Here is a 144,179-nt window from a genome sequence, read left to right on the forward strand (position 1 = left end):
GTGTCTACATTTATAATGTGATAATCTAATCTACACTTCAGGTTTAGTATTTTCTGATTAAGGATTATTGCTCCACAACTACATAAGTTTCAGACAGAATGGTGGGCATCACAAAATCATCACAATTCACTTATACTGGTAAATGCAGTAACATACTATGGACTGCACCACAAAAAAAAAGCCAACGTCAGCACAGGCCTGCAATAGTTTTAAAGCACAAATCTGTTGAAAGATTCCTCTAATTAATTAAATACCAACTGCCTCTTAATTATTTATTGTGTTACATGTGTTGGGATTTCAGCCTGCCTGATCCCAGATGAGATATCCCATCTGTCCCAGTCCCCTCTTTATGTCCCTGTCGGCCTGCAATTTATTCTCTCCCACGTGCTCATCAATTCACCTGTTTAGAATTAAAGAAAAAGAAAAAGCACTGGATCCTTTTTCAAAGAAAAACGTGTACGTATTTCAAGATCAATCTGTACATTAGAGACGTGGTGTAAAAGCAAATAGGTTCTATAGCCCTAATCGTTTTAATCCCACTCTAAACTGTGACCACAATTTTTATCATAGAAAGAGTTCAGAATGCTTTTACCAAGTCTTCACTGCTTCTAAGTTTGATACAGCTTCGGCTACAATGAAAAAGTTAAAAGAACATTCTCAATTTGTCTATTATTTTGTAATTAAGAGTTTGGTCGTCTCTATTTTTAAAGGTGCCCTGTTGGATAAATTTTTGAAAAATAGTGAAAGTGTTTTGTGCTGTTTGGTGTTAATGGTTCATGGGCAAACAAATGGTTGGAAAGATAAGAAAGTGCTACTTCTTTGTAGATTAATTTCATAGTACAGACCATATGCTATAGGAAATATCCAGCTTGCAAGTCAAAAAAAAATTCATGAGCAAAACGGAGATTTAATATAATTGATTATGGAAATAGAAATATAATAATCTTTGCAATAAAGGGACATCAAAAGTTGCTCTGCCATTCTCCTTGTAGAGAAGCTGCCCTTCATTATACTTAGATCATGAAGTGATATCACCTTAGTAATTATCGTCAAAATTACCTTCCTCGTTGTACCTTTAAAGATGCTAAATATCTCCTTAAAGGTCTGCATGTCATCGGTAGGTCACATTTCCACAACCGCTCTTGTCAATAGTTAATATTTCGTCCAATGAACCGTCAGTGAGTGAACTTCAAAGCCACGCCGGTAATTCTAAATGTTTGTTTCCGTAGCAGAGTCTCCTTTCACGGGAAGGTAGAGGTGAAATGTTGGTTAAATTACCTTTAGTTGCAGAGTACAAAATGATCAGGACCTTTGGGTCTTTTCCACAGTTGAGGAATTAAAGTATGTCGTGACTTTTTGAAGATGATCTTCTTTTAGGAGATCTTGCTTAATGTGTGCTTTTAATTCTGTTTATGAAGCAGGGTGTTCGGAGCATTCCGACGCTGGCTGCTTCCTCCCAAGGGAAAGTTAGAGTGGGTTTTTTGGAGCATCCTCTTGGCCGCAGAGCATCAGGCTTCAATGATATTTACAGAAGGCTTGTTCTTCGGAAACTGAGCAAAAGGATGAAATTGTTATTTAAAACAGCATTTTATTAACACAAGTATCGTCATGACTCACTCTATAAATGCAAGTGATCTGTGCGATGCTTAGCCATTGGAGAATTCTTATAGATTTAACGGTCGAGTTAGTTTATGAAGAGTAAAGGAATGTTTTATTTGTTTGGAGATTCATTCAGTGATCATAACTTACACAGTGCTGCAGTGGGACGGCACAGTGGAGTAGTGATTATCACAGCACTTTATAGTACCGGCGACCTGGGGTCAATTCGCACCTCTGTCTGTAAGGAGCTTCTACGTGGGTTTCCTCCGGGTGCTCCGGTTTCCTCCCACAGTCCAAAAACCTACGGGTTGGTAGATTAATTGACCATTGCAACTTGTCCCATGATCAGGCTAGGTTTAAATCCGGGGGGGGGGCGCGGTGCTGCTGGTGGCGCGGTTCGGAGGAATGAAAGGGCCAGTTCCGTGCTGAAGCTAACTAAAAATAGAACAATCAGGAGGCATCCTGTCCACAGTATTTGTGCTGGACGGAACCAGAGTCTGGTTAGCCCCATTCCAGTCATTCCCTTTCACAATTTTAGCTGAACTGAAAATTATAAAAAGGTAATAGGAGAAGAAGGAAGCCATTCAGCCCTTCCAGCCTGCCCTACTATTCAATATGATTCAATCTGCATTCAATATGGTTGGTTGATTTGTCCAAATCTTCTTTGATGCCCTCAACTCCCTGAACTTGCAAAACAGAACTACATCCTTGAACTGCCCCCCAAAACCTAGCCTTTACAATCAAAGATTTCAGGCTTTCTAACTAAAAGCAATGCTTGTTAAAGTCCTAATTGACTCTCCCTTTGGGTCTGTATGGACAATGTACAATTTTTTTGAAAGGTTAGACAACTTAGAACTGTTCTAAGATTATCCGGGACGATAGTTACATCTGAATATCAGGATCTGGCAAAAAATCATTAAGGAATCTTCTAGCAGCTAGCTATGTATTTCGGGAAACAATTTGGCTGCACAAGTCGTGCATGCAAGCTTGATTTCAATGCTTAAGAGAAGTTTGGATAAATACAATGGATGGCAGGGGTATAGATGGCTATGGTCCTGATGGGAGAAGACAGTTTAAATGGCGTGGCATGGATTAGATGGGCTGAACGGCCTGTTTCTGTGCTGTACTTTTCCGCGACTCTACGGCTATGATTTTCAGATCTAGGGCAGATCAATACAACCAGCTGGAAAGTGAAATCAAATTTCCTGAGTTTCGAATAGTAAGCAGAAGCCACAGTGCCTGAAAGAGCTATTTTTAATTATTCTTTTTACTATCAATTGTACCAGATGGCAGCTTTAGCCATTTTGTTTTGACGCTTAACTAAGCAGAGCACAACACTCACCTAATTTTCAGACTGGCATAACAATTATGATTCATGTGCAACCAAGGCACATGCAATAAAAGCCTCCAGTGTTTACACACATTCTTCATCTGTTTGCTGACAAAGAGACTGAATCAGTGATAGCAAGACTACTATTATGGCCACCATTGGTATTGAGGTGTGAGAATCGAGAGCTCCAAGTTCCTAGGCGTGGACATCACCAATGTTCTGGTCCAATCACATTGATGTCATGGTCAAGAAAGATCAGCAATGCCTCTACTTCCTCAGGAGGCTAAAGAAATTTTCCATGTACCTGTTGACCATTAAAAAAGTACCTACTTTTATCGATGCACCAGAGAAAGAATTCTGTCTGGATGCATCTCGGCCTGGTATGTTAACTGCAGGAAACTGCAGGGAGTTGTGGGCACAGCTCAGCACGTCACAGGAACCTATCTCCCCACCATGAACTATAGGAAGGACATTGAGGCTTTGGAGAGAGTGTAGAAGAGGTTTACCAGGATGCTGCCTGGTTTAGAGGGCATGTGAGTGGCTGGATAAACTTGGGTTGTTTTCTCTGGAGTGTCAGAGGCTGAGGGGAGATCTGATCAAGGCTTACAAGGTTATGAGAGGCACAGATAGACCTTCCCAGGATTGAAATGTCTAATACCAGAGAGCATTGATGGTGAGAGGGGGTAGGTTCAAGGTGGACGTGAGGGGTAAAATTTTTACTCAGAGAGTCTATACTCTAAGTCAGCCTACGTAATCATAGACCCCCCCACCCAACCCAGACACTTCTCCCCTCTCCCGCTGGGTAGAAGATACAAAAGTCTAAAAGCACGTTCCCACCAGGCTCAAGGACAGCTTCTATCCTACTGTTGTCAGACTCTGGAATGGACACCTTGTACAATAGGATGGTCTATTGGCCTCGCAATCTATCTTGTTATGATCTTACACTTTATCATTTACCTGCACTACACTTTTTTGACAGCTTTTACTCTTTGTGCTGCATAGTTACCTATTTCTAACTCAATGCACTGTGGAATTATTTGATCTGAACAAACAGTATACTAGATAAGCTTATCACCGTATCTCGGTACTTGTGACAACCAAAGCCAAAAACAAAAATTATTAACAATATTAACACAACAAGCATACTTTTTGTATGTATTGGGACTAAGCCCCTCTCTTCAAATTTGCAAATGGTTTTAACAAGTTATTTATGCTATTCTGTATAATTTAGTACAATCCATAGTCCACTCAGCTTATTATATAAGAAAAGCTGTCCTAAGCCTACATTTTATTGCATTTTGTCACGCACTGTACCTTTAAGTTTCCCCAGAGGGTGGTGGGGACCAAGTTACTCAGTGTATTTAAGGCAGAAATTGATAGATTCTTGATTAGTAAAGGAGATTAGGATTGTGCAGAGAAGGTAGGACAAAGGGGTCAAAACAGTTCAGATAGACTTATTATCAATGAATGTATAAATTTACAACCTTGAGATTTGTCTGCTTACAGGCAGCCACAAAACAGGAAATCTGAAAGAACCCAATTTTAAAAAAAGACCAATGCCCACCGTGCAGAGAGTGGGGGAAAAAAACGAATCATGCAACAATAAAGCAAGTATCAGCATTCAGAACAAAGTTGAGTCTGTAGGCCCGAAGCCCGGAACAGCCAGAGCTGGCCTATAGCCTCAGTCTCAGTTCATCGCACAGGAGGGAGATTTGCCGCGAAGCTCACAGACACGAAGACTGGAGCAGCCAGAGTAAGCCACAGGCTCAGCCTCAGCGCCCAGGAGAGTGGAGTAAAACGTCACGGGACAAAACCGGCTCGACCCACACCTCTGGCCCTGACACCCTGCCTTTTCAGGCCACCTAGGCCGATCCCCTGCACAAGGACCCGGGCCCTGCCGCGGCGATTTGCTCTGGGCAGGCCCGTACTCAACATTTCCAAGATGGCCGGTGCTTAGATTGGTCCAACCTCACTCCCAGGTGGGCAGGCTCTGAAACGACTTCTTTCCTCTCCACTCTCTCTAACTCTGACTTCGTCTTGAACATGCCTCGACCACGCTCCAGCCACTTGAACATGCTTCGGCCATGCTCCGACTCCGTCTCACACCCACACGCCACGACCCTTGGAACAGCCCTTGCTTTTGCTCACCTCTTCATTGCTTATGGTGATTGTTTACAACTATTTTCCACAGAAAAAAGTCTCATTCAGCCATGATTAAGCAGCACATATTATTGTACTGACTTCAAAGTTGTGGGGAATTAATTCTAAAATTTTATTTGCTTATGTCAAGATTTTAATACTGTTTTTTAATACTTTAGACTTGAATCTTTCAATGTTTGAAAGCTTATTACTGTGGAAAAGAACAGTGACAGTCTGATGCTTGATCGAGAGCTTTTGTTACTTTAGTGAGAGGGAAGTCTAAGGTCTGCCCAAGCCAACAAGCCATGTCTACGTAAATGGGCAAGCACGCCATTCCTTTTTGGATTCCTGCCATTCTGCAAATGGTCACCAAGAAGTAATGTGTTGGTCAAAATATTGGGGGTGGAGGGAGAGGGGGAAGATGATCACCAACAAAGACCAGGAATTGGGAAGAGGTTACCAGTGGGACAGGATTTATCATCATCATTATGCACTGAGTTGTATGCCTTGGGCGATCATGGTCTCATAACCTTAATAGATTCTGGCAAATTTTCATATAGAAGTGGTTTGCCATTGCTTTCTGGGCAGTGTCTTTACAAGACGTGTGACCCCAGCCGTTATCAATACTCTTCAGAGTTTGCTTGGTGATCACATAACCTGAACTTGTAATATGTGCCAGATGCTCATATGATCATCCACCATCAGTTCCTATGGCTTCACGTGACCCTGATCAGGGGTGGGGGGTGGAACTGGAGGCTAAGCAGGCGTTACACGTTGCTCAGAGGTGACTGGCAGGCTAGTGGAGGGAGGGAGTGTCTTACAGCTCCTTTGGTAGAGACGTACCTCCACCCAGGGAAGAAATTAGTGGTTCAATAAGATCATTGGTGGAGATACCGACCAGCAAGATTAAAAAATCCATCTTAAATGAAGCCAGGAAATCTCAGAATCACCAGTAATGTCCAGGAGGAGATGATCCCTTTGGGTAATTACAATGAGGCTCAACCATCTGGTTAAGGCCAGCCTCAGTATTCAAGGCTGTGCCATTCACAGGGTCCAGTCGAAGGGCTGGGTTTTGGAGAACATATCAGGACTCCCGTCCTTTTCTCAGACTCGCGTCCTTGCAACTGACCAGCAGTCGCTGTAACCGGTTCATGTTTACAGAAGTAAACTACTAGAACACAATGTTCCAAACTTTAACGAGCTTCGCAAAACATTCTCTTGCGTGAAGCATTACAACTAGGCGTTACCTGAGAGGATCTTTATCTTTTAAATATTTTTCATTCTGGAAATAACAGCTTAAAAATTCTAGGACTTTGCTGAAAGGTTTTCTGTTTATGCACAGTACTGCACATATATATAACTAGGGTGCCGAAGACGTTTGCATAGTACTGTAGTAATTTTATGTATCTTGTATATATATATGTGCCTTGTGGTCGCGCTGACACACAACGAGTGAAATCAATACGCTGATTCGAGCAGGGTCTGGTTGAACTGTTTACTGTTTCAATCCGCGTGCGCTTAAGTTCCCGCTCCCAGCATCCCCCGCTCTTTGCGGGGTGGAAGTGACATCGGCTTCCAGGCCAAGGTCTGCCCCGCACTCAGAGCCCCTTCGGTTGCCGCTGGCTGCAGACTCGCTCGTGACTGCTGGATCCAGTTTGCTTGCCGCGTGGACGAGCCGCCAGAGCCGAAGACTTTACACAGAACTGCAGATATTTTATCTTTGTTCTTCCAGAGGGACGGTGAGATCACTACTTTTCACAGCAGTAAAGCCTCATAAATCATCCATCTGAGAGAATACTTTCTTTCAATTCTTCGACAGATTCTACTTTATTCATTGTTCTGTATCACTGTAATTACACTAACAATTTCCAACGATATGCTTCAGGTTAGGTAAATGGTATTTTTGGCGGAAACTCCCTTGGAGTTCTCCAGCTACATTACTGCAACTCTGTAGGTGTTTGTCACTTTATTCCACCGCATTGGTTTCTGCTGAATTTCTACCAAAGTAAGTTCATGGATTGTGTTTCAGAAGTCAGTATGGGGATAGCCCAGTGTTTGCAAAGAGCCTTTAATACAAACAGAAAGGCTGTATACATTAAGGGAGGTTTCATCTCAAAATACTGTAGGTAAAAAGTGTAACACTAAATGTCCCATTCACACAATATACTTCGCAAATTATATTATAGACATATTTTTTATGGCACAGAACCTCTTCACAAGATTACCTCTAATAGGAGGAGGAGATTGGAGGAAAGTATAAGGAGGCTGTTGGAGGAACATTTTTTTACACAGAGAGTGGTGGGTGCGTGGAACGCTCTGCCAGGGAGAGTAATTCAAAGTTCGAAGGAAATTTATTATTGAAGTACATATAGAGCACCATATGGAATATTTCTTGCAGGAATTCAGAGTAAATAAAAAGAAACACAAAGGAATCGATGAAAAGACACACAGCAAATACAGACAAACAACCAATGTGCAAAAGACAACCAACTACGCAAATACAAATAAAGAGAAAAATAACAGTATTGATAAATAAATACAATAAGTATCAAAAGCATGAGAGTTATAGAGTCCTTAAAAGTGAACCCATAGGTTTGGAATCAGTTCAGTTTTGGGGTGAAGGAAGTTATCCCCTCTGGTTCAAGAGCCTGATGGTTGAGGGATAATGGTTGAGGGTGGTGTGGGTCTTGAGGTTCTTGTACCTCTTTCCTAATGCCAGCAGTGAGAAGAGAGCTGGCCTGAATGGTGGGGCTGTCTGATGATGGATGTGCTTTCCTGCGACGGCGCTCCGTGTAGATGTGCTCAATGGTGGGGAAGGCTTTACCTGTGATGGACTGGGCTGTATCCATTACTTTCTGTAGGACTTACCATTCAAGGACTGTGATGCAGCCAGTCAGTATGCTCTCCACTGCACATCTAAAGGAGCTTGTCAAAGTTTTAGATGACGTACTGAATCGGCGCAAACGTCTAAGATAGTAGAGGCATCGCCGTGCCCTCTTTGTAATAACACTCACGTGCTGGACTCAGGAGAGATCCTCTGAAATGATAATGCTGAGGAAGTTAAAGTTGCTGATTCTTGGCACTTCGGATCTTCTGCTGAGAACCGGCTCATGGACCCCCAGTTACCTCCTCTTGTAGTCGATAATCAACTCTTTGATTCGTTGACATTGAACGAGAGGTTGTCTTTGTGGTACCATTCAGCCAGATTTTCAGTCTCTCTTCTATTTGCTTATATGTCATCAGCTTTGATTCGGCCAACCGCAGTGGCGTCATCAGCAAATTTAACTGTGGCATTGGAGCTAGTAAAGCAGGCTTGAGCATGCGGGCTTGTGGTGCACCTGTGCTGATGGAGACTGAGGAGGAGATGTCGTTGCTGATGTGAACCGATTGGTGTCTGCAAGTGAGGACATCAAGGAGCCAATTGCAGAAGAAGGCATTGAGGCCAATGTCTTGAAGCCAGTCCTGCCGAAGGGTTTCGGCTGGAAACGTTGACTGTACTCTCTTTCTAGATACTGCCTGGCCTGCTGAGTTCCTCCAGCATTTTGTGTGTGTTGCTCTTGAAGCTTAGTGATTAGTTTTGAGAGGATGCAGATCTGTAGTCAATGAAAAGCATCCCGATGTATGCACCTTCATTGTCCAGATGTTCCACGGATGAGTGAAGAGCTGATGAAATGGCACCTGCGGTTGACCTGATGTGGCGGTAGGTGAATTGGAAGGGATCGAAGTCGATCCTCAGGCAGGATTTGATATGCTTCACCACCAACCTCTCAAAAGACTTCATAATGGTGGATGTAAGTGCTACTAGACGATAATCACTGAGGCAGGTTACCACATTCTTCTTGAGTACTGGTGGAGGCAGATACATCAGAGATTTTGATGAGACTCTTGGGCAGAGACATGGAGGACTATGTAGAAGGCAAGGATTAGAATGAATCTAGAGTTGGTTAAAAGGTAGGCACAACATTGTGGGCTGAAGGGCCTGTACTGCGCTGTAATGTTCTGCGTTAGACTGATCCTTGTTCAAATTCGATTCTGAGAAGCACATACTGTAACAATGAGAACCATCTTGTTTGCACGTTTACAGGATTTATTATAGGTCTGTCATTCTGGCTCCTGCATGGGGAGAGGGATCTAATGAAGCGGTGGAATACTCAGATCAGTTGCACCGCGGAGAAAGGACTAGACTTAACATTTACCTGAAATTTTCAGGACTTGTCTAACTCCTTTGAGAATTTTCATCATTTTCTGTTTTCAAGTCAGATTTTTCATTCTCACTGAATTTTGCTTTTGAAGCAAGGAAATGGAGAAGTGTTTCACTGAATGCCCGAATTCAAAGTCTGTGAGCCAAGAAGAATCTATCTTTAATTAGAGATGGAGGTGGCTTTTAATTCATCTCATTCACCAGAAGGAGGAAATTACTGCATCTGATTGTGTCCAATTCCTCATACGCGTTGTGCTATGTTACACAAGCCTACACGCGGATTGGAATTGTAGCATAGGGTGGCTGCGCAGTGATGCACAACACAAACACAGCTTCAAATGATTCCAGTTTTATCTCCATATAGAAACAGGAGATACATTGCAAATACCTGCTACTCTTCTGCATAAGGTAATTGTCTAGGATTTGCTCCACCTCAGCTTGGGCCCCAAGTCTCTGATCTCCTACTATAAACTTATTCTGAAGCAATACATTGGCTTTCAAAGCATTTCCAAGAATATAAATCAGTGATGCCAGTTTAATAATGTGTTAATGTTTTAATCAATTTTCTCAAAAATCATAAGCCAAGTCTGTCATCATTTTTCTCTCACTGTGCCTATTAACTAGAGTGTGCTATGCCAGGGAACGTGCACATTTCATTTTGTCTAAGTGGATGACTATATTGTAATTTGCACTGAAGTACATAGCCCAGAGGACACTACTGATTTAGATTGCAAACTCTCAGTGGTTACTTTAATAATTACACATGTACACCTGATCATTAAAGCAAATATCACTCAGCCAATCATGTGCCAGCAACTCAATGCATAAAAGCATGCAGACATGGTCAAGAGGTTCAGTTGTTCAGTCCAAATATCAGAATGCGGAAGAAACATGATCTAAATGACTTTGACCGTGGAATGTCTGCTGGTGCCAGACAGGGTGGTTTGAGTATCTCCTGGGACCTGGGATCCTGAGGGCTGATCTCCTGGGATTTTCATGCACAACATTCTCTAGAGAATGGTGTGAGAAATTAAAAAAAAAGTCCAGTGAGCGGCAGTTATGTGGGCAAAAATGCCTTGTTAATGAGCGAGGTTAGAGGAGAATGGCCAGACTGGTTCTCAAGCTGGCAGGAAGGTGACAGTAACTCAAATAACAACACATTGCAACGGTGGCGTGCAGAAGAGCATCTCTGAACATACAACATGCTGAAACTTGAAGTGGAGGGGCTACAGCAGCAGAAGACCACGAACATACATCCAATGGGCACTTCATTAGCCTCAAGAGGTGAATAATAAAGTGGGCAGAGTGTGTAACTGTCCAGTGGAACTGAATGCTGTGATTTCCGTAGGGATCACTTTCCAAATGACCTCCAACGTCTTGTCCTGTTGAACAATGAATGGATTCACTCCACTGTACTGCACGTTTTCTCTGTAAACTCTGTAAGCTCGGATTTGTACTGTACTATTAGCAGAATAAAATCTCTATCGTTTTATGGGTCCATCAAGTGCCTTTAAAACGGAGATGAAGAGGCATCTCTTCAACTGAAAGGTGGTGAATCTGCACAATTCATTGCCACAGACAGCTGTGGAGGCCAAGTCACTGGTTATATTTAAAGCGAAAGTTGATAAGGTGCTTGATTAGTCAGGTGTCAAAGGTAACAGGGAGAAGGCCAGAGAATGAGGTTGAGAAAGAGAATGGAACTGGGGAGGCACAATAGTGTCGTGGTTAGCACAATGCTTTACAGTATAGGTGACCTGGGTTCAATTCCCGCTGGAAATGAATAAACAGTTGACTTTTCGGGCCGAAACCCCTCATCAGGACTGGAAAGGAAGGCGGGGGGGGGGGGGGGGGAAGATGCCAGAGTAAAAAGGTGGGGGGAGGGGAAGGAGGACTAGCTAGAAGGCGCTGTCGGTAAGAAGTTCATATGTTCTCCACATCACTGTGTGGGTTTCCTCCAGGTGCTTCACTTTCCTCCCACAGTCCAAAGATGTACCGCTTGGCAATTTAATTGTTGATTGTAAATTGTCCCGTGATAAGGCACAGATTAAACTGGGATTTGCTGGGCGATGCGGCTCAAGGGGCCAGACGGGCCTGTTCCATTCTGTACCTCAATAAAGGAAAATAAATTAGCCATGATTGAATAGTGGAGCAGACTTGATGGGTCGAAGGGCCTAATTCTTCTCTGTCTTATGGTCTACATGGTAGAACCAAGACATGCTGGAGATTATTCAGGGAAATGGAATTAAGGCAAAATTGGCTGTGATGTAAAGTACTTATTTCTGCCTTTAACTAGCTTTTGCAATTCACCAAAATGGCAAAATAACATCTTAAATGTGTGAATGAGGCTTTTGTGAGCTAAATGTTCTCTGTTTGCCACAGCTTGTAAATATTGCTTCCTTCTGGTGTGATCTAGCTCTCTTCCTTGCCGGGATCAGTCCTCGCACGGGCTGTTGTGGCAGATACAAGCCTCACCAAGACAGCAGTTATTTGTCAGAATGTCACAACATTTCAAACTGAGTAAAGAGCTAGCTATACGTCTTTTCCACATTGCTGCCTGCTGTTGCTTCTATCAGGAGGGAGGTCCCTGCTGAGATTCTCGGCAATCTTTATTTAATTTATTTTTTAGTTTGAGATAAAGCACGGAAAAGGCCCTTCGGGCCCTTTAAGCCGTGTCGCCCAGCCATCCCCCTGACAACCCCAATTTAACCCTAACCTGGTCACAGAACTATTTACAATGACCAATTAACCTGCTAATTGGTACGTCTTTGGACTGTGGGAGGAAACCAGAGCACCCGGAGGAAACCCACATATTCCACAGAGAGGACGTACAGAATGTCCTTATGTTGGGATTGAACTCTGAACTCTGATGCCCCGAGCTGTATTAGCGTCACGCCAACCTATTACTCAGCATAAGGAGTGATAATAATGAAATCGTTCCTTATGCTGGGCATTTTAAGTATCACCCCCTAAACAGCGTCTTAAAATTTAACATTTGCCAAGGACTTTTCGTTTGCTGGAGTTTCATTAGGTAGCCCCAGAAAAAAGACACAGCGTTCGCAATGTGTAATTAAACCATGCTGAGTCAAACCGGTAAAAGTAATCTATAAATTTGTACTGTCTGCTTATCAGTGTGATTGTAATTGTACTGTTATGTTGGCTGGAGCCTCAGGAAGGGAGTCTAATTCAGAGAGTAGCAACATTTCTGTTTCTTCTTAATCTTATCATCCCTACTGGGGCATAAGCCACTGACAACAGCTTCCTCTGTCTCAGGCCGGAGGTTGTTCACGGCTTTCACTTGCACCACACAACTTCATGCATCTGCGAGGCGAGGATCCTTCCTCCCCCAGGGATCAGATCTTTGGAGCTTCTGTTGGTGTTGCTGTAGCTCTGGATAGCAGACATCCCACCTCTCCCGGAAGTTCCGGGAGTCTCCTGCATATTAATAGTGGCTCCCTGATGCCCGCAAATTATATACAATGTCCTGGAAATCAATTTTTTTGAGAGCGAGAGCGCGAGACAGACCACGAGAGAGAAAGAGAGAGAGAGAGTGAGGGAGCGAGCGCGAGAGAGAGCGCACGCCATGGGAGAGTGTTCCAAAAAAAGAAAATATAAAACGCACGTCACCCCAGACTACCCTAACGTATACCCCTGCCTAATAGGGGTCAAAAATAATGACAGTGTTGCTCGCTGCACTGTTTGCAACAGTGACTTTTCTATTGCCCATGGTGGGTTAAGACTGTAAAAGACATGTTGAGGTGAGTTTAACAGGTGTCATTCGTTCATTAGCATAACTAACATTACTTAAACTAGCTGGCCAGCTGCTAAGGAGCTACTCTATTGCTGACATCCCACCTCTCCCGGAAGTTCCGGGAGTCTCCCGCAAATTGATGGTGCTACCTCCCTGAAATGAGTCTTTGCAGGGTGGGATGTCTGAGATAGGGTTTTTACTGGAGAGGGTTGCTAGCTCCATGCCCAACCCTCCTCCCTCCGCAACCAGGTTTGAGGCCATCCCCGGCGGAGTTGAGTAGCAACGTTGGTTGAGATGGTTCCGTACTGGTGAAAAGCTGACTCCTTCGTATGAAGGCGAGAGATGGTGTAGTTTCAGATACTGCTGAGTGGGAGGGCAGCCGCACCTGGGCCATGGCAGGCCCTGCACTTGTCTGCAGCTGAAACTGGATGCTCAGTGAAGCAGATGACAAGGATCAGATGTGCAGGTTACCAATGGTGGAGAGGGGGTGGGGAATGGGGAGGGGCAAGGGGCTCAGGAATGGGAGGGGCAAGGGAATCAAGAATGGGAGGGGCAAGGGGCTCAGGAATGGGAGGGGCAAGGGAATCAAGAATGGGAGAGGCAAGGGGTTCAGGAATGGGGGGGCAAGGGAATCAAGAATGGGGAGGGGCAAGGGGATTCAGGAATGGGAGGGGCAAGGGGTTCAGGAATGGGGAGGGGCAAGGGGATCAGGAATGGGAGGGGCAAGGGAATCAAGAATGGGAGGGGCAAGGAGATTCAGGAATGGGAGGGGCAATGGGCTCAGGAATGGGAGGGGCACAGTGAGCACAGTGGAAGATGGTAGCTCAGCATAAGATGCTCTGGAGTTGTGACGAAGACTTAGATGCAGTTTTATCAACATCTGGTTCAGACAGATGATTAAGGTCACTTTCAAATGCCACTCCACCACTAGCATCTGTGTTCAACCACTTGACCACCCTCACAATCAAGCAATGCCTATTAATCAGGAATGATACTTAACACTATTACGGTATATATGAGAGCAAACACCCCAAAACACAATGGTCCACAAGATTCATTCTCACATTTCAGTATCTGTGCACACTGCAGTACACCCCATCAAGCAGCAGGCACTAGAACACTTCCTTCTCGTTGGGAAGACAGGGTAGGACAATCTCTGGCAGTGGCAGCTGGTGAAAGGGGGCAGACATGGCTGTATCACATAACCATTCTTATCCCATGAATACCACAAGGGTAAGGCTGTGGCACGTTACAGGGGCTCCGACCGATGAGGATGCTGGAACTTACGGAGACAATGAGACCATTTTTCTAATCCTCCTCCTCACATCCAGCTTCCTCCATATGACATAGTACCTGCTGATTTATGAATAAAGGTAAAATCCTGATTAGACCACAATAGGGCTGTTGTGTTCATTTCTGGTCGCCTCATTATAGGAAGGTTGGAGAAGATTTAGAGAGGGTGCAGAGGAGATTTACCAGGATGTTGCCTGGATTGGAGAGCATTTCTTATGAGAATAGGTTGAGCAAGCTTGGGCTTTTCTCTTTGGACTGACGGAGAATGAGAGGCGACTTGATAGAGGTGTACAAGATGTTTGTTTGTTTTGTGCTGTGTTGTATGATATGGGCAATTATGGTCTTTCCATGACCGTGATTGTTCTTGGCAAACTTTTCTACAGAAATGGTTTGCCATTGCCTTCTTCTGGGCAGTATCCTTACAAGACGGGTGACCCCAGACATTATCAATGCTCTTCAGAGATTGTCTGCCTGGCTTCAATGGTCGCATAACCAGGACTTGTGATATTCACCAGCCGCTCATATGACCATCTATCACCTACTCCCACGGCTTCAGGTGCTAAGTAGGTGCTACACCTTGCCCAAGGGTGACCTGCAGGCTAGCAGAGGGAAGGAGCACCTTACACCTCCTTTGGCAGAGACGTATCTCCACCCTGCCACCCAGTACAAGATGATAACCAGCATAGATCAAGTGGATAGCCAAAGACTTTTTCCCAGGGTGTAAATGACTAATACCAGGGTGTATAATATTAAGGTGACTGGAAGAAAGTGTAGGGGGGATGCCAAAGGTAACGTCTTTACACAGACAGCGTTGAGTGCATGAACATCCTGCCAGATGTGGTGGTAGAGGCAGACAGAGGCAGAAAAGGGCATTTAAAAACTTCTTAGATAGGCACATTTATTTTATTTTATTTATTTATTGAGACACAGTGTGGAGCAGGGTCTTCTGGTACTTTGAGCCGGGCTGCCCAGCAACCCTCTGATTTAACTCCAGCCTAATCACGATACAATTTACAATGACCAATTAACCTGGACTGCGGGAGGAAACCAGAGCACCCAGAGGAAACCCACGTAGTCACGGGGAGAGCGTACAACTCCTTACAGGCAGCGGCGGGTATTGACTCTGGGTCACTGGTAATGTAAAGTGTTGTGCTAACAACTCACACTACCATGCTGTCCTATCATGGATGATAGAAAAGTGGATGGCTATGTAGGAAGGAAGGATTCGATCAGTCTTAGAGCAGGTTAAAACTTCAGGACCAAATTGTGGGCCAAAGAGCTTGTACTGTGCGTAGTGATCTATGTTCTATGTTTCAGTGTAAGGATCTACCCATTTATCTGATCGTCCCATCTTACAGAGTAAAGGTCAGATATGATACTACTTGGCTTTAGAAATTTCAGTGTATCAGTCTTTCTTATTGACATTTTTATACAACGCAGTCTTTAGTTTTCCGGTCGGTCTGCAGCTAATACTTCCTTTAAAGGCTTCTACAAAACAATAAATCGTGTTGAGCGCACCTGAGCTGGTGCAATAAAAGCAGAAAGGGCATAAGAAATTCATCTGAAGATCTTCCCACTTGCTGCATTGGAGGAGGAGGTGCAAGAGAATAAGCCCATCCTAGGGCACTCTCAAACGTAATTTCAGTTGCTCATCCTGTCTGTGGCCATATTGGGACTGAGCAGCTCGGTGGGTGACAGCAAAGGCATTGTGCGTAAGCACTCTGTTTCCCATCGATAAAGTATCAGCAGCTGATGAATGACAGGAACCAGGGCAAGTGAATACATAAAGGTTTTAGAAATCTACGTAAATACCATGGGCACCACGGTAACGTTGCGGTGAGCACGATGCTATTACAGCTTGGGGCATCAAAGTTCAGAGTTCAATCCCAGCATCCTTTGTAAGAAGTTTGTACGTCCTTCCTGTGGAATGCATGCGTTTTCTCCAGGTGCCCCAGTTGCCTCCCACAGTCCAAAGACATACTGGGTAGGGTTAATTGGTCATTGTAAATTGTCCTGTGATTAGGTTACGTTTAAATCGGGGTTGTTGGGGATTGCTGGGTGGTGCAGCCCAAAGGATCAGAAGGGACTACTCTACACTGGATCTCTATGTAAAGTAAATAAGTAAACAAACAAAATATATATTTATAAGTGTGGCATCGTGGAATAGCAGTTTTAGTAACGCTATTACAGCTGTAGGATCTGGGTTTGATTCCTACTGCTGTCTATAAGGCGTTTGTATGTTCCCTCTGTGACCCCATGCGTTTCTTCCAGTAGCTCCAGTTTCCTCCCACGTTCCAAGGACATAGGGTTTGTAAGACATGGGCATGCTAAGCTAGTGCAGGAAGCTTGGCAAACTTTGTGGGCTGCCCTTCACAATCCTCGCTGATTTGATTTGACGCAAACAACACATTTCACTGTATGTTTCGGTGTACATGTGACAAATAAAGCTGATCTTTATATACAAACTGTCCAGGTAATTGGTAAAAGTATTCATAGCCATAGGGGGAAAAAATAGATTGCATGCCAAGTTTTCATAATCTGCTGAAAATGTGTAGGGAGATGATTTGTTGGTTCTCTCAAAAGGAACTTGCTTGAAAGGGAAGAGAATGCGGGATAATTTGGCAAGAGCAAGGGACTGGATAACTTCACCAGAACGGGTATGATAGGGTAAAGTCTCTTTCTGTGTCATGATGCAGTTATAGTCTTTTGCCAACTTAAATGGGGAAGATGTGAAGAGCACAAATTTCCCAGGTGAAACAAACCACGTTAAGGCAACAATATCGGTTTTATCTCAAGCAGCAGCACACTCATCTCTGATGCAGAAGGTTATTAGTCCAAGTCCTACCCTTGAGTGCAAATAAAACAGGCCGAGGCTTCACTGCGTTACTGAAAGATTGCTGCATTGTGAACAGTACTGGATTTGGATGTGTTGTTTGAAACTTTCAAATCTACCAAATACAGAATCAAAGTTCAAAGTACATTTATTATCAAAATATGTACACTTTATACAACCTTGAGATACATCTCCTTACAGGCAGCCACGAACAAAGAAACACAATAGAACCCATTTAAACAAAAGAAACCACCCCCTCCAAACACCCAATGTGCAGAGAGAAAAAAGACAAATTGTGCAAACAATAAAAGTAAGTAAATAGTATTCAGAACTGAAGTTCACGAAAGTGACTCACTTGCAGGCCATAGCTGCAGTTCAGTGCGGAGATGAGTAATATCTGCTGGATATTGTACTTCAATTCCAAAACATGGTTCCAAAAACTACAGGCTACATAGCATAGAGCAATTTTGATTTGCCTATTATATTGAGAGATATTTCAAGGGCCTAAGGAATTTGAAAGATCATATGGCACTATGTGAAGGACAGGAGAACCACCCTCAGTATCTCTCAACATCAAATAAAACAGATCAACTGATTTTAATTGCACTGATAGGGAAATTTTGTACACAGCCTACAGCAATTTGGGCATCGAGGGAGAGAGGAAGAGGAGAGCCATCCGCAGTACCACCGATGCAGCAGAGAGGGCCTCAAGATGGCTGTGGCTCAAAAGAGGGGAGCCATGGAGTCATAAGTAGCTAGCCATCTGGACACAAGCTGGGGTCTGATCAGCCCCGGCTGGGTCGCCTGGAGGAGGTTGTATGATGTTGAAAGACCCGAAACACCCGATGATTCCAGGAACATCACTGAAGATATGTCCAGAAGCATCAATAGATGTATGTACACAGCAAAGATTCAAAGATTCGCAGTAGATTAATTACCAAAGTATGTTTGCACTAAACCACCCTGAGATTCGCCTTGCTCACAGACAGCCACAAAACAAAGAAAATCACGGAAACTGTTCAAAGGATAAACGTCAACCCCACCCCGTGCGTGCAAAAAAAAACAAAACAAATTGCGTAAATGGCAACAGCAAAAGAAATTAGCAAGAAACACAGAATACAAAACACAGAATTGAAAGAGCCCAGGCATATTCAGTTCAGCTCAGTGTTCATTATCTCCAGGCTGGTCCTATTCAAAATCACCCAAAATAGCGACAAAAAGTCGGGAGGAGAAGATGGCAGCGTGCCGCGCGTGCGCAGCTCTCCGGTGAAAAATGATGTCGTATCTGTTAAATAGGGGCCATGGACAATTCTGATTTGATGGAGAATGGATGTGAAATCACAGAGGAACATCTGGAGAAATTTCTGAAATGCCCGTACGTTGCTGTCGTTACTGTGTGGTCGGGAATCTTTCAGAGGGAAGCCCTCAAAATGCCCGGCCTTGCCTGCTTTTGGCAACCGAGAAGGAGGTCGAATCGCTCAGACGGAGATGGCGTTCAGTACTCAGTATCGGAGAGCTCATCAGAGCTTGAAGTTTTCGGATGACTCAGAGTCAGATTGTGGTCGGCATGGCAGGGAGAGTTTTTCTTCCCTCTTCCGACTGCGTGAGATGTGGGACATTTGAGAAACTTTGAACTTTACTGTGCTCACGGACTTTCTTCATCAAGTTATGGTATTGTTGCACTGTTGTAACTATATGTATAATTATGTGGTTTTGTCAGTTTTTTCAGTCTTGGTTTGTCCTGTGTTTTTGTGATATCACACCGGAGGAAATAATGTATCATTTCTTAATGCATGCATTACTAAATGACAATAAAAGGGGACTATGTGTCTTCATATCTAAAAAAAGGAGCAAAGTGCTTCCTACAAAGTTCCTTCTATGAATGACCTGTTTTGTAGTGTATATGTTGTTAAAAAAAAGTATTCAAAGAATATTTTAAAATTTCAGGTGTCATAACATGTTAAAATAAATATATTTTTGACCTTTACATAATTTCTACAACTTAAGAAATAGTTCCCTGGTTGATAACAACACATCATCAAGCAAAACTGAGATTCCTTTTCTCAATGTGCTGTAGAATGTCTACCCTTTCCTTTTAATGATGCCAGTGATTAGTGCATCCCAGAAACAGATATTGGAATTCAAAACCCCAGGGCTGTTACCGACATACTCTCAAGTTTGTTGCTGGTATTTCTTTTCACAAGAAAAAAAAACCTTTTCTGCAATGTGTGAAATGTTTTGTTGATTATTTATTGTTATGTTGAGATACATCGCAGAACAGACCCTTCTGGGCCTTTGAGCCGTGCCGGCCATCAGCCCTCGATTTAACCCTGGCCTAATCACGGGACAATTTGCAATAACCAATTAACCTACCAACAGGTACGTCTTTGGACTGTGGGAGGGAATCAGAGCACCCGGAGGAAAGCCAAGCGGTATTGGGGAGAATGTATAAACCCCTTACAGGTAGCAGCAGGAGATGAACTGAGGTCACCTGTACTGTAACGTGCTATGCTACTGTGTTTAAGAAATCAGAGTCAGGGTCTCAGGAGAAGGGTAAGGAGAGGCTTGACAATCTATAAAGTGAAGCCATGAAAGTTTTAGGATTGATATTATTCTTCAGCAATAACACAGAATTCTCTTGTGGAGCAGTGCCATTTAAGTCCAACTGATACACCACTAAAGATTATTTTGATTACTATTATTGCTCCTGCCAGTAGGAAAAACTAGGAACGGTCTTTAACAGAGTTGTCAAGGCTACTAAAATAATTAAAACCAAGGCCATCTTATCCCCAGGCCAGTGTAAATTAGAGCTTCATCATTAGTCTGGGCTGGAGTTCTTAACCCATTCAGTAAAGTGCCCAATCTTCCTAACTTTTAATTTGTGGAACAACGATCATCATATTGTTATGTTTGGAATATTTATGGAAAAGGACAAGGCGAAAGCATAAAAATACTAAAGATCATAATGATCCACGGGGCTCATTTTTGTGAGTTAAAAACGAACCTTAGCCAAGTTATCAAGAACCTGAAACTGGTAGGAAGGATAGTAATTGGATAATTGAAGTACTCCAGAGATGAAATGGTTCACGTACAGAGTAGACAGCAAGCTATCAGGGTGAAAGTAAGGCCACCTAAAGGATATCTATCGAGATGACAGTATTTAGTGGTGGGAGTTGTCTTTGACTACTTTTATTAATATCTCAAGATTAGCAGCTGGCAGTTGTCCTTGCCTGCCGCACTTTAAGCCAAATCTGGGGTGAAGACTCTGGATTTGCTTTCACTGTATTTGCCATCATTCCAGTGCCAAAGAAAGTGACAGTAACCTACCCAAGTGACTATTGTCTGGTGGCATTAACATTGCCCATTATGAAATACTTTGAGTGGCTGGTCATGGAGCACATTAAAGTCTTTCTCCCGGCTACACTGGACCTTTTCCAGTTCACCTATCGCTCAAATTGATCCACTGATAATGCAATAGCCTCTGCCCTCCACTCTGTCCTGTCCCACTGGAAAATGGGGTCTTGTATGCCAGACTGGTGTTTATAGACTTCAGTTCAGCGTTCAACACCATCACACCCCAGAAACTGGTGGGGTAACAATCCTTGCTGGGTCTCACCACCTCCCTCTGCAGCTGGTTACTGGACTTTTTAACAGTAAGGCCACAGTCAGTCTGTGTGGGCAGCAACGTCTCTCGTCCCATCACGCTGAGCATGGGGCTCCCCAGGGCTGTGTGTTCATCCCACCGCTGATGCACGACTGCGTCGCAGGATCCAGCTCAAACCATGTCATCCAGTTTGCAGATGACACAACAGCGGTTGGCCTTATCAAGAACGATGGCAAGACGGAGTATAGAGAGGAAGTGGAGCGGTTGGTGGATTGGTGTGAGAAGAACAACCTAAGCCCAAATGGGGAGAAGACAAAGGAAATCATTGTGGACTTCAGGAAGGTGCAAACAAACCATCCCCCTCTGTGAATACATGGCTCCTCCATAGAGAGAGTTAGGTGCACCAAGTTCCTGGGAGTTCACATCACGGATGACCTTAATATCACCTCCCTGAACAAGAAGGCACAGCAGTGCCTCCACTTCCTGAGAAGATTGAAGCAAGCAAGGCTCCCACCTTCCCCCACCCCTCATCTTAACTACATTTTACTGGAGCACCATTGAGAGCATCCTGACAAGTGACATCTCCATCTGGTATGGGAGTAGCCGAGCATTAGACCAGAGGACCCTACTAAGGACTTTGAGAACAGCTGAGAGGATCATAGGGGTCTCCCTACCACCCACCGGGGACATTTATCAGGAGCTCTGCATACACAGGGCCCTTAGTATTATTAAGGACCCCACCCATCCATCCAGCATCCTCTTTGACTTTCTACCATCAGGCAGGAGACTCTGATGCATAAAGACAAGAACAGTCAGGATGAGAAACAGTTTCCTCCCCCAGGCCATTAGGTTTCACCTCCCGGCTGCATCATGTTCGCAAGTGTCGCTGGTTATTCTGTTCTGTGTCTTACAATATTTAATATTAATGCACTTTAGTTTGTTGTTTATGCATGATTCATCTGTAGATTTCATTCCTTACCTTCATAAGTCATTGTGTGTTATGTGTACTACTGTGCTTTAAGTGCTGGTTTAGAGAAACGTTGTCTTATTTCTATATACATTATACGAGGGGTGATTGATAAGTTCGTGGCCTAAGGTAGAAGGCGTCAATTTTAGAAAACCTAGCACATTTACTTTTCAACATAGTCCCCTGCTACATCTACACACTTAGTCCAGCGGTCGTGGAGCATACGGATCTTGGACCTCCAGAAAGTGTCCACAGCAGGGGTGATTGATAAGTTTGTGGCCTAAGGCAGAAGGAGATGAGCTATACAGCTCTCGTTACATGCACATGCAGTTCAACTCTGAGTGATTATGCAGAACGGTTGAAGTTAATAACTCATCAGGGGTGATTGATAAGTTCGTGGCCTAAGGTAGAAGGAGATGAGTTATTAACTTCAAACTTTCTGCATAATCACGCAAAGAGTTGAACTGCATGTGTTGTAACGAGAGCTGTATAACTCATCTCCTTCTACCTTAGGCCACAAACTTATCAATCACTCCTGCTGTGGGCACTTTTTGGAGGTTCATGACCGCTCTATAGTCGCTGGACTAAGTGTGTAAATGTAGGAGGGGACTATGTTGAAAAAAAAAGTGCTAGGTTTTCCAGAATTGTCTCCTTCAACCCTAGGCCACAAACTTATCAATCACCCCTCATATATGTTATATACATGTATGTAATTAAATGACAATAAACCTGACTTGAAAAGAGAATATTACCAGTATAGATTATTGGACGGGACGGGGGGAATATTGACATCAATAAAAATAACTAAACAGGAGGAATATAAAAGGCTGACAATCTTCAAAATAGAAAATTAAAGAGACTAGTACCATTCATCCTTGAACTGAAAGAAATGATGGTTGAAATTCTGCAGAGGCTGCACACAATCTTGCAAATCTGCTTGAAAGCACAGGAGGTCCCAAGTGCTTTCTGGATAATAATTACTACACCTGATTGAGAAAGAAGGGAGGATAAACCAATGACCCATTACCTCCTGAGGAGAAATTTCTCATTTCCCGTTGCCTCGCACTTACTCTCCACCTCCCCTTTGCTCTGAACTTCGCCCTGAAAATGCTGAACTGCTTCACTACAGATCATTTCCTCTAGTGATGCTCTTTGCAGACTTCCAATACTAGTCGTTAATTCAACATCTTATGTAAAATTATATTTTGTATTTTTACTGCATACATCTGTCACTTGTCAATGACAAGTTTATTGTCATTTAATTACATACATGTATATAACATATATGAGGGGTGATTGATAAGTTCGTGGCCTAAGGAGGGAGGAGAAGATGGCGGCGTGACGCAGCGCGCGCGGCCGTTCCGAATTGATATCGATATGTGTTAACTAGGGGGCCGTGCACAATCCTGATTTGACGAAGACAGCCGTGAGAAGCACGGAGGAACACCTGGAGAAACTTCTGAAATGCCTGCTTCACTGCCGCTGCGAAGAGGAAAGGAACTTTAACAAAGGTGAAGGTCTCGCTCTAAGTAAGAACAAGAATTAGATTGTAAACAAGGTGGGACAGGGTAAACCTGATTGGATGAGGACTAACCAATCAGGAGGGACGGACGGTGGGCGTATAAATACCACCAGATTAGGCATGCCCAGGCATTATCTCTGATGAAGATGACAGAGTTTGTCATCCAAACGTCAGTTATAATCGATACCTGAAAGCCCGAGAGGAATTTATTCATAATGATATAACTGTCAAACAGACCAAGAAATGACAAACTTCAGTTATGCAGTAGGACCAAGAAACTTAGAAAGATAAGCATTGTTCTAAATTGTAAACAGTTGTGTTAAGGGTAAATGAGGTAAAGGTGTATTGAACTGTGCAGGGATTGGAGTAACTAGTGGATCCAGCGACACAATGAATTACAAACAGAAGAAAATCTGCAGATGCTGGAAATCCGAGCAACACACACAAAATGCTGGAGGGACTCAGCAGGTCAGGCAGTATGTATAGACACAATGAATTGATCTGATCTGCAGCATTCTCCCTGAAAGCAGTTTCAATAGGTACCTTCTGAGGGGGATTTGAGAAATAATAAAAGGAAAGCATACAAAACTTTGTGTTGGGACTTCTCTGTTTTAGTACTTCGTCGCTCTTAATTCGATTGTCGCAGAAAAGCAGCATTCATCATCAGTAACCCCCACCACCCAGGACACGCACTCTTCTCATTGCCGCCATCAGGAAGAAGGTCCAAGAGTCTCAGAACTCACACCACCAGGTTCAAGAACAGTTACTATCCCTCAACCATCAGGCTCTTGAACCAAAAGGGATAACTTCACTCAACTTCACTTGCTCCATCATTGAAATGTGTCCCACAACCTCCCTTCGTCTCATATTCTCGATATTTATTGATTATCTATTTTTTTTTGCACTCTGGTTGAACGGTCTTTGATTCTGTTATGATTATTATTCGATAGATTTATTGAGTATGCCCACAAGAAAATGAATTGCAGGGTTGTATAGGGTGATATATATATATATATATATATATATATATATATATATATATATACACACACTTTGATAATAAATTTACTTTGAACTTTGAACTATTTATTTATTGGCCACAGCAAGGAATTGGCTCTTCTGGCCATTTGAGTAACACTGTCTAGCAATCCCACAATTTACCTGGCCTGATCACAGGACAATTTACAATGACCAATTAACCTCATCTCCAACCAGTACGTCTTCGGACTGTGGGAGGAAACTGGAGCACCCAGAGGAAACCCACACGATCTCGGTGAGAACGTGCAAACTCCTTAGAGACAGCGGCGGGAATTGAACCCAGGTCGCTGGTACTGTAAAGTGTTGTGCTCACCACTACGCTACCACGCCACCCCAAATTAACTTGTCAATACTTAATGAGTGACCGTTAGATTGACAACTCATCTCAAATGGAGGTTAAAATTTCTGTGGGTTGGAACAGTATTTCTGGCAAATAGTTTTTACTCTTCACTGGCTAACAACTAACTTCCAGTTCTTTTCTGCATAAAGTAAATTCCAAAAAATCATTTGAAATAGAAGACTGTGATTATTTTAATCACATGACAATCTCCACAGTGTTTTTGATGGATCTAAGAATTGGGATTACTAAGCAATACAAGTTGCTTGTCAATACTTCTTTATACATTTAATGACACTTTATTAGGTCCATCTGCTCAAATCGGCCAATCATGTGGCAGCAACTCAATGCATAAAAGCACGCAGACACAGTCAAGGCATAGTTGTTGGTCAGACTGAACTTTGGAATGGTGAAGAAATGTAACTTTGACGTTGAATGATTTTTGGTGCCAGACACAGTGGTTTGAGTATCTCTGAACGGCTGGGATCTCCTAGGATTTTCATGCACTACAGTCTCTAGAGTTTACGGAGAATGGTGCGAAAAACCAAAAATAAAACCCACTGAGCAACTGTTCTGTGGGTGAAAATGCCTCGGTAATGAGAGAGGTCAGAGGAGAAAGGTCAGATTGGATCAAGCTGACAGAGAGGCAACAGTAACTCAAATAATCAGGCATTACAATAATGATGTGCAGGATAGCATTTCTAAACGCACAGCATGTTGAACCTTGAAATGGATGGGCTTTTCTCCATAGGATGAGCTCACTTCCGGTCACCTCACTACAGGAAGGATGCGAACACTATAGAAAGGGTGTAGAGAAGATTTACAAGGATGTTGCCTGGATTGGGGAGCATGCCCTATGAGAATAGGTTGAGTGAACTCGGCCTTTTCTCTTTGGAATGGTGGAGGATGAGAGGTGACCTGATAGAGGTGTATAAGATGATAAGAGGCATTGATCGTGTGGATAGTCAGAGGCTGAAATGGCTAACACAAGAGGGCAGAATCTTAAGGTGCCTGGAAGTAGGTACAGAGGAGATGTCAAAGGTAAGTTTTTTTATGCAGCGAGTGGTGAGTGTGTGGCATGGGATGCTGGTGACGGTGGTGGAGGTGGATACAATAGGGTCTTTAAAGAGGCTCCTGGATAGGTACATGAAGCTTGGAAAAATAGAGGGCTATGGGTAACCCGTGGTAATTTCTAAAGTAAGTACATGTTTGGCACAGCATTGTGGGCTGAAGGGCCTGTATTGTGTTGTAGGTTTTCTATGTTTCTATGCTTCTATTGCAGCAGCAGAAGACCATACCGTATTCCACTTCTGTACTTAACAGATTGGCCACTCAGTGTATATTATAACTACACATTAAAATGATAAATGTTACTAGCTATTGTGGTTACACGATTTGTTTCACAGCTGTACTATTGGTTTAAAAGTTATATTGCTACATACAGTACAGGCACTGAAGGAGGGAAGTGATGGCAGCAAATACAAGAGATTCTCCAGTTGCTGGAAATCACGTACAAAACGCTGGGGGCACTCGGCAGGTCAGGCAGCCTCTGTGGAAGTGAATAAACTGTTGACCTTACGGAGCAAGACCCCTCATCAGGACTGGAAAGGAAGGGGGAAGATGCCAGAATGAAAAGGTGTGGGGAGTGAGGGAGGACTACCTAGAAGGTGCTGTCTGTAAGGAGTTTGTATGTTCTCCCCGTGATTGTGCGGGTTTCTTCCGGGTGCTCCAGTTTCCTCCCACAGTCCAAAAGATTGGTAGGTTAATTGTTGGGTTAAGAACTTTATTGACATTTATTCCTTTAGCTTTTTTTCTCTGAATCCATCGAGTGTTTTGTGTCTTCGGTAGAAAAATAGTGCACCCTGCCATACTGCTTGTCGTGATCCTTGAGGCATTTTTATTGAGTATACAAGTGGGCTTGATGCCAAAGAGATTCGTGTTCTGGTTTTATACACGCCTATCCAAGAGTAGGAGCTGAATAGCATGTCTGCTTTTCCTGCAGCCACCACTCTTGGCAATGAAACATCAGATTTCTTTTAGAAAACATCATGTGGAGAGCCAAGAAGAGTTTGAATCCTCTCCTGACTCTGGTCACTGTATCGAGCGGTTGGCAAAGACAAACACGTACTGTTGGTTTACAAAAATAAATTGACTAAAACTGGTACTTTAACAACAGAAGTGTCTTTCTAAAAATTGAAGTTATGATGCAGTTAAATCCAAGATACTTCCAACTCAACAATTATAACACTATAAGCCATAGGAGCAGAATTAGGCCATTCAGCCCATCAAGTCTGCTCTGCCGTTCGATTGTGGCTGAATTATTTTCCCCATTCTCCTGTCTTCGCTGTAATCTTTGATACCCTTACTAATCCAGGACCTCTCACCCTCCACTTTAAATGAACCCAATGCCTTATTCTCAAAGGCCTCGATAGAGAGGGTGTGGAGAGGATGTTTCCCATGGTGGGAGAGTCAAGGACCAGAGGGCATGGCCTCGGAATAGAGGGGCGTCCTTTTAGAACAGAGATGAGGAGGAATTTCTTTAGCCAGCGAGCGGTCAGTCTGTGGAATTTGTTGCCACAGGCAGCTGTGGTTTTATGTATATTTACGGCAGAGCTTGATAGATTCTTGTTTGGTCAAGACGTGAAGGGATACAGGGAGAACACAGGAGATTGGTGCAGATAGGAAAAATGAATCAGCAATGATGAAATGGGAGAGCAGATTTGATGGGACAAATAGCCTAATTCTGCTCCTATATCTTATGGTTTTATGGGTTTAAGTATACCCAAAAGCTTCTTGACTCATCAGTCAATGAGTGGCTATATGCGCAAATCGTTACAATTTTATCTTTTAGCTTCTTCCCTATACATTTATTTAATCCTATTATATACTAATATGGTTTGATTTGTTTCAATGTAAACCAGGATTTAAATATAAACACTTAAAATGGCAGCCACTTCCTCCTACCTTGCTGCGTAACAGCCCTCCCGTCGGGTGCTCTGGAGTGCTGTATTCTGAAGAACTCTTGGCTTTGTCCTTATTGTTGTTAGGTTCGTTGTCTTTGATGATATCATATTGCCTACAAAACAGAGCTATGACACCTGGCAAAATAGAAGAGAAGAGTCAATTGTCAATCTGAACTTAGGATGTAGAAAGAAGGAAGAGCACACAAAGCAAACACTATCTCACATCAATTGCATTCCGTCAGCGGAATTCTTTAGCATCTACGAACACAGAGTCAGTCGTTCTGATTGCTCTTTGGTACCCAGAGGAGAGGGCACTTATGGATTAATAGATTTTATTGATTCAAAGAATTCAGATTCAGATTTCTTTATGGGCATTGAACCCATGAACACTACCTCTCTACTTTTTTTGCACTCTGTTTGATCTTTCATCGATCCTCTTATGCTAACTATTCTATAGATTCGTTGAGTATGCCCAACAGAAAAAATAAATCTCAGGATTGTATGTGCTGACATACAAACCCAGAACATAGAAAATAGAAATCTACAGCACATTACAGGCCCTTCGGCCCACAATGTTGTGCCAACTCTGTAACCTACTCTAGAAACTGTCTAGAATTTCCCTAGCACATAGCCCTCTATCTTTCTAAGCTCTTAAAAGACCCCATTGTACCTATGTACTTTCATAATAAAATTGACTTTGAACTTTGAACTTTATATATACACACTTCTTACTGTAATTCAGTTTTTATCACTGTGTACAACAACAAATTTCACGACATATGCCAGCGATATTAAACCTGATTCTGATATTAGTACCATATGAGAAAGAGCTGTCTGGCCTGTAGAGTGTGGAGATGTTATGATTCAGGAGTCAAGAATGAGGTGCAAGTGTTGTTATTGGATGTTCATCAACGTGGATATAGCAGCAACCAACTCAACCTACTGTAAGGAAGAAAGAAAGCGAAGGGAGAGAACAAAGAAAGAGCAAAGAACAAAGAAATTGTGGCCGTCTTATAATAGCTCGAGGTAGAGTCATTCTGTTGATAAGAAGCAAACTATGAGGTGGCTGGATTCCATGGTGTGACCCAGGCTGCAGAGAAACTACAGGAAGCATGAAGAAAGCACAGCAGTGCCTCTACTTCCTTAGGAGTTGTCAAAGATTCGGCATGACATCTAACAGACTTTGACAAACTTCTATAGATGTGTGATGGAGAGTATCTGGACCGGCTGCATCACAGCCTGGTATGCAAACACCAATGCCCATGAATGGGAAATCCTACAGAGTAGTGGATGTGGCCCAGTCCGTCATGGGTAAAGCCCTCCCCACCACTGAGGACACTGTCACAGCAAGGCAGCATCCATCATCAGGGACCCCTACCACCTAGGATGTGCTCTCTTCTCGCTGCTGCCATTAGGAAGAAGGCACAGGAGCTTCAGGACTTGTGCCACCAAGTTCAGAAACAGTTACTACCCCTCAACCATCAGGCTCTTGAACCAAAGGGGATAACTTCACTCAACTTCACTTGCCCCATCACTGAGATGTTCCCACAATCAATGGACTCACTTTTAAGGACTCTTCATCTCGTGTTCTCGATACTAATTGCTTATTTATTTATTATTATTATTTCTTTCATTTTGTATTTGCACTGTTTGTTGTCTTTTCACGCCAGTTGAACGCCCAAGTTGGGCAGTCTTTCACTGATTCTTTTATGGCTATTATTCTATAGATTTATTGAGTATGCCCACAAGAAAATGAATCACAGGGCTGTATATGGTGACACGTGTACTTTGATAATAAATTTACTTTGAACTTTGTAGAAATATGGAAACAGCTGAACTACTCTTACAGAAAATTTACTGAACAAGCACAGACAAACAGGTAATGATATAAACCTATAAGCAAGCATTAAAAAAACTAACAATTCAGGCTCTATCTGACAGGGGGGCCCACAGTAGTGTAGCAGTTAGCGTGATGCTGTTGTAGCTCAGGGCATCGGCATTCAGAGTTCAATTCTGGTGTCGTCTGTAAGGAGTTTGTATGTTCTCCCTGTGGAATATGTGGGCTTTCTCCGGGTGCTCCAGTTTCCTCCGACAGTCCAGAGACGTACAGGTCAGTAGGTTAATTGGTCATTGTAAATTGTCCTATGGTTCGGCTAAAGATAAGTAGGCATGTTACTGGACGGTGTGGCTCATTGGCCCAGAAGGGTCTGACCGCACAGTATCTATAAATAAAAGACTCCAAAATAAAGCCCAAGTCCTCTTCTTAGCTTATCCTTTTGCAGGTTTTGGCAGGGTTAGTGCTCATTCAAGTGCTTGCTAAATGCAGAAGTCTTTCTGCGTCCAACCTCCCTTAAGCATCGATTTCAGACTTCCTCGCCTTTTGGATAAAAAAAATACTCAACATTCCCTGCCATTACTTTCTTTAAATCTAAGCAACCTTGATTTTGGCCTCACCATTAAGGCAAATAAAATTAATCCTATTCACTCTATTTTAACCCCTCATAATTTTATACACTTCGATTAAACCTTCCCTCAGCCTCCTCAGTTCTTAAAAACAATTGCCTTTTGCAATTTTTTTCTTTAAAAAATTTTTTTTTGAAATCCTCCTGTCCAAGTAGCAATCTTAGTACCTTTCATTGCCCCTTTCCTCGACTAATCATCAGTGTTGCCTCTCATTTGGTTTTTGCAACTGCGCAGACCAACCCTTGCCCTGAGCAGGACATTTTTGGGTTTTATGTGAAGGTTGAGGTGTGCTAATTGTTTGGCAGACTTCCCACTTTATAAAAATGTAACAGTAAGTAAGGTATTTAATTGGCCTTTTGGAGATCTTGAGATCATGAAAGTGGGTGACTAATGAACGCCCTGACCAAACGAAAAATTGCTTTGGCATGATCATATAAAAGATACAGAAATGTTTCGTTCAGCTTTCATTCTGTTGTGATGTTAATCTTGTCTGGGTCGTACATTTTTATTATTTAAACAACAAATGTGACAACAAGGTTTCACTCCTAGATGAGCTCAAAAGTGCTTTATATTCATTTTGATCGTCAAAATGTGGAAGCACTTTCACAAAGTCCCACAGTCCCCGATGACCCTGTGATGTGAGTCTCTGAGGCCGACATGCGATCATCCTTTAGGAGGGTGAACTCACGCAGAGCATCCAGCCCAGAGAGGGTACCTACCGAGTATTAAAGACCACGCTCTTCAACTGACTTGTGCTTCACTGATATCTATAACCTAATGAATGTTGAAAGGCCTCGATAGAGTGGATGCAGAGAGGATGTTTCCTGTGGTGGAGGAGTCTAATACAAAAAGACACAGCCTCAGATTAGAGGGGTCTCCTTTTAGAACGGAGATGAGGAGGAATTTCTTTAGCCAGAGAGTGGTGAATCTGTGGAATTCATTGCCACAGGTGGCTGTGGAGGCCAAGTCATTGAGTAGATTTAAGACAGTTGATAGAGTTTTGATTAGTGAAGGCATGAAGGGATACAGGGAGAAGGCAGGAGTTTGGGGCTGAGGGGGAAAATGGATCAGCCATGATGAAATGGCAGAGCAGACTCGATGGGCCAACTGGCCTAATTCTGCTCCTATATCTTATGGGCTTATGGTCTAACTCCATGGCTCTCTCTGTGACTGTGACATGACACAGTTGGTCACCTGAGTCAGGTCTTTCAAAAATGGGACAATAACTCATTCTGATAGGAATATTCTGATGGGGCAGTTAGTCGGACAGTGTATACATATCTTGCAAACCCTTCAGTAGTTGCACAGACACCTGAAGAGCAGACTATCTGTTGGATGAAAGCGACCAACAACTCAGCTGGAGGCAGATGCCGAGTTTTTAAGCTCACCAGTGGGAGGTGGTGCTTTAGCACAGCTGGCCCACCACCTCGAGGGAGTCTTGATCATAAGCGGGCTGAAACTCTTGAAGACAGGTGGCAGATCAACTGATGATCCCACTGGTGATAGCACAGGACAGTTAACATCTTAGTCCACGTGTATTTTTTAACTGTAATTCCATTCAAACCCGTTAAATCGTTGGCAGAAAAGCATCTGGCCGGAGATCATTACTTAGTAAATTCAGCAGCTGTGACACCAACTCCTGCCCAAGGGTGTTGTGCTATACTGCAATGAAAAGCATTACTGTACTATACTTATTGAACAAAACACTGAAGTACTGGATCGATACTGGGATGGTGTTTGTGCAGAGCAATTTATTGCTGGGCATCTAGCAGATCAACTTTATTGAGAGGCAATAAGTTAAAATCTACACCTGAGCCATTAACTTCTGGAAAGGAACAGAAGAATTGGCTGAAACTCTCTAGTCCGACATCCTGTCGTTTTGATCTGTATTAAGTACTGATTCTAACCAAGATCTAAAATCGACTAGGATTCGTGGAGCTACAGTGGTATAGCGGTTAGCAGGATGCTAATACAGCTCAGAGCGTCAGAGTTTAGCGTTCAAATCTGGCGCCATCTGCAAGAGTTTTATGCGTCCTTCCCGTGGGTGTGTGGGTTTCCTCCAGATGCTCCGGTTTCCTCCCACATTCCAAAGATGTACTGGTTCCTAAGTTCAAATCACAAACAGGAGAAAATCTGCAGATGCTGGAAATCCAGAGCAACACACACAAAACGCTGGAGGAACTCAGCAGGCCAGGCATCATCTATGGAAAAAAGTACAGTCGACGTTTTGACCTGAAACATCAACTACTTTTTTCCATAGATGATGCCTGAGTTCCTCCAGCATTTTGTGTCTGTTGCTCTGTTTTGTAGGTTAATTGGTCATTGTAAGTTGTCCTGTGATTAGGCTAGGATTAAATAGGGTTGCTGGGCAGTGCCACTTGTTGAGACAGGAGGGCCTGTTCCACACTCTATCTCTTAATAAAATAAAATTTAAAAATCTGTACTAGTTTGTAGCTAATTATCTTTCCACTGTAATTTTTGCAATTTCAGCCCACAACGACCTCAGCCACGTGTTTCTGATGTGGAACCTTCAGGTTGTGGATAGTTCTTGTAACCCTTATGTAACCTGGTAGCCAGTTCTCTGGCTCGGAGGAAGCTAATGGGGGGCAATTTCCGTGGTTCAGATTTTCCATGGTACAGTACTGGACAGGTCCCAAGGGTGCTGGACTAGAGGGAGTCAACCTGTATTCAGATTGTCAAAATCGACAGGGCAACTGAAATGTCACATTATGACCCAGTGCAATTAAAGATGTGGATTGGGCAGTTGCTGAATTAGTAGAGGCACTATTAGGCTTAGCCTAGGTACTGTGAAAGCTTCTGAAACTGGGGAGACTAGTAGGAACAGGGAGGAGTTTAATGAGAAAGATACAGAAAGCAAAGAGCTGAACATCTTAGCATTCTCTTTTTGTTTGGATTTTGGAGAGGAGAATTCACTGGCCACAACCTTGTTGTGGTTGGAGGCTTGTGTGCTTCAATGACATGGAGAACTATGCTGGCTGGCATCAGGGCTTTCTGCTTTGTCTCTTGGTCGGGTCACCCATGTCAAACAGGTCAAAGGGTAGAGGCCAGACTAAGAGTGGTCCACCAGTTCTCCAGGTTCAGGGGCTCAGCTCAGACCTAACAACCCTGACTGGTCAAACAAAACTGTTACAGAACCAGCAATGAAGAATCCGCCTACATGTGTGTGTGACGGTATTCCTGAGTCTCCACCAGGGACTTGCATGACTGGCAGTAAACCGAGAGGAGGCTACTGACACAGTGAAGGAAGCCGTGGACACCGCCAAAGATGGAGGATCTTCATTGCTGCCCGAAATGGCAGCTGCACAAAATCACTGTGGGTGGCGGAGATCTGAGAGATGCTGGACTGATTCCAGTGTAAAATAACAATATTAATCTGGAGTGCTTGAGGAGCCTGAAGGATGAAGTCTGGGTTGGTGCAGAAAATAAGAAGAGGAAGTTGATTACGACATGGGAGTTTGGTAATGAGAACTTATAAAAAGTAAAATGTAGAAGTGATTAATTAATAAATCAGTTTTGGCAAAAGGAAGGCGGCAGGAATGAGAGAGAGAGAGAGGGATGGAGGGCATGTGGAACTGTGTACATTAATAAAAGAAATGTACTGGGTAGGATTACAAGTGAGATCTAAGTGGTGTAATTGACTTTATATAAACGATTAGCAAACTGATAAATCTGTGAGGTTCATTCACAGCTGGCAACAGGTTGGAAGCCCATGATCCAGATACACTCATATCCAATAATATTTTGGAACGGGGTAATAAATATATTAAATGTTGAATAAATTGGCTGTAAAATTGACTGCTGTATTCTTTAAGTACAAATAAAACGTTTCTGCATTTGAGATGTAAAGTGCCAACACTCTCACAGTGCCAGACTGAACAGCAGGCAATGCAAGTACAACGCAGTACCTGGCAGTACAACGCAGGACCTTGCAGTACACTGCAGTAGCTTGTGGTACAACACACGTACTTCCCAGAGAGCCAAGAGCACAGCAAGTGTGTAACATCACTCACCTGCCCACATGACCAGAACAACCACAATGATGATCATCTCGCCAGTCCGTAATTGTGTATATCGTCTCTGTAGCATCTTCGTTGTCACTTCATCTGCAAGACAGAGGTCAAACAACAAAACTGAGAGAGGCACAAGGTTACTTGTGTGAATCAACCACATGCCGTAGAATGACTAGAGATTTTGTTCATACCACTGCAAATCTCCATGAAAAAGCATTGCATAATAATAGCAGTATTCTTCTCAAAATCTGAATATACAGAGTGTATTCTCTGAGTATACAGAGATCTAAGATAGATTGAAGATTGTGACAGACAATTATAGACTGTTTCAGCTATAGAAAGAACTTTTAAATACTGCAGTTGCTATAAAATATACAATAAACTTCATGGTTTTGATGAATTTAGCAAATTCAGTATGTTTCCCCTTTCGCTAATATAATATTTGATTCATTTCCTAATTTCTTCTGCCCCTGCCTTTTTCCCCTTTGTCCCTCACCATCTGTTTCTGTGCCTTTGGCAACATCCGTTTCCAGGTTTGGCTGCACCCCACCCACAGAGAGGACTGAGGAGACGCTAGGAGGACTAAGTTGGCCAAATTTAGAAATGTTGATTTGGATTTCAGAGAGAGTGTGAGAGAATGTGTGTGTGTGTGTGTGTGTGTGTGTGTGTGTGTGTGTGTGTGTGTGTGTGTGTGTGTGTATGTGAGAGAGAGAGAGAGAGGGAGGTAGAGAGAGAGGGAGAGGGATAGAGTGTGACAGGGAGAGGGAGAGAGAGAGAAGGGGAGAGACAGTGAGAGAGAGAATGAGAGAGAGGGACAATGAAAGAGAGGGAGGGAGAAGGAGGGAGGGAGAGTAGGAAAATGCTGAGAATTTCAAAAAGGTATAATAGAGTTCGAACTTAAAGCAATATCTTTTACTGCCTGATATTTTAATTTGAATGTACGTGCATGAGATCAGGGATGAAGTACATGCCAGAAGGTTATTGTCCTTTTAATATTGCTCTGAGAATTGTTTTATTCCAAAAGAACCTGTAAAATTAATAAGACAAGGAAATAAACAGATGTTATTAAGAGGCAATCAGGAGAGAACTAGTTTAAAAGGGAATCATTCCTGTCATCAGGGCTTAGTTGCTTCTTGTTTACTCCAGTGCAGTGCCAGGAGGAGCAGATGTCACACTGATGGCTCCTATCACAACTGCCCTTCTCCACCTACAGCCTGAGGCATAGCCCAACATCACTGCCAGCAGCTTAGAAACATAGAAAACATAGAAAAAACCTACAGCACAATACAGGCCCTGTGGCCCACGATGCCGGGCCGAACATGTACTTATTTTAGAAATTACCTAGAGTTACGCATAACCCTCTATTTTTCTAAGCTCCATGTACCTATCCAGGAGCCTCTTAAAAGACCCTATCATATCTGTCTCCACCACTGTTGCCGGCACTCACCACCCTCTGCGTAAAAAATATGCCACTGACATCTCCTCTGTACCTACTTTCAAGCACCTTAAAACTGTGCCCTCTCCTGTTAGCCATTCCAGTCCTGGGAAAAAGCCTCTGACTATCCACATGATCAACTCCTCTCATCATCTTATACACCTCTATCAGGTCACCTCTCATCCTCCGTCGCTCCAAGGAGAAAAGGCCAAGTTCACTCAACCTATTCTCATAAGGCATGCTCCCCAATCCAGGCAACATCCTTGTAAATCTCCTCTACACCCTTTCTATAGTTTTCACATCCTTCCTATAGTGAGGTGTATGGGGTGTCAGGGAGGGGTAGCACCTCTGGTGGGGGAACATGTCGCATCCTTTTCAAGGCGGTTAATCCACCTTTGGTCCCCACCTGGCACTCAGCTCTCACCTGTGGCTCCCCGTAGCTGTTTGCATGCGACAGCGGCCACACCCCGGGCAACGGCTTCGACAAGCCGGCTAAACCAGGTGGGGGTAGCCGACGGGTCTCAAACCCTTGGTGAGATAGGGAGTTGTCTATCCCACCATGTGAAGACAGACTCCAGCGGATTAAGCAGATGAGACCAGCGGAAGGTCCAACGGTCAAGAAGGCGGTCTCTGCAAGCGTCGTGGAACGTGTAGAGCAGGACAAGACACAGAAGATGTCCTGGTCATCCACTGCGCCTAGTCCCATCTCCAGCCATCTTGACTCTGTCTTGCCACTGGATACAGATGGGAATTGGGAAGAGAGAGTGAGGCTGACGCTGCGCAACTCTCCCTCACTTAAATCCAAATCACGCGTTAGTCTCAACACCATAATGATGGTGTCGAGGTCCTCGTCGACGTTGATGATGGACGAACACATAGTGAGGTGACCAGAACTGAGCACTCAGTACTCCGAGTGGGGTCTGAGCAATGTCCTATAAAGCTGTAACATTACCTCTCAGCTCTTAAACTCAATCCCACAATTGATGAAGGCCAATGCACCATATTCCTTCTTAACCACACTGTTAACTTACACAACAGCTTTGAGTGTCCTATGGACTCGGACCCCAAGATCCCTCTGATTCTTCACACTGCCAAGAGTCTTATCATTAATACTATATTCTGTCATCATATTTGACCTACCAAAATGAACCACCTCACACTTATCTGGGTTGAACTCCATCTGCCACTTCTCAGCCCAGTTTTGCATCCTAACGATGTCCTGCTGTAACCTCTGACAGTCCACCACAGTATCCACAACATCCCCGACCTTTGCGTCATTGGCAAATTTACTAACCCATCCCTCCACTTCCTCATCCAGGTCATTTTAAAAATCAAAAGAGAAGGGGTCCCAGAACAGATCCCTGAGGCACACCACTGGTCACCAACCTCCATGTAGAACATGACCCATCCACAACCACACTTTGCCTTCTGTGGGCAAGCCTATTCTGGATATGCAAAGCAAGGTCCCCTTGGATCCCATGCCTCCTTACTTTCTCAATAAGCCTTGCATGGATACCTTATCAAATGCCTTGCTGAAATCCATATACACTACATCTACTGCTCTACCTTCATCAACATGTTTAGTCAAAAAATTCAGGCTCGTAAGGCACGACCTGCCTTTGACAAAGCCATGCTGACTATCTCTACTCATATGCCTCTCCAAATGTTCATAAATCCTGCCTCTCAGGATCTTCTCCATCAACTTACCAACCACTGAAGTAAGGCTCACAGGTCCATATTTTTCTGGGCTATCTCTACTCCCTTTCTTGAAAGGGAACAACATCCGCAACCCTCCAATCCTCCGGAACCTCTCCTGTCCCCATTGATGATGCATAGATCATCACCAGAGACTCAGCAATCTGCTCCCTCGCCTCGCATAGTAGCCTGGGGTACATCTCGTCCGGTCCCGGTGACTTATCCAACTTGATGCTTTCCAAAAGCTCCAGCACATCCTCTTTCTTAATATCCATATGCTCAAGCTTTTCAGACTGCTGTAACTCATCCCTACAATCACCAAGGTCCTTTTCCATAGTGAATACTGAAGCAAAGTATTCATTAAGTACCTCCGCTATCTCCTCCAGTTCCATACACACTTTTCCACTGTCACATTTGATTGGTCCTATTCTCTCACGTCTTATCCTCCTGCTCTTCACATACTTGTAGAATGCCTTGGGGTTTTCCTTTATCCTGCTTGCCAAGGCCTTCACGTGGCCCCTTCTGGCTCTCCTAATTTCATTCTTAAGCTCCTTCCTGCTAGCCTTATAATTTTATAGATCTGTATCATTACCTAGTTTTTTGAACCTTTCGTAAGCTTTTCTTTTCTTCTTGACTAAATTTTTAACAGCCTTTGTACACCTCGATTCCTGTACCCTACCATCCTTTCCCTGTTTCATTGGAAGAACGTCATGCAAAATATCCCCTGAACATTTGCGATATTTCTGCTGTACGTTTCCCTGAGAACATCTGTTCCCAACTTATACTTCCAAGTTCTTGCCTGATAGCTTCATATTTCCCCTTACTCCAATTAGGCGCTTTCCTAACTTGTCTGTTCCTATCCCTCTCCAATGCTATGGTAAAGGAGATAGAATTATGATCACTATCTCCAAAATGCTCTCCCACTGAGAGACCTGACACCTGACTAGGTTCATCTCCCAATACCAAATCAAGTACACCCTCTCCTCTTGTAGGCTTATCCACATATTGTGTCAGGAAACCTTCCTGAGCACACCTAACAAACTCCACCCCATCTAAACCGTTTGCTCTAGGGAGATGCCAATCAATATTTGGGAAATTAAAATCTCGCACTATGACAACCTTGCTATTATTATACCTTTCCAGAATCTGTCTCCTTTTCTGCTCCTTGATGTCCCTGTTACTCTTAGAAGTCTATAAAAAAACACCTTGAAGAGTTATTGACCCACTCTTGTTCCTAACTTCCACCCACAGAGACTTAGTAGACAACCCCTCCATGACTTCCTCCTTTTCTGCAGCCGTGACACTGTCTCTGATCAACAGTGCCATGCCCCCACCTCTTATGCCTCCCTCCCTGTCCTTTCTGAAACATCTAAAGCCTGGCACTCTAAGTCACCATTCCTGCCCCTGAGCCATCCAAGACTCTGTAATGACCACAACATCACAGCTCCAGGTACTGATCCAGGCTCTAAGCTCATCCATCTTGTTCATGACGCTTCTGAGGCCTCAACGAATCCACCCACCATGACTTCAGATGAGGATCAGGTTATAAGGTATGGTGGATTCATCTTTGGCCTCTTGTTCAGGCTGTGTTGACTATCTGCTCCAGAACCTGGTGTACAGCCAGCCACACTTCCTTGGCTTTCACAATGCTGCAAAGCCAGGGAGAATGGTTAGGATATGAAAGAAAGCTTACAGCTATAAATTTGTGTCCGCTAGAGTTTTAGGTGTTCCTTTAACTATGGCATATTTGTAAGTAAATAAGACACCAGTTCTTGAATCAAACCTCACAACCCTAATCCCACCTCAGCAATGGAACATTACAGACCACCTCTTACTCCACCATGGACTTGTGTCTTTTTTGTGTCAATTATTTTCCCCAAGCAGTAAGGGTGATCAACCCCTCCACCCACTAACCCACCCCTCCAATCACCATTACTTTATCATTTCCCGTCTGTCACCTTATCTACAGACGCTCCTGTGCCTAGCGTCACTTTACGGACATACAGTTAATCTATGTATGTAACCTATCTTATGTATTTCTATTTATTGTGTTTTTAATTATTACTGTGTTCTTTATCTTATTGTGTTGTTTTTGTGTTGCATCAGATCCAGAGTAACAATTATTTAATTCTTCTTTACACTTGTGTATTGGAATTTACATTAAACAACCTTGAATCCAAATCAGAATCAGGTTTAGTATCATCGGCATAGGTTGTGAAATTTTTTGACTTTGCGGCAGCAGTACAATGCAATACATAATATTAGAGAAAAAAACTGAATTACAGTAAGTATATATATACATAAAATAGTTACAATAAGTAAGTAGTGAAAAATGGAAATAAAAAATAGTGAGGCAGTGTTTATGGGTTCAAAATTCATTCAGAAATTGAATGGCAGAGAGGAAGAAGCTGTTCCTGAATCCTCAGTGTGTTCCTTGAATCTTGAAACTTTTTTTTTTGCAGTAATGGCTTGCTTCTGCATCGTCTTTTTTCCCTCTCTTTTCACAATCTCGTATAATATATCGGTGTAATTTATATTCTGTGTTATCTGTGCTAGTGTGCTTGTGAAGAGGCATGCAAGCCTCTCGTCAGGCAACAAAGACCCTGCTGGAGGAATTCAGTAGCTCAAGCAGCCTCTGTGGGAGGAAAAGAAGTGCTGACATTTTGGGTCAAAACCTTGCAGCGTATTTCCCTCTCACAGATGCCGCTCAATCCAGTCGTTCATCTGGCAGAACACTTGTTGCTCCAGCTCTCCCTTGTATCTTATTGTACCTGTATTTCAATGCTCTTATCTACATTCAGTAGCCACTTTTTTAGTACACTTGTTCATTAATGCAAATATCTAATGAGCCAATCACATGGCTACAACTCGATAAATAAAACCATGCTGTCATGGTCAAGAGTTTCGGCTGCTGTTTAGACCAAACATCAAAATGGGGAAGAAATGAGATCGAAGTGACTTTGACCGTGGAATGATTGTTGGTGCCAGATGGGGTGGCCTGAGTATCTCAGAAACTGCTGATCACCTGGGATTTTCACACACGACCAACTCTAGAGCTCATAGAGAATGGTGCAAAGGACAAAAAGGCATCTATTGGGCAGCAGTTCTGTGGGAGAAAATGCTTTGTTAGTGAGAGAGGTCAGAGGAGAATGGCCAGTCAAGCTGACAGGAAGGTGACAGTAACTCAAATTACCACACATTACAACAGTGGTGTGCAGAATAGCATCTGTGAATGCACAACACATTGAACAAGAGGTACCTAATAACATGGCCACTGATTGAATATGACAAAATCTCAATATGCATGATGGTATCAGAATGATTTCACATGTAAGAATATAAAAAAACAAGGTTTGATGATGATAGGATTTGAAAAGGATGTAATTCTGAGTCTTTATAAGGTACTGGTGAGGCCTCATTTGGAGTACTGTGAGCAGTTTTGGGCCCCCTTATCGAAGAAAGAATGTGCTGACATTGGAGAAGGTTCACAAAAATGACTCAAAAGAAAGGTTTATCATATGAGGAGTGTCTGATAGCTCTGAGCTTGTACTTGCTGGAATTTAGAAGAATGAGGAGTAATTTCATTGAAACCTATCAAATGTTGAAAGGCCTAGATAAAGTGACTGTGTAGAGGATGTCTCCTACAGCGGGAGAGTCTAAGACCAGAGGGCACAACCTCAGAATAGATAGACGTCCATTTAGAACTTCAGCCAGTGGATGGCGAACCTGTGGATTTCGTTGCCACAGGCAGCTGTGGAGAGCAGGTCATTGGGTATATTTAAGGCGGAGGTTGATAGATTCTTGATTAGTCAGGGCATGAAGGGATACAGGGAGAAGGCAGGAGTATGGGCTTGGGAGGGAAATGGATGAGCCATAATGAAATAGTGGAGCAGACTCAATGGGCTTAATGGCCTAATTCTGCTCCTATGTTTTATGGTCTTGGGTATCTACTCATTAGCTTTCATCAGCCTATTATAAAGAGCACATCCTTCTTCCAAAACCTCCTGGTACCTAGAGATGCTTATAATTAGAATTGACAAGCACAAGACTGGCACACAGACCACCTGCCAATACACAATTGGTATCAAGGACTGTCAACACATATCTGCTCAGAAAGAAAAGATATTTTTGCTGCATCTGCTGATTGTTGGCTGTGTCCACAGGCCCTTAGGATTCTGTTTCCAACATTTTCCTGGGTGCAAAAGGGAGTAAATAAATTTACGTGGACAGTTGCAATTAAACACAAAAAAAATCAAAGACCAGGGTCATGTGTAACCTAAACGTATGAAATATACTCATTACAGCACAAAATTTTCACTGTAACTTGGGACATGTGCCAATACTAAACTAATTTCATATCCAATTCCCCTCCAAGAGGACTACAACCTTGTGGTTAGGCTTGGAGGCTCGCGTTCCTCAATGATGCAGAGAGCTATGTTGGCTGGGGTCAGGGTTTTATATCTTGGCTCTTGGTAGGGTCACCCATGCCAAACAGGTCAAGGGTAGAGGCCAGACTAAGAGTGGTCCACCAGTCCTCCAGGTTCGGGGGTTAAACTCAGGGCTAACAACCCTGACTGGTCAAACAAAACTGTTACAGAAACAGCAATGAAGAATCCTTCTAGATCTGAGTGTGACGATATTCCTGAGTCTCCAGCCGGGACTTGTATGACTTGTAGTAAAAACTGAGAGGACGCTACCAATATAATGAAGGAAGCCTTGAACTCTACCAGAGATGGAGGACTTTAATTGCTGCCCTAAATGCTGGTGGCATTGCTGGTAGTAAAAAAAATCCAATCCCAATAAACAAACGATAAGGGTTTTTGTTCAGGCGGCAAGGATCACCAAGTGGCTCGGACCCAGATATTCTTTCTAGATAGGTGGAGATATCCGATTGATTATGAAACACCCCCACCCTATGTGGAAGGGTTGGAATAGTTCTTTATGAGGGACAATACTCTTGAAGCTCAGAAGAAGCAATGCAACAGACTTTTAACATCGTAAATCAGCGAGTTGTTTGTTATGTCTCCCCTCTTGCTGTGAAACAGAGACACCACTTTCTCCCTTATTAGGGAGAGAGAGAGAGCCTGTGGTATGTCGAATTACTGGGTGAATAAGTAGTCTTTGGGTTACTGCAAGTCTGTGTCTTTATTGATGCTTTGCTGCACGCTTAAGTTCTCAGAGGGGGGCGCTGATGCTTTTTTTGCTGGTGGGGGGATCATTGCTTTGCTACTCCTTATGCGTTGGGGGGGAGCTGGGGGGTACTTTGGGGTTCTAACATTTAACTGTCATTCATTCTTTGGGGCACTCCTCTGTTTTCATGGATGTTTGCGAAGAAAAAGAATTTCAGGATGTATATTGTATACATTTCTCTGACATTAAACATACCTTTGAAACCTTTGAAGTACAGGATAGTATTGAGAACCTGCAGGCATGGAATACTGCAATAAGAGGCCATAAAATGTAGATTATTTGGCTCTGAGACCTTTCACAAGCTTTAAAAAATGGAAGCTTTATAGAGAACTAAAACTCTTCTCTTCAGACAGATTGGAAGAATATTTTAATTCAGAGCAATTATAGATAGCAGAGAGCTATAACTTAGGAACAAGGAATTAAAGAACTGAAGAGACAGTTTGTGCCTATGTCACCATAAATTATTATGCGCTGGGTTGTATGACTTGGCGACTTGCCACCCATATGTATTTGTGCTGAACAGGTTCTCGGGTTATTGAAACTTTGGAAATTTTTAAAAAGCAGGTTCGCAATGGACCCCTATCGTTAACCAAGGAATCCATGGATCTTGGGTTGGGAACCCCTGCACTAAAGGATAGATTTGCAGTTTAAATGATGAACGGATTCAGTTAAAAACGATCTAGTGCTTTCCTGGCATATTTGATAAAGAAAATCTTCTCGGGCTTCCAGCTGGGTACAGGTATCAATATAACCAACATTTCAATAACAAACTCTGCCATCTTCATCAGGAATGATGCCCGGGCACGTCTAGTTATACCCCCATCGTCCGTCCCTCCTGATTGGTTAGTCCTCATCCAATCGGGTTTCCGCTGTCCAACCTTGTTTATAATTCCAGTTCTTACTTAAAGTGAGACCTTCATCTTTGTTAACATTTTTTCCCTCTAGTTTTATCACAGCGGCTTCCTTTACCAGGTAGCCTCGAAAGCCATTGGGGCAGCGCAGTAGTTTTGTGCCATCAAAGTCAATCCTATGGCCGTTGCAAACACAATATTCTGCTACCGCTGATTTCTCCAGGTAAACCAAACAGATACGCTTCCTGAGCTCCTTGATGCGGGTTTTTATCATGCGTTTTGCCTGGCTGATGTACGCTGCCCCGCATTCGCTCAGGCCAACCTGAGTCCAAGCTCAATGTTTGACTCACATAAGCTGTGATTTGAGCTTCCTTATGGGTTTATGGATGGTGTTAATCTGGTATTTCTGCAGGATCCTGGCGATCCTTCTATGAATAGTGGAAATATAGGGAAGATAGGTGGCAGCAACAGGTTCCTCCTCATGGTGTTTCTTGGTTTTCTCCTCGGCCATTTTAAGGGCCCAAATGATTTCCTTCACCTTGTAGCCATGCTGTAGGAACATCGTGCGTAATGGTCTTACTTCCTCGGGGAGACTCTCCGGGTCCGAAGTAGTTTTCACACTGTTAATCAAACCCTGTGAAAACTGGGATTCAGGTCGGCTTGCATTTATGGGATTCCCTGTGAATGCGAAGAAGTGTATATCAGCCAGACGGGATGCACGGTGGAAACTCGCATCAAGGAGTACAGGAGGTGTATCCATTTGGGTTACCCGGAGAAATCGGCAGTGCAGAACACTGCATTCGCAATGGCCATAAGATTGACTTCGATAGCATAAAACTATTGTGCTGTGCTAGTGGCTTTTGGGACCACTTAGGAAAAGAAGCCTTTGTAATAAAACTAGAGGAAAAGACTTTTAACAAAGACAAAGGTCTCGCTCTAAGTAAGAACTGGAATTCAATTGTAAACAAGGTGGGTGAGTGGGAACCAAATTGGATGAGGATTAACCAATCAGGAGGGATGGACGATGGGGGTATAAATACCACCGGACTAGACATGCCCAGGCATAATCCCTGATGAAGATGGCAGAGTTTGTCATCGAAACACCTGTTATAATTGATACCCGTACCTGGCTGGAAGCCAGAGAAGAGTTTATTCAGATCCAGATAAATTTGTAAAACTGTAAGAGTCTCATGTTTGATGTGGCTTGAAAAGCTGTAACCTTGAACAAACAGCAACGAAAGATGCCAAGGAGTATCATCATCACGAGGCACAAGTGTGTCACAGTGAACCTGATATTTGGATGATGATTTAGGAGCCGGGCCAGGTTGTAAAGGTCAGGAGGTCGGCGCCGATTCAAGTGACAGGCAGGCTCAGCCTGCTGCTGTGCTCTGCGCTGAACTATGGGTTGGGGGATGGACTTTACTCGTGGACTTCAGTCCAGGACGATATTTGCTTGCGTTTATTGTTCGCATGATTTGTTTTTTTTCTGCACGTTGTGTGCTTGACCATCTTCTTTTTAATGTGTTCTTTTGGGTTTCTTTGTTTCATGGTGTCCTGTAAGGAGACAAATCCCAAGGTTGTATAATGTATACATACTTCAATAATAAATATACTTTGAACTTTGAAATGTGAACTCTTATAGTCAGCAGGCAGTAGTGAAAGCCCCCACCCTAAAAGTGGTATAATGGACGTCAGTGCCATGTTCTCAGTAAGGTGGTACCATATGATATGATCTGCAGTCAGGCCACAATGACATTCTCCCCACATACTACACATTGATTAATGGCCCTTCTACAAGTATTATGGTCTTTAGCCCAAGAAACTTCAGTAAAACAGCAAAAACTTGCTCTTGTTTATACTATTTGTTGAAACACAACACCATGATACTGGACTGTTACCAATAAAACTCAGAATGGCAATAAATATCGATTATGCCGGCAAAGCTCCGATTCTGGGAAAACAGAAAAAAGAAAGTTCTTCTTGTGTGAAGCCAGACAGTGATTACAACATCAATCTGAATCTTACCAGGAGTTTGCATGTCATGATTTTCAATGGTGTTCTTCTGACAATGATCAGGAGTAGACACAGTGACAAGTTATTCACTCTCTATGGCCTGGGAGCATTGATGTCGATGCGCTGGGACACATCATCCGTGATGTGACCTGGGTCACTGGGTCTTTCAACATCTGGTCTCCCGGTCGGGATAGTGCTAGTGAACAACACTACTTGGGGTGATGTCTTCCAGACAGCCCACAAAACTTTCTCTTTCGCTTCTTTTTCTTTTAAGTGTGTTTCTGGCACCATTGGAGTCTGTGATCTACAGTTTAAAGGCGAATTTTTGGGCTGATTGAGTGATCTGGCGCTTTGCTGTCTCTGAGAAGATTCCAGGAGCTGAGCGACATCGAGGCCAAGAAACTTGGAGACATCAAGCGAAGTGATGAGCAAGCCCATGATCAACTCCATTTCTCACCAATCTCGCAGATTAAAGCATCGAGGCGAGTGAGTGTTCAGTGCTGTCTACCAGCTTCTCGTTCGCTGCCGCTGAAGAAAGGTGTCTGTGTGTGACAGTCACGTTCTCCCTTTTGCTCACTGCTCCCGAGAGAAGGCCCCTACGTTCCAGTGGTCTTTCTCTCTCCCCTCCAGTGCCACTGGAGGGTGGTGCCAAAGTTCTGGGTCTGCAGCTTATGGGTTGCATTGGAGTTTGCTTGTATTTCAGTCCGACTCTTCTGATTTTTATCTTTCTATGCACTATGTTTTTGCTCGTCGTTTCTTGCTGCCACTTGCACGATTTGTTTGCTTTTTGCACGTGGGGGGGAGTTGATGTTTTTGTCATTTGCACGATTTGTCTGCTTTTTGTGCGTGGGGGGGCGGGTTGATGTTCTTGTCATTTGCACAATTTGTTTGCTTTTTGCATGTGGGGGGGGGGAGTTGATGTTCTTGTTGCCGTTTGTGCAATTTGTTTTTTGCACCGGGGGGGGTGGGGTTTGATGTTTTCCTTTGAACAACTTCCATGGCTTTCTTTGTTTTGTGGTTGTCTGGAGCAGACGAATGTGAGAGTTGTATACAGCATACGTACTTTGAAAGTAAATGTACCTTGAACCTTAAACATCAGACACCCTTGTCTGGGTGACCCAGCCAGGGTTGATGAAGCTCTGGCTTGTGTCCCAGTGGCATTGGTCCACGGGTCACACCTCTTGATCTATAGTCATCTGGTGGCTCGTTCAGCAGCCTCTGGGACGATCCTGATGGCTTCTCTCTTTGCAGCCCCTGTAATGCCAAGGAGAGAGTTCTGCACAACAAGCAGGCAGCAAAACCTCTACACCCCACCTCTAAAGGTTCGCATCGTGCTCTCCACCTCTGTTTTTGGCACTGCTCTACCAGCTCCTGGTATTTGGCTTTTTCATACTCAAATGCCTCCTCAATCTGGTCTTTCCAAGGTACGGTCAGTCCTACCATGAACACCTACTTCGAGATTTCTGACAGAATGACCATTTCAGGCCTCAGGGGTGATGGTGCAATGAAGTCAGGGAACTTTAATTGCTTGTTAAGATCAATTTTCAATTGGCAGTCAGACGCCATGGTGAGCAAACCTGCTGGTGATCTGGGCTGAGGCTGTGGTTGGTCCCCAGCTTTGACAATGATGTGATCAAGTCAAGGAACTTTAATTACTTGCCATGATCGACTTGCAGTGGGCAGTCAGACGGCGTGGTGAGAAAACCTGCTGGTGATCTGGGCTGAGGCTGTGGTTGGTCCCCAGCTTTGACAATTAATTATAGTCTCCTCAGATTTTTTCTCCTGCTTTCACCCCAGTATCAGAACTGAATCAAGTAATGATGCAGAGCATGAAGCTAGCTGTTACCACTTAGTGCAAGAACAACTAAGTAAGAGCATTAATCCTGAATCAGTAACACATTTACATACTGACAACACTCTTGTACGAGTCAGAATGCTGGAGAGTGGCAGAGAACGGTGCTGCCAAGCTGTCGTCACTCCATACCATGAACCGCCGGACGATCCTCCCTATTTTGTGGCCAAGAAAGATCTCCGACCACATCCTACTCCCTCAGTGTCTCCAAGAGGACATGGCCACAATCATCACGAGGAAACATTGAAGATGGATTGTACATGTGATGGGAAGAGAGGCCATCTCCATTATCAAGGCAGCACTCCATTGGTCTTCTGAAGAGAAGAGGAAATGTGGGAGGCCAAGGACAACTTGGCGCCGAACTGCAGAGGCAGAAATGAGGACGCTGAACCACATCTAGGGCACCATAGAGAAGACAGCCTCGACAGAGATGGAGGACTTCCAATGGCTTTCCTAAGGACCGACAGAGTAATGAGCAGTAAGTAAATAAATAAAATTTGTATTTACCTCGGGGGAGGAAGGGAACATCAACTCAGACCATGAGAGGCCTGCGTCGGGCATTTTCATGCCTTACAAGGCGCAGATTGGAAGTCTGTGTGGGGCGCCATTCCTCGCACAGACACGAGAGCAATGTGTGGTTTAGTGACTTGCCCAAGGACACAAACACGTTGCCACAGCTGAGGCTTGAACTAGCGACCTTCAGATCACTAGACGAACGCCTTAACCACTTGACCACGTGCTCAACACATTTACCTCAGGTAGTGTAGAATTATACTGACTCTCAATCAATTCGCAAATCTCAAGAATATAAGCTCATGGGGTGGTTTAAGAATTGGTGCCTCTTAAGTTGTCTGCAGTGCTGACCTACAGTACCAGAGGAATGACTGAGGAGTGAGACTGTGTTTATTTGTTCTACAGACATCCCACCCTGCAAAAACTCATTTCAGGGAGGTAGCACCATCAATTTGCGGGAGACTTCCGGGAGAGGTGGAATGTCTGCAATAGAGTAGCTCCTTATCAAGCCAGCCAGCTAGTTTAAATAACATTTGCTATGCTGATGAATGAATGACACCTGTTAAACTCACCTCAACATGTCTTTTACAGTCTTAACCCACCATGGGCAATAGAAAAGTCACTGTTGCAAACAGTGCAGCGAGCAACACTGCCATTATTTTGACCCCTATTAGGCAGGGGTACACTTTAGTATAGTCTGGGGTGACGTACGTTTTATATTTTCTTTTTTTGGAACACTCTTGCTCTTGCTCTCTCTCTCACGCTCTCTCTCTCTCGTGGTCACTCTCGCACGCTCTCTCTCTCTCTCGCTCTCTCTCTTGCTTTCTCTCTCTCGCTCTCAAAAAATTGATTTCCGTGACATTGTATATAATTTGCGGGCATCAGGGAGCCACTATTAATATGCAGGAGAGTCCCGGAACTTCCGGGAGAGGTGGGATGTCTGGTTCTATGTACTGTATATTCCATTGTTATAAAGTGCGGGATGCTAATGTATGAGCAACAAGTGTAGATGTCTGAAATTCTTTCATTTATTATATTAGGTTGTTTAAAATTACTAGAAAGCTGAATGTCAGATGAGGACTCAATGAGTTGTAGAGGCAATCAAAGCAACGTGCAGACAAAATGCTGGAGGAACCCAGGAGGTCAAGCAGGGTCCACAGAAATGAATAAACAGTCGACATTTCAGGCCAAGACCCTCCTTCAGGACTGAGAAGGAAGGAAGAAGACATCAGAATAAAAAGGTGGCGGAAGGGGATGAAGGCCAGCCGGAAGTGATAGGTGAAGCCAAGTGGATTGGAAAGATAAAGGGCTGGAGAAGGAATCTGTGAGGTGAGGAGAATGGGACATAGGAGAAAAGGAAGGAGGAATGGACCCAGGGGGAGATAATAGGCAGGTGAGAAGAGATAAGAGGTCAGAGTAGGGAATAGAAGAAGAGGGGACTGGGAGGGAATTTTTAAAAAATTGATATTCATCTCTTCAGGTTGGAGGCAATGTTCCCTCTAATTTGTAACGATCAGTGTGTGCAAAAATCTTGTGCTGTGCAATCTTTTTTGTCCAGTGACAATAATATGTGCACATTGAATAATTTCTTCAATAAAAACAGTATAAATAAGCCTGTTCTAAAATCTGCAGAGAAACCATTGCAAACTCCTCATTGTCAACGCCATGCGCATCAGAAACTGGAAAAGGAAGTGTGCTTGTGTACGATCGTGAGATATACTTAACATGCCGACGAGGTAGAGGGTGACAACCTTTTGTGCGCAGTTCTAACTCTTTTGTGCGCTAGTGGCAAAAGTTGTGTGTGCGCGTACAGATGCATGCACCTTAAAGGGAACAATGGTTGGAGGCTACCCAGATGGAGTGGCTCCTCCACCCTGAGGGTGGCCTCATCATGGCACAAGAGGAGGCCATGGATTGGCATTTTGGAACAGGTATGGGAATCGGAATTTGTACAATAATGTGCCACAAACAATTTCAAGACTTATTTCTTCATGCAGGTTACTTATATTGAAAGTTAAAGATTCCCTCTACCTCAGTAGTTTTACTAATTGATAAATATACAAAATCTCAGTGCATTAAGAGATTGCTCTTCAATGAAGTAGTTCAGAGCATTACCTGGGACAATACATCAATGATAGACCAGGAAGCTAGGTAGACATACACTCCCATTATTTCAATTTGCACATTAAATATTCTAATTGGTGATTATTTACATTTACTCAAAGAAACAAACAATTATGCGAGATAAATAAACTGAAATTAATTCTACACATGAAAGATACTAGTGGTAAGTCATTGTAAGTTTCATTTCATCTATGCATTTTGTCGGTCCAATTGATTGTTGTACAATTTCAGCTGAAGCCCAACATTTGCACTACATTTTTTCATTGCCTCGATGCCAGCTCTTCGATTTATTACAGGCAGGAGACAGACTGCAGATGCTGGAAATCCAAAACGACTCGCGCAAAACACTGGAGGAACTCAGCAGGCCAGGCAGCATCTATAGTAATGAATACACAGTTGACGTTTTTGGGCCGAGACCCTTCATCAGGACTCAGACTGTTTATTCATTAGCATAGATGCTGCCTGATCTGCTGAGTTCCTCTGGCTTTTTGTGTGTGTGTGTTGCTTTGATTTATTATTCAGAAATAATAGAAAATGCTCACAAGATTTCTAAAATAGATTTATAACAGGATTCAGTGATTCAGGAACAGCTTCTTCCCCTCTGACATCTGGTTTCTGAATGGACATTGAACCCACGAACACAACCTCACTACTTTTTTTCCCCTCTTTTTGCACTAATTATTTAACTTTTCAAAAATATATGTATATTTCTTAGTGTAATTTACAGTTTTTATTATCATGTATTGTAATGTACTTCTGCCACATAACAATACATTTAATGACATACCATACACCAGTGATAACAAACCTGATTCTGATTCTGAACAGAAGTAATTCAATTTAACAGCTTTTTTTCTTTTGGTCTGCTTGTCAGAGGATTTATATTATTACAACGATTACCTCTTGAGTAATGGTTTCCTCCTTTATAAGATTTCCAAGGCCATGCATATATTTTAGGTACAATTGCACTGCAGGGCATATTATAATGTGAAACATGCACTATAAAGAACTTGGATGGCAAGGAAATGAAAACATACATCACTGGATATAATATTGGATACTATCTAAGAAAGGATGTGCTGACATTGGAGCCTCGCTTGGAGTATTGTGAGCAGATGGGTCCCCTTACCTAAGAAAAGGTGTGCTGATGTTGGGGAGGGTTCAAAGGAGGTTCATGAAAATGATTCCAGGATTGAAAGGCCTGTCATATGATGTGAGTTTGCTGGTCTGGACCTGTATTCACTAGTGTTCAGAAAAATGAAGGGGGAACTCATTGAAACCTATCGAATGTGATGGCCTCCATAGAATGGACGTGGAGAGGATGTTTCCGATGGTGGGAGAGTCTAAGACCAGAGGACACAGTTTCAAAATTGAGTGTTGTCCATTTAGAATGGAGGTAAGGAGGAATTTATTTAGCCAGAGAGTGATGAATCTGTGCCACAGACGGCTGTGGAGGCCAAGGCATATTTAAGGCAGACGATAAGAGGTTCTTGATTTGTCAGGGTATGAAGGGATATGGGGAAGAGGCAAGAGAATGGGGCTGAGAGGAAAATGGATCAGCCATGATGAAATGGCAGAGCAGACTTAATGGTCCAAATAGCCTAATTCTGCTCCTATATCTTATATTAAAAACAAGGCAGAAAAAAATTAATGATCACAGCTTAAATGTTCTACAAGCAATTTTCCTTTGTTAAACTAACTGCTTTCAAATTATTATTATTATTATTATTATTACTTTTGTATATTGCTTGCACATTATTGCAGCAGGATCTAGAGGAACATTGTAACCTAGTGCAGACTAAACACAATCACAGAAGTATTGGAAGCTACTGTTTTTTTTTAAATAATGCTTTTTATAAGATCTGTACTTTTTAACAAACTCATGAATTTTTCACAGTCACTTGCAGAAAGCGGTACGGCAGCTAAACTAACGGTTTATCACCTTTCCCATTTTTCATTGGTTAAGTATTAGCACATTGCCCACGTGATGTAATTGTTTTAATTATGTAGCCTATTAACTAGTTTAATCCTATCTAAGGAATTTCCATTATCTTATCCATAAAAGTGGTAGATTTTTCAGAAGTGCCGTTTTTATTTCTTTTTACTCCTTTCTCTGACATCCCTAAGCATTAATACCCATCTTAGCATCATTTCTCAGCTCTTTATTGACTTTGCTTAGTATTTTTATGTTTGTTTGTACTCTAAAATAAACTGAAATCTCAGAAATATGACTGGTCACCATTTTTGACTCCTGGAAGAACCCTAAGGATCAGAAATTAAACATTGATCCAACAGAAGCAAAACTTACTCGACAACAAACTGTCTCTCCATGATGGGATGTGGCATAAAGGATGTCAATAGACTGCCTGAGCCAATGACTAATGAAGTCCAACATTTAACTTAAGTACTACTTACTAACTGACCCGGCTGGTGGTGTAGTGGCATCAGCGCCGGACTTCGGGACAAAAGGTCCCGGCTCCCCTGCACGCTTTCCATCCGTGCTGGGTTACGAGCTGGTGATCTCTTTGGAAACTCACCCAGCAGAAGGCAATGGGCAAACCACTGCTGTAACTTGCCTCGTACGTGGTTCTGCAAAATCGTCCGCTAACCAGAGAAACTCTGGATGTGACGTACCTTTCCTGTACTACTTACTAAAGGTTACTGCAGTAACTAAAAGTTATAATCATTTTTGCTTAAACTGTCAATTTACATGAATTTACAGTAAAAACATTTGAAACCTTATTTTCATCCAATGAAATAGGTGAATTATACTTTTATTTTGCTGACTTTTGTATCTCCCTCAAGCTCTTCTCTAGTCTTCCCTCACCACATTTTATCCAATATCACTGCCTTAGACCAGGGGTTCCCAACCTTTTTAATGCCGTGGACCAATACCATTCAGCAAGGGATCTGTGGACACCAGGTTGGGAACCTCAGCAATAGACAGACCAACTTCCCACTCCTTTAATGTGATTCTTACTAATTTTGTGACCACCCAGTTTTCGTTTCTGACACCTACAACAGCTGACTTAAAGCAGTATCTCACATTCGGTATTGTTGGAGGCTCCTTTTAAAACAGTCTTAATTAAAAATAATCACCACCAGCTCCTTTGCCCTTGTAAGATCCCTACTAATCTTCAATGGATATTTTACTTCCAAGTGGATCTCTTCCAAATCAACTCCAACTTTTCAAAAACTCATATTTGGATCTCACCAATTTGATTTCCCAATTCTTGACACTGCAACAAAACAATTTCAATTAAAGCAACACGTTAACATCCAGGGACTACTTTCATCACATCTTCAATATATTGAATTTTCTCCATTTTTGACATCACCCTCCTTCAACTCTTCTCCACTGGTTCGTTTTTCATTTGGTTTTCATTTCACCCACCCGATGGGAACCAGATTACAAACTCGGATTGAATCAGCCTGTTTGCCTTATCATATCCACATGCAAGCTCTGCCCATGGTCTCCTTTTCAATATTGTACAGGCCCCTTACACCTTACCTGCTTCTAAAATCCACATTTATAACATTGTCACTTTCTTTCCCAACTGTGTCTTTCCTAGTCTTCGTTCTTTTGTTTTCCAAGATTGCTTCTGCCAAATTCTCTTCCCATTCAGACAGACAAATGGGCAGAGGGGGAATGCATGTCAGGCAGTTGGGTTAGTGCACAGGGGCATCGTGGTTAGCACAAACATGATGGGCCCAAGGCTCTGCGTCTATGCTCTGCTGTTTTATGTGAGTTGCAAAGGTGGGTGGGGGCAAAGCCCCTTCTGTGCTTAGACACAGGACATTCTCCTTCACTCTGCCTTCTCCAGACGACCCCAATCCCTCTTTGAGGGACCATAGCAGACAGTGTGCTATTGCCTGCTGTTGTTTGCACCTCAAACCATCATTGGAAATTTGTGTAGCTTAGCCCATCTATACCACCAGTAAGGATGAATCTAACCACAGGACCCTGGTCAGACCCTACATGGAGTACTGTGCTCAGTTCTGGTCGCCTCACTACAGGAAGGATGTGGAAACTATAGAGGAGACTTACAAGGATGTTGCCTGAATTGGGGAGCATGCCTTGGTTGAGTGAACTCGGCCTTTTCTCCTCGGAGCGATGGAGGATGAGAGGTGACCTGATAGAGGTGTACAAGATGATGAGAGGCATTGATCGTGTGGATAGTCAGAGGCTTTTTCCCAGGGCTGAAATGGCTAACATGAGAGGGCACAGTTTTAAGGTGCTTGGAAGTAGGTACAGAGGAGATGTCAGGGGTAAGGAATGCGTGGAATGGGCTGCCGGCAACGGTGGTGGAGGCAGATACGATAGGGTCTTTATGAGACTCCTGGATAGGCACAAGGAGCTTAGAAAAATAGAGGGCTATGGGTAACCCTAGGTAATTTCTAAAGTAAGTACATGTTCGACACAGCTTTGTGGGCTCTAGGGCCTGTATTGTGCTGTAGGTTTTCTATGTTTCTAAACAATTCTTGAATGCCACACCTACAGGTTTCTAATTTAGCATCCCCAGGTAAATCCATGTCATGTTAATCAAATGTTAGGAGCTAAATTCAGACTTTCAAACCAATGAGATTGAGAGCCCTCAGTAGCTTAAGGTTCGTGCGATGCTATGACAACAAGGGGAATTCTGGAGTTAGGAATTCGGTTCTGGCACTGTTCTGTAAGTAGTCTCTGTATGTGGAATGTGTGGGTTTTCTCCAGATCCCGATGAGTCAGGGTGTGAAATGTTATGGGGAAAAGGCAGGAGAATGGAGATAAGAGGGAACTAGATCAACCATGATGAAATAGCAGAGAGGACGTGATGGGCTGAGTGGCCTAATTCTTCTTCCTATGTCTTCGAGTCTTATGGTTTCCTCCCACAGTCCAAAGACATACCTGATGGGTAAGTTGGCCTGAGATTAGGGTTAATTGTGTTTATCAGGGGTTGCTGGGGCGATGTGACTCGAAAGGCCGGAAGGGGCTACTCCACGCTGAACCTCAATAAATATATTAAAAAAATTAGAACTGCATCCATTTTGTGTCAACTTTCATTCACTGCCAAAATAAAACCTTTTATATTTTCAGTAAAGAGATTATTAATGAATCTGCTGCCAAATTAATACAAGTCAACAGACACTTATTTGAAGTAGCTTGTTCATATATACAGAGTTAAGCATGATAACAAATCCCTGAAATTAATTTGAAATGTTCTAATTTTGCAGAATACAGCTGGTAATCAGACTGAACTCGCATCATTAAATGGTTCTATTAAAGGGTACAGATCTACTGTTACCTTTCAAGGCCAATTTCTCGGCTTCCTTTGGGGTCCGGAAGGAGATGGGCTCACTGGCCGGGCTAACGCCTGTCAGGCTGATGGACTGAATGTGGACGGTGTACTCAGTGTCCTCCTCTAGGTCCCACAGTATGCAGGATCGCGTTGTGGTATTCACTTCCTGGATAAGGCGTAGCATTCGCACATCCTTCCTCTAGAAATAAAGAGTAAACTTTTAACGCTGGAACAGAATTAAACTGACCTTTGAACATTCTCGGGGAAACAACTGAGCTGGAAAAGAATATGAAATCCGGACACAGCTGCTTTGTGTCAGTACGTGCTCTTTATATTCTGCAATTAATTCCCTAATAGCTGTCAGATTAGTGAAGTAAGGCCATTAATTTTGGAGCTGTAAGGAGACTACGGGAGGCAGTGTGGAGATACGACTCTGCCAAAGGAGGAGTAAAGCGCTCCTTCCCTCCGCTAGCCTGCAGGTCACCCTTGGGCAAGGTGGAACACCTGCTTAGCCCCCGATCAGGGAGATGCGAAGCCATGGGAGCAGGCGGTGGATGGTCGTACGAGCAGCCGGTGCAGATCACAAGTCCTGGTTATGTGACCACTGACGCCAGGCAGACAATCTCTGAAAAGTATTGATGATGGCTGGGATCACCCGTCTTGCAAAGACACTGCCCAGAAGAAGGCAGTGGCAAACCATCTCTGCAGGAAAATTTGCCAGGAGCAAACATGGCTATGGAAAGACCACAATCACCCTCATCATACAACACGGCATGTAATGATGATGATGATAAAGGTTACCAAATGGTGACCATGTGGGTTTCCTCCGGGTGCTCCGGTTTCCTCCCACCGTCCAAAGACGTACCGGTTGGTGGGTTAATTGGTCATTGTAAGTTGTCCTGTGATTAGGTTAGGATTAAATCGGGGAATTGATGGGTGGTATGGCCTATTCCACACTCTATCTCAATAAATAAATAAAGAAATGCATTACCCCTTTCAACCCAATTCTCCTGCCTTCTCCTAATTACGGTTGACACCCTTACTAATTAGGAACCAATCTACCCCTGCTTTAAATATACCCAGTGACTTGCCCTTCACAGCATCTGTGGCAAAGATTCACCACTCTGTGGCTGAAGAAATTCCTCCTCATCTAATAGCGTGTTTTCGATAGACTAGAGTTAAAGGCACAAGGCTTCTAGTATGTAATGTTTTCATGGTATAAATTAAACAGTACATAAATTATTTCCACAGAAGTGAACACACTTCTGACATAAATATATGTAAAGGTAATAGGAATAAGAAAAAATTTAAGGCTTTCTTCCAGGAAAATATTGAAATTATGTTTGAGAATTGCCTCAGGAAAGCCTAAGGGCATAATTCAAATTTCAACTTTCTGGATAAATTATACAAACTTCCAAGAGCTACTTCATTCTATGTGCTGATTTCATTATCAAAAGAAGTGCCGTAATTATTTCAGGGATTGAAAGTATTTCTGAGGAAATGCATGCTGAGTTTCTCCCTCTGCTGCCTGCGCTTATTAAATTCTTATCTGAGTTTACTGCCCTCCCAGCAGGCACTCACTTTAAATCTTAATTCCTCAATTTTGTGCTGTTTATTATTGCAGTCCATCGTTTGGCCTGACTCCACAGCATCCTCTCTCGATTAAGTGAGGTGGATAATGTGGGGTATCAACTAATCTGTGTTTTTGCCACTTCAGTGCCCAACCTGAGTTTCACAGAAATGCCCGCTGGAGGATTTCTGATTTACACTTTATACTTTACACTTTATTGTCGTCCAACAACTGATACTAGAACGTACAATCATCACAGCAATATTTGATTCTGCGCTTCCCACTCCCTGGATTACAAATATTAAATATTAAAAATAGTAAAAGTTAGTAAATATTAAAAATTTAAATTATAAATCATAAATAGAAAATAGAAAAATGGAAAGTAAGGTAGTGCAAAAAAACTGAGAGGTAGGTCCAGATATTTGGAGGATATTGCCCAGATCTGGGTTAGGATCCGTTCAGCAGTCTTATCACAGTTGGAAAGAAGCTGTTCCCAAGTCTGGCCGCACGAGTCTTCAAGCTCCTGAACCTTCTCCCGGAGGGAAGAGGGACGAAAAGTGTGTTGGCTGGGTGGGTCGTGTCCTTGATTATCCTGGCAGCACTGCTCCGACAGCGTGCGGTGTAAAGTGAGCCCAAGGACGGAAGATTGGTTTGTGTGATGTGCTGCGCCGTGTTCACGATCTTCTGCAGCTTCTTTCGGTCTTGGACAGGACAGCTTCCATACCAGGTTGTGATGCACCCTAGAAGAATGCTTTCTACAGTGTATCTATAAAAATTAGTGAGGGTTTTAGGGGACAGGCCAAATTTCTTCAGTTTTCTCAGGAAGTAAAGGCACTGGTGGGCCTTCTTGGCAGTGAACTCTGCTTGGTTGGACCAAGTCAGGTCACTTTCTCTTCTGCTTTCAATAACAGTGCTTCAGTAACTCATAGTCTGTTCACTCTCCGTAAAATTCATCCAGAGAGAACGGTATGGTGGGATATTAGGTAAGGCTTGAAGTAAAAATTTTCCAGGAGGACCACAATTGTGTTGTGATTTGGAGACTTGCGTGCCTCAATGACACAGAGAGCTACGTTGGCTGGAGTCAGGGCTTTATGAATTAGCTCTTGGTCGGGTCACCCATGCCAAACAGGTCAAAGGGTAGAGGCCAGACTAAGTGTGGTCCAACGTTCCTTCAGGTTCAGGGCTAACAACTCTGACTGTTATGGAAGCAACAGTGAAGAATCCACTGTGGTTCCAATAGTGCCAGGCTTCACCTTGGAAGCGGTGAAGTTTCAAGCTGACTGAGCAAGCAACACACAAAGCACTGGAGAACTCAACAGATCAGCGGCAAAGAATTCAATGCCATTAAATTGATCTTTAGATTTCTGTTTTCAATGGCGTCAATTACTGGAGCTGTTGCCCTCTGGAGTTCAGAATTCCAAAGGTTCACCATCCACCAAGTGAAGAAATTTTTCCCCATTTCAGTTCTAAAAGCCTATGAGACTGTAACTCTGTACTTCAAGACTTCTTGGCCGAGGGAAACATTTTCCCCTTCTCTACCCCGTCAAGCGCGCAAAGTCTTTTGCGTTCAGATTTATTTATCACGTGTACGTTGAAACATACAGTGAGATGCGTCGTTTGCGTTAACAACCAGCATACTCCTAGGTCCCACTGAACGTCAACCAACAATGCAGAGGAGAGTATACTGACTGGCTGAATCAATGTAAAAGACTTTGCGGGCTTCACGGGGTAGAGATGGGAATGCTCTTGAATGGAAAGTACTACAAAAAAGTAGTGTATACGGCCCAGACCATCATGGCTAAAGTCCTCCTCACCATTGAGTACATCTACTTGAAATGTTGCTGCAGGAAACCGGCATCCATCATCACAACCCCCACCACCCAGGTCATGCTCTCTTCTCACTGCTGCCATCAGAAAGAAGGTACCGGAACCTCAGGACTCACACAGATAGCTTCAGGAACAGTTATTACCTCACAACAATCAGGCTCTTGAACCAGAGGGGATAGCTTCACTCAACTTCACTTGCCTCATCTTTGAGATGTTCCCACAACCAATGGTCTCACTTTCATGGACTTTTCATCTCATGTTCTTGATATTTATTGCTTATTTATTTATTACTAGTATCTCTTTCTTTTTGTAATGGCACAGTTTGTTGTCTTTTCACACTGGTTGAGCACCCAAGTTGGTGTGTCTTTCATTGATTCTATTATGGTTATTATTCTATAATGAATTTATCGAGTATGCCCACAAGAAAATGAATCGCAGGGTTGTACATAGTGACACATATGTAGTTGGATAATAAATTTACTTCAAACTTAAAAAAAAATTAGTCTGTCTCCCACTCAGTATCAAATATACTCAGTCCCTTTTACTTTATTCTCCAGTGTAAACAATCTCATATTTTTTACACATCACGTTCAGCTATACTGTTGTACACGCAGTCAGCTTGTGTGTGTCCCTTAGAAGCCTTTGTGCATCTTCTTCACAACCCAAAATCACATTTCATGTTGCCAGAAGCGATCAGATGCCAATCAAGTGCTCGTATCTACCTTCATGACCTGTGCTATCAGTACACAATGATTGCTGCATGTGTCATCTGGAAGATGTGTGTAGGCTACTCATCTCCCAAACTACTAATTCTATTACCAAGGAGGACAAGGGCAGCAGGCACAGGGAAACCCCACCACCCTCAGAAGCCCCTCCAACTCAAATAACACGCTGACTTGGAATTAAATCACCTTTCCTCCATGGCTACTGAAAATCCTGACCATTGTGGGTATATCTTCAGCAGAGAGAGATTGCAGTGTTTAGGAACTGGCTCGGCACCTATTCAAGGAGAATTAAGCAGTAGCAATAAATGCTGGCCTCATCAGAGATGTTCACATCCTCAAAATTGGCCTGTTTCTCATTGTCTCTGTATGCTTTTTTGACTCTGGTGGCAGATGTTTAATTTACTCTTCTAACACCCTGGATAAGATTTTTACTGCTGTGCTGTAGGTATTTCATTTAGCAGATCTGTAAGAGCGGTCTGTTCTGCTTTCAGCCTGTTTGGGTTTGAGCTGCAATAAGCAGCTTTATTCTTCAGCTCAGGGATGTGCTGTCAGCCAGTCAGGATAGTGGTATTGGGAGAAGGTTCCGGAGAATGCTGGGTGGAAGGTCTTGGTTGGCGGGAGTTGGGAGAAGACGGGAGGAAAGTTGGCTGAGGGTGCCGTCCCTGTTGCACAAGATGTTTTGTGCGGGTGAATGGCTCCAAGCAGGAAGGACGGTCCAATACTCCCGTGGGAGACCCGTTTGTTCAAGATGGATTTCGAGCGATGTTCGGCAGGTGGTGTGTGCTTTCACACAGAGCATGAGCGCATGAGTGACAAGCAAGTTCAAGATGAGCTCCAACTTAAGTACACATTTGACTGTTTAAGAGTAATGGGCCCTTTTTGTTTTTTTTTTCTTTCTTTCATTTAATAACTGTCTGCTTAACTCAACACTCTGAAATGTTCTCCTTTGTAATGGTACGCAGTGTACAATCTGTAATTTCTTGCCGGGGGCAGTAGAGCACACAGCGTTCACACAAACTGGGTTCTGGGTGGGCGAGACAACCCAATCTCATGGATTTGCCGGGACAGAGGTCGCAGACACCCTGGACATACGAAGCCTGAGAAAGGTGGGAATCGAGTGGCTGTTCGCAAGGGGCGCCCAGTAAAAGGGGGTTTCACTTTGTATGGGGCCCTCCTTTGGTCAGGGTCAACCATGGATATTTTGTCCCAGCTGTCTACACGGTATGCAAGCCAGGACAATATGAAACGGCGAGCAAGCTGTTGCCCATGCAGTCAGCTCTCTCTCTCTCCAGACAGCTGATGAATGCAAAGGAACGGCGGAGACTGGTACAGTTTGTCACCAGCGGTGTTACAGGAGGTTTCAGTCAGAGTTCAACTCAACGTAACACTGCCTTAGGGACTCCAGCTCCGTACTTTTCCTTGGGGTTCACTCCCAAAGCCTTCCCCATGAGTGGGTATCGCCACAAGGCAGCAGAAGTTTGAGATCAGAGTTTTCCTTCTCCTAGTTGTGCTGCCAACCGCGGCGAACTGCCCCCCTCTGCCTGAGGCGACTGGTCTTAAAGTGCCAGTAACCCGCCTTTGCCCATTCTCCTGTCAGAAGAACAGTTCCACAGGGTTTAGTAGTTAAGCCACCCATGGAGGCCAGGTGATGGACTTGGTTGTAAGAAGCTATTTGAGACACACATCATTTGGAGCATTTAATAGGCAGTGGCAGCTTATCCCCACTACCATCCCCGCTATAACAGCCTTAAGAAACCAATTTACTCTACGCTCATCAAAACATTCTGTTTTGTAATAATTTTGCTGTGTTAAGACAACTTTGTCTCCACGCACACAAGAGACAGAGTAAACTCGTCAAATTTTAATATTTAGCAGCTTGATTAATATTTAAGAACCTAAGAATGCCTAATTATTTAGAATTTTGTTTCCATTTACAATTCCCAGAGCAAACACAGGCAATATCTGAAATAGTAATTCTGAATTCATTTACTGCTTTAGTGTCACCTGCCTAGGGTTCTACCCAAAAGACTAGCAGTCCTTACTTAAATAGCAATTGAATTGCAAAGAAAATAATCTACTTTTGCTAGATTTGAATCTTCAAAAAAAGTTCTTATTTCTTGTTACACACATGAAAGTTGCTGGTGAACGCAGCAGGCCAGGCAGCATCTGTAGGAAGAGGTACAGTCGATGTTTCGGGCCGAGACCCTTCGTCAGAACTAACTGAAAGAAGAACTAGTAAGAGATTTGAAAGTGCCCACTTTCAAATCTCTTACTAGCTCTTCTTTCAGTTAGTCCTGACGAAGGGTCTCAGCCCAAAACGTCGACTGTACCTCTTCCTATAGATTCTGCCTGGTCTGCTGCGTTCACCAGCAACTTTTATGTGTGTTGCTTGAAATTCCAGCATCTGCAGATTTCCTCATGTTTGCGTCTTATTTCTTGTTTCCTTCTCACAGTTCACGGAACATATAAGGCACAAACACAAAATCAGGTAGGCGGAATTTGTATCAAAAAGTTCCAAAAAAGTAAATACAATAATACCTGTTGTGATATAGCATAGCCAATAACTGCATCGCCATTAGGAACTTCCCAGGATACCACCGCCGAGTTGGCTTGCAGATGTCGCACCGTGACATTGACAGGGGCTGCTAATATGTCTACAAACAAAGAAAATAATCTGATTAAAACAAATCTCTTCAATTTCCTTAAAATATACTGATCAGTGAGTGAACTTGGACTTTTCTCCTTGGAGCGACAGAGGTTGAGACGCGGCCTGATAGAGGTGTATAAGATGGTGGGATGGTATTGATCGTGTGGCTTTTTCCCAGGGCTGAAATGGCTAACAGGAGGGGGCATAGTTTTAAGGTGCTTGGAAGTAGGTACAAGGGGATATCAAAGGTAAGTTTTTCACACAGAGAGTGATGAGTGCATGGAATGCACTGGCAGCCAAGGTGGTAGAGGCAGATCAATAGGGTCTTTTAAGAGACTCTTAGATAGGTACATCTTAATTAATTAATAGGTATCCGTTTGTCTCATGAGACCATGGATTTGCGCCTTGGAAGGTTTCCAGGGTGCAGGCCTGGGCAAGGTTGTATGGAAGACCGGCAGTTGCCCATGCTGCAAGTCTCCCCTCGCCACATCACCGATGTTGTCCAAGGCATTAAGACCCATACAGCTTGGCACCAGTGTCGTCGCAGAGCAATGTGTGGTTAAGTGTCTTGCTCAAGGACAGACAAGCTGCCTCAGCCAAGGCTCGAACTAGCGACCTTCAAATCACTAGACAAATGCCTTAACCACTTGGCCTCGCGCCAATATGGAGCTTAGGAAAATAGAGGGCTATGCGGTAGGGAAATTCTAGGCAGCTTCTAGAGTAGGTTACATGGTTGGTACAACATTGTGGGCCAAAAGGCCTGTAATGTGCTGTAGTTTTCTATGTTTCTGTGTTTCTAATACTTGAAAAGTGCTTTTTCACTTGAAGTTGCATAATAGTTACCCGAATTCAAAGGAATCAAAGTACATTTATGATCAAAGTGTGTATGCAGTATACAAGCCTGAGATTCAATTTCCTCACTGACTGCCTCGAAACAAAGAACCATGGAACCTACCCATTCAATAAAAACATCAACCCCCTCCCCACATGCAAAAAAACAAATCGCACAAACAGCAACAAAAAATGAGCAAAAATACAGAATCTGAAAGCACAAAATCAAAAGGCACATTTCAGTGTTCATTATCTGCAGGCCACCCTGTTTCCAAAACCACTCAAAAATAGCAACGAAGGGGCAACAAGAACTAGAGCACGTCATAAAGTGATATACAAAGTCCAATCCACAAACTGCATTGATTAAAACCAAATTATATTGTTCTCAGTTTTACTATTTCTATTCGTACTGTTATGAGGCATGACTGCCCATGAGAAATAAGTCAGGTAATAGATGGCTTTGTGGCTAAGTTTGCTGACGATACGAAGATAGGTGGAGGGGCCGGTAGTGCTGAGGAAACGGAGAGTCTGCAGAGAGACTTGGATAGATTGGAAGAATAGGCAGAGAAGTGGCAAATGAAGTACAATGTTGGAAAGTGTATGGTTATGCACTTTGGCAGAAAAAATAAATGGGCAGACTATTACACATTCATTTACTTTAATACCATTTTATCTTTCCAACATTGCCATTATCTCATAGAAGGTTCGCCACTCACCTACACGTTAGAAGCAAAGTACACTGGGCACTTAACCTAATGCACACTGCATGTCATTGGAACGTGAGAGGAATTCCTGCCCACCCAAGGGAAATGCACACCGCCTTACGTACATAGAACGGTAAAGCACAAGAGAGGGGTGTCCCAGGTCAGACCCCCTGCCAAAGGCCATTGGTCACCACCCTTTAGGCAGAATATGCTCCATTGTACAAACCCTACACAGGCATGCAGACTCCGCACAGAATCTGATCAAACCCAGTTCATTGGAGCCCTGAGGCAATGGGTTTTGCCACTGCACCACTAATGGGACAGGTCTTCTGCTACACTGGGTTCACCAGTCTCCTGCACACTGGAACGCTTTGCATCTTCCAGCACGGTCATTGACACAGTCTTCCTTGAGGAACCTATGTCCCACTGCATCAGCAAACGCCAGAGCAGCGGAGGGCCTTGCCAGAGTACTGTCATTTACTTGAGCTGGTTGCACTGGCAGCAACATCTACACTCCACCATGCTCCCACCACAGCTCACAATCTGCCACAACTGTCAATTAAGCTGAACGTTCAAAGTATACGATTCTGAAATTCTTCAGTTCTCCAGGTAGCCATGAAACCAAGAAAGAAAATGTAGCCCCCCCAGTAGCCTCAGGCTCGCTCAGCTCGCTCCGTCTAGTGGGAGCAGCCTTCAGCCCCGTCAACCTGGGTAATCAAGCTGTGTGTTGTGTCCCCTGTGTAACATCAGTACCCCTAAATAACATTCAGTCCACAATGTGCAGTTAAACGATTAAGATTTTATATTTAAGTATGGGGTTAGTAGAGAAACAAAAGAAAAGGAAAACAAATAAAAGGTGCCAATAATCTCATAAACATGTCCAGTGCACAAACGTTGGAGCTCACGGATTCCCTTTCGCTGATCCTCCTTCGCTCGTCGTGACCCCTGGGCTCCCGCCCCGAGCCCAGGCCCAGCGGGTCCGGCAACCGTTTCCTCAAGCTACCTCTTCCCTCTTCATCCTCTTTGCGCCTTCTCCCCTGAAGCCCGCGCAAACTAACAGCTTTCACACAGACAGAAAGAATAACATCTATCCCAATTGGTTAACAAATGAATAAAAGTCCCATTATCACTAATTATAATCCAAACATACTGCTATAGAGTACCACTGTCTCAGCAGTTAACAGTACAGAGAAGCCATTTTATTCATCTTAGTAGTAACATAAAAGAAGAAACCCTTACAAAAAGAGAGGCCCCAAATCCCCTCTCCCCGTAAAAAAAAAGAACTAAAACGGAACAGGCACATTGACCCCCATATACCTCCTCCCAAACAAAAATCAAGCAAAGCAGATCAGATACATCGACAAGGTTGAGGAACTGGAGATGGTGCTGGATGCACTCAGGGCCATCCGGGAGGCTGAAAGCCTCATAAATGAGTTTACTGAGGTGGTCACACTCAAAATGCAGGATTCAGATTGTAGATGGGTGACCGCCAGGAGAAGTAAGGGGAATGAGCTGTCAGTACAGGGCTCCCCCTGTGGCCGTCCTCCTCGTATTCCTTCGGATACTGCTGGGCAGGATGACCTAAAAGGGTGATGTCTCTGAGACTCAGCAGGGAAAGGTAAAGTCAAATAGTGAAAGGAGACTCATTAGTTAGGAGGATGGACAGGAGTTTCTGTGCATATGAAAGAGAAGCCAAGGTGGTGTGCTGCCTCCCAGATGATAGGGTCCAGGATGTCTCAGAGCCGCTGCAGAAGATTCTCAAGAGGGAGGGTGAGCAACCAGGGGCCGTGGTGGACATTGGCACCAATGACATAGGTAGAAAGAGGGAAGAGGTCCTGTTCAGTGTGTGTAAGGAGTTAGAGAGAAGGCTGAAGAACAGAACTTCCAAGGTAGTAATCTCTGGATTACATGCAGTGCCACCTGATAGAGACAGCAGGAATGGGATGATAGTGCAGATGAATGAGTGGCTGAGGAACTGGTCCAGTGGGCAGGGTTTCAGATTTCTGCATCACTGGCATCTCTTCTCGGGAGGCATGACCTGTCCAAAAGAATTCTACGTTCTAAAACTTTGATTTTCAGCACCTGCAGATTTTCTCTTGTTTTAGGTTACACCTGAACCGGAGGGGGACTAATATCCTTGCGGGTAGGTTTGCTGGAACTGTTGGGGAGGGTTTGGCAGGGAGGATGGGAACCAGAGTGATAGGGCTGAGGATGGGGCAGCTGGTATACGAGTCGATGCAGTGTGTAGTGAGACTGTGAGGATGGACAGGCTGATGATGGGGCAAAATTGCAGTCAGTGGGAACTGAAGTCCTGAGGGCTTCTCAAACCACAGCATGGACCAAGCAGCTGAATTGGAGAAGACAAAAGGTGGAAGCCTGTGTTTCATAATAAACTCCTGTGGTGCTCAGCTGTGGCAGGTTTTCTCGTACTCTTGTTCCCCTGACCTACAACATCTCATGAATAAGTGTCGACCGTTCTACCAACCAAGAGGGTTCTCCTTCATGATCCTGACTGCAGTTTACATACCGCCAAAACCTGATGTTAATCAGGCAATCAAGATATTGAATGCTGCCATCACCAAACAAGAAACAGCCCACCCCAACACATTCCAAATCATAGATGGGGTCTTCAATCAGGCTTGTTTGAGGAAATCTCTGCCCATTTATCATCAACGTAGAACCTATAGCACCAGGAGTCCCATCACACTCGACCATTGCTATACGATGATGAGGAATGACTACTGTTCCATGCCTAGACTGCACTTTGGGAAATCTGATCACCTGGCTGTCCTTCTCCTCCCTGAGTACAGGCAGAGGCTAAAGAGCAGGACTCTAAAGACAAGAAAGAGGCGGCCGCAGGAGGCAGAGGAGTGGCTGTGGGTTTGCTTCGAGTCAGTGGACTGGGACGTTTTCAAGGGCTCATCAGAGGATCTGAATGAATGCACCACGGTTGTCATGGACTTCATAAAAACAATCATAGACAAGTGTGTCCCCATCAACTCACTCAGAGTCTTTCCCAACCAGAAGCTCTGGATGAACCATGAGATCTGAAACCTGCTGAGGGCCAGATTAGTGCCATTCAGGTCTGGCGACCAAGTAAGGTGCAAGAGATCCAGGTATGATCTCTGGAAAGCCACCTCAGGTGAAAAGTGGCAATTCCAGACTAAACGTCAATCATCAAAGGATGCTTGCCAGCTGTGTCAGGGCTTGAATTTTACTAACTCTTACAAAGTGAAACTAAGCGACATAGGTGATAACAAGTCTTCGCTCCCAGATGACTTAAGTGTCTTTTATGCTTGCTTTGACCATCAAAACATGGAGGAACCTTCACAAACTTCCAAAGCCCCTAGTGACCCTGTGATTTCAGTCTCTCAGGCTGAGGTGAGAGCATCCTTCAAGAGAGTGAACTCACGGAAAGCTTCCGGACCAGATGGGGTACCTGGCCAAGTACTAAAGACCTGTGCTGATCAACTGACTAGAGTGCTCACCAATTACATTTAACTTCTCACTTCTGTAGTCTGGGGTACTCACCTGCTTCAAACAGGCTTCAGTTATACCGGTGCCCAGGAAGAGCACGGTGACCTGCCTCGATGACGATCATCCAGCAGCACTTACATCCACTATGATGAAGTGCTTTGAGAGGTTGGTAATGGAACATATCAACTCCTGTCTGAGGAGCAACTTGGATCCCTTCCAATTTGCTGACTGGCACGACAGGTCCACAGCAGATGCTCTTCACTCAACCCTGGAACATCTGGACGGCAAAGATGCATACGTATATCAGGATGCTCTTTATCAACTATAGCTCAGTATTCAATGCCATGATCCCCTCAAAACTAATCAATAAGTTTCAAGACCTTGGCCTCAATACCTCCTCGATGTCCTTACTTGCAGACCCCAGTCAGTTCAGACTGGTAACAACATCTCCTCCACAATCTCCATCAGCACCAGTGCACCGCAAGGCTGTGCGTTTAGCCTCTTGCTCTACTTGACCGTGAGGCTAAGCACAGCTTCAATGCTGTTTATAAGTTTGCTGACGACTCCACTGTCATTGATCGAATCAGAAGTGGTAACAAGTCAGGATATAGGAAGGAGATTGAAAATCTGGCTGAATGGTGCCAGAACATCAACCTCTTACTCTATGTCAGCAAGACAAAGGAGCTGATTATTGACTTCAGGAGGAGAAAACCAGAGGTCTATGAGCCAGTCCTCGTTGGGATTCGGAGGTGGAGCAAGTCAGCAACTTTAAATTCTTCGTTTCAGAGGACCTGTCCTGGGCCCAGTATGTAAGTGCTTTTACAAAAAAAAAACAAGGCAGCACCTCTACTTCCTTACAAATTTGCAAAGATTTGGCATGACATCTACAACTCTGACCATCTTCTATAGACATGCGGTGGAGAGTATATTGATTGGTTGTATCATCGTCTGATATGGAAACACCAATGTCCTTTAATGGTAAATCCTACAAAAAGCAGTGAATTTAGCCCAGCCCATCACAGGTAAAGCCCTCCCCACCATTGAGCACATCTACACGGAGCGCTGTTGCAGGAAAATAGCATCCAACATCGGGGACCCCCACTGTGCAGGCCACACTCACCTCTCACTGCTATCATCAGGATGAAGGTACGGGAGCCTCAGGACTCCTCACTGAACTGTTCCCACAATCAATGGACTCAATTTCAAGGACTCTTCATCTCATGTTATCAATATTTATTGTTTATTTGTTTGTTACTTATTTATGCATTTATTTATTTATATGTATTTGCACAGCTTGCTGTCTTTTGCACTTCGGTTGTCTGTTATGTTGGGTATGGTCTATCATTGATTCTATCATGTTTCTTGGAATTACTGTGTATGCCCACAAGAAAATGAACCTCAGGACTGTATATGGAGACATATATGTGCTTTGGTAATAAATTTACTTTGAACTTTGTACACAAGATTGGCTCGTTGACAAGAAGCAGAGTTGGAATAAAGGAGGCCTCTTCTGATTGGCTGCCGGTGAGCTGTGTTGGGACCACTACTTTTTTATGTTATATGTCAATGATTTGGATGATGTAATCGATGTCTTTGTGGCCAAGTTTTTAGATGATACAAACATAGGCAGAGTGGTAGTATTGAGGAAGCAGGAGACTGCTGAAGGATTCAGACAGATTGAGACAATGGGCAAAGAAATGGCCACTGGAATATAGTGTAAGGAAGTGTATGGTCATGTTAGAAAGAATGAAGTCACAGACTTTTCTAAATGAGGAGAAAATTCAAAATTCAGATTACAAAGGGATTTGGGAATCCTTGTGCAGGGGCCCCTAAAGGTTAACTTGCAGGTTGAGTCAGTGGTGAGGAAAGCAAATGCAATGTTGGGATTCACTTCAAGAGGACTAGAACATAAAAACAAGAACGTAATGCTGGGGCTTTATAAGCTACTGGTGACACCTCACTTGAAGTATTGTGAGCAGTTTTGGGTCCCTTATCTAAGAAAGAATGTGTTGATGTTGGAGAGGGTTCAAAGAAGGTTCACAAAAACGATTCTGGGATTGAAAGTCTTATCATATGATGGCGTTTGATGGCTCTAGGCCTCTACTCACTGGAATTTAGAAGTATGAGTGGGTTCTCACTGAAACCTGTCAAATGTTGAAAGACTTGGATAGAGTGGATGTGGAGAGGATGTTTCTTAGAGTGGGGGGATTTCAAGACCAGGGCACAACCTCAGAAGAGAGAGATGTCCACTTAGAATGGAGATGAGGAGGAATTTCTTTAGCCAGAGGGTGATGACTCTAAGGAATTTTTTACCACAGGTGCCTCTGGAGGCCAGGTCTTTGAGTGTATTTAAGGCAGAAGTTGATAGATTATTGATCAGTCTGGGTGTGAAAGGTAATGGGGAGAAAGCGGGGGAATGGAGTAGAGAGGGAAATGGATCAGCTATGATCAAATAGCAGAGCAAATTTAATGGGACAAATGGCCTAATTCTATGCCAATGACCTATGGTTTTATGTAAAGTGTTAACGTACAGCACTGTGGAAAAGTTTTAGCACGTATATCTAGCTAGGGTGCACAAGTCTTTTGCACAGTAATGTAGCAATTTTATGTATTCTACTGTACTGCTGCCCCAAAAAATAACAAATTTCATGACGTATGTGAGTGATGATAAATGTGATTCTGATATGCAGCTTTATTGTGGGCTGTGAGTGGGAAGGGGGCAGGGAGAGGGGAATCATGGTTGGGAAAAGGGGAAGAGAGAGGGGAGGGAGTGGGAAGCATCAGAGAGACATTCAGTAATGATCAATAAACCAATCATTTGGAATTAACCTTGCCTGGTGCCTCAGGGCTGCGTGTATCAGCACACGCACCACTCTACGCCCCGGCCTTTCTTCGCTGACACCTGTACCACACCCCTCACATAGCACTCCACCCTCACCATTCCCAACATCCTTTGCTCCAGTCAGATCTACAAACTCCCCATCCGCTCCACATTGACAAATACAGTCTTAGACACCCTAGCTATATATATGTGCCTGAGACTATTACACAGTACTGTATAAGGAGTGCTTGATTGCTCTAGGCCTGAACTTGCTAGAGTACAGAATGGTGCAGTGGGGTGGGGGGAAATCTCATTGAATAGAATAGAAAGGCCCAGACAGAGTAGATGTGGAGAGGATGTTCGACTCATGGGTGAAAACTCACGGCGAAAACCAGCGGGCACAGCCTCTGAGTGGAGGGGCATCCATTTAGAATAGAAATGAGGAGGAATTTCTTTAGCTAGAGGGTGGTGAATCTGTGGAATTCAGTGCCACGGCCGGCTGTGTAAGCCAAGTCACTGAGTATATTTCAGGCTGAGGTTGATAGATTCTTGGTTAGTCAGGGTATAAAAGGTTATGGGGAGAAGGTGGGAGAATGGATCTGAAAAGGATAATAAATCAGCCATGATTTTATTTATTGAGATACAGTGCAGAATAGGCCGCTCCAGTTCTTAGAGCCGTGCCACCCAGCAAACCCCCTCCCCCCCCAATTTAACCCTTGCCTAATCACGGAACCATTTACAACCACTCATTAACCCACCAACTGATACGTGAGAGGAAACCAGAGCACCCGGAGGAAACCCAGACATTCATGGGGAGAACGTACAAACTCCTTACAGGCAGCTGTGTTAATTGAACCCGGGTCGCTGATGCCGTAAAGTATAGCTAGCCGCTACTCTACTCTGCCACCCTGAAGGAATGGCGGGGTAGACTCGATGGGCCAAGTGGCCTAATTTTGATCTTAGGTCTGATCATCTTATGTGGTGATTTTATTTTAACTGTCTTTCCGTATTTTTCTGCAAATTTGATCCATGTGTTCATTGCTACCTCCTGAAACCACTTCTTCTACTTGGAGCACAAAACCACGACGCCAGTTTCCTGTGGGGAACTTGCTCAGAATCACAGTCAGGTTTAATATCATCGGCAGATGTCGTGAAATTTGTTAACTTAGTGGCAGCAGTACAATGCAAATACATGACAAATATAGAAAAAATCTGAATTACAGTAAGTATGTATTTATGTATGTTAAATAGCTAAATTAAGGTAAGCAGTGCAAAAACAGAAATAAAAAAAAAATAGTGAGGTAGTGTTCATGGGTTCAATGTCCATTCAGAAATCAGGAAGAAGCTGTTCCTGAATTATTGCGTGTGTGCCTTCAGGCTTCTGTACCTCCTTCCTGACAGGAACAATGAGAGAGGGCATGATCTGGGTGGTGGGAGTCCTTAACGATGGACGTTGCCTTTCTGAGGCACCGGTCCTTGAAGTTACCAAAGTCCTGTTAGAGTTACTGTCCCCATGCACCTTCCCTCTTGGGAAACTTGGAGAGCAATTTGTTGGCTCTCCCACTGAACCACCTGCTTGACGTCACTGTTTGGTGTGTGGGGCGGGGTGGGGGTGAAGGTGGTGTTTATAGCGCATCTATTGTTTTGTTGCTGAATGTTTATGGACCATATCATGCCTCAAAATGTGACCATCGTAAATTACTAGGGACTTAATTTGTAAGTCAGTAATATCATTAGCTGACTTTGGGAGGGTTTAAACAGAAGTCGGCACTTATCTCCTTAACTACCATATTGAGTTTGCTTATTTTACAATGGAGCAAATTAAATTAAAATTTAACTGCATCTTAATTAGCCCTGAAGTCATGTTGGATTACTTTATCAATTCACTGCAACATGCGTAAATGTTTCGCGTCTATTAACTTCATTATTTAGAACATATCTTTTGCTGTTTGGTTGTAGTTCATTCCCTGGGTATCTACGAGAGCAATATCTCACCAACTTTTTGCTTAATTACCAGATGGTCCTGGGAAATAATTGAAAATGCCATCACAGCATCAAATCTCTCTCTTGCTTTCTCTAATATTTCTTCCATGTCAGAGTCTGCCTGTTACGCCACTGGTGCTTAGGGCAGCAAAGAAGATTCTCCATCTCTGACAGTGTTCAGGGCGTCCTTCAGCGTGTCAGTAGATTCCTCTTGGTTTTCCCTATAGTCAGTCTCACGAATACTCTCTCAGATGTAAAGGGATTCTTCATTGCTGTTTCCGTAACAATTTTGTTTTACCAGTCAGGGTTGTTAGCCCTGAGCAGAACCCCCGAACCTGGAGGACCGGTGGACCACTCTTAGTCTGGCCTCTACCCTTTGACCTGTTTGGTGTGGGGGACCCTACCAAGGGCCAAAGCAAAAGGCCCTGACTCCAGCCAACACAGCTCTCCAGGTCATTGAGGCACACAAGCCTCCAAACCCTACGGCAAGGTTGTGGTCTTCTAGGAGGACATAACTTTGTGAATTAGGAATAAACTGGAGAGTTTGAAGAAAGACCATGAGCTCAGAGAGAGAGAATGTGCAAACTCATTAAGATAGAGGTCAGGGTGCAAACCCAGTCACAGGTGCCACTAATCTATTCTAATTGACATATCTTGGACCAGTTTGATTCAGATAATACTTTCTTCTGGGATACATATTTTAAAACTAAAAGTGTAACAGCAATTCAAAAATAAGCTGACATGGAAGAACCTCCAAGAGGATCACCATCTTGCCGTAGGGTTTGGAGGCTTGTGAGAGACTAAGTTCTGTACATTGATAAGGAAATTGACTACTATACCTGCAAAGGGCCTGTTTCTAGCCTAGATAACTGTAGCTGTTTTGTATCTTAGCAACTTAACGGATTAGGGAGTCTCAGCAACAGCGGCTCCACTGTCTAATAATGGCTTTATTCAGTATACGTTTTGTTTCACATTGCTATGGCCCTAACGTTGCAATGGTCATATCAGATTTTGATTGCACTTATTAAAGTGTGCCCTAAAAATTGGAGCAGATTGGTACCCCCAAAGAACTAAGCAGTGATGAAAGAATCTGATTACACTGCACAGCAATATTTATTATAATTGCCTGAGTTCAATTTTATTAATCATAGAACCATAGAACCATAGAAACTACAGCACAGAAACAGGCCCTTTGGCCCTTCTTGGCTGTGCCGAACCATTTTCTGCCTAGTCCCACTGACCTGCACACGGACCATATCCCTCCATACACCTCCCATAATAAATAAAGTGAAATACATTTCTCACAATAGAAGCATCTATTCCCAACTTGCTCTTATCTAACGCTGTGGGGGATGCTCCAGATTCCACAACTTCAAAGAACAGTTCAGTTCAGAATTGAACTCAGCTAGTGGGTTATCCATATCTGGAATCCTTTCAAAGCAATGAAGTTGCAATTCCAACAAATTTGTGAAGCAATCAGTTGCTGTACTTCAAGCTTCTTCAAGCTGCCTCCAATGAGGAGGGGAAGAAAGGATCAGCCATGTCTGAATGGCGGGGCAGACTCGATGGGCCTAATTCCGCTCCATGTCTTTTGGTCTTCTATTTTTATGATTTCCATTATACCATTAATATATCCACATCCAACAATGGAGCACCTCAATTAAACTGCTTATTTGCTCTGCACATGAAATGCCCTCTATTGGTCTCGGCAGTCCAGGAGAGAGTAAAATCATGTTAGTCCATTCTGTACGAGTAAATTTGCAGTCATTTTCTTAAATCAATTTAAAGATTCGGAGGAGCAAAAATAATATTGGTATTTTTTTCAGGATCAGAATCAGTTTTATTACCACTGATATATATTGTGAAATCTGTTGTTTTTTTCTGCAGCAGCACAGTGCAATACATAAAAAAATTAGTATATGTTATACTAAGAAATATAAAAATGAATTAGTAGTGCAAAATGTGAGGTAATGTTCGTTTATCTATTTATTTATTGAGATACAGTATGGCATATTCCCTAACAGCCCTTCAAGACATTCCATCCAGTCATCCCCCAATTTAATCCCAGCCTAATCACAGGACAATTTATGACCAATTAACCTAGCAATTGATAAGTCATTGGACTGTGGGAGGAAACCGGAGCACCTGGAGGAAACCCACGCAGTCACAGGCAGAACGTACAAACTTTCAGGCAGCGATGGGAATTGAACCCCGATCGCCTGTACTGTAAAGCGTGGTGCTACCCACCACGCCAGCAGGCCACCTGCGTTCATGGGCTCACGGTTCACTCAGAAGTTTAATGGCGGAGGAGGAGAAGCTGGTCCTAAAATGTTGAATATGTGCCTTCAGGCTCCTGTACCTCCCTCCCTGATCGTACCAGTGAGAAGAGGGAATGGCCTGGATGGTAAGGTTCCTTAATGGTCGATGGCACCTTCATGGTGCATTGTCTTTTGAAGAAAACTTTGACGGTGGGAGGCTAGTGCCCATGAGGGAGCTTCTTCTCAATGCTACCATCATCAGGGAGGAGGTTCGAACAGTATAATAGTCACAGAATTTACAAATTACACCATGCAAATGCCCAATTCTACATTCCCTTATCCGCTGCTGTTAGCAGCTTCTTTTAGAGTTCTTCTCCACAAAACTTTCTTTTGATGAACTATGTACATTTACTCTTGTTTCTTAGCAAACTGTGTAGTTTCAGGGTGGGTTGAGCTGTAACCATTGAATATACTGCATGAGTTACAAAAATCCATGAAATTGAATGTCTTTTTGTCTAGCTTTTTATGCCACAGCTGTTGCCTGTTGAAAAACACTCCTGTCACAGTGTAACAGTTTTGGTTCTAAGTGCACTTTGGAATTTCATTTAATGACTATATGAAGTGATGACAGGCAGTAGTGGTAGGTCAATATTGTGACTTAAAATTGATTTTCCCATTAGAATCACACCTAATCACACAGCAGAATGCAGCTTCATGTGGTAACACTTTACACTGTAATGTTTACGCAACCACAGAGGGCTACGAAGGAAATGTTAATGAGTATATTTAAAGCACAGGTTGATAGGTTCTTGATTAGTCAGGATGTCAAAGTTTGCAGGGAGAAGGCTGGGCAATGGGATTGAGAGGGATAGCAAATCAGCCATGATGGAATGGGTCAACAGACTTGATGGGCCAAATGGCCTTATTATACTCCTCTATCTGTGTCCATGTCTGGGTGGATACGTCTGTGGCAAAGGAGGTGTGAGATGCTCCTTCCATCCACCAGCCTGCAGGTCACCCTTGGGTGAAGTGTGGCACCTGCTTAGCCCCCCCACCCCACAATCAGGGTCACGTGAATCCATGGGAGCAGGTGGTGGATGGTCGTATGAGCAGCTGGTGCATATCTGTGGTAAACCATATATATATGTTGTAACTGGGTTACCTGTCTGGACACGCCCCCCCTGCTGACTGCTCCTATGGCTCCTCCCACAGACCCCTGAATAAAAGCGATTGCGCCACTGCTCCTCCCTCAGTCCAGGGGCAGATACGCAACATGGTGGAGGTCACATTTTACTGCGAATAAAGCCTTTCAGTATTTACTCTACTTCCAGTCTTTTGGAGTAATTGATAGTGCATCAATATCGCAAGGCCTGGTTATGCCAGCACCAACACCAGGCAGTCAGTCTCTGAAGAGTACTGCTAAAGGCTGGGGTCAGCCTCTTGTAAAGACACTACCCTGAAGAAGGAAATGATAAACCATTTCTCCACAAAAATTTGCCAAGAACAATAGTGGTCATGGAAAGACCATGATCGCCTACGTCTAACGACATGGCACATAACAAACGAACAATATCTTTGGTCAACTGATTTAAAAAGAGCGTCTACACTACTCAGGCTTTTGTTTCAATATGTGCATGTACTTTGGTTGAAAAAAAATCTAATCAGATAGAAAACTTAAACTACTTCAGTTTTTGAAGGGAAAAGCTTTGTTATTAATGCTTGAATTTGACTTGTGGATATTGAGAAATGCTTGGCGATATCTGTTGTGAATTTAATATTTCAATAATATTTGAGTAATTTTGTATATGTATTGTTTGAGTAAGCATTCTTGTTCATTTAAATAACTCATTATGGTTCTATGTAAAAATACATCATTATGCTGCCACATGATAAGTGTATAGCCTACTTAAAGTAAACACAAAGTCAGACTCATGTTTCAGACTCGCGTCTCTTCTCTTGAATTAGTGTAATGTTTTCAAGTTACAAAGCATTACAATAGCCCAGGGGGGAAAAGTTTCCAAATATTTGACAGTATTCAATACCAAATTCTTTTTCCAATAATCCAGGACATTTTCCAAGTATTGATCAGTTTTCTGGCCGTTAGTCATCTTCTGGCTCACTCTTCAAAAGTTCTCCAGTTCCCGCCAGTTTGCAGAGCCTTTCATGTTGATAATGACTTCACCTCATCTCACAAGCACCCTGTGACCCACTCAGATTCCAGCATTTCCCAAGAGCTCATCAATTTTTAAGCTCCAACTATACAGATAATCAATACCCTGTGTTGTTGAGGACTAGACCTAGGAATGCTCACCAGGGTAGGGGTTCATCAATGGGGAGTCAGTGGTGCAAGCATTAACCCACTGGATCTTGGCGTCAGGAGCCAGATTGTTGGGAAACATACAAATAATAACTAATAAAATTCAAAAAGAACTTCCTCATTCTGAAGAAGTATGATGGATACAAAACACTAACTTGATTTCTCTTTGCCCAGATGCTGCCAGACCGGCTGAGTGATTCCAACACTTTCTGCTTTGAGTTCAATACTTAATGACAATTATCAGTTATAGTCAGTTTGATTTTATATTGACATCGCCCTCAATAGTGGTAGCTCGATATGGATCGCTTTATAAAGAATAACTACCAGAATTGTCCTGATAGTGTCAGGTAATGTAGAGGAGGCTTAACCCAAACACAGAGCTGTGAGTGAACAATTTAATAATAAACTGCAAAAATAACTAGCGATGAGGGGCCACAAAATGAGAGAGGGACACAGATACTTAACACAACAAGACAACAAGCCAGCTGAAGGCTAGGAGCCACTGGTTGAGGCTGGCTTGATCCAGGGCTGGACAAGGACTGCGAATGAGAGCTGGGTTTAAATAGGATGCAAGTGACGAACTAGAAACGACTGGCAGATGACTCCTGTTAGCTGGGTGGAGACTGGGAGGTGCGTGACTGTGCAGGCCTGAAAGGTAGTTCTTCGATATGATGATAGAGTTTTAGAAGGAAGTGTTTTGCACAGAATTTCCTGGGCAGTATTGACTTGGCTGACTTCGTGGCAAAATATCATTATTCTGGACAGAAAAAGTAATGGTTACGAATCCTAGAGTCAGTTACAATCTCAACCTGTAATTTCACTTTATTGTCTATCGCAATGGAGGTGACACCTTTTTTTTATTCATTTAGTGATACACCACGGAGTAGGGCCTTCCACCCCTTCGAGTCACAGTACGACAGCAAACCCTGACAAACCCAATTAACTCAAATCTAATCACGGGACAAGTTACAATGACCAATTAACCTGCACAGTATGTCTCTAGACTGTGGGAGGGAACTGGAACACCCAGGGACACCCCACACATTCCAAAGGAAGGACATAAAGAGACTCCTTACAGAACAGCGCCAGGATTGAACTCTGATCTCCGGAATGTCCCGAGCTGTCGTAGCGTCACATGAATCACTACTCTACTGTGGTGCAATGAAATGATTGGCAGATAATTATTAAAAAAAAACCGCAAAAGAGGACTTTTGGCCCATGGTATCTGAGCCAGGTGATAGAGTCTAGCTAAACTTATCCCTCTGTGCAGCACGAGGTCCACAGCCCTACGAGTCACATCTCTTCAAAAGGTATACACATATCACGTGGTAGCGTGTGGACATATGCGATTTGCCTATATTTACCTATTACCATAATGAATTGTTTAAATGAACAAGAATGAGTATTCTGCTCCTATATCTTACGGTCTATTATGGTGACTGTGTAGGCACGTGGCCAAGTGGTTAAGGCATTGGACTAGCTACCTGAAGGTCGTGAGTTCGAGCCCCAGCCGAGGGAATGTGTTGTGTCCTTGAGCAAGTCACTTAAGCACACATTGCTCTGTGACGACACCGGTGCCAAGCTGTATGGGTCCTAATGCCCTTCCCTTGGACAACATTGGTGTCGTGGAGAGGGGAGACTTGCAGCATGGGCAACCGCTGGTCTTCCATACAACCTTGCCCAGGCCTGCGCCCTGGAGAGTGAGGACTTTCCAGGCTCAGATCCATGGTCTCACAAGACTAACGGATGCCTTTATTAATATTATTATTATGGTGATATATACAGCACGTACCTTGATAATAAATTTACTTTAAACTTTGTTCATCATAGTAGGCTACAAAAAAGAATCATCCATCATTTACAAAAGTTCTCTTAGAGCCACAAACATTTCCCCATAATCTTACCCTTGCACTTACAATCAATCAATAGTGCCTGTCACTATTCAGGGAGATGCACCAGGACTGCACGTCATCTCCGAAGCTTCCTTCCTGAAGCCATCCAGCTTCCCAACAAAGCTCACTCAGGTGTAACACACTAACTATCCCTACACAACATCCGTTTAATCAAGGGTTCCCAACCTGGCATCCATGGACCCCTCAGTTAATGGTAAGAGCCCATGGCATTAAAAAAGGTTGGGAACCTCTGCATTAAATGGTCTTTCCTGCTATCCTTGTTCTGTTGAAAATGATTGAGCCTGTTCACATGATCACGTTTATCGACCGTTCTGCACATGTGACTGTTCCGCTAATTTTTGATTACTCAGGGCTGTTCGCACTGTTGTCTTGTAATATTGTGTTGTCTGTTATGGTATAGTCTTGTGTTTTGTGCTCGGCACCAAACCACAATCATTTCTAGTACGTAAAGTGATTCTGATTCCAATACAGGTAGATCATTTTACACATGTTAAACTGGTATCAGGTGTCTGGACAGTGATTTTTCAATGTGCATCTGAGAAACCTTGTATGTAAGGTGGAGGTTCATAGGTTCTTGAGTTTACCAGGGCAAGAAAGGTTACGGGGAAGGAGAATGGAGACCATGATGAAATGGTGGAGCAGATTCAATGGGCCAAATGGCCCAATTTTGCTCCTATCTCTTGTGGTCTAAATCCTGTATAACGTTCCACCTCACAATTTTGGTAAAGCATCGAGTCATTCAGCCTATTGAGACCGTTCCAACTCTTTAATGAGTAAATCTCTTTATTCCTATCACCTATCAAAGAGAGGAGGAGATGGTGGCGCAATGCAGCTCGCAGCGGCCACTCCGGTGGTGATATCTGTTATTTGTCAAGTAGGGTGCTGTGCACAATCCTGATTTGATGGAGATGGACGTGAGAGCACGGAGGAACATCTGGTGAAACTTCTGAAATGCCTGCTTCGCTGCTGCTGCTGCTTCTACGGTGAGGAAGGGCCCGAGACCTCAGCTTTGCTTGTTGCTCGGCGGCCAGGGCGGGGTCGAAGCGCTGGGCAGAGGATGGTGCTCGGAGAGGCTGTGTCGGAGGGGCTGGTCGGAGGCTCAAAGTTTTTGGACGGACTCAGAGTCCGCTGCGGTCGGGTGCTTCCAATGGTGCTGCATCGGCAAGTTTGCGGCGCTTGGAGGTTCATGACAGGGAGAGTTTCTCCCTTCTACCGTCTGCGTGAGATGATGAGGCTATCGGGACTTTGAGACTTTTTTTACCGTGCCCATGGTCTGCTCTTTATCAAATTATGGTATTGCTTTGCGCTGTTATAACTATATGTTATAATTATGTGGTTTTGTAAGTTTTAGTTTTGGTTTGTCCTGTGTTTTCTTGCAATATCATTCTGGAGGAACGTTGTATCATTTTTTAATGCATGCATTTCTAAATGACAATAAACGAGGACTGAGTGTCCTCATAATCTAATCTAATCTAATCTAACCTGCTGCTTATTTGTGGTGAAATAAATTTATCTTTTCCAGAAAGGATCTTTATCAGCACAGGCTGACGGGTTACGGTGACCTGGTCACTGAGGCTGTGGGCCCTATGCGGTCACACCAGCATATTTTATTCCAGGTATTTTTCGCCCAGTAGTCTTAGTGACTGTGTCACAAAAGAATTGTTGCTTTAATAATTTTTCTATGTCAAGAAACACTGCTGCAGGACCGTACACAAATTAAAATCGATGAAATGCAGCAGAGAGTCCTGAGAGATGAACATTCATCTTAAGAGCTGGTTACTGATTATAAATCATTCCAGATTTCAGCAGGAATTTCCAAATACATTTAAATACAGGACAATGATAAAGCAGTGTTAAACGAAGGAACGGTGTAATCTATTGGCCGTTTTTATATGTTTCTCATGTATCTGGCAAGACCTTGCCTTCTCGACTTGTTATCTCATCTTGGCACATATAATTCATTATGGTTTGGTGTGCTGTTGTAAATGGGAAGTCTGATTTGAGAGGGGTATGAGCGTTTCTGACAATAAGTTCAAAATTCAACGTTCATTTATCATCAAAGTAGGTATGCAGTATACCACCCTGAGATTCATCTTCCCACAGACAGCCACGAAACAAGGAAATGTCATGGAACCCATTCAAGACAAATATCAAGCACCCAACGCACAAATAAAAGAAAAAAATCGTGAAAATGGCAGAAAACAAGTGAAAAACGTACAAACTGTTAAACATCAAACCGCAGAGTCCTTGAAACATTTGAAATATTTGTTAGGTTGAGTTGTTCTTTGATCTTAGCAACTTACTTGCAAGCGTTTCATCAGTGCGCTGTAGATTGTGGTGTGTCCTCCAAATGTTTGGCCTTTACATACTTTTCAATCAGCTGGCTGGCCACCATTTCGGAAACTCACTTGTGATGTGGGGAGGAAATCTGATCGGCTGTGCGGCAAACTTTGTGTGTCGTAGTCTGGAATTTTGCCCACATCGGCCCTTAAATAGGATCAAGGTCTACGTGTTTGCTTAAGAATTGTTCGCAGAAAATCACATCCGTAAAGCGTTTGTACATTCTCCCCATGACCGTGTGTGGTTCCCTCTGGATGCTCCAGTTTCTACCCACAGTCCAAAGACGTACTGATAGTAGGTTAATTGGTCATTGTAAACTATCCTGTGATTAGGCTAGGGTTAAATTGGGGGATTGCTGGGCAGCAGGGCTTGAAAGATAGGAAGGGCCTATTCTACATTGTATCTTTAAATAACATAAAAATATAAAAATCCTATGAACTGAGAGAGTTTTGGATTGAAGAGGATCACAGTCTGCTCCTGTCAACTGCGATCAGACTGTAATTACCAGAGTAGGTGTCAGGGGGGAGATGTTTGAACTGTTACACAGCAACAACAGTTTTCCTTCCTGTTTGCCAACAGGGAATGTGCAAATATATTCAGGATCTTTATGGTACTTACTTCACACAGTTGAAGGTGTTAGAAAAACACCAGAGAGGCCCACAATGTCAGAAGGGGAGCTGATCTATTGAGAACAGCAATGTAACTATATTTGACAAGCACCAGGAGATTCTGCAGATGCTGGAAAACGCAGGTCAGACACACAAAACGCTGCAGGAGCTCAGTAGATAAGGCAGCATCTATGGAAATGAATAAACAGTCAACCATAGTCCAGTCTCCTCTCCTAACAGATTCCTCTTCTTCAGCCCTTCATATTTTGCACCTATCACTTCCCAGCTTCTCACTTCACTCCCTCCTTCACCACCCGCTTACCTTCCCCTTCCACCACCTTTTCACTCTGGTTTCTACCCCCCCCCCACCCCCGGACCTGATGAAGGGTCTCAGCCTGAAACATCAACTGTCTATTCCCCTCCATAGGTGCTTCCTGACCTGCTGAGTTCCTGCAGCATTTTGGTGTGCGTTTACTATAATATCACTTCCACCGTGGATGGTTCCAAGCCCTGCTGCGAAAGGAGAAAGGTCAGCCATGGGGCTTGCAACCCCATCCTGAAAAAAAACCCCAGTGCTACAGAGACGCCAACAAAAGCTCTGAAGACCTCATCCCTGGGAGAGGAAGGATCCACCAAGAAGAAGGGCTACACCAGGGGAAACATGAAAGAATGGCCCAGGACTAAGAACTCTGGAGACAGTAGACTCAGGTGATCTACTGTCAGCAGCTTATGTCCCATTGGGGTGATGGGACTTACGCTCCAGTAGGGGTGATGGGATTTACACCCGTAGGGGTGATGGGAGTTACGCCCCAGTAGGGGTGATGGGAGTTACGCCCCAGTAGGGGTGATGGGACTTATGCCCTGTAGGGGTGATGGGACTTATGCCCCAGTAGGGGTGATGGGACACATGCCCCAGTAGGGGTGATGGGACTTATGCCCCAGTAGGGGTGATGGGAGTTACGCCTCAGTAGGGGTGATGGGACTTATGCCCCAGTAGGGGTGATGGGAGTTACACCCCAGTAGGGGTGATGGGACTTACGCTCCAGTAGGGGTGATGGGAGTTACGCCCCAGTGGGGGTGATGGGACTTACGCCCCAGTAGGGGTGATGGGATTTACGCCCGTAGGGGTGATGGGAGTTACGCCCCAGTAGGGGTGATAGGACTTACGCTCCAGTAGGGGTGATGGGAGTTACGCCCCAGTGGGGGTGATGGGACTTACGCCCCAGTAGGGGTGATGGGAGTTACGCCCCAGTAGGGATGATGGGAGTTACGCCCCAGTAGGGGTGACGGGAGTTACGCCCCAGTCGGGGTGATGGGACTTATGCCCCAGTAGGGGTGATGGGAGTTATGCCCCAGTAGGGGTGATGGGACTTATGCCCCAGTAGGGGTGATGGGAGTTACGCCCCAGTAGGGGTGATGGGACTTATGCCCCAGTAGGGGTGATGGGAGTTATGCCCCAGTAGGGGTGATGGGAGTTATGGGAGTAACATCCTCTCCATGGATGTTACCTGACCTGCTGAGTTCCTCCAGCATTTTGTGTGTAGATTAATTAGTAATCTTGCACAAGGCATTTCAATTGATGAAAAACTATACACAAACAAAGACAAACAACCACCATGCAAAAGAAGCCAGACTGTGTAAATACAAAATAAAAATTAATAAATAAATAAACAAGCAAACAAATAAATAAATAAAACTAAGAGCACAAGTTTTAGAGTCCTTGAAAGTGAGACCATAGGTCGTGGAATCAGTGAAGATATCTACACAAGACTTTCTGTTTTGTTGTGTGAAGGGAGCGGGGTTGGGGGGTTAATGTTCTCATTGCGTTCTGTTAGTTTTTTGTGTGGGGAGAGGGGGGTTTGGGGATTGATTTTCTTGTTCCATTTTGTGTGTGTATGGGGGGAAGGGGGATATGGGGGTTGCTGATCAGGATGGTGTTTTTTGTGGGGGGAAGGGGGATATAGGGGTTGCCGATTGGGATGCTGTTTTTTTTTTGTGGGGGGCTGGGTTTGCTGTTTCTCTCTGAACGACTTCCATGTACATTCTTTGTTTCGTGGCTATCTGGAGAAGACGAATCTCAGAGTTGTATATGGATACATACTTTGCTAATGACCTTTGAGCCTTTGAAAGTAGATGTGCTGTCATGCCTTCTTTGTAATGGCACTTCTGTGCTGATCCCAGGATGGAGCCATTGATATGATCATGTCAAGGAATTTAAAGTTACTGATCTACAGTAACTTAACTGATGTAAAGTAACTTGGCCTCAAATGCAAAAGAGTAAAGATATCTCACCGACATAGCTGACTTCGTGAAACATCCCCTGGAATACTGTGTCTCTAAGTACATGTGAAAGATACAGAATAACAACATTCACCAGCTTGATCCCTTATATAGGGTGACTGATCTGGAAGGAGAGATTAAATCACGTGCATGATAATTGCACAGATCTGAAAAACCTCTCAATTAAATACTTATTGCCAGCAAAGTGCATGTTAACCACTGAGGCAAAAAAGAGTAAATCTTCTGTAGTTCACTAGCTGGATTAACACATTCGTCTCTGCTGGGTGAATCTCATCTGTCCTTCACTGAGATGCCACGCGATAAGCTGGCAAGGCACTTGAACCTGGCAAAGATGAGAAATTAGGAGCCTGGATCATCTTATATAAATTAAATGGGTGCTAAGCACTGGCTTCGAACAGACTTACAAAAGTTTAAAGGCTTCTATCCACTAAGGATTACTTAATTCTGGTTATAAATAATGAAGTGTTCACAAGAGAGGTGAGAGACACCTTTCTATCCACTAGGCAGGGTAGTTCTGGCCAGTGTCAATCCTTCAGTCAAGATTGCTGATAAAGATTTGCTGATTATATTCTTATGCTGTTTGTAGGGCCCCATTGTGAGAGCACTGGCTGCCTCGTTTGTAATCCTGCTAAGCATCTCAGGGTCACATAGTAGATATGAGGGGTACTGCATACAGTATAAATGCATGTGCTTTTGTTGCTGAAACTTAATAACACTGGACAACAAAGATTTTGCTTCCAGAATATGTTTGGGTGTGTGTAGTGTCTAATAAAGGCACGCACTCAGAGAAGAAGTTAACTTGTGTATTCACTTTGCAGAGAGAGCAAAAAATAAATGTGTATGTGTAAGTTAGTGCTAAGGGGAATATCAATAACTGTGGCGCTTCTCTTCCTGACGAACTTAATGTATTCTACGCAAGATTCGAACAGAAGAGAAGCGTCTCGCCCCCTCCGGATGAACTGGACCTGGTGGCATCGAGATTCATCGTCACCGAGGAGGACGTTAGAAGGGTCCTCCTGAAGATAAATCCAAGGAAGGCGACGGGCCCAGATGGCGTCCTGGGATGGGTTCTCCGGGCCTGTTCAAGCGAGCTAGCTGGAGTGTTTGCTGACATCTTCAACTGCTCCTTGCTTCAGTCTAAGATCTCGTGTTTTAAGAAGGCAACAATAATCCCAGTGCCAAAGAAGAGCAAGGTGGTATGCCTGAATGACTATCGACCTGTGGCTCTGACATCAATTGCTATGAAGTGCTTCGATAGATTGGTTATGGCACACATTAACCACAGCCTACCGGTCAACCTCGATGCTTTGCAATTCATCTACCGGAGCAACAGGGCAACAGCAGATGCCATCTCTCTGGCCCTACATTTCTCCTTACAACACCTGGAGAATAAAGACGCATATGTAAGGCTCCTTTTCATTGACTACAGCTTTGCCTTTAATACCATCATTCCAAATAAACTGATTCCTAAGCTCTGGAACCTGGGCCTTAGCACTCAGATCTGCAGCTGGATCTTCAACTTCCTCACAGACAGGACCCAGGCTGTAAAAATAGGGGACAAGCTTGTGTAGCCAAGTTTCCATCGAACTCAATATATAAGTTTGCTGATGATACTACAGTTGTAGGCCGTATCTCAAGTAATGATGAGTTTGAGTACAGAGAGGAAATTAAGAACCTGGTGGCATGGTGCAAAGAAAATAACTTATCCCTCAACGTCAGCAAGATGAAGGAATTGGTTGTTGACTTCAGAAGGAGTAGCAGACCGCACGACCCCATTTACATCGGAGGTGCGCAAGTGGAACAGGTCAAAAGCTTTAAGTTCCTCAGGGTCAATATCACAAATGACCTGACTTGGTCCAACCTAGCAGAGTTCACTGCCAAGAAGGCCCACCAGTGCCTTTACTTCCTGAGAAAGCTAAAGAAATTTGGCCTGTCCCCTAAAACCCTCACTAATTTTTATAGATGCACCGTAGAAAGCATTCTTCTAGGGTGCATCACAACCTGGTATGGAAGTTGTCCTGTCCAAGACCGGAAGAAGCTGCAGAAGATCGTGAACATAGCCCAGCACATCACACAAACCAATCTTCCGTCCTTGGACTCACTTTACACCGCACGCTGTTGGAGCAGTGCTGCCAGGATAATCAAGGACACGATCCACCCAGCCAACACACTTTTCGTCCCTCTTCCCTCCGGGAGAAGGCTGAGGAGCTTGAAGACTCGTACAGCCAGATTTGGGAACAGCTTCTTTCCAACTGTGATGAGACTGTTGAACGGATCCTGACCCGGATCTGGGCCGTACTCTCCAAATACCCAGACCTGCTTCTTGGTTTTTTTGCACTACCTTACTTTCTCTTTTCTATTTTCTATTTATGATTTATAATTAAAATTTTTAATATTTACTATCGACTTGTACTCCAGGGAGCACGAAGCGCAGAATCAAATATCGCTGTGATGATTGTACGCTCTAGTATCAATTGTTTGGTGACAATAAAGTAAAGTAAAGGGGAGTCATTGTACTAAGAGAAATAGATCCATATACTACAATTCCTTCCCCTTTAGATTAGTGTAACATAAAACTGTATACGTAACAAAACATTCAATTTCCCTTTAACAACCCATATTCAAATAAACACACTTTCACAATAACATCCATAACTAACTTCACTACACTAAAGGGTCAGTCCTTTGGGTGGTGTTCTGTTTCTTTCAGGATAGTGCCTTTGGACCTGTGAAGAGGCATCAGGTTTGGCAGGTGTCTTATTAAAGAGGAAAGTTTCTCAGTTTCCAGTGCCACGTTGCGGTCAGTGACATGATTATCACTGAGAGGTAAGTCTGGTGGCTGTAATGCGTCCGTCTTGTTGGATGCAGTTGACACAGGTGTGTTCTTTAGCTGAACATCCAGCATCTGGTCTACATGATCTCCAACATCCACAGTGTACATTAGTGGTCCGGTTCTTGTCGCTATCCTACTGGGTGTCCACTTGTCTTGGTAATCGGGCTCTAGGACTTCCTGTCCAACCTTGAAGTTCCTTGCTGATCCACTTGGCAACTGGCTGAACTGTTTATTCTGCACTTCCCTCCATAAATCTGGTTTCAGAAGATCTATGCGAGATCTCAGATTCCTGCTCATGAGCAGCGTTGCAGGTGTTTGGTTTCTCATCTCATGAACAGAGTTCCGATACACAAAAAGGAAACTGACCACCTGGAGAGAAACGTCCTCTTTGTCCATCACTTTAATGGGCTTCTTGATGGTTTGGATAAACCTTTCAGCTCACCCATTTGTTGCTGGGTGGTGAGGAGCTGACTTGAAATGTTTGATACCATTTTTCTCCATGAATTGTCTGAACTCTTCTGATGTGTATTGTGGTCCGTTGTCACTCACAGTTTGTTCTGGTAAGCCCTTTCTGGATAAGATAGTCCTCAGAGTGGAAACAGTCTTTTTTGATGTGGTTGACTTCATTGGTGTGACTTCAGGCTATTTCGAAGGAGCTTCCACAGCAATCAGAAACATGAGATTCATGAATGGCCCAGCGAAGTTAATATGCACTCTTTGCCATAGTGAAGACAGCCACTTCCATGGGTGTAATGGTGCCTGTGGGGGTGCATTATGAACTTTGTGGCATCCCAATCAGCTTTTGGTCAAGACTTCAATCTCTCTATCTATTCCCAGCCACCATACATAGCTCCGGGCGAGAGTCTTCATCTTGACTGTACCCAGATGTCCTTCATGTAGATGTTCTAACACTCTGGTGCACAACTTAGAGGGAACCACAACACAAGATCCACACATCAGCATCCTTTGACATACGGTTGGTCCCGTCTCACTGAGAACTTGGAATCATAGGAATATCATGAGCTGGCCATCATTGCATGGTGATGTCATGGAATTTTGACAATGTCGGGTCATTCCTTGTTTCTATTTGAATCTCAGAGTTTGTTACTGGCAGCTGGTCCACCAATGCTGTGTAGAACACCTCTTTTGGGTCACAGAATGAAGACTTTTCTTCTTCGGTTGCCAACAGTGAAAGATGCGACAAGCCATCAGTGTTGCTGTGTTGTTTGGTACCCTTGAATTCTGTGTCATAAGAGCGGCTCCTAGGAAACGCACCCAACGTTGCAACTGGGTAGCAGACATCACTGGGATTCCCTTCCTGGGATTCAAAATGGACACAAGGGGTTGGTGGTCTGTCACTTAAGTAGAATTTTGTCCATAGAGATGATGGTAGTACTCCTCATACTAGGTTAAAGGCCTGTCGGTCGATCTGTGCGTAGTTGCATTCTGCGTACATCAGTGATCTTAAAGCAAATGCAATCGGACATTCGGATCCATCTTTCACAGGTGTGACAAAATGACACCAAAACCATAAGAGGACATGCCGCACACCAATCTGATGGGAAGAGGTAGGTTATAATGGGTGGGCAGTTCATCGGACATCATAAGTCTCTTTGTTTCCTTGAGTGCTTTTTCGCATCTTTCTGACAATTCCCACATTGCTCCTGTCCGTAACAGTGCGTTCAATGGGTGCTGCACTGCAGCAAGATTTGGAAGAAACTAGTAGCAGTAGTTTACAAGGCCCAAGTATGACTTTAATTTTTGACACATTTTCCAGTTTGGGTGCCTGTGTAACGCTCAGCTATATTAGCTCGTATTTATCTAGGGGAAACCCCGTCTGCCGCCCACCTGGTCTCCTGGTTACGTTGGTAGCTGTACAAATGCCACCTGATTTGGCTTCAAACATCAGTCATCAGCCAGCACACACTGTACGTTTTACCAACTACTCTTTATAGATATTACTAGATCTATCAGATTAATAGAAGTACAACACAAAAAGGAATGGAAAAGTCGCCAGACTTATCAAAGTTCAATTTCTTCGTGCACACGTTGGAGCTCGTGACCTCCTTTCTTCCCTCTGCGATCCACTCCGACCCCTTCGACTCGCAGCTCGGGACCACCCGGAGTGATGGACCAGAGTATTCCCCGTACGTCCGACGTCCTCACGGTCTCTCCTCCAACTCCCCGCCAAAACCCCCTGGTTCCCAGCCGTATGAGACAGCATATCACCCCAAGAAAGAATACCATGGACACCCATTGGTTCATTTACATTGTTATCTATATTATAACCAAGCAAAGTGCTAGCTAGAGACTTTATCAGCATTTAGCATAACAAAGAAGCCATTTTAATTAACATACGCAGTAACATAAAAGAAGAAACCCCTTACACCTGCAACACTGCTTCAATCTTTTCTTGTGACTTATGTAAAACATGCTTGTCAATGAAATGTCTACAATATGAGATTTCATCCTTGAAAAACTCACATTTGTCTCTCTCCGTGCACAGACCATACTCACTCAGCCCGGTCAGCACTTTACCGAGGTTCTTGCCAATCACAATGATGTCATCAAGGTAACATTGTGTTCCTGGGATATCTTGGAGCACTTAGTCAATTGCTCTTTGCCAAATCGCTGGAGCTGATGCGACGCCAAAAACAAGACGATTATACTGGAACAGTCCCTTGTGAGTGTTGATTGAGAGGAGTTTCCTGCTTGACTCCTCAATCTCCATTTGCAGATAGGCTTGTGACAAGTCATTCTTTGAAAACATCTCCCCACCTGCTAAAGACACAAAGATGTCTTCTACTTGTGGCAGGGAATACTGCACGGTTGATTCTGACTGTGATGTCCCTGTGTAAGTGAACAGCTCCAGCCTTCCCTCTCTTGATCACTGAGACAATGGGCATGGCCCAGTTGTTCAACTCAACCTTGGAGAGAATGCCAGATGCCTCCAACCTCTGAAGTTCAGCATCCACTTTAGGATGTAGTGCGTAAGGCACTGGATGCACTTTATGGAATCTCCGTGTTGCTGCTTCGTCCAGTTTAATTCTGACCTTCATGCCTTTGAGTTTACCAATACCCTTCTCAATCACGATCTCATTGGCATTAAGCAGCTGTGCCAGTCTCGGGTTAGTGCTGCCATTTGGGCTGCAGTTGCCTGTTCATGACACATTGAGGGCTTTGATTGTGTGCCAGCCTAGTTTGATTTTTCTCAACTATTCACATCCAAAAACTGCTGGCCACCATTTTTCAATGCATAAAACTCTAATTGCTGTGTTTGGCCTCCGTACATCACATTCACTTTCAGTTTACTTTTGGGAGACACTTTTTCACCTGTGTTGGTCTTTAGTATCATGAGGTCTTTTCTGAAGGTAGATTAGAAAACAGTGTGTTGTAGTCAGTTGCTGAAATCGTAGACAAAGCTGACCCTGTAATCAGCTCCATTTTCAGTTTTACACCAGACACATCTGTTGTGATCCATATGATTTCAAGATCTGCTTCAGTAATGCTATACAGTTCTAGGCATGACAGCGCACTTTTGTCAGACTCTGTGTTATCTGGTTCAGTTTCACATTTAGTTACTTTATGCATTTGTTTAGCTTGGCGTTTAAAACTTTTCACTTTGTGTGTTTTTTTTCTCTTTGGTTGTGCCTTTTGTCCGACCTGCACACTCTCTCAACGTGGCCTTGTCTGTGACACCTTCTGTAAATTTTTTCTTTGAGCCAACAATCATTTGCATTATGGGAGGAGTTGCCACATCAATAACATTTTTAGCTTTTTGCACCATTTAGGGACTGCTTGTGCATTTTACATTCTAAACTCTTTTTCTGTAGTTCTGGTGCATCCTTTGCTTCAGTCTCTAATGATATTGTAATAGTCAATGCCCGTTCTAAGGTTAGGTCTCTTTCTGGTAGTACTTCTCTTGAGAACTTTAACTATACATGCCACAAACAAGCCTGTTTCTTATTGCATCAGAAAGTCCATCCCTAAAGTCACAATGTTGGAAAAGTTTGCACAGTTCTACAATGTATTCAGAAATGCTTTCATCCTTTGGTTCCTTTTGTGAAACTAAATCTCTCAGCTATTACCAGTGGTTTTGGGCTCAAGTGATTTTGAAAAAATTGCAACAATTCTGTCAAACGTCTTGCTTGCTGGCTTTTCAGGAGTTACTAAGTTGCATAAGCGACTGACGTTCTAGCACCCATTAAGCTAAGAAGTGTGGAGACTCTCTTTACCTCATCCACATTGTTAGTGTTACAATACAGTTCAACCCTGTCAATATACGATTCCCAGTCCTCACTATCAAATTCATCAACTTTCCCACCTAGGGCCACCGTAACGTTATTTTTATTTTAGCTTTGCTAGTTGTGCTTTTTTCACTGTGTACTCTGCACTGCGACTCACACCTCTAGCATCTATTACCATCTTCTCCGTATTGGTTCCCTCTTCACTTTCACTGTCCCCCTTCCTCCGAATTCTGTCATCTCCTAACTATTGGTACAGTTGGTGATATTCACTGATATTCAGGTTCATACTCATTGCCAATTTGTTGCGTATGTACAACAACATACAAATTAATATAGGCACACACTCGGAGAAGAAGTTAACGTGTATATTCACTTTGCTGACAGAGCAACAAATCAAAGTGCATGTGCAAGTTGAGTCAATAATTAGTGATAAGGGCCCTAAAAGAAATAGATCCATGCATTACTGTGTATCTTATGGATTTTGGGCTGCTGATCATGAAAATCACCAAGAAATTCCCCTATCACGCACCATTTTTTTGAAATCACCTATATTTGTTATTTCAATTCATAACTGAAGTCAGCATAACTGATGCCAAGATTAAGGAAGACATTTTTGTTGGTCCACAAATCAAACAGGTCACCAAAGACAGGAAATTTGAAAAGCATCTAGTAGGACTGGAAAAAATCGTATGGAAGGCATTCAAGGATGTTGTTGAAAATCTTCTTGACAACTACAGAGCACCAGACTACATCCAGCAGGTTGCCAACATGCATCAAGCATAAAAGAACACAATGTGCAACATGTCACTAATGAATAATTTTCTGCAATCCCATTTAGAATTCTTCCCTGCAAATCTTGGTGCTGTCAGTGATGAGCATGGGGAAAGGTTTCACCAGGACATTGCATTTATGGAGAAATGGTACCAGGGCAACTGGAATCCATCAATGCTGGCTGATTATTGTTGGACACATAAGCGAGAAGCCTTAGACACTGAGTACAAATGAAAATTGTCAATAAAACATTTTTAGCTTAGTTGAACTATTGCAAAGCATCAGCACCATTATGCAATTAATTGCATTATATTCAATAAAAGTTAAATTCTTGTTTCTCCAAATCCCTACATGATACTAAGAGTCTGAAATTATATTTGTATTCAGCATCAAGCGGTCTATCATAAACAAAAACAAATTCTGAGGAAGCAATACTTTTGAAAAAATGTGTTGTCTAGTGTAATCTATGGAGATTATGGAGGATTTTAAAGGTTTCTCCCAACTTGGTTTTCCTTCTCCCTGGACCTCCTGTCCCATGATCCTCTCATATCCCTTTTGCCAATCACCTGTCCAGCTCTTGGCTCCATCCCTTCCCCTCCTGTCTTCTCCTATCATTTCAGATCTCCCCTCCCCCTCCCACTTTCAAATCTCTTACCAGCTCTTCTTTCAGTTAGTCCTGACAAAGGGTCCCGGCCCGAAACGTTGACTGTACCTCTTCCTAGAGATGCTGCCTGGCCTGCTGCGTTCACCAGTAACTTTTATGTGTTTTGGTTTAACAAATTTAGTTTTCCTAAGACATAACAGGAATCATTAGAGGATCCCACAACCCAACTGCAAATTAAGATAAAGATATGGTTTGCCACATACTGTATACATTGACAGGTGGTGGGGTGGAGATACAACTCTACCAAAGGAAGTGCAAGGCACTCCCACCCTCTGCTAGCCTGCAGATCATCCTTGGGCAAGGAGTAGCACCTGCTTAGCCCCATGAATCAGGGTCACGTGAAGCCATGGGAGCAGGTGGTGGATGGTCGTATGGTGTGTATCACAAGTCCTGGTTACGTGACCACTGATGCCAGGCAGACAATCTCTGAAGAGTATCGATAATGGCCGGGGTCACCCATCTTGTAAAGGCACTGCCCGGAAGAAGGCGATGGCAAACCACCAGTAGAAAAATTTGTTAGGAACAATCACGGTCATGGAAAGACCACGATCACCCATGTTATATGACACAGCACATAATGATGATGATGTATACATCGAAACATGGAGCGAAACACGTTATTTACATCAACAAATAATGCAGTCCGAATATCAGGCAGGGACAGCCAAAGTATCAGCATTCTTCTGGTGCCCACAACTTACTAACCCTGACCCATTTGCCCTTGAATTTTGGGAGGAAACCAGAGGAAACCCATGCGGTCACGGCCAGAACATACAAACTACTTACAGGCAGCGACGGGAATTGACTGCTGGAGCGGTAATACTGTTATGCTAATCCCTATGCTACTGTGCTGTTCCACTAACAATAAAAAGATTAAGGTTTAAATTTCAAAGCATATTTATTATCAAAGGATGTATACATTACACAACATTAAGATTCATCTCCTAACAGGCAGCCACAAAACAAAGAAGCCCAAAGGAACCCATTAAAATAAAGGCCGTCAAGCTCCCATAAAACAAACCATGCAAACAATAAGAGTAAGTAAATGGTGTTCTGAACCGAAGCCCACAAAGAGAGACCCTTAGAGAGCTGAGTCGTTGTCATGGAGAAGCGAGCAGAACCGGCTCAACGCTCACCCTGGGCCCTGACAACCTGACTTCTTCAACATGACCTGGCACCTGGAGCATCATCCAAACATCAGGTTCAGTCACTTCGATATGCTCTGGCTCCTGGACCCCGCCACCTCAATTTGGCCTGCACTCAATCTTTCCAACTCGGCCCGCTGCGTAAATCGTCATCCAGACATCAGGTTTGGTTGCCTCCATACGCTTTGGTGCCTGGGCCCTGCTGAGGGACTGCACATAAAATTAAATCTCCTGTGCATCACAAACTCCAGTCCTCAATTTTATTTTTGATGTCCACCATTGCAAATACTTATTGCCTTTGTTTAATATATGGTTTTACGAAGTACAGAATGCGTCAATAACAAGTTTATTTCTCAGAAGACAATAAGGAAGGCGAAAGCATACTTCTTATGTACAATGGATCTTGGTTATTAAATATGGTAAACACCAGATTTTCTGCAGATACTGGAAATCCAGAGCAATACACACAAAATGCTGAAGGAACGCAGCAGGTCAGGCAGCGTCTATGGTGTAACAGTTACTTGAAAACAAACTAAAGCCTCTTAGAGTACTAGAGAAATCCAGCACAGAAACTGGCTCTTTGATCCATCTAGCTGATGCTGAATGATTTAAACTGCCTACACCCATTGGCCTGTCCCAGGACCAGAGCCCTCCGTACACCTACCATCAATGTACCGATCCAAAATTTGCTTAAACATTGAAACTGAGCTTGTATGCCCCACTTAAGCTGGCAACTCATTCCACACTCTTACGACCCTCCGAGTGAAGAAGTTTCCCCTCATGTTCCGCTTAAACTTTACTCCTTTTACCCATAACCCATGACCTCTAGTTGTAGCCCCTGTGGAAAAAGCTGCTTGCATTACCCTATCTATACCCCTCATTACTTTGTATATCTCTATCAAATTTCTTCTCAGTCTTCTACGTTCGAATGAATAAAGTCCTAACCTATTCAATCTTTCCTTACAAATCAGGCCCTCCAGACCTGGCAACAACCTTGTAAATTTTCTCTGTACTCTTTCAACCTTATTTACCTCTTTAACATCATAAACTACTGAGCTGTTTGTTATGCCTCCCCTCTCGCTGTGAAACGGGGACACCTCTTTCTCCCTTATTAGGGAGAGAGAGAGCCTGTGGTATGTCGAATACCGGGTGAACTAGTAGTCTTTGGAGTAACTGCATGCCTGTGTCTTTGCTGTTGCTTTGCTCATGTTTGAGTGCTCGGCGCTGATGCTTTCTTTTGCCGGTGGGGGGGAGGGGAAATGGGGGAATCATTAGTTGCTGCCGCTTATGCGCGGGAGGGAGGGGAACGGGGGAGGACTTTGGGGTTCTAACATTTAGCTGTCATTCATTCTTTGGGGTCACTCCTCTGTTTTCGTGGATGGTTGCGAAGAGAAAGCATTTCAGTCTGTATATTGTATACATTTCTCTGACATTAAACCTATAAGCATGGTTGGGGGGCGATGCGGTTGATCCTGCACAATATGCTATCCGCCAAATAACTAAGTTCCAAAATCGAAGAATACTTTTGATCATTTAAGAAACTAGCAAACCAAACAATCTTAAAACAAAAAAACTAAAGAAAGTAAAACTAGCAATGTAACAAAATTAACAGTGTTTAAACATACGTAAGCCTATTTAAGCAAATTCGCAAGTGTATTCAAGCATATTTAGGCATATTAAAGTGTACTAAAAAAAGTTATCACCCAGACCCACTCTCCAGCTCCACCCAATCTAGACTGGTGTAAAGACAAAGCATCACTACGTAATTAAACTCTTCTCTTGGACCGGGCCTCAACTCGTGTCACTAACTACTCATGATGAACACACAACACAAAATACAATATAGATACATATCTCCTACATATAGAAAGAAACAAATAGCCAATTCTTCGGTCCAAGACCCTTCTTCAGAACTGGAAAGGAAGGAGGAAGAAGCCAGAATGAAAAGGTCAGTGGATGGAAAGGAGGACTAGTTGGATGGTGAGAGGTGAAGCAAGGTGGGTAGGAAAGGGAAAGTGCTGGAGAAGAAGGAATCTGATAGGACAGGAGAGTAGACCATAAGAGAAAGGGAAGGAGGTGAAAGGCAGATGAGAAGAGGTAGGAGGCCACTGTGGGGAGAGGGAAAAAAAAGTTCACCGGAAGGAGAAATTGATGTTCATGCCATCAGGTTGGATGCTGCCCAGATGCAGTATGAGGTGTTGCTCCTCCAGCCTGATATTAAATGTGATGATACTTAATAGCATATTAAAACGACAGTTAGACTATATATAAAAGTAAGGGAGAAGTTCATTGAGAAGTTAATAGCTGAATATGCCATAATTCAGAGAAAATGAAATTCATGCAACAGAAACTCGTAATGTCTTGGAAGAATGCCAACAGTTGTGGGAGGAATTAAAATAAACATTGTGGAAATTAAATAAGGAGACGTCGCTGTAGAATCAGGAATGTGGCCAAGTTAAAGCTGGAGAGGTGGAAGTGGCACTCAGGAAACGAGCCTTTGAATCAATGGTTGAAGTAACCTGGGCTAGTCAGGTAATAAAAAAAAAGAAAACAATAGAAATGGAGTTGCTGATTAAACTTCTACAAATAGTGCTTCAATCATACTTATTAAAAGATAACCATTACACCATCTTTACAGATTGTAATCTGTAAAGATGGTGTAATGGTTATCTTTTAATAAGTATGAGATATTTTTTCTCTGCATTTATTGTGCCATTGTTCAAGAAAGGAACCAGGGATGATCCTGGAAACTATAGACCGGTGAGTCTGATGTCAGTGGTAGGGAAGTTTCTGGGAAGGCTTCTTAGGGGTAGGATTTGTGAGCATTTGGAGAACCATGGCCTAATTAGGGAGAGCCAGCATGGCTTTGTTCAGGGTAAGTCATTTTTTACTAACATGATTGGGGGTGTCCACATTTCCGAGGATCTCACCTAGTCCCTGAACTCCTCCATCCTGATCAAAAGGAGCAACAGTGCCTTTACTTCCTGTGGAGCATCAAGAAAGCTCACCTCTGTCCCAGGATACTGATGGGACTTTTACCGCTGTACCATTGAGAGCATACTCACCAACTGCATCTCAGTGTGGTATGGCAATTGTCCCGTATCAGACCACAAAGCACTCTAGTGTGTGGTGAAAGCTGCCCAGCGGATTATTGGCACCCAATTGCCCACCATTGGGAACATCTACCATAAACGCTGCCTGGGCAGGGTGAAAAGCATTATCGGGGATGCATCTCACCCTAACCATGGACTTTTTACTCTCCTCCCATCCAGTAGGCGCTACAGGAGCCTCCGCTCCCGCACCAGCAGGCAAACCTCCCCGAGGCTGTGACCCTGCTGAACCTCACATCACAGCGCTAAGCAGTATTGCATCCATATTGTACTGTCTCAGTACTTTTATATTTGTGTGCTGTAGCACTTTTTTTATTCGCAGTTATTTTGTAAACAACACTATTCTTTGCATTTCTGGTCAGATGCTAAATGCATTTCATTGGCTTTGTATCTGGACTCGGCACAATGACAATAAAGTTGAACCTAATCTAATCTAAAATTTTGATGAGGTGACGAGGGTGGTTGATGAAGGTAGAGCTGTGAATGTTCTCTGTGTGGATTTTAGTATGGCATTTGACCATGTCGCTCATCGGAGGCTCAACCAGAGGATTAAGATGAAGGGGATTGGCTGTTGGGATTCTGAACCGGCTTGTCCATGGAAGGCAAAGGGTGGCGGATGAAGGGACTTATTCTAGCTGGAGGTCTGTGAATGGTGGTGTTCTGCAGGGGTCTGTACTGGGACTTCTGCTGTTTGTGATTTATATAAATAATCTGGATGAAAATGAAGATGAGTGGGTTGCAGATGATACAAATATTGGTGGTGTTGTGGATAGTCCAAGTGATCGGCAAAGAATCCGGCGGGATATAGATCAGTTGCAAATATGGGTGGAGAAATGGCCGATGGAATTTAACCCGGCCATATGTAAAGTGTTGTACCTTGGTAGGTCAAACGCAAAGAGACAGGATCCTTGAGTCCAAGCTCTTAGCTCACTGAAAGTGGCTGCACAGGTTAATAGGGTATTTAAGAAGGCATATGGCATGCCTGCCTTTTATTAGTTGAGGTATTAAGTTCCAAAGTTAGGAAGTGATGTTGCAACTTTATAAAACTCAAGAAGCAGTAAAGCCGTGCCAATTTAGTGAACTACTCTCTTTGAAAATGTTGACTAAATATCATTCCACCGGGATTAGGTAAAGTAATTGGACACAAATTCCATTTCACACGAGAACGTAGCAGGACGATGACAGAAGCAGAGGTAAAAAATGCACCCCCACTGTTAAAGAGGCATCGGGATGGACTGCTGGAGGAGATTAATAGGGACTGACAGTCCATCACAGAGTTCCAAGGATTCACACAGGCGTATCATTAATCACACTAAAGATGTCCTTTCATTAGTGAACTTCCACCATTGCCAAGCTTTCAGAGGTAGTGAGCTTGACGCGGGGAAGGAGACATTTTCAGGGATCAGCAAATTTTGGATGTATGACGGGGAATGGAGTTAATTGGTGTGATGATAATTACTCAAAAGAGGAAGAGAACTGCAGACTGGAAGAGGACCTGCTAACGAAGCTAGTGAGTGGTCAGTGATGTGGAGCTGGGGGTAACAATCAGACAAACTCATTCGTAAGGCCAGTGATGTTGTGGGGATGGAACTGGACTCTCTCACAGTGGTGTCTGAAAAGAGGATGCTGTCCAAGTTGTATGCCATCTTGGACAATGTCTCCCATCCACTACATAATGTACTGGTTGGGCACAGGAGTACATTTACCCAGAGACTCATTCCACCGAGATGCAACACAGAGCGTCATAGGAAGTCATTCCTGCCTGTGGCCATCAAACTTTACAACTCCTCCCTTGGAGGGTCAGACACCCTGAGCCAATAGGCTGGTCCTGGACTTATTTCCTGGCATAATTTACATATTACTATTTAATTATTTATGATTTTATATTGCTATATTTATACCCTATTCTTGGTTGGTGCAACTGTAACGAAACCCAATTTCCCTCGGGATCAATAAAGTATGACTACTATACTACTACTATAGTTAAATGCCAGAGCAGGTTTAGCAACCGGAGGGGAGGGGAAGAGGCAAGTGCCCCCCCCTCCCCCGTTCCTACTTCATTAATTTACACTTTTGCAGGTTCATGTGATGTGTTTGGGATGGGGTCTGAAGAGGGTGTGTGAGGTAAGAGTGATCATTAACAGAAGGAGTTAAAGGAGAGGCTACCGGGGGGGGGGAGGTGTTTGCCTCAGACTCCCTGGCACTGTCCCAGTGTGTTTGCCAATATAGTGCTCAGCTAGTCAAGGGAGACTTTTCTGTGCAAGACCAGAATCTCTCTCTCTCTCTTTCTCTCACACACACACACACACACACACACACACAAACACTATATATAGCTAGGGGTGCCTAAGACTTTTTCACAGTACTGTAGTGATTTTACGTATTGTCTGACCTGCTGCCACAAAAAAAGCACATGTCATGACACAGAAACATAGAAACATAGAAAATAGGTGCAGGAGTAGGCCATTCAGCCCTTCGAGCCTGCACTGCCATTCAGTAGGGCCGAATGGCCTAGTCATACATATATATGACATATACGACGGATGAAAACGCTGATGCTGATATGGGTCTCTATCGTGGGCTGAGAATGGGAAGCGGGCAGGGAGAGGGGATTCGTGGTTGGGAAAGGAAAAGGGAGTGTGTGGGAAGCACCAGAGAGACATTCTGTGTTGACCAATAAACCAATTGGCTGGAATGAAATGATCTTGCCCGGTGTTTCAGGGCTGGGTGTGTCTGCACCTGTGCCACCCCACTCCTGGCACTGCCACCTGTCCCACACCCCTCCCGCAGCATTCCACCCTTGCCATTCTCAACGTCCTTTGCTCCTGCCAGATTTACAAACTTTCTCTCTGCTCCAAGCTGACAAATACAGTACTGTGCAAAATTCTTAGGCACACATATATATAGCTAGGATGTCTAAGACTTTTGCACAGCACCACAACTTTTGCCAAGTGATGGCTAAATGAGTGCTCTGCATGGTTTGATTTCACTTCAGACTTTGGGTGTTCCTCTATATTTTTATTTGGAAGATTCCAAACCAAATTCCTATTGGCTGATGAAGTGCCTGAATCAAATGTAGTGAATGGCTTTGTGACAAAATTCCACCCTGTAATACATTGCCCTAAAATGGATTTTCCAATATAGCTACAGTCTTTTCCCGGGATGGCAGTGCCAAATACAATAGGATTTAGGTTTAAGGAGAGATGGGAAGGTTTCAAGGGGTTTGTGAAGCAAGTTTTTTTTTACACAGATAGTAGATAGGTGCTTGGAACATGCTTCCTGGGCAGGTAATAGGAAGAGAAAAAATAAACAACATTTAAAAGGGATTTAGACAGACAAATGAATGCACAAGGAACAAAAGGAAACAGCTCATGGAATAAACAGATACTTCCACACCGGAAGACCACAGTCTGTGTAGATTGAAAGTAACATTTCCACCTGGCTGATAATCAACACCAGGGCACCACAAGCATGTGTACTTAGCCCACTGCTCTACTCTCTCTACAGCCATGACTGTGTGGCTAGGAACAGCTCAAATGCCAACTACAAATCTGCTGATGGCACAACTATTGTTGGCAGAATTTCAGATGGTGATGAGAGGGAGTACAGGAGCAAGATAGATCAGCTGCTTGAGTGGTGTTGGAGCAACAGCCTTGCACTCAACGTCAGTGAGACCAAAGAATTGATTGCGGACTTCAGAAAGGGTAAGAACAGGGAACACACACCAGTCCTTATAGAGGGATCAGAAGTGGAAAGGGTGAGCAATTCCAAATTCTTGGGTGTCAACATCTCTGAGGATCTATTCTGGGCCCAACGTATCAACGTGACAGAGAAGGCACGGCAGTGGCTACATTTCATTTGGAGTTTGAGGAGATTTTGTATCTCACCTAAGACACTCACAAATTTCTACAGATGTGCTGTGCAGACTATTCTAGCTGGCTGCATCACCCTCTGGCATGGTTTGGGGGGTGGAATCGATAGAAGCTGTAGAAAGTTGTAAACTCAATCAGCTCCATCATGGGCACTAGCCTCTGTGGCATCCAGGACATCTTCAAGGAGCGATGTCTCAGAAAGGTGGCATCCATCATTAAGAATCCCACTCAACGATTCAGGAACAGCTTCTTCCCCTCTGCCATCTGATTTCTGAATAGACATTGAACTCTACCTCACTACTTTTTTTTATCTCTTTTTGTACTACTTATCTAACTTTTTAAATATATATACTTTTTTCTGAAATTTACAATAATAGTGTGTTTATTACATATTGACACAGAACAACAGATTTCATGAGCTATGCCAGTGATATTAAACCTAATTCTGATTCTGATTCTGATCATATGCGGGCAGATGGAAGTAGACTGAAATCACGGTTGGCGCACAGGATAGGCTAAAGGGCCTTTATATGTTCTATGTTCAAGCTGTAGTCTTTTTGGATTTTCCAAAATTTTGTGTTGACAGTCGAAAGTCGGATTAAATTGGGGGACTGCTGTGCAGTGTGGCTCGAAGGGCTGAATGGGCCTGTTTTCACGCTATATTTCTTAACAAACAAACAAATAAATAAATTATAATTTTATGTGCTATTACAACTAAAAAATTGTCAAGGGTGAGAAATAATTGGCTCTGTTAGAACTGCATTCCTAGGATAAAACATCTACTATCTGTTCTTAATTTAATTATTAGCAAAGCTAACTTGTCTGCCAGCCTTACAAACTAATACTACTTTGTAAAGGTTAGTTCTATAATTAGTTATTTCAGTACACTTGACTTTTTGTAAAACTGCTCTCTTATCTATTTGTCAAGAATAATCATGGTCAAAGACCATGATCGCCCAGGTTATACAGCACAGAACTTAATGATGATGATGATGCACTCTCAGCTGTCTCTCATGTCTGCTCTGCCGAGCTTCAAAATCTCTAATTTCTTTACATTTAGGATTATTCTTGTTTGCTCGTTAAATTCAGTACAACTGGGATTATAGTTGGTTATATTTACTTGTTGAATACACTGCAAGAAATATCTTACACTATTTTTAAAAACATAAAATACTGCAGCTGCTGGTAATCTGAAATAAAAACAGAACATTCTGTAAATGCTGAGGGAGTCTGACAACATCTGTGGGGAGAAAAAGAATAAGAGGGTTTAAATTTCAGGTCAGTGGCTATTTATCAAAATCTCTCTCTTTCTCTCACTCATAGAGTCATAGTGAAGCACAGCACAGAAATAGGCCCTTCAGCCCATCCAACCTATACTGAAACCATTTAAACTGCTTACTCCTAATGAACTGCAGCAGGACCATAGCCCTCCATACCCCTAACATTCATGTACCTATCCAAACTTCTCTTAAACTTTGAAATCGAGCTCGCATACACCACTTGTGTTGGCGGCTCATTCCACACTCTCACCACCCTTGGAGTGAAGAAGTTTCCCCTCATGTTCCCCTTCTTTTCACCTTTCACCTTTAACCTATGACCTCTAGTTGTAGTCCCACCCAACCCTGGTGGAAAAAGCCTGTTTGTATTTACCCTATTGATACCCCTCATAATTTTGTGTACCTCTAACAAATATCCCTTCAATCTTCTAAACTCCAAGGAATAAAGTCCTAACCTATTCAATCTTTCTTTGTAACTTAGGTTCTCCAGACCCGGTAACATCCTCTGTACTCGTCCAACATTATTTACATCTTTGATTTTCTCCACTGATTTTTATGCTCATTCCAAATGTAATCTACTGTAAGGATATGGTCTGTTATATGAAAAAAAATCTGATCAGATTTAATCATCTCTGAAGAGGTGAATGTAAGGTAGATTTCAGAATGAATCCTTGCACTCAGGATTCAGAGCAGAAAGTTACTCCATAGTGGCCAGACAGTCATTCATTATTTCTCTTTGGTAATTGACACCAGAAACTCCTGACAGCTCAAACAGCCCTGGAAGCAGATGAAGTTTATGGAAAGTAAAGCATGAATAAATATACCACAAATAATGTAGAAGTAATTGCTTGGACTGTGAATTCTTGGCCAGCTTTACCAAGCATTTTGTTTTAAAGGTTAGTCAGATTAATGGAAGGGCAAGCGTAAAGCTCAGCTTTCCAAAGCAGCGACTTATCATTAGCTCCCTGCCTCAGTGCAGATAGCCCTTCGCAGTATTTTATATTCATCCATGTTACTGTGATGGAGTGCAGGCTTCATTCTGTTGTTACCTTGCTGATGGTGTAGAGAAAGAGCAGTCCCACAATTGGCTTATCATCCAAGCAAGCACCACTAATATAATACTTTAACAATCAAAATAACAGAAATTTATGTTAATATGAAATCACAATATTCCCTACCTAGGCTTCCCATCACGGAAGGCTTTTTTAATGTAAGCGCCCACATACAAAAAAAAACCAAATTGGGAATACAGCTATGATCCATCTATGTCTTGTGACAGTAGATATGATCTACCCTTAACTTAGAAGCTGATTGCACTCAGAGGAAAGGCTTTCCACAAAAACAAATTGGTAACAATGGAGAATTGTTTTCAGACTTCCTTGGTTGTAAATGAGTGCAGACAACCCACAAGAGTGCAGGAAGAAGAGGAAAAGGGTTCATGTCCTCCAGACTCTTAAATATTCTTCACGCACCCTACGATTGTGGAACTGCACCATGTATGGTCCCAAGTCTGGCTGCAAATGGAGGAGGGTTGGGTATGGGGCTAGCAACTCCATCCCGTAAAAAATCCAGCGCTACAGAAACACCAACAAAGTTCCAAAGACAACAGAAGTTCCAAAGATCTTATCCCTGGGGAAAAAAGGGACCTTCGAAGGGCAACACCTTGAAAGACTGGAAGACTGGCCCTGGACAGGGTTCTCTGGTGAGGTGTTGTCAGCAGTTTATACCCCAGTAGGGATGATGGGCTTAAAAAGATTGTGGATCATTCTGTACCTCATCCCATTTTCAAAGATCGATGGATTTCAATCATGAACAAGCTGTGTGGAGAATTAGCATAGAAATTATTCTGCATCTCGGTTCTAAATATTCCTCTCTTTACTGTGAGATCATACCCCTTGGTTCTGGGCTCTCCATCCAGATCAAATGGACTTTCAGTTCCTACCTTTCAATCAGTCTCAAAATCTTACATTTCAATATGTCAGTACCTCCAGTTGAACTCTGTCTTTTTCATTGCAAAGATACAGAAATGAATAGAGTCATTATTTCTGTTTAAACTTCACTTCATAAATGTACTTACTTATGGGCACTGAAACTGTGGTGTGAGCCAAGTTGGAAATCTGAATATCACAGGTATAGAAAGAATCTACATGGACCAACCCCTCTTTGAGACAAGTGAGAAGGGGGTTGATTATTTAGTCCCTTAAGAATCAGAATCAGGTTTAATATCACTGGCATATGTCATGAAATACCCGGTGACCCTGTGATCTCTGTCTCGGAGGCCCCTTTCAGGAGGGTGAACTTTTGCAAGGCGGCAGGCCCTGATGGAGTACATGGTGAGGCACTGAAAACTTGTGCCAACCAACTGGCAGGAATATTTTTAACCTCTCACTGCTACGGTCAGACATTCCTTTCTGCTTCAAAAGACAACCAGTGCCCATGAAGGCTAGTGTGAGATGCTTTAATGACTGTCACCTAGTAGTATTCACATCTAATGTGATGAAATGGTTTGACAGGTTGGTCATGGCTAGAATCAACTCCTGTCTCATCAAGGACCTGAACCCACAGCAGTTTGCCTCTCGCCACAATAAGTGGAAAATGGATGAGCCATAATGAAATGGCAAAGCAGACTCGGCGGGCTAAATAACCTTATTCTGCTTCTAGATCTCACGGTCTTATGGTCTAATTGACTGTCAGTAACAGAAATGATCAGAAATATTCAGGAAGCCAAACAGCATCTATGGAGATAGGAATGAAGGTAACATTTCAGATTTATGAAATGTCATCTTCTTGAACCATTAATTCCTTCCCAAATGCTGTCTTACCTACTGAATATAACAGGCATTTTTCATCTTTCCATACAGATGTCTATCATTATCCATTCAGATATCCAGCATTCTCCATTCAGATTTCCAGCATTTGAGGTATTTAATGCTTGGGAGCAAATGATTAAAATCTTGCTTCTATTTACAACTCATATTTCTAAACATTTTAATAATTGGAAAATATTTCATAACTTGAATGGTAAACTTTTAATGTAAAATCTCATGTCCATATGGAATGGACAGAGGATTTTGCCAAACCGCATTTTCAATATTAAAACACCAATTAAAAGAATGAGATCAATCATTAAACTTCTTTGAAACAAAATCAAATTAAGTATTAAATAATCTCTTCATAAATTCTTTAAATGCAAACCAGCCATATCACCCTTCCAGCAGTCCTGAGGTTACTCTGATGTTTTACAAAACTAACTTTGCCTAGAGTGCTTATTTTCATTTAAAAGTTGTCTATTTTTAATTTAAAAATCTATATTTCATTCACTCATTGATTAATTAACAGATAACCCTTCAAAATTCAATTAATTCAGATTTACTCAGCTCTCCAAACCTCACGTCCTTTGATTTTTCACACAATGGTATAAACAGCAGTAGAAGTATACTCAGTGGCCACTTTATTAGGTACACCGGCTTGTTGATGCAAATAATTAACTAGCCAATCATGTGGCAGCAACTCAATGGCATAGTTAAGAGAATCAGTTGCTGTTCAGACCAAACATTAAAATGGGGAAGAAATGCTCTCTAAGTGACTTTGATCGTGGAATGATTGTTGGTGCCAGATGGGGTGGCTTGAGTATCTTATAAACTGCTGATCTCCTGGAATTTTCATGCAGAACAGCCTCTAGAGTTTACAGAGAATGGTGCAAAGAAAATTATCTAGTGAGTGGCAGTTCTGTGGGTGGAAATGCCTTGTTACTGAGAGAAGTCAGAGGAAGGCCAGACTTCAAAAGGTACAGGTGTACCCAATAAAATGGCCACTGATTGCACTTATTTGGGAATTACTGTTTTATTCTTCAGCGTAATGGTTAACACATCAATTACAGAATTAGAAAGTTTCCATTTATTTAATGTGGCATTGATTAAAGAATAATTTCCTTCACTTGCTGTGTGAACTGTTCATGATTTGGCAGGGCATGGATGGCAACATTAGTTGGGGGCATTGTCAATTTAAACTTCTAATATTTCACAATGTCAAAGGCTTGCTCTCAGTATACTGCATTGCCAATTATTTAGTTGACAGCTACACCAACCAATTTTTATGTTTAATGTGAGGTGGAATTCACATTAAAGAATACAATACCTAGTTACTGCAATTCAAAGATAACATTATTTGAATGAGCTTTTACAAATCTCACATTAAATTGTTCCTCTTGCATTTTAAATTTGCATCTACTGTCGCTATTGCTTTTAATCATTTCTCCACAGGCACAGATGTTCAGAGTGGTTTTGATTAGATAAAATATATCTTGATCGGATTTTTTTAAACAAATTGAGAACATTTTTTTGGATGCATAAAATTTCATAGGATAAAATAAAAATCACAACATTGACAATCTTTTCTATTAGAGTTTCATTGCTTTTTCCTTCAGATTTACTGTGGTAATCAGCATATTTATAATTTAGGGAACGGATAACCGCTTAATACATCATGTTTGGTGCCCATTCTGTGTTAAAGTATTGCCAGTGTTATGGTAGATTAGTCTAAGGTTTTAACCCTTTCAAGGCAACGTTAGGAACATTCACACTAAATAGAAAACAAGAAAAATATACATCTGTTCCTTTCAATTTATCAAAAAAAAGGGACTTGGGCATACTCTGAATATTTGCTCACTTAGTGTCTATTATACAGTGCATACATAAGACCATAAGATATAGGAGCAGAATTAGGCCATTTGGCCCATCGAGTTTTCTCTGCCATTTCATCATGGTGGATACATTTTCCCTTTCAGCCCCAACCTCCTGTCCTCTCCCCCACATCCCTTCGTGCCCTGACTAAAGAAGAATCTATCAACCCCTGCCTTAAATATACCCAAATGATTTGTCCTGTACAGCTGCCTTTGGCAATGAATTCAACAGATTCACCACTCTCTGGCTGAAATATTTCCTCCTCATCTCCATTCTAAAAGAACACCCTTCTATTCCGAGGCCGTGTCCTCTGGTCTTAGATACCCCCACCACAGGAAACATCCTCTCCAGATCCACTCTATGGAGGCCTTTCAACATTCAATATATTATCACAGTGCATATTTTTCAGTGAACTCTGCAGACTACTAGTGTATTGAGAATATACGTCATAAGCAATCATCTGTTTTTAAAAATCCGAGACCTTCATCATTGCTAGGTCATAAAATCAAGATATCTCATACTGAAGTAATGCCTTGGCAATATTAGTGTTTAAATATTTTCATATTTCATTGCACTAAATTTACATTTTGAATAAAAATTAGCTTTTATTCACGCACTCATTTACCACAGCAAATAATAGTTTTGTTTTAGAGAAGATAGTATTAAAATCGTGTGATAATGAAACTTTATTATCCATTAAATTGTCATCTGTACTTCATTACGTAAATACCATTTTATCACACTTTACTTGCATTTCCACATTTCTTCTCCTGTAAGACTGATAACCTTTTTTTTGCCATTTAACATCCCGCGATGCACTGGAAGCATCAGACAGGTTTTGCTTTACTCATTTCCCCTTCATTACGCTGCTGCAATCTTCACGGCTAGTCACCACCGGCAAACATCCGGTTCAGGTACCTCCAAAAGTATGCAACATGCTGCGACGGGCAACGAACAGCGTGCACAATCCACTTATCATCCGCTCCTGATTACACTGTCAGAAGACAGCCGCGGGCGCAGTTCACACTGGAGATGGTCAGACACGGGCGGCAACAACAGCGTGGTTTACAAAAGACAGTGTAGCGATCTAACGTGTGTGGGCTTCCCTCTGGAAAATTCACCTTCGGAATCAGAATCAGGTTCAATATCACCGGCATATGTCGTGAAATGTTGTTAACATTGCGGCAGCGGTACATGATAATATAGAGGGGGAAACCTGTGAATTATAGTAAGTGTCCATATATTAAATTAAATAAGCAGTGCAAAAATAGAAATTTAAAAAAAGTAGTGAGGTAGCGTTTATAGGTTTAATGTTCATTCAGAAATCGGATGGCAGAGGGGAAGAAGCTGTTTCTGAATCGCTATCTCCCCCCTGATGGTAACAATGAGAAGAGGTGATGGGGGTCCTTAACGATGGAGGCCGTCTTTTGAGGCACCGCTGATTGAAGATGCCCTGGATGCTACGGAGGCTGGCGCCCATGATGGAGCTGACGAAGTTTACAACTCTCTGCAGCCTAATTCGATCCTGTGCAGTAGCCCACCCCCATCCTCCATCTGTAGAATTTTTCACTAAAAACCATTTTCAATGGTTTACGCCTGACCGTAGTTCCTAAGTTGTGGGCACCCTGTTGACAAAGCCATTCAGTTCCAAATGGCCTTTTATGCTTTCTTAGTCTGCCTCCATAAACAATATGCAAATTAAAAATTTGCTGTACTATGACAAAACAGAACTACGTTTTCACAAGTAAGTGTGTGGGTCAATGGCGAAAAATGGGAACTCGCCTTGAACCGCGGTATTCCAACTAGGCGCAGCACTAAAAGCTGTACCCGGTGAGGGTTAAGACACATCGAGATCAGGTAGTTCTGCTTTCTGTTTCAGCAAAGGTAAAACATATACAGTACACGGCGGCATTTATCGAGGAACGAATCTTGGCGGCTTATCTATAAATGAGCAGTATGGGAAATAGCGATTATAAAACGGGGCAACTCTTCTTAGGTCGCCCAACCCTTCTGACAAGTTTTTCTTCATAGACAAGAGGTCTATGTTTAGGATTGGTTTTAAAGAAATTTGACACCTGTTTTCATACCAGCACAGAGCAGTTTCGGATGAATTCACGTTGACTACCCACCATATCCAAGCATCATAGTCCAATGCCGCTGCCCCGTTCAGTACCCACGGGCAGAATTACTGGAGCAAAACAAAACGATCAAATGCACGACACGGAACATCTCTTGACAAACTCGCTGCAGGGGCCCGAGGGAAACGGCAGCAGCCGATGTTTGACCTACCTGCTGTGATAAGGCAGATATTAAAATAGCTGAAGAACAGCAGAACAGTAGATCTTAAGCACACCAGAAAACGGCCCATTCCGTCAAACCCTGCCATACATCCTGAAAGCAACGCGAAAGCCCTCGGCATCAGAAGTGGAGATCTTCGCGTGCCATTGCGCTAGAAACTGCAATGTAACTTCTCGGCTGCGAAGCGCGTAGTATCCACCGCCGAACTGGCAGACTGCATTTCAGGACCTTGGAGAGAGCTGCATTGGAATCCCGGACGGTGGATGCAAAGTTTTTTCCTTGACGCGAGGGTCCTTGTCAGCAGAGAGAGATGGAGAAGAGACAGATCCCACCAAAAGATTGCAACAATATATCGCCCAAAGCCAATGCAATTGTTTTCAGGCAGCTATCGGCTTCCTGCTCCAAACGCAAATGATCCGCTGCCGTATTCCTGCGTCTGTTTGTGCAGATGGAGGCTGCCAGCTACCGAGGAACGCAGGAAACTGCAGGCCAATGGATCGGCCGAACGCAGCTGCCTTGTGATCGCTCCAACTTTGCAATTCCTTTTTTTTTGCAGCTAATCAAAGCGCATTGTTGAGGGCTTCAAACATTCGCTATCAGACAGGGCTTTACATGTCTAAAAGAACGTTGGCCGTACGCCCAAGCTAGATTTTCTGCAAAATCCTGCCGGAATAAAGGCGCTTTTTTGGGATGCTTGCAATTCTACCCAAAGTAGATAGCGAACAAGTACAGTCAAATAAAAAAAAAGTTATAATATAGTATTTCCAAAAAGACAGGCGCCCGCAACTTAAATGCGAGCCGTCTATGAAATTTACCAGGCCGAACTGGTATTTATGGATTTACGGATGGAATGCAAACGCCAACGCTCAGGAACGGGAAAAAAAAAGTCCACAAAAAGTAGTGGATACAGCCCAGCTATCACAGGGAAAACTATACCGACCATCGACCACTTCTACAAGGAGCGCGGCCACAATAAGGCAGCAACGATCATCAAGGAACACCATTCTCCCCCACCACTCTCCCCCGCCATCCAGCCCACGCTCACTTCTCGCTGCTGCCCTTGGGGAGGGGGTTACAAGAGGACTGGGTCCCACACCACAAGGTTGACCAACAGTTATTACCCTTCAACCACTGGGCTCCCGGAACCAGCATGGCCAAATTCACTCACCGCAACACTGAACTGATTCCAAAACCTATCGACTCACTTTCATGGACTCTACAAATTATGTTCTCGGAATTATCTATTTATCTATTTATTATTGTATTTGCAGTTTGTCTTTTTTTGCACATTGGTTGTTTGTCAGTCCTTGTGTGTGGTTTTTCATTGATTCTATTGTATTTCTTTGTTCTACTGTGAAATGCTGCAAGGAAATGAATCTTAGGGTAGTGTTTCTATAAGGTTAGATAAAGCAGGTGTGGTGCAAGATGTGGCACATTGACGTGGTTGGAGGACTGACTGACAAACAGGAAACATAGGAACATACCAACATAAGAGATAGGAGCAATAACAGGCCATCTGGCCTGTCCAGCCTGCTCCGCCATTCAATAAGACCACGGTTGATCTGACCATTGACTCATCTCCACCTACCTGCCTTTGCCCCATAACTCTAATTCCTAATAAAGAGTAGATATAATGATTGTAACAAACATTAATGAACTCCACCCACATCGCTGACTTTGGATGATGGAGACAGGAGTTCATCAATGGACGATGCTCCACTGGGAGTGAAGGGCAGAAGAAGGGTAATAAACTAGCCTCTGATATCCACTCAATCACTTTAAAAGTATGCCCCCTGATATCAGCCATTTAGACTCTGGAGAAAAGTCTCTGGCTATCCACTCAATCTATGCCTCTTATCATCTGTACATTGCTATCATATCGCTTCTCGTCCTCCTTTGCTTCGAAGGAAAAATCCCTAGCTTGTGCCAAGAATTGTAGCGGAGGCTTGACCCAAAGGCAGGTTAGTGGAGACGGATCAGTGGAGAATGACAGCTTTAATAATAGATCGCAAAAATAACAAATCACAAAGGGACCCAAAACAAGAGAGAACAGAAACGAAACACAATGCAATGAACTTCGGGCAGGGGAGAGTGAAAGCTGGAACTGCTCGAGGATGGCTGGCTCGATAAGCGAACACAAACTGTGGATGAGAACAGGGGTTAAATATGCTGCAGGTGATGAGTCTCAGATGAGCGGCAGGTGAGCCCTACCAGCTGGGTGGAGACTGGGAGGTGCGTGAAAGTATCAATGGAAGCAGGCCTGACTGGACCCCTCTGCACTAAGGCTGGCCCCTGAATGCTCCAGATGATTCGGGTGAGTCCGATGGAACTCACCAATGAACAATGGATCCAAGATGTAACTGAACAGCAATTCAAACTCCTCCTACAGGCAGTTCCCTTTCCAGTCACCCAGATACTGTACACCCCATCCTTGGCGATAGAATCAATCTACCACCAAAGTCTATACTAGACCACCTTCCACAATCCCAGGCTCCAGAAGTGCAGGCTCAGGTGGGTTGGATAATCCCTGGGCAACGGGCATGAGGAAAGACTCGTGAAAGATAGGTGTGATCCTGAGGGATGGTGGGAGCTGGAGACAACGAGTGACTGAATAGATGTGATGGGAGGTCTTTCAGGGACCAGCGAACCGGGTTGAGAGCTTGTGGGAGTCGGTGCACAGCAGTGGATCTCAGGTGGTCAGCCGGAATAGTCTGGATGGGCGCCAACGGTGGTTGACCTGGTGGCAGTAGGTGCGGTTGGCAGCTGGGATGGCCCTCCCATGCCCTCCTCCAAGCATTCTAGCAGTGGCGAACCAGGGCTGTGGGGGACGGGACCTCCACTGTGCGCTGCTCAGTGGGGAGAAATGGAGGTCGGTAGCCATGAAGAACTTCAAGGGGTGACATCCCTGTGGCAGAGGGGGTGTGTCGATTGTGGGACACTCTGTCCCAGAGCAGGTACCTTCTCCCGTGTGGAAGGGTTAGATGCGGCGAAGCATCATAGAAACATCTCCACTCGCTGATTGGCTCTTTCTGACTGACTGTTGGTCTGCAGATGATAGCCAGAGGTCAAACTCGCTGAGGTGCCGGGGAGGCAGCAGAAGGATTTTCACCGGAAGCGGAGGATGAATTGTGGACCCCAGTACCACGTAGGGTGGTGAGCCTGGAACAATTGGCAGGTGAATCCTACCAGTTGGGACTGGAGACTGGGAGGTGTCAAGGCAAACAGACCTGAAAGCTTGCTGAACCTATTCTCTTAAGAATTGCTCCCTAATTCAGGCACCATCCTGGTAAATCTCAACTGCACCTTCTCTAAAGCTTCTACATCCTTCAAAGGAAGGCAGGAGGAGAAGATGGCAGCGCGCGCAGCTCTCCGGTGAAATGATATCGTATCTGTTAAATAGGGGCCGTGGACAATTCTGATTTGATGAAGACAGATGTGAGAAGCAGAGGGACATCTGGAGAAATTTCTGAAATGCCTAGTTCACTGCTGTTGCTACTGTGTGATCGAGAATCTCCAGAGGGAAGGCTCCAAAATCCCCAGCGTTGCCTGCTGCTGGCGACCGAGGTTGAGGTCGAAGTGTTCGGATAGAGATGGTGCTCGGTACTCGGTGTTGGAGAGCTGATCAGAGCCTGAAGTTTTCAGATGACTCAGGGTCGGAATGTGGTCGGGCTTGGCAGGGAGAGTTTTCTTCCTTCTCCCGTCTGCGTGAGATGTGGGACTTTCGAGAGACTTTGAAATTTTTTACTGTGCCATGGCCTGTTCTTCATCAAGTTATGGTATTGTTGCACTGTTGTAACTATATGTCATAATTATGTGGCTTTGTCAGTTTTTCAGTCTTGGTCTGTCCTGTGTTTCTGTGATATCACACCGGAGGAATATTGTATCATTTCTTAATGCATGCATTACTAAATGACAATAAAAGAGGACTGTGTGTCCTCATAATCTAATCTAATCAAATCTAATCCTTCCTAGAATGGGGTGAACAGAACTGAACACAACATTCTGAGAGTGGTTTAACCAGGGTTTTACAGAGCTGCAACATTATCTCGCGGCTCTTGAAATAGTTGGTATAGATTCAAGAGATTCAGTTTCAAGATTGTTTAATGTAATTTCCAGTGCACAAGTGTAAAGGAGAATCAAATAGTTGTTATTCCGGATCTGATGCAGCACAAAAAGAAATACATAACACAACAATAATTAAAAACACAATAAATAAGAATACATAAGATAGGTTATATACATAGATTGATTATATGTCCATAAAGTGACATTAGGCACAAGAGTGTCTGTGCATAAGGTGTCTCTGACAGAAAATGATAAAGTAGTGGTGGAGTGGTGGGTTAGTGGGTGGAGGTGTTGATCAGCCTTACTGCTTGGGGAAAGTAACTGTTTTTGAGTCTGGTGGTTTTGACATAGATGCTACATAGCCTCTTCCCTGATGGGAGTGGTGCAAACAGTCCATGAGTAGGGGGGGTGGGATCTTTCATGATATTACTGGCCTTTTTTTCCAGCACCTTTCTGTAAATACATCCTTGATGGTGCCAGTGATGTGTTGGGCAGTTTTGACGCTGTTGTAGAGCCTTCCTGTCTGGCGCAGTGCAGTTTCCAACCCCTGCAGTGATGCGTCTTGTTAGGATGCTCCAACCGTCTCCTTTGCCTTGTTGACATTGAGGAAGAGGTTATTTGCCTGGCACCAGACCCCCAGACCTTTCACCATCTCTCTGTACACCATCTCAGCATTGTTGCTGGTGAGTCCCACCACTGTCGTGTCGTGAGAGTACTTGACAATGTGCTGGCTCGGGTATTTGGCTGTGCAGTCATGTGTGAGGAGAGTGTACAGCAACGGGGAGCGCCCATGTTGAGGATGATAGGGAGGGAGGAGCGCTTTTGCATCCTGACTGTCTGAGGTCTGTTGGTTAGCAAGTCCCACACCCATATGCACAGTGGCGTATTTAGACCGAGGAGTAGGAGGTTGCTCACCAAAGTTCCATGGGACAGTAGTGTTGAATGCCGAACTGAAATCCAGACACATAAGTGTCCTTGTTTTGTAGGTGTGTCAAGGCCTGGTGCGTGACAGATGCTATGTTGACTGCTTTCGAGAACAAATTATTTCTTAGTTCAGATGATATGGCATCTGTTGTAGAGCATTTCTATCAGCAAGCGTATTGGCGAGTGTCGAGGATGGCAGGAGTGAAGTTTTTGATAGTGCTACTACCAGCTGTTCAAAGCACTTCATGATGATTGGTGTCATCGACTAGTTCTGAGGGTTTATAGAGGTTTTATAGAAGGTTGAAGTTTTATAGAAAGAAGGAAGCTTGAAGGTAACTACTAGCATAAAACACATTTTTAATTTGTTAACGTGTCACTTGTCCAGATCAGCATCCACATATTTTGAAATAAGAACTAATTTGTTTTGCAAAGCAGTCGACAGATGAAAGGTTCTGCTGGTGTAGACACTATGATATCTGAGAAGCAGGCCAGGGAAATAAACAAAATCAGAATGGGCATCCAATAAAATCGAGTCTTTTGGAAAATCAACTTTAGAAACAGGTATGGAGCAGAGATGTGGGATCATCTAACACCAGAGTGAAGATGAAGGTAGAGATAGTACATTTAGATGGGCTGAAATGAAGCAAGCCTGTTCTATTAAAATAGAAATAGAGAAACACAGAAAATCTACAGCACATTACAGGCCCTTCGGCCCACAATGCTGTGCTGACCATGTAACCTACTCTAGAAGCTGGCTAGAATTTCCCTACCGCATAGCCCTCTGCTTTACTAAGCTCCATGTACCTATCTAAAAGTCTCTTAAAAGACCCTATTGTATCTGTTTCTACCACCATCGCTGGCAGTGCATTCCACAAAGTCACCATTCTCTGTGCGAAAAACTTACCCCTGACAACGCCCTTGTACCTACTTCCAAGCACCTTTAAACTATGCCCCTTGTGTTATCCATTTTGGTACTGGGAAAAAGCCACTGGCTATCCACACAATCAATGCCTCTCGTCATCTTATACACCTCTGTCAGGTCACCTCTCATCCTCCATCGCTCCATGGAGAGAAGGCCAAGTTCACTCAACCTATTCTCATAAGGCATGCTCTCCACTCCAGGCAGCATCCTTGTAAACCTGCTCTGCACTCTCTCTAAGGTATCCACATTCTTCCAGTAGTGAGGTGACCAGAATTGTTTTTTGTTCTCCAAAAACAAAAAAAAAGTTTTTTTCTTAACTCTGGCTTTGTCCACAATGCCTAATTTGTTAGCAGAATTAATTTGTTATCTTGCCATTATTCAAGATCCAAGATTCAATTTTATTTATCTCATGTACAGCAAAACATAAGGCAAAATGCAGCATTTGCGTTAATGACCAGCACACATGAGCGTGTGCCAGGGGCAGCCCTTTGGTGTCGCCACACAATCTGGCAGCAACATAGCACGCCCACAACGCCCAGCAGAGCAACACAGAACACACCAAGCAACAAAACAACAACAGCAAGATGCTGAGTGTGTGCCTTCAGGCTTCTGTACCTCCTTCCTGACAGCAACAACGAGAAGAGGGCTTGTTCAAATTTCCTTAAACTAGATAAGGAAAAAGCAGAAATTTTGGTTAAAGAGTGAGCAATTTCAAGATCTCTAAGGATCTATCCTGGATCTGACATATCGATGCAGCTACAAAGAAGGCAAGACAACGGCTATATTTCATGAGGAGGTTGAGGAGATTTGGAATGTCACCAAAGACACTCACAAATTTCTACAGATTTACTGTGGAGAGCATTCTAACTGGTTCCATCACCATCTGGTATGGGAGGGGGTAGTGGTAGTGGTTACTGTACAGGATGGAAATAAGCTGCAGAGCATTGTAAACTTAGTCAACTCCATCATGGAACTAGCCTCCATAATATCCAGGACATCTTCAAGGAGCAATGCCTTAAAAAGGTAGCATCCATCATTAAGGACTCCCATCACCCAGGACATGTCTTGTTCCCATTGTTACCATCAGAGAGGAGGTACAGGAGCCTGAAGGCACCCATTCAATGATTCAGGAACAGCTTCTTCCCCTCTGCCATCTGATTTCTGAATGGACTTTGAACCCATTAACACTACTTTATTACTTTATTTCTATTTTTGCACTACTTATTCAGCTATTTAAAATATATAAATGAATTGATCCACTTGACCCGAAACAGGAGTGTGTGGGCCATGGCAGTCAAAGCTCAAACTGGGCACGGCACCTGATGATGATGATGATGATGATATATAAATGAAATGAAATTCGGTTTTTTCTCTCTTATTATGCATTGCATTGTACTGCTACTGCAAAGTTAACAAATTTCACGACATATGCCGGTGATATTCAACCTGATTCTGATTCTGATCCTTAAACTAAATAAGGAAAAAAAACCAAAAAATTAGTTCATTGGTTGCAAAATGTGAATCTTATAAATAAACTTGATTGTCCGGCCTTACAAATCCAGCCAGAAGTAAAGAATTTAAGAGCTATTAGTTACTCTGAGTTACATTTTAAATCACATATTAACCATATTATTAAAACTGCATTCTTTCCTTTAAGGAACAAAGCAAGAACTTGATTTCTTATAGCATCTCTAGATGCAGAAACATTGATTTACGCTTTTGTTTTTAGCCGATTAGCCTACAGTAATGCACTCTTTTTAGGAAAGATATAAATCGGTTGCAGCTTGTTCAAAATGCAGCAGCAAGAATCTTAAACAAAAAGAAAAGAAAATCTGAGCACATTTGACCAGTCTTGGCATCATTACACTGGCTGCCTCTGTCCTTTAGGATCAATTTTAAAATACTCTTAATTGTATATAGACTCCAAATAATCTAGCTCCTCTGTATATTTTGGAGTGTCTGTCCCCTTACATCCCTAATCGTAATCTTAGATCCGCGAATACTGGTTTGCTTAGTGTTCCTAGAGCCAAGCGTATAAGAACTGGTGATACAGCCTTTTGCTCTTAAGCATCAAAAATCTGGAATACTCTACCAACTGAGATACGCCAGGTTAGTACTGTAGAACATTTCAAAACACTTCTAAAAAGAACTATTGATTTAATTTGGCTAATTGTAAGATTACATACTGCCTCTTGATGTTGATTACATTTATATAATTTGGTATATTCGATTACTTTTTATTCTATATAATGTTTGCCTTCACTAAGGTCATTTAATTTTGTCTTGTATTTTTATGACCATATTGATTAATCTTTACAATCAATGTAAAGCATCTTGAGCCTGCATCTTAATGTATGAAAGGTGCTATAAAGTTATTATTACAATTATTAATTGTTAATTCTGCAGGGAAGTAACTCTTGCCAATAAAAATTATATTCACATGTCTGATGCTGTGGTAGTTAATAGTGTTACCCCCTATGTCACTCAATTAGCCACTCCCACCTGGGAGGAGTTCGCAAATTGTACAAGCAGTGTTATCAATAAAGTTCAGTTAAAGATCCTGTAAGTCTGACTTCCTAGTGCGTGTTATGCACTCTCCCTCAGTATCCAGAACACCATCTGATTCTCCTTTTCTACTGAAGGATGTTCTAACGCCTCCAGCTTTATGACCAAAAAACATAAGAGATTCTGCAAATGCTGTAAATCCAGAGTAGAACACATAAAATGCTGGAAGAACTCAGCAGGTCGGGCAGCATCTATGGAAAGGGAGTAAAGAATCAACTGTTTATTCCTTTCCATAGATGCTGCCTGACCTGTTGAGTTCCTCCAGCTTTCTGACACTTATGAGAGCAACCAATGAATTGCTGTTAGCCACAGGAAAGCAGCATCCATCATCAGGGACCCCCACCACCCAGACCATGCACTTTTCCCACTGCTGCCATCAGGAAGAAGGTACTGGAGTCTGAGGACTCACACCACCAGTTTCAGGAACAGTTATTACCCCTCATCCAGCAGGCTCTTGAACCAGTGGGGATAACTTCACTTGCCTCATTAATGAAATGTTCTCACAACCAATGGACTCACTTTCAAGGACTCTTTGTCTCATGTTCTCAATATTTATTGCTTATTTATTATTGTTATATCTTTTTTTTTGTATTTGCACGCTTTTTATCTTTTGCACACTGGTTCAACGCCCAAGTTGGTATGGTCTTTCATTGATTCTGTTATGGTTATTATTCTATAGATTTATTGAGTATGCCCACAAGAAAATGAATCTCAGAGTTGCATATGGTGACATATATGTATTTTGATAATAACTTAACTTTGAACTTAATCCAAAAGCAAATTGTTAGTTTCTAGAAATATTTAAAGTATTAAAATATTAAAATATTAAGACAGTAAATGCTAGAAATATTTAGAAGAGACCTCGTAGTGCGATGGTTGTGCACCAGGCACAAAATCAGAGGCTACATGTTTGAATCACTTCAGGGTCACATCCACTCTCCGATAAGTGACTTGGACGAGGAAGTGGAAGAGTGGGTTAGTAAGTAAGCAGATAACAAGAAGGTTGGGGGTTGTGGATAGCTTAGAAAGTTGCCGTAGATTACAACAGGACCTTGATATGATGCAGAGCTGGGCTGAGAAGTGGCAGATGGTGCTCAGTCTGGAAAATTTAAAGGGGTCCACTTCATAAGTTCGTACTTGAAGGCAGGATACTGGGTTAATGGCAGATTGCCGAGCAGTGTGGAGAAACACTTGCTGTGCAAGTTGGTACTATGGTTAAGAAGATCTAAGGTGTATCATCCTTCATTGGTCAGGGAACTGAGATTGTTAATTTTATTTATTTATTTATTGAGATGTGCTGGTGCGTGGCCAAGTGGTTAAGGCGTTCGTCTAGTGATCTGAAGGTCGCTAGTTCGAGCCTTGGCTGAGGCAGCGTGTGTGTCCTTGAGCAAGGCACTTAACCATACATTGCTCTGTGACGACACCGGTGCCAAGCTGTATGGGTCCTAATGCTCTTCCATCAGACAACATCGGTGGCGTGGAGAGGGGAGACGTGGCATGGGCAACTGCCGGTCTTCCATACAACCTTGCCCAGGCCTGCACCCTGGAAACCTTCCAAGGCGCAAATCCATAGTCTCACGAGACTAACGGATGCCTATATATTTATTGAGATACAGTGTGGAATAGGCCCTTCTGGCCCTTCGAGCTGCGCTGCCCAGCAACCCCTGATTTAACCCTAGCCTAATCGCAGGACAATTCACAATGAACAGTTAACCTACCAACCACTATGTCTTTGGACTGTGGGAGGAAACTGGTGAACCGGGAAGGAAACCCACACGGTCACAGGGATAACATGCAAACTCCTTACGGACAGTGGCAGGAATTGACCTGGTACTGTAAAGTGTTGTGCTAACCACTATGCTATCGTCCAGCAGCTCAAGAGATGCAAGGTAATGTTGCAGCTCTATTAAACTCCGGCTAGACCACTTGTGGAGTATTGTGTTCATTTCTGGTTGCCTTACTACAAGAAGGATGTGGAGGCTTTAGAGAGGATGCAGAGGAGATTTACCACAATGCTTCCTGTATTAGAAAGCTTATTTTATGAGAATAATCTGAGCAAGCTTGTGCATTTTGCTTTGGGGAGTAGGAGAATGAGAGGTGAACAAAATGATGAGGCATAAATCGAGTGGACAGCTCGACACTTTTTTCCCAGGGCATGAAAAGCAAGTACGAGTTGATCTAACCTTAAGGTGTTGGGAGGGAAGTATAGGGAAGATGTCAGGGTAAGTTTTATATACTGAATGGTGGGTGCATGGAATGCACAGCCAGGGGTGGTGATAGAGGCAGATACGTTAAGGACATTTAAGAGACTTGGACAGGCACACGGAAGATAAGTGGAGAGCTATGTGGGAGGGAAGGGTGACACTGATCTTGGAGGGGGTTAAAGTGCCGGCACAAATTGAGGGCCCAAGGGTCTGTACTGTGCTGTACTGTTCTAAATGCAGGCAGCATCTACAGAGGGAGAAGCAAAGATAACAGTTTATAGATCTGAAATGTTGACTCTTGTTTGTCACTTCACATTCACAGCCTCGCTTGCCGATATTTTCTATTATTCTACGTCAATACTTGGGTTCGAAGTTAGATCTAATATTAAGGGTTAAATGTGTTGTACTTTTATCACATTCTGAACCAACACGGATTGAATTAGAAATTTCAAAGTTCAAAGTTCAAATACATTTTTTTAGATTATGAGAACACCCAGTCCTCTTTTATTGTCATTTAGAAATGCATACATGCATTAAGAAATGATACAATGTTTCTACATTTTATTACCAAAGTACATATATGTCACCATATACAGCCCTGAGATCCAATTTCTTGCGGGCATACTCAATAAATCCAATAACCATAATAGAAACAATGAAGGATTGCACGCCACAAGATGGACAAATAATCAATATGCAAAAGGCAACAAACTGTGCAAATAAACAAAAACAAAGTAATAATAATTATTATTATCACCCTAAACTGATGGAATCAGTAAGTGAAAATCATCCGAAATAAGCCGAATTAAAAGAGGAAATTGAAAGACCATGGAAACATGACAGGGTATACATACATTGTCCCAGTAGTAATACAGTACCTACGTCTGGTATCATCCCAAAGTCACTACACAGTAGCATTAAACAAGGCGGCCCATACAGCAATATTTATATAAATCTTCAGAAAGCCACAATACTAATCACCACTAGAATAGTCCAAAATCTCCTAGCGATTGAGAAATGAGTGTGTTTGGCTATGCCTTTGCCTGAAGTTTTACTAGCTTCAGCTGAGAAAAAACAAGATACAACACACAATAAATAAATAAATACACAATAAATATTGAGAATATGAAATGAAGAGTCCTTGAATGTGAATCCATAGATTGTGGAATTGGTTCAGTGGTGGGGTGAGTGAAGTTATCCCCTTTGGTTCAAGAGCTTGATGGTTGAGGGGTAATAGCTGTTCCTGAATCTGGTGGTGTGAGTCCTGAGGCTCCTGCACCTTCTTCCTGAAACATGTGCTATTTCAAAATGAACAGTACATTGCCAAAAGCATTGTCTGTTGTTTATTTCAGAGGATAACTGAAAAGGCTGCTAATTATTACACATCAGTACATTTTGTGTTGGCTATATTCTGAGAGTTATCGTCTGTTCCCAATGTGCGATTAATTGCAAAGGCTTACCAAGTCGGAAGCCTATCTTCACTGTCTAAAACCTAACTATCCAGTCTGAAGGGAGCCTGCTCTGCAAATAAAAACAGGAAGCAAGTAATTGGTCTTGTTCACAAGTACCTTGAAGCAGAAGAGTCACCAATGGATACTTAATCATGAATATCACAGATTAATGACATTTGCTATCTTTCTGGGTCACTGCTATATAAATCATACCGCTCTTTCCCCTTTAACTGCTGTTGCAACCAAATTGATTTGAACAAACTTTTAAATGATCCTAACTTTACTTGCAAAGCTGAACAATATTGAACAGTTCAAAGTAAGTTTATTATTAAAGTACATATGTGTCACCATATACTACCCTGAGATTCATTCTATTGTTGGCATTCACCTCAGAACAAAGAAACACAATAGAATCAATGAAAAACTACACACAAAGTTTGACAACCAATGTACAAATGAAGACTAACTGTTCAAAGAAACAGATCAAAAACATATAATAAAAGACCAACAAATTCAAGATGATAAATGCAGAAAATGCCAAGAGAAACCATAAACAATCCAACACATTAAAGGATCCTGTAGCAGTTTAACTCAATCTGATTACTTACATAGGCACCATCAAGTGGCAAATTTCATTCACCAAAATTTTGCTTTAAAATACAAACTCATCAAAAACATCATACTTGAGAAAAAGTACAAATACAATAATAATAATAATAATAACCACACCTTACTATAAATATAAACCGGAGATCAGAGTCCCACAAATTATATTACAACTGATCCGTTATTACAGACATGACAATGGAGAGTGGCTGTGGAACTTTGGGGAGATGAAGCAAAAGAGTCAGAGAAGTATAGAAGAGTTGGAAGAGAGCTGGGATTTCTCAAATCCAATTGCTTTTGAGGTGGTGCTGGTGAACCATATTCTTGAATTGCTTTTGTCCTTTTGATCAGTACGTTCTCACCGTGCTTAAGACCAGGCACTGATGAAGGCAAGGTGAAGTATTTCAATTTGAAAATGTTCTGTTGCTTGGTGGGAGACCTGCATTTGTGCCTTTTTGTCTTGTTCTTCGAGATGTTAGAGTTTGGGAGGTGTCATTGAAAAAGGTTTGGCTAATTGTCACAAAGTATTTTGTTGAAATAAATATTACAACTGTAACAGAGGGGCTAATTGTTTAGAATGGAAGATTCCAATCAGAAAGTGGGTCTTGAACAGTGGCTACATTTCACTGGGAGTTTGAGATTTGGTATGTCATCAAAGACGCTGGCAAAATTCTACAGATGTACCGTGGAGAGCACTCTAACTGGTTGCATCACTGTCTGGTATGGAGGAGCCGCTGCACAGGGTTGGAAAAAGTCGCAGAGGGTTGCAAACTCAGCCATCTCCATCGTGGGCACTTGCCTCCCCAGTATCGAGGACATTTTTTTTAGATTATTAGATTTTTAGATTTAGATTATGAGGACTTGCAGTCCTCTTTTATTGTCATTTAGTAATGCATGCATTAAGAAATGATACAATGTTTTTCCAGAATGATATCACAGAAACACAAGACAAACCGAGACTGAAAATCTGACAAAAACCACATAATTACAACATATAGTTACAACAGTGCAAGCAATACCGTAATCTGATAAGAACAGACCACAGGCACAGTAAAGTCTCAAAGTCTCTCGAAAGTCCCATCATCTCACGCAGACGGTGAACCTCCACTGCTGCCAACTTGCCGATGCAGCATCCTAGAAGCACCCGACCACAGTCCGACTCCGAGTCTGTCCGAAAACTCCGAGCCTCCGACCAGCTCTCCGACACCGAGCACCGAGCACCATCTCTGCCAAGCGCTTCAACCCCGGCCCCGGCAACAGGCAATAGGCAAAGCCAAGGATTTGGGGCCTTCGTCTCCGGAGATTCTCGATCGCACAGTAGCAGTGGCAGCGAAGCGGGCATTTCAGAAGTTTCTCCAGATGTTCCTCTGTGCTTCTCACGTCCATCTCCATCAAATCAGGATTGTGCACGGCATCCTACTTCACAGATACGATATCAATTCGGAACGGCCGCGCGCGCTGCATCGCGCCGCCATCTTCAAAAGGCGATGCCTCAAAAAGGCAGCATCAATTATTAAGGGCCTCCATCACCCAGCACATGCCCTCTTCTCATTGCTGCCATCAAGGAGGAGGTATAGGAGCCTGAAGACACATAGCCAATGTTTTAGGAATAGCTTCTTCCTTCCTCCATCAGATTTCTGAACAGGCAATGAACCCGTGGGCATTACCTCACTATTTTTGCCCTCATTTTGCACTACCTATATAAGGTAAATATATATTTCTTATTGTAATTTATTTATTTTTTTATATTGTACTGTAACGCTGCCACAAAACAACAAATTTCATGACATACGTCAGTGAAATTAAACCTGATTCTGATTCTGTCTGAGCAGCTCTCGTAGCTGGTTACATAAGAACATAAGAACATAAGAAACAGGAACAGGAGTCCGCCATCCAGCCCGTCGAGCCTGCTCCTCCATTCAATAAGATTAAGGCTGATCTGGCCATGGACTCATCTCCCTCCACCTGTCTTTTCCCCATAACCCTTAATTCCCCTATGGCTGACTTACTTATCTGAATTTGTCACACTTCTGGCCAATGCTGATATTGGGATATTGATGGCAGGAATCCTTAAGGTTGTTATAGCCAGGTAAGGTAGGGGGATAAGCTCCCACTACCTATTAAATTCTCCCAATGGCATGCGTCTCAAATAGCTTCTGACAACCAAGTCCAGCTCCTGGCCTTCATGTGTGGCTTAACTACTAAGCCAAGCAGAACCGTTTCTACTGCCAGGCGAAGGGGCAAAAGTAGGTCACTGGTGCCTTAAAACCAGTCATTATGGGCAGATGGGGCCCATCAGCCATGGCTGACAGCTCATCTAGGAGAAGGAACACTATAATTTCAAACATCTGCTGCCTTGTGGCTAAACTCACTCATGGAGAAGGCTTCAGATTAAAGCCAGAGGAAAATTCAAAAGCTGGAGTCCATCAGGTAGTCCTATGTTGAGTTTAAAGCTGTCTTGCAACTCTTGCGAAGCCACTGGTGCCAAAGTGTATCGGTCTCTGCTCTTCCTTTGGGCAACAATTTGGTCTCCATATCGTACTGCCCTGGTTTGCGTATCAAGTGAGCAGTTTTGAGCCCCTTATCTAAGAAAGGATTTGCTGACATTGGAGAGGGTTCGAAGGAAGTTTATGAAAATAATTCCAGGGCTGAAGGGCTTGTCATTGGAGGAGCTTTGGATGGCTCGTGGCCTCTACTCATTGGAATTCAGAAAAATGAAAGGAGACCTCATTGAATCCTATCGAATGCTGAAAGATGTCAATAGAGTGGATATGGAGAGGATGTTTCCTATGGTTGGAGAGTCTGAGACCAGAGGACACAGCCTCAGAATAGGGAGGCATCCTTTTAGAACAGAGATGAGGAGGAATTTCTTTAGCCAGGGAGTGGTGAATCTGTGGAATTCAGGTGGCTGTGGAGGCCAAGTCTTCGGGTATATTTAAGACAGAGGTTGATTGATTCTTGATTGGTCAGGGCATGAAGGGAGATGGGGAGAAGGCAGGAGATTGGCCGCTGAGAGGGAAAATGGATCAGCCATGATGAAATGGCGGAGCAGACTCAATGGGCCAAATGGCCTAATTCTTCTCTGATATCTTGTGGTCTTTTAGCTAGGATGTTCAACCCCTACTTACGGAGGCCTCACTCTGATGTTGGGCGTGGGGGTGGGTGGCCGATGGAATACCAGTGAGAGGTGACTGAACTTCTTCAACCAGAAAGAATCTAAATACCAGGTAAACACTGCTTGCCAGTCAATCTTTTCCAGGTGCTGCTGCCCACTGGCTCAGCCTGTTTCATTACCTGAGAAGTTAGAAATGATATTGAACACCGTGCAATCATCTGCAACATTCCCACCTCTGATCTTACCATGGAGAAAAAGGTCTAATGTACTACGCTGAGGAATTATTACAGTGAAGTTAAGGAGATGAGACTTGTTCTCATAAATCTCCGGCCAGAGGAGAGATTTCCCTTGATTGCCATTAACTTTAATTTTTCTTGGATTCTTGAATGCCGCATTCATTTAAATGCTGCCTTGTTATCAAACACAGTAATTCTTGACACCTAAATCTGGAATTTAAGCTATATTCCCTATTTGGATCAAGGCTGTGTGAAGAGATTTTATTTCTTCCAATTTGTATGTTCTGTGAATTTAAGCAAAGAATTACCACCCTCCTTCACAAACAGTTTTCATCTCAGCTGGAAGTCACAGAGTTATACATGATAGAGATCTGTTCACTAGCGCTGGTATTTTTTTAAATATCCCTTCATTTTTTGACATTATTGCAATTCGTTCTTTTTTTTTGCATGTTGTGGGTTCGATGTTTTTTCTTTAAATGGGTTCCATGGTTTCTTTGTTTCGTGGCTGTCTGTGGGAAGACGAGTCTCGGGGTCGTACACTGCATAAATACTTCAATAATAAATGTACTTTGAATCATTGAATCAGGGACAGAGTGTTCCCTGTTCATTGAAAGGACAAAGCGTTTTCCAATGCAGACCTTCAAGCCTTGGATGGAATAAGGAAAGATGTGCAATGTCATGGGGATAGAACATCAGTCAAGATGAATGATAGTTGAAGCCAAAAGAAGTGCAATTAAATTCTTTCATGCTTGGTACAGCAGCTGATCAAGACATACTGTAGATCAAGGAGGATTTTTGGATTATTCAAACACAGATTTCAAGGAAAGTCTTGACTAGAGCCCTGGGTTCATTAATTGCTAAAGGTCTTGTGGTTGGTAAGAAAATTGAGAAAGTTGGCCAAATTTGAAAAATTACATGTGGGAAGGCAACAAAGCTGTAATTCTGTGGACTTTTGAGATCAGTTTTCCTTCTCCTAGATGAGCTGCCAACCACAGCTGATGAGCCCCATCTGACTGGAGAAACCGGTATAAAGGCGCCAGTAATCCATCCTTGCTCCTTCTTGTGTCAGCAGTCTGTGAGAACCATAATAGGTGCTAGTTGTTTCCTTATTCAATGGAAAGGTCCAAGACTCAAGATTTAACATTATTTATAAAGTGCACATCAAAACATAAGGTGAAATGTAAACACGAGGAAACCTGCAGATGCTGGAAATTCAAGCTAGCACACACAAAAGTTGCTGGTGAACGCAGCAGGCCAGGCAGCATCTATAGGAAGAGGTACAATCGACGTTTCAGGCTGAGACCCTTCGTCAGGACTGACTGAAAGAAGAGATAGTAAGAGATTTGAAAGTGGGAGGGGGAGGGGGAGATCCAAAATGACAGGAGAAGACATGAGGGGGAGGGATGGAGCTAAGAGCTGGAAAGTTGATTGGCAAAAGGGATTCGAGGCTGGAGAAGGGAGACGATCATGGGACAGGAGGCCTAGGGAGAAAGAAAGGGGGAGGGGAGCACCAGAGGAAGATATGGTGAGAGGGACAAAAAAGAGAGAGAAAGAAAGGGAGACGAAAAATAATAAATAAATAAATAAATGAATGAATGAATGAATGAATGGATGTTTGAATGAATAAATGAATAAATAAATGAATGAATGAATAAATGAATGAATAAATGAATAAATAAATAAAGGATGGGTTAAGAAGGAGAGGAGGGGCATTAATGGAAGTTAGAGAAGTCAATGTTCATGCCATCAGGTTGGAGGCTACCCAGACGGAATATAAGGTTTTATTCCTCCAACCTGAGTGTGGCTTCATCTTTACAGTAGAGGAGGCCATAGATGGACATATCAGAATGGGAATGGGACATGGAATTAAAATGTGTAGCCACTGGGAGATCCTGCTTTCTCTGGTGAAATGTGTTGTTTGCATTAAAACTAACACACCCAAGGGTGCTGGAGAGAGCCTGTAAGTATCACCGTGCAGTCTGACCTCAGCATAGCACATCTACAGTGCTCAGCATAACACAACAAGCAACAAAACACCAACAGCAAAACAAGCTGCTTTCCTCCCTCCCACCCACGCACGTACACAGTTCTCTCAGTTGACTTTGCTGCAAGGAGATTTCAGTCCTTACTTCGACACAAGTTGAGAAGGAAAAGCACTGCAACATTTGTTTTTGCCAGTTAGAATGGAAAAGAGAGCAGCCATTGTAAGGTGAAGGAAAGGTTAGTCCAGAAAATGATCATGTAGGATGTTAATCAAACATGGGTCTCTGCAGTTGTGGAAGCAGTATAATTCTGAGCTTTGAATTATGGTGCTGCATTAAAGGCTGTTTGAAACTCTCTCTGTGAAATTTTAGTATTTTACTGTTAAATAAACAACTAAATTACAATAAAGTTAACATTTTGGTTGTGGTGACTTCTGATTAAGTTAAAAAGAAAGGAGTTCTTCTCATAAATCTTACAAATTCAGTAATGTGACTGAAACAATCTGTCGTGATCTGCACCCAGCTGTATTGGGATCCAAGTGCAGAGGAACAACAGACTCCGATGGAGAGACGGCAGTGGAAGTTTATTCATAAATATTCTGAAAGGACATTGAGTGACACCGCGAGAAATAATCTCCTCAAAACTAGGACCCCGCGATTAGCGCTAACCGGGCATCCGCTTAAATAATACAGGTAACATGGAATCCCTGAGCCTACCAAAATAAACTTAACAAGCTTAAGCGGAAGGTACCAGAAGACCGCGTTACAAGGAGCGAGTCGCTCGAGGAAAATGCAAGGAACTCTGAGCGATTAATGACTGTCGTTAAACAACAGTTAACCGATTCAGGCGCTCTTAGAGCTCAATGCTCTCCGGCGCCCCACACAGGTCAGAAGAGCTGATTACAAAAACAAAGTATTCAATTGTTATCTGCTCTTTATTGTGGTTACAATGCTCTGAAATTCCCTTTTTTTTTGAAACACACCACCAGAGTGATTTTTGAACTAAGCAACCAAAACTTGAGCTTGTATCTTATTCTTATTCAATTCCTTATAGCTCTTGGCTCTCTTAGAACAGGTTAGTAATTTCTCCCCGTTATTGCTAACAGAAACAATTTTCAGTTATTTCCTTTAATCTGCACTTGTTAATCATTTTCTTGCAGGAGAAAGTGGTAGATAAAAGACCATACCTGAAATATTAATAATTCTGCTCTCAGCATGGCTACTGACTGACTTGCTATGTATTTCCCACACTTTCTGCTTTTGTTCCAAGTTTTTACTACCTGTATTTTTTTTTTGCTCAATAAAATGGTTCGCCAAAGTTAAATTGCAGGGTATTATACTTCAGGAGAAATGAAAGAACAGGAAAAAAAATTGGCAATTACAATACATTATCAATATACCAAGCAGCAGATGAATTTCTGGATGGTTTACTGGGGATTTGATTACAATACTTCAAGGATTTTCTTCACTTCTCCCTCAAAATAACCAGGTGAGAATCAGCACTTTCATTTTTGAAGAGAGACCTTAGAGTTTCCTGATATTTTCTTGGGCAGTTCTGACAGTTTTCTGATCGGTATACTGAAAAAAGGTTCAAAACACGAGGAAGTCTGCAAATGCTGGAAATCCAAAGCAACACACACACAAAATGCTGGAGGAATGCAGCAGGTCAGGCAGCATCATTGGAAATTAATAAACAGTTGATGTTTCGGGCCGAGACCCTTCTTCGGGACTGAGAAGGAAGGGGGAAGACCGCAGAATAAAAAAGTAGGGGAAAGGGGAAGGGGGATATCTAGAAGGTGATAGATGGTTGCGAAAGGTAAAGGGCTAGAGAGGAAGGTATCCAACAGGATTGGACAGTGGACCACAGGAGAAATGGAAGGAAGAGGGGACCTGGGGGGAGTGTTAGGCAGCTGAGAAAGGAGAGGAGACCAGAGTGGGGAATAAAGAAAGGGAGAGGAATTTTTTTTTACTGGAAGGAGAAACCAATATTCATGCCAACAAGTTGGAGGGAGCCCAGAAAGAATATAAGGTGTCGCTCCCCCACCCTGAGGGTGGCCTCCGAGGAGGCCATGGACCGACATGTCGGAATGGGAAGGGGAATCAGAATTAAAATGTTGGTCCAACAGGAAGTTTTCACTTTTGGTGGATGGCGCCAAGGAGCTCGACGAAGCGGCCCCCCGCCCCCAATTTGTGACAAGTCTCACCAAGGTAGAGGAGGCCGCACCGGGATCACTGGACACAATAGATGACCCCGGGAGATTCACAGGTGAAGTATTGCCTCACCTGGAAGGACTGCCTGGGGGCCTGAACGGAGGTGAGGGAGCAGTAGCGCCCAGGGCGTTGGCAGGGTTACGACCAGGGATGGAGATTGGTGATTCAAGCTGCTTACAGTAGAGAAGGACCACTTGCCCAGCTTGATGATTTGTCCTTCCATCTATAATGAATCCTATTTGCTTTGAAGAATGCATTATAATCTGTCTGTTATTCCTTACTGTCCTATTGACAACACTCACAATGTAGTTGGCTTTATCTACTAGCAGCCACATTTAAAGGATTATGCATTCTACTTCTGCAAATTTCTATTGCTCCGCCCCCTTCCGCATCCCCCTGTTGTACTTATCTTCATTCACTTTTGCTGGCAAGTCTTCACCCCTTGAGGTTCTCCACGTTAAATTGCATAGGCTATCTATATATGCCGTGGAGCTATTGACATCCTTGCCATTTGGAAAATGTGTGGTTAAGCAGATTATGTTAGCATGATTTCAGTCTGTGACTCCAAATCACCCGTCCCAAACAATCAATAAATTTAGAGTCAGCTTGGGATGCATCAGACTGAGCATCAGACACCAACCCTTACTCAATTTTCAATACTCCGCTTACTTCAATTGCAAATAATTTATCTTCTTTAAACGTGCCTTACAATTTTGCTTCAAGAGTTCAAGCGCAGTAAATTCTCTGTCAGTTTTCTAGACTGCTTGATTACGAATGTTCCTCGAAAGGAGGCAAAATGCTTATTGTCAACACCACAGAACTGATGAAGTTCTTGGCCTGAAACGTTGACTGTTCTTTTCCATAGATGCACAGACAAAAACGTTGGAGGAACTCAGCAGGTCAGGCAGTGTCTATGGAGAAGAGTGAACAGTCAATGTTTTGAGCCGAGACCCTTCTCCAGGACCGAGAAGGAAGGGGAAAGATACCTGAACAAAAAGATGGGGTGGGGGGTGGAAAGAAGCTAGCTGGAAGGTGATGGGTGAAGCCAGCTGGGTGGAAAAGGTCAGGGGCTGGAGAAGAAAGAATCTGATAGGAGAGGAGAGTGGACAATGGGAGAAAGAGAAGGAGGAGGGGACCCAGGAGGAAATAATAGGCAGGTGTGAAGAATTGAAAGGTCAGAATGGGGAATAGAGGAAGGGAGGCAGAATAAGGAGCAAGAGCCCGCTGCCCCAAATGGGGCTTCATTGCTGCGTTTAGATTAACAGCCTTCTCTGTAACTTAAAGGACATTAGAAGGGATGCCTACTCATTCGTTCGTGCTGTGTAATATGACATAGGCAATCATGATCTTTCCATGACCATGATTGTTCTTGGCAAACTTTTCCAGGGAAGTGAGTTTGCCATTACCTTCTTCTGGGCAGTATCTTTGCAAGACAGGTGACCCCAACCATTATCAATACTCTTCAGAGTCTGTCTGCCTGACATCAGTGGCCGCGTAACCAGGGCTTGTGATATGTCCCGGCTGCTCGTACGACCACCCACCTCCTGCTTCCATGGCTTCACATGACCCTGATCGGAGTGGGGGGGGGCTAAGCAGATGTTACACACTGCGCAAGGGTGACCTGCAGGCTAGCGGAGGGAAGGAGTGCCTTACACCTCCTTTAGTAGAGACGTATCTCCACCCCGACACCCATGTCAACTGCTGGTGGAATTTTATCTATTTTGTGAAAGAAGCACTTTGATCTGCCAACAGTTTGTTGCCTTCCAGCAAAAACAGGCGTCCACAACCCAATACTGCCGACTGGCACATTCCAAAGCGCTGTAAAGCCAGCTGATGATGCACCAAAGGTCAGTACCACCTCTGCAAAGGCTTTGTGAGGTGGGACCACAGTCTAAGTCTCGCCATTACTGAGGACTGATGTTCCCTCTAATTTGTAATGACCAGTGTGCACAAAAATCTTCTGCTGTGACATTTTTTGCCCAGTGACAACAACATGCGCGCAGTGAATTTTTAAGTGGAAGTAAACCCGAAGCTATCCTAAGCATAATAAATTACCAAGTCCAGTTTGTTGTTCATTGTTTAAAAGAAATAAAATAATATACACCAATGAGTCTTATTTCTCATATACTGTACAACAGCATGTAACAATATCAGTCTTTTCACATGTTATTGAGGTTGTTTGAAATGGTCAAACAAAACTGATGCAATTACAAAGCTAATTGACACAGTCCGGATCAGAAACCGGAAAAGGGAATGCGATTGTGTACGATTGTGAAATATACTTAACACGCCATCGAGGTAGAAGGTGACAACCATTCGTGCGCAGTTTAAAGTCCTTTGTGCGCTAGCAGCAAAAGTTGCGTGCGCGCACACGGGCGTACCGTACGGGGAACATTACTGAAGACTGAGGAGATGTACGGCCTCTCATACGCTTCGCAGGAATATTCAGAAGGGAACGTGAATGACATTGATGCATTGTAAGAAAATGTATTGAATGGATAGTACAATGACTGTAGAGAAAGGTTGTGCCCAACTTGCCTGAGAAACTCAGCAGGTCAGTTAGCACCTATGGAGGAGAATACACAGTTGATGATTCTCCAACAGGGCTGGAAAGGCAGGGAGCGAGAGCCACAATAAGGAGGTGGTGTGGGGAGGGGACGAAGTACAATCTGATAGGAGAGGGGGAAGATGAGTAGGTGAGAGAGGGGTTTGAAGTAAGAAACTGGAAGGAGATCAGACCTTGTGGAGCATCGGGTGACGACCTTGCCATTCGTTTAGCACTTTTGTCTGCTTTTTATGAGCTTGACGCTCAACCCACCACGGATGGAAAGCGTGCAAGGAGCTGGCCGGATTTGAACCTGGTACCTCTCACCTCAAAGCCCAATGAGGATGCCACTACACCACTGGCCAGCTAAGGAAGGAGGTAGGTTGAAGAGGTAAAGAGCTGAAGAGGAAGGAATCTAACAGGAGAGGAGAGTAGACCATGGAAGAAAGGGAAGGCGAAGGCAAACCAGAGGGAGGTGATGGGCAGGAGAGCAGAGAGAAAGGATGAGAGAATAACCAGAATGGTTAAAGAGGTAAGAAAGAAGGGTGTAGAAATTACCAGTAGGTAGAGAAATCAATGTTCACGCCATCAGCTTGGAGGATACCCAGATGGAATATGAGGTGTTGCTCCTCCAATCTGAGCCTGTCCTGAGAGAGCCAGTCTGAGATACCAAAGTTCTGGGTTATGGACTGTAGTTTTGATTGGGGTGTCTTGGGGGGGGGGGGCTTCTGCCTTTGCTTGCATGGTAGGGGTGGGTGGGTGTTCAGTGCTTCTGCTGGTGGAAGTGGGAGGGTCAATGCTTTTACTGCCGTTTGTGTGAAGGGAGAGGGAAGGGGAGGGCTTTGATGTTTCCATCTTTCATTCTATGGGGTTCTTGTTTTGAAAAAGGTTCAAAACGGTTCAAAGGTTCAAAGATTCATTTTGTTGTCAAAGTACGCATGTACGATACAACTGTGATATTTGCCTTCTTCAGATAGCCGTAAAGCACAGAAAGAGCATGGAGTTGATGAAAGAAAAGACATCAACCCCCTGCTCCCGGCATGAAAAAGGAAATCGACAAAGCTCGTAGACCCCAAAAATCCCCCCTCCCCCGCAGCAAAAAAGCAGCGACAGTAACAATCCCCGCCCCCGTCACTTGCAGAAAATAACAGTGCCCAACCCCATCACTTTCAGAAGAAAACAGAGACAATAACAGTCCTCGACCCCGTCACTCGCTGAGACAATCAGCATGGATATCTGTGAAGAGTAGGAATTTCAGATCGTATACTGTGTGCATTCTCTGGTACTAAAATGAACCTTTGAACCTTACCACGTTATTACGGGGCCGAGATGTCAGAATGGGAATGGGAAGTTGAATGGTAAGATGTGCCCTGATTGTATTTACTATGTTTATAGGTGGATATTAAGAATAAATCATATTTTTGAAAAATAATAGAGAAACAGTTTGACTCTTTTAAGCAACATTTAAGCAGTTTTATAGTCCTGACAAAAGAATTCCAAACTTCATTTCATTGAGCGGATCTGAATTCATGTCAGTAATCCAGGTTTTTGTATTATTTATCCACTAACAACTAAGATAATATGTCCCTGAGGTGGAATGTGCCAAGTGACAGCTTTAACAAATGACAAAACAGATGAAGTTAGCAGACATTATTTATTTATTTATTTTATTGTTTGATAATAGGCCCTTCTGGCCCAGCAATCCCCAATTTTTAACCCTATTCTAATCACGGGACAATTTACAATGACCTTCCAACCAATACGTCTTTGGACTGTGGGAGGAAACCCACACGGTCACGGGAAGAACGTACAAACTCCAGACAGGCGGCAGTGGGAATTGAACCCGGGTCACCCTGTATGATAAAGCGTTGTGCTAATCACTATGCTACCGTGCAGTATTCCTACTCTTAGTTCAGGGTCCAAGCGACCTGCTACACACACCACTCGCTTTCAGGTTGAACTTTGGATGTCACATTTGATTCTTACAAAGTCAGCCAGTATGGTTGAAAAGCAAATTAAGTCATTGTGATGATTAATGATCCATGCCCTAACTTGTTAACTTCCACTTGCAACCAATCTGATAGCAGGCACTCACCCAGTGTTCACTCCGTGACCTCTGACTAAGTACAGGCTCTTTACGGGACTGCCGCAAGGCTTGAATACAGTGAGCGCAGCAAATTAAGAGTCCGCAAAGAGAGTCAATTTTCATCACAGCTGCACATTGGAGCTTAGAAATTTGCTCACACCAATCAAAAAATGATGTATAATTGAAAATTAGCAGAACGACTCTGTGCATGTTTCTGGGTGTCGGGTTGCCTGTTGGGCAATTTAATTCCTGGCTTTTTGCCGTGACCTTTGCAGTTTTATTTTCAGGGTTTTTTCCCCATTAACGTCCTCAAGTGCAACAAGCAGAATTCATTTGCATTTAAATATTCAACTTCACCATCTGAGAAGCAACTATTTTTAATTTACGGCACAACAGCCAGGTTTTACAAACTCAACCCCTAAAATATGACGAGTCAGCAATCAGACGGGATTCTTTGTCCTCACAAGGCTCGGTGATCTCCTGCAACTCCCAATACCGCCTGCAATGTGTCCTGCAACACGTTTTCATTAAGGTCATAATTACTTCCAGGATTATTCCGGGCTGCTTCATCTCAGTTCACAGCTCCCTTTTGTATGAGGGAAATCATCCCAGCCTTGCCCCCTTGGAGAGGAGACTTTATCTCCTTTTCTTTCAGACCGCAGGAGAAGTTTGAGTAAGCACAGGCAATTGTTGTTATTGCAGACCTCCCCAATGTACGGGGGAAGAAAGGAAGGTCCTGGAAGGTTTTGAGGGCTCCATGTCTCTCCTCACTGGGTAAAAGCAAATGAAGGGTCCAATGACTCTTCTCTCCACATAGAAGTTCAAAGTACATTTATTATCAAAGGTATGTATACATTATACAACCCTGAGATTTAGACCATAAGCTGTAGGAGCAAAATTAGGCCATTCAGCCCATCGAGTCTGCTCCACTAATCCATCATGGCTGATCCCGGATCTCACTGAACCGCATACACCTGCCTTCTCGCCATATCCTTTGATGCCCTGGCCGATCAGGAAACGATCAACTTCCGCCTTAAATATACCCACAGACTTGGCCTCCACCACAGTCTATGGCAGAGCATTCCACAGATTCACTACACCCTGGCTAAAAATATTCCTCCTTACTTCTGCTCTAAAAGGTCGCCCCTCAATTCTGAAGCTGTGCCCTCTAGTTCTGGATACCCCCACCAGAGGAAACATCCTCTCTACATCCACCCTATCTAGTCCTTTCAACATTCGGTAGGTTTAAATGAGATCCTGCCTTACTGGCAGCCACAAAAAAAGGGAAACCAAAAAGAACCCATTAAAAAGGGCCGTCAAGAACCCAATGTGCAGAGAGAGCAAAAACCAAACCGTGCAAACAATAAAAGTGAGCAAGTAGTATTTAGAACGAAAGTGAGTCCACAGACACGGAGCCCGGAGCAGCCGGAACAGGCCCCAGCCTCAGGCTCAGTTCAGCGCAAAGCCGAGTAAATGTTGTGGAGCCCTCAGACACAGAGCACAGAGCAGCTGGAGTAGGCCACAAACGTGAAGCCCAAAGCAGGCCACAACCTCAGGCTCAGCTGAGCACAGAGCCGAGTAAACGTTGCAGAGCCCACAAACACAAGGTCCAGAGCAGACAGGGCAAATACAAAAATAAAAAGAAAGAATAATAATAAATAAGTAAGCAGTGAATATAGAAAACATGGGATGAAGAGTCCTTGAAAGTGAGTCCAGTGGTTATGGGAACAGTTCAGTGATAGAGGCAAGTGAAGTTGAGTGAAGTTATCCCCTTTGTTTCAAGAACCTGATGGCTGAGAGGTAATAACTGCTCCTGAACCTGGTGGGTGAGAATCCTAACAAACACCTACAGATGTACTGTTGAAACTGTCTTTGCTGGTTGCATCATGGTCTGGTACTGCTATCTGAAAGGACAGGAATGCACAAAGCTACACAGAGTACTGCACTCTACCCTATATATCACATACCTTTGGTAGTATCTACAGGAGGTGCTTCCTCAAGGAGGGAACATCTATCATCAAAGATCTCCCCCATCTTTTTGCAGCTATCATCAGGCAGGAGGTAGAGAAGCTTGAAGCATCACACCACCAGCTTCAACAATGGCTACTTCCCTTCAACTGTTCAGTTCTTGAACCAACCAGCAACACCCTAATTGCTGCATTTTAGCAACACTACAACCATTTTGACCAGCTTGCACTAAAATTGACTTTTTATTTGTGTTTTATTGTAAATATTATGTATAATTTGACTAATTTATGTATTTCTTGCTGCCTAGACGACGCTCAGTGCCTGTGATGCTGTTGCGAGAACGTTCTCCATTACTCCTGTGCACACAAGGACTTGCGCATGTGACAATAAATTTGACTCTGACTTCGACTTTGAAACAGAGATAAGAAAATTTGCATTTAATGGAACAAAAAATAAGGAGCGTGAAATTAATTATAGGCTGTTACTCCCCTTCCAGAATTTTGAAGTCTCTTTTCAACAACTCTTTCAAACTGATTGAAGAATTTCATGTAAAACTTCAGAAAACCCACTTCCTATGATGTTAGTCCTCAGTGCAATCTGCCAAGTAAATTTCAAAAGCACAGTCTTATCATCTGCTCACAGTGTGTGCCAGGCCTATGGACCAATTCCAATATTTGCTGTTCAGTTGATTCCGCTTTGCTTTTCATTCTAATTATAATTTGCCAGAGATGAACAGGACAGGGCACACACATATAAATGCTGGAGGAACTCAGCAAGTCAGACCCCTGGGTCCCCTCCTCCTGCTCTTTTCCTTTGGTCCACTTTCCTCTCCTATCAGATTCCTTCTTCTCCAATTCTTGACCTTGTCCACCCACCCAGTTTCACCAATCACCTTCCAGCTGGTCTCTGCCCCTCTCCCCACCTTCTTATTCAGGCACCTTTCCCCCTTCCCTCTCAGTCCTGATGAAGCGTCTCAGCCCGAAATGTCGACTGTTTATTCATTTTCGCAGACGCTACCTGACCTGCTGAGTTCATCCAGCATCTTGTCTGTGTTGCTCTTTATCCATTCGGGTCAAAATGAACTTCAAATCCGTACCAACATCATTGGTCCTTAATATCCCTTGAAATAGTGCAGCCTGCACTCGTTCAGGGCTATTAGGAATAGACAGTAATGGACAAAGGAGACCACTGGCATGAATACAAAAAAACTGAAGGATAAACCAAAGCTCTTCCCTGTGCTGTTACATATTAAAGGCTCTCTGAAGACTGAATGAGGTTTTCACTTCTTGATTGAAACCAAGGAGGCTTAAAATAAAAATGCAACCACAAGACATTCAAAATTCAAGATTCAAGATGAAACATGGTTTATTGGTTTTCTTTAGTACAGGAGTGGGTAGTGTCCTGGTTCACATCTTCACTGTTATGCTGTAGGTACTTCATTTAGCAGCTCTGTAAGAGCGGTCTGTTCTGCTTTCAGCCTGTTTGGGTTAAAGATAAGGGATGATGTGGAATGTGTGCCATCCAATTAGCGGGACATTTTCTTGGTAAGGGACAATGAGGTTGGTCTTGGGCTGGTGTTTGGCAGGAGATGGAGAGAGAAGATGCTGGCGAGAACTGGTTGTAGCATTCGATATTTGAGATGGATCGCGAGCGACGTTCGGAAGGTGGTGTGTGCTTTTACACTGACCGAGGGCCCAGTCAAGATTCATAAATACAATTCCTTTAATTGTATGCAGTGTGCTGTCCGTTATTTCGTGGCACTGATTTGTAGCAGGGTAGCAAATTACACAGCATCCACACAAACCGGGGTCTGGGGAGGGTTGAGCCGTCTCAATCTCACAAGTTTGGCGGGACTTGGGAGTGTCTTCCCTGGACTTATGCAGCCGAGGAAACCAGGGTGTTTCAAGTGTAAAAGAAAATTAAATGGTTGTTAGTCCGGATTCAATGTAGCATAAAAAAAGCACAATAAGCATAAACAAATCAACAGTAAAATCAAAAAACATAAATATAGAAGTAATCATATAAAACATAATGTATACAGAACTGCTCTATACATAGTCTGATTGTATGTACATAAAATGACATGCATGTGATGTGCATGTGTTACGAGGAAGCAGGTTCATGGGATTAGTGAGACAGAAGACACTGATTTGACCATTTGAACATTTGACCAAATTTTTAAACCACTCTAAGTTCCAAAAGGTATGATACTAACATTCACTTCAGACTCAACAGGGTCCTCAGTAAGTCTCCCCAAGTTGCACAACTATAAAACTAAAATTCAATGAACAGATGCTAAGCTAAGCTTGCGCGTGGGCCCTCCTGTACCTGCAACTGACTTTCCAAATGGGTCTTCAGCACGGTCTTGACCTCATGGTGAAAATGAGCCCCTGGAGTCAAAGGAAAGCCCGCCAGTCTCTTGCATGTGCTATACTTATACCCCCGAGGCGCCCGAAACCAGACACCGGTCCCGTGGCGCTCAAGGCAACCAATGGGAAAGAGGCTTCTGCATCCTTCAAACGGGCCAATCAACAACCAACGTGGCAGAAGCAGCTTCCGACTGACAAGTAAGTTAACCATTCACATTGCAGCAGGTGGTGGTGATGGGTGGGATAATGGGTGGAGGTGTGCCTGACATCATCCAGTGTGGAGGCTGGCGGATGAAAGAATATCACCGCAGCGGGTCGGGGTTCTCTGGCTGTGAGCTGCTGCACAAACTTCCCGCTGGTAAGTACACCAATCCGGAAAGGTGCTGTGAATTTACACACGGTGAGTAAGCGGCATTCTGTTCAGCAAGCGCTTGTTCTCAAGGGGGGAGTCCAAGGAGCATACTTTTTTTTTTGCACAGGTAGACGTGACGTGAGCCAAAAGTTTAAGCGTAGGGCAGTCTATTATGATGATTTGTCCACTGGAATTCAAGGGCAACCAGTATCGTACTCCAAATCAGTTGTGTCTGAAATCCCAAACACCTCACTCTGCCACTCACGGCTTAACACGTGCTGTCTAGAAAGGAGCAATAAAAATATATAGATGTGCTCAGCATATATCTTAGGGCAATATTTGGCAAAGGTCAGGGAACTGATACAGTGTACAGTAATGCTACAAGAGACAAAGCTGCTGCCACAGTTCTGCTCAGAGATAATTATTGAAATGACTGTATTTATTGTCTTGTAGAACAGGGATTGTTGCTCACCATAGTCCCCAGTACGTACGTCTTTAACCTCTCACTGACGTATGCTGAAGTTTATTTACTTAGTTATTGCAATACTGAAATATCAAAATAGTCCCTTCTGGACTTCGAGCCACATCACCCAGCTTCCCCTGATTTAATCCTAGACTAATCCATGGACAACTTGCCATGACCAACTAATCTACAAACCAGACACGAGGAAATCTGCAGATGCTGGAAATTCAAGCAACACACATAAAAAAAATGCTGGTGAACGCAGCAGGCCAGGCAGCATCTATAGGAAGAGGTACAGTCGACGTTTCGGGCCGAGACCCTTCGTCAGGACTAACTGAAAGAAGAGATAGTAAGAGATTTGAAAGTGGGAGGGGGAGGGGGAGATCTAAAATGATAGGAGAAGACAGGAGGGGGAGGGATGGAGCTAAGAGCCTCGTGTCCCTTTTGCCAATCACCTGTCCAGCTCTTAGCTCCATCCCTCCCCCTCCCACTTTCAAATCTCTTACTATCTCTTCTTTCAGTTAGTCCTGACAAAGGGTCTCGGCCCGAAACGTCGACTGTACCTCTTCCTATAGATGCTGCCTGGCCTGCTGCGTTCATCAGCATTTTTTATGAATCTACAAACCAGTACATCTTTGGACTGTGGGAGGAAACTGGAGCACCTGGAGGAAACCCACAGGTTACGGGGTGAACATACAAACTCCTTACAGACGGCGGCAGGAATTGAACCTGGGTCTGCTGTAATGTAAAGTGCTGTGGTGCCATTGCAGTGATGTAATTTAGACTATAAGGAGCAGAACGAGGCCATTCGGCCCATCAGCTCTGCTCCACCATTTCATCATGGCTGGTTCATTTTCCCTCTCAACTCATAATCTGGTAATGATGGCAACTTCAGTTTCTCAACCTCTCCATTCCGTGAAAGCAAGAAAGGTTAATAACTTTACACTCTCTTATAGTATGTTGTTCCAGAAGTTAAAATATCGATCTTGCTTTACAGCTTACAAATGAGGTGATATTATTCTCATCAAAGTATGTATATGCCACCATATTCTATCCTGAGATTTGTTTTCTTGCAGGCATTCACCGTAGAACAAAGAAATAGAATAGAATCAATGAAAAACGACACACAAAGACTGACAAGTAATCAATGTGCAAAAGAAGATAATTCCAGTAAGATGGCAGGGCACTCTGATGCGACGACTTCTACATGGCCGACTAAGTGAGTTATTGTTTTCCTTAAGCATATTTTTTAACAATTGCAAGGCCCTGAAATTAAAGTACTGCAGGTCTACTCCAGCAGCGGGTTGCTCGTTGGCAGAGAAACTGGACTTGGTGAAGACCGCACTGCTGCCTGCTGCAGAGATGCATCAGAGCTGGTGCACGAAGGCGGTGAGCAGGCTAGCAGTGATAGATTGCCTTTGCTTGTCACTGCAAGACCCTGTTGGACATTGGCGGTGCGGAATGCCGCAAGTCCGGTTCACGAGTCCATTGGCGAATGGCGGGGGAGCTGCGTGGCCTTGCTTGTAGCAAGGACTAGGCCTCAAGCCGCAGCGTCACTTGTTTGCAGCTGTCCAAGAGAGAGGGATCAAGTCAGCGCCAGAGGCGTCAGCGCTGTTCTCCAGGGGTTGCTTTGCAGAAGACAAGCCATATTGTGTTCAACTTCAGAATGCCGCAACATTCATGGACTCAGGAATACATTTCTTTATGAGACTGTACTTTACTGCTATCCTATATGTGCTATATGTGCCTTGTGCGGTGAATGAGTGTTGGTATTGCATTTTTTTTTTAGATTAGATTATGAGGACACGCAGTCCTCTTTTATTGTCATTTAGTAATGCATGCATTAAGAAATGATACAATATTTCCTCCGGTGTGATATCACAGAAACACAGGACAGACCAAGACTGAAAAACTGACAAAAACCACATAATTATAACATATAGTTACAACAGTGCAACAATACCATAACTTGATGAAGAACAGGCCATGGGCACAGTAAAAACGTTCAAAGTCTCTCGAAAGTCCCACATCTCACGCAGACAGGAGAAGGAACAAAACTCTCCCTGCCATGCCCGACCACAGTCCAACTCTGAGTCGTCTGAAAACTTCGAGCCTCCGACCAGCTCTCCGACACCGAGTACCGAGCACCATCTCTATTCGAACACTTCGACCCCAGCCTCGGTCGCCAGCAGCAGGCAAAGCCAGGGATTTTGGGGCCTTCCCTCCGGAGATTCTCGATCGCGCAGTAACAACGGCAGCGAACCGGCGTTTCAGAAATTTCTCCAGATGTTCCTCTGTGCTTTCACGTCTGTCTCCATCAAATCAGAATTGTCCACGGCCCCTATTTAACAGAAACGATATCATTTCACTGGAGATCTGCACGCGCTGCGTCGCGCCGCCATCTTCTCCTCCCACCAGATTTTGCACCTTGGCCCTGGAGTAACACTGTTTCATTTGGCCGTGTTCATGTATGGTTCAATGACAAATAAACTTAAACTCGAACTTGATTTGTGCAAATACAATAATTAAAATAAAAAAACAAAATAAATAGATGAATTTAAAAAAATACCGGGAACATGACTTGTAGAATCCTTGAAAATGAGACCATAGGTAGTAGAATCAGTTCAGCGTTGAGGTGAGTGAAGTTATCCACTTTGGTTCAGGAAGGGTAGTAACTGTTTCTGAACCTGGTGAGTGGGACCTAAGGCTCCCGTACCTCCTTCCCAATGGCAGTAGCGAGGAAAGAGCATAGCTTGGATGGCGAGGGAGTCCGAGATGATGGATTTTGCTTTCTTGCGACAGGGTTCCTGATAGACGTGCTCAATGGTGGGGAGGGATTTGCCTCTGATGGTCTGGGCTGTGTCTACCAGTTTTTGTAGGTTGCTCTGTTCTTTGTCCAGGTTGTGCAGGTGAACAATTGAGTCTCTCCTAAAATTCTGTTCATGCAAAATCCTCAAACTAATCAAAGAGTAGAAGTAAGTAATTTGCAGATTGTTGTCAGATTGTACAGAAGGGTTCATTGCAACAGACAGCGGTACTGGAAATTACAGAGCTGGTGCAATGAGGCACAGCTGCTCTAAATGGAAGTTTATGCAAATATCATGGTATGAGAGGCAGAAATTAACAGCTACTAGTCTCGCTGCTGAAACTATTTAAATTCTCATTTGAGCACTGACGAAGTAATCTGACCTGGTCTTTCATTACAAAATTTCTTCAGTTTTGGGATTTTGTAATTGCAAACAAAATGGGAGAGGAGAGAATCTCTGCCCTGATCTCCCTTCCTTGACTCAGTGTGACACAGGAAGCACGTTTAAATGAAGCAGGATGATACGGGCAAGTGGTCCCTGTGGGTTCTCTGCATTTCATACGTAACCAGTTGTTGATCCTCTGTGTTTGAACAAGATTGCCTCTTTTCGATTCAAACAGCCTTATCAATTTCAGCCTTCACAGCTGAACACCCAGAACCGCTGAATGTTAATTACATAGATTTACTAATTTCTGAGTTGAGAACTTTCTTCTTATCCTGATCTCAAATGGTTGACCCCTTATTCTGAGTTTTTACCTCCTTACCTTCCTGAGGTTTTACCTTGTCAATCATCATTGTTTTGATGGTGTGTACGGGGTGTCCAGGGAGGAGCAGTAGGTTTAGTGAAGGTGCCTTGTCGTGTCTAATCTGGGGCAGCTCGCTCACCTTTGGTTCCCACAGGATACTCAGCTCTCACCTGTGACTCCAAGTGGCTGTTTGAATGCGACAGCGGCCACACCTCAGCATACCGCTTCGACAGGTGGGCTAAACCTGGTGAGGGTAGCTGACGGGCCTCAAACCCTGGTGAGATGGGATTCGATGCCCCAGCATTCGAAGTCAGCTCCAGCGGACCGGATGGATGAGATCTACAGTGAGATCCAATGGCCAGGAAGATGGTTCTGCAACACTCCATTGTGAGCAAAAGGCATGACAAGGCAGAGAAGAAGTCATAGTCAACCACAGCAACTAAGGAAGACCCCAGGGGTGATGAGCACTTGTACCACTGGACCTCGACCTCTGAGGTCAAGAGAGTGGAGCCACCCCAGTGCAACAGCTTTTCCACTTTAAAAGCCCTCTGGCGCAGGTTTCCTGTCATCGTCAGATATGAGGAACAACCAACATCACTGTTTCAATGACAGACACAGACTGCTGGAGGAACCCAACAGGCCAGGCAGCCTCCATGGACAAGTGTGAACAGCCGACGTTTCGGGCCGAGACCCTACAAGGCCCCGGAGAGCTTCCTGACCGGTGGCATCACGGCCTGGCGTTAAGCCACAGTATCAAAGGAGGCTGCAGAGGGTCATAGATTCAGCTAGCTCCATCACAGGCACAGGCCTCACCGACACCGAGAACACCTTCGAAAGGCAACACCGCAAGAGGGTGGCTTCCATCACTAGGGGCGCTCACGACCCAGGGCATAGCCTCTTCTCCTTACTACTGGGGTCATGGAGAAGGTACAGGAGCCTGAAGGAGCATGTTCAATGCTTCTTCCCCTCCACCGTAAGTTTCTCAATGGTAATGAGCACTTTCATCCTCACAACTCACCTTTTGTACTATTTATTTATTTGTTGTTTTATTTATTTGTTTACCTTTATTGTAATTTATGGTAATTTTTTTTGCTTCCCTCCTTACTGCTGCCAGAAACATGGCAAATTCAACAACATGCCAGTGATAATAAGCCCGATTCTAACTAAGCCCACAATTCGGTTTCCGAGCATCCTGCGGTACTATGATTAGATCAAAAAATAGTTAATATGATTTCCTCTGGATTTTTTAGTACTGTGTGGATAAAATTGAGGACGTGGAGGATGAAATGATGCAGAGCATGTAAACTAGCAAACGACAATTATCATGAACCAGAGAGATCCCACTTGGAATTTTCTCCTGACACCATGATGGCAGCGTGCCATCTGCTGAAAGCTAACTCAGAGCCACCTCGCCAGGGGCTCTCTCGAGCCCTGCTCTGTGAAGGTGACAACAGCACGGAACTGTTACGTGCAATGATGCTCTCCGGACAGCCTCTGGAGACATTTGTCAGTCAATAGCTCTGCACTGCATTAAACATGTCACAGATGCCTTGTTAGACGCATTGTTGACTTCATTCATTCCCAAATGGATGCAACAAAGCAGAGAGAAGGACAGGAAGACTGAGACATCAGCTGCTTTATAAAAACCAGTTTCCATACTAATGACAGGTACTCGTCATTCTCTCCTCATCTGAAAATCCCTTCGACTGAAAGGGTTTATTTCTGAACTTCAGAGAGTTATTGAGTTATACAGCAGAGAAACAAACTGTTCAGCCCAATCCAGACATGCCTGTCTATCCAGGCTCGTCCAATTTGCACGTATTTGGCTCTTATCCCCTAAAACCAAGGGTTCCCAACCCTTTTAATGTCATGGACCAATGCCATTAAGCAAGGTGTCCGTGGACCCCAGATTGGGAACCACTACTACACCCTTGCTATCTACGTACCTGTCCAAATGTCTTTTGAACATTGTAACTCTTCAGCTTCCTGTGGCAGTTCATTCCATACACTCTCCACCCTCTGTGTGAAATAGTTTCCCCTTTTAAATCTGACCTCCCTTAATTTACATTTGTGTTTTAAACGCCCACTCCATGGGAAAAAATGCAATCATTCACCTTATCTGTTCCCCTCATGATTTCGTATACCTCTTTAAGTTCACCCCTCAGCCCCGCACACTCGAGGAGAAAGGGAAAATCCCAATCTATCCAGCATCTCCTCATAGCTCAAGGTCTCCAGTCCTGCTAACATTCCCACGAATCTTTTTTGCATCATTTCCTAGCTTAATGATATCCTTCATATATCCTTCTCTTCATATACAGAAGA

At 43.4% G+C, this 144,179-nt stretch overlaps 1 protein-coding gene across 1 annotated transcript; it reads right to left on the reverse strand.

Moving 5' to 3' along the window:
- Positions 1 to 411: 411 nt before the first annotated feature.
- On the reverse strand, positions 412 to 55,219 carry fndc5a (fibronectin type III domain containing 5a). The gene is made up of 4 exons (XM_063033643.1): positions 55,021 to 55,219; positions 34,069 to 34,161; positions 27,576 to 27,709; positions 412 to 1,550 (listed from the first exon to the last, which is right to left on the reverse strand). The coding sequence occupies exons 1-4, from the start codon at positions 55,202 to 55,204 to the stop codon at positions 1,509 to 1,511; spliced, it is 453 nt and encodes a 150-aa protein (XP_062889713.1). The 5' UTR covers positions 55,205 to 55,219; the 3' UTR covers positions 412 to 1,508.
- Positions 55,220 to 144,179: the final 88,960 nt, after the last annotated feature.

The sequence above is a fragment of the Mobula hypostoma genome, chromosome 26, assembly GCF_963921235.1.
Source record: "Mobula hypostoma chromosome 26, sMobHyp1.1, whole genome shotgun sequence".
In the NCBI taxonomy this organism is placed as follows: domain Eukaryota; kingdom Metazoa; phylum Chordata; class Chondrichthyes; order Myliobatiformes; family Myliobatidae; genus Mobula; species Mobula hypostoma.

Coding starts and splice junctions, on each gene's coding strand:
- fndc5a (XM_063033643.1), bottom strand. CDS start 55,204: ATGCTACGCCTTATCCAGGAAGTGAATACCACAACGCGATCCTGCATA. Junction 34,162..55,020: donor ATTGGCCTTGAAAGGTAACA/GTAGATCTGTAC, acceptor TCTGTCTTGCAG/ATGAAGTGACAACGAAGATG. Junction 1,551..27,575: donor GAGGGCTGTTACGCAGCAAG/GTAGGAGGAAGT, acceptor CCTTTTGCTCAG/TTTCCGAAGAACAAGCCTTC.